The sequence below is a fragment of the Dreissena polymorpha genome, chromosome 14 (genome assembly GCF_020536995.1).
Source record: "Dreissena polymorpha isolate Duluth1 chromosome 14, UMN_Dpol_1.0, whole genome shotgun sequence".
Taxonomy (NCBI): domain Eukaryota; kingdom Metazoa; phylum Mollusca; class Bivalvia; order Myida; family Dreissenidae; genus Dreissena; species Dreissena polymorpha.
Window position 1 is genome coordinate 49,506,705 of NC_068368.1, and position 126,893 is coordinate 49,633,597.

At 36.9% G+C, this 126,893-nt stretch overlaps 4 protein-coding genes across 4 annotated transcripts; all 4 read left to right on the forward strand.

Moving 5' to 3' along the window:
- Positions 1–3,547: 3,547 nt before the first annotated feature.
- Positions 3,548–37,950, forward strand: LOC127857106 (dynein regulatory complex protein 1-like). The gene is made up of 18 exons (XM_052393462.1): positions 3,548–3,753; positions 8,439–8,639; positions 9,496–9,547; positions 11,814–11,870; positions 12,454–12,528; positions 14,201–14,338; positions 18,706–18,915; positions 20,961–21,100; positions 21,840–21,974; positions 23,324–23,470; positions 24,000–24,100; positions 25,118–25,269; positions 26,110–26,199; positions 26,859–26,954; positions 27,882–28,075; positions 30,702–30,854; positions 32,295–32,397; positions 36,370–37,950. The coding sequence occupies exons 1-18, from the start codon at positions 3,638–3,640 to the stop codon at positions 36,433–36,435; spliced, it is 2,226 nt and encodes a 741-aa protein (XP_052249422.1). The 5' UTR covers positions 3,548–3,637; the 3' UTR covers positions 36,436–37,950.
- A 9,304-nt stretch (positions 37,951–47,254) lies between these two features.
- On the forward strand, positions 47,255–99,166 carry LOC127857108 (uncharacterized). The gene is made up of 11 exons (XM_052393463.1): positions 47,255–47,798; positions 61,532–61,841; positions 62,953–63,092; positions 66,672–66,814; positions 69,048–69,167; positions 70,440–70,526; positions 73,187–73,336; positions 79,284–79,693; positions 84,717–84,947; positions 88,746–88,895; positions 90,251–99,166. Exons 1-11 carry the CDS (start codon positions 47,718–47,720, stop codon positions 94,090–94,092), a joined length of 5,664 nt encoding a protein of 1,887 aa, XP_052249423.1. The 5' UTR covers positions 47,255–47,717; the 3' UTR covers positions 94,093–99,166.
- A 6,484-nt stretch (positions 99,167–105,650) lies between these two features.
- LOC127858231 (uncharacterized) lies at positions 105,651–116,266 on the forward strand. The gene is made up of 2 exons (XM_052395213.1): positions 105,651–106,828; positions 115,305–116,266. Exons 1-2 carry the CDS (start codon positions 106,612–106,614, stop codon positions 116,030–116,032), a joined length of 945 nt encoding a protein of 314 aa, XP_052251173.1. The 5' UTR covers positions 105,651–106,611; the 3' UTR covers positions 116,033–116,266.
- On the forward strand, positions 105,907–106,542 carry LOC127857354 (uncharacterized). The gene has a single exon (XM_052393754.1). It carries the CDS (start codon positions 105,907–105,909, stop codon positions 106,540–106,542), a length of 636 nt encoding a protein of 211 aa, XP_052249714.1.
- Positions 116,267–126,893: the final 10,627 nt, after the last annotated feature.

Genomic DNA, 126,893 nt, shown 5'->3' on the forward strand with positions numbered 1-126,893 from the left:
ACTCCACATACAGTTTTGTATGTGAGAAAAATATTTAATATATACCATTAGCTAACAGGCAGTAAGATAACAATACGCTTTGAAATAACTGTATTTTATCATTCTATCTTTAACAAATCTTTTGGTGAAAATTAATCAACAAACGCAATGAAATATGTTTACGATGGACCATTGTTCAACTTAATTTAACAAATGCCACTCATTTACGTTTTAAGCTCAAGTCTTTTATTTTTATGTCCCCCAGTCTATACTGGGGAACATATTGTTTTTACCCTGTTTGTTTGTTGGTTTGCGTAAAACTTCAACACTGGCAATAACTTTTGCAATATTGAAGATAGCAACTTGATATTTGGCATGCATGTGTATCTCATGAAGCTGCACATTTGGAGTCATCCTTCAAGGCCATTGGTCAAATACATGGGGGGGGGGGGGGGGGGGGCATAGTGTTTCACAATCACATCTTGTTTTACTATGTATTTTTATATACTCACTAAAATATAGAAGTATTTGATCTAGTTTTGCAGGATATTTATTATAGAATCCAAATTCTGCTATACTGCTGAACAACTTTACAAAAAAACAGACAGCAACGTTCGACTGAACTTCGTTGATTTTAATAAATATTGTCAAAGTGTTTTCGAAATTAAATAAATTGGAGTCGTGTTCTGAGTAAACTGAGCATAATGCATGTGCGTAAAGTGTCGTCCCAGATTAGCCTGTGCGGTCCGGACAGACTAATCAGGGACGACACTTTCCGTCTAAATTGGAATTTTTGCTAAGAGACTTCATTTAAAAGAAAAATTCATAAAAGCGGAAAGTGTCGTCCCTGATTAGCCTATGCGGACTGTACAGGCTAATATGGGACGACACTTTACGCACATGCATTATGCCCAGTTTTCTCCGAACGCGACTCAAATAAATATTAAAAACATCGTGAACGCAATAAATCTTCTGGTAAGCTAGCTCCTATTCAAGTGCGCTGGACTATAAATCCGAGGATCGAAAAGTTTAATTCCCGACCGGTTCACATAAAAATTGTGAGGATTTGTTATTTCCAGTAAATTATTTTTAATTCAATGTTGCCCTATCTATGATTCAAAAACGGCAGTTGTCAATTACTTGCGTAACTGGTGAAGTAGCTTAACTATGGAAAATGTGTGTAAGTGAATTGGCCTGCGTGATATGAGTTATATGATTTTGCTAATGGCGAAACATCAAAAAACAATTAGTCAATTCAACAGCCTGAAATCCCACCACCCCTTCGAATAATCCCCGGTCAGCCTTACCACTTGATTGTCGCACTGTCGAGTTCTCGCATTCTCGCCATCGCGTTCTCGCCATCGTATTTTCGCACTTTCGTCATCGTATTGTCGCACTCTTGTCATCGTACTCTCGCGTTCTCGCATTGTCGCCATCGTATTTTCGCATTGTCGTCATCGCACTGTCGCATTGTCGTCATCGTATTATCGCGTTCTTGCATTCTCGCCATCGCGTTCTCGCATTATCGCCATCGTATTGTCGCACTGTCGTCATCGTATTGTCGCATTCTCGTCATCATACTCTCGCGTTCTCGCGTTCTCGCATTCTCGCCCTCTGGATTTTAATGTATAACCACGATGGCCCCAACGTTATACCGTAGTATTCCGTAGAATCCGTACTGTCGCACTGTCGCCATCGTACTGTCGCACTGTCTTCATCGTAGTATCGCACTATCGCATTGTCGCCCTCTGGATTTAAATGTGTAACCACGATGACCGTAACGTTATTCCGTATAATGCGATAGTACGATGGCGACAGTGCGACAATACGATGGCGACAGTGCGATAGTACGATGGCGACAATGCGACAATGCGATAGTGCGATGATACGATGACGACAGTGCGACAATACGATGGCAAAAGTGTGATAGTACGATGGCGACAATTCGACAATGCGATAATACGATGACGACAGTGCGACAATACGATGGCGACAAGTTCGATAGTACGATGGCGAGAATGCGATAATACGATGACGACAGTACGACGACGCGATAGTACGATGGCGACAATACCGTTAGGGCCATCGTTGTTAAATATTAAAATCCAGAGGGCGACCATGCGATAGTGCGATAGTACGATGGCGACAATTCGATAGTACGATGGCGACAATGCGATAGTACGATGGCGACAATCCGACAACGCGATAGTTCGATGGCGACAATTCGACAACGCGATAGTATGATGGCGACAATGCGATAGTCATGTTGTACTGTCGCCATCGTATCATCGCATTGTCGCCGTCGTACTATCGCATTTTCGCCAACGTACTATCGCGTTGTCGTACTGTCGTCATCGTATTATCGCATTGTCGCCATCGTACTGTCACATTGTAGCCATCGCATTGTCGCACTGTCGTCATCGTTTTATTGCACTTTCGCATTTTTGTTGCCATCGTACTATCGCACTGTCGTCATCGTATTGTCGCACTGTCGCCATCGTACTATCGCATTGTCGCCATCGTACTATCGCATTGTCGCTATCGCACTATCGCATTGTCGCCATCGTACTATCGCGTTGTCGCCATCGTACTATCGCATTGTCGCCATCGCACTATCGCATTGTCGCCCTCTGAATGTTAATGTGTAACCACAATGGCACTAACGGTATTCCGTAGTATTTTGTACAGGTGCAGTTTACCTCTTGAACAAACAACAGAGGAACCAGTATTAGTGTGTCAAACGTTCCTCAACGCTAGCGCGTCAAATTTTGCAATACTAAAACGTTATATCGTACATGAGGTGATGGGATACGTTTAACATATAACAGTCATGCTCGGGCAGTAAGATCCAAAATATATCGTACACTTTCGTATCTTGAATATAAGTGCTTAAATTTGTTTCATGCCTGTAAATAATAGTTCAAACTTATGCCTAAATAAGTTTACTATGTTTATAATGTCGCTGTTAACTGTGTTTAAAACTGACGTCGTGTAAGATATTTTACTATGTATACATATTCTGCTTATGCTTTTTGGTAATTATTGTAAATTGTGTCTGATTATTTGTTCAGCTGTTCGTGTATTTGGGGGAAATAAAGTTTAGATATGCTTATGTCTGACAAGTAAACACAAAAACCGTTCTTCAAAATAGAAATAAGTGAAGACATCCCATTTAAGACATGTAAACCCATGTCGTTATTGCTATATCACTTTCTTAAACACTGCACTTTTTTATGAATGCATCGCTTACTATATGATATGATAATATTGATGGATGGTCTAATACAAATATTGAGCAATAAAATATTATTATTATGTTTCAAACATTTTATAATGCAATTCAGTGCCAGATTCAGACAAAAAGATATTTGAAACATTTTATACATTGTTGTTCAATCATAATTGAGATGGAAGAGAGAAATTAAAACCATTCATTAGCAAAATACTAATTTGCTTGGAATCTAGAAAAAAAGAGTAAAATATCTGTGGTTGTCAAATTATTTCCGTTAATTTCTCTTTGGGATTTTCACATTCTTTCTGGTCATTTCACTTCCGGTTTTTTAAAGCATGGAACGACAACTCTGCCGGGAGATTGCATAGCAACAAGTATACAACTCGCTACAATTTAAAATAAATTATATTTATTCCTGCAATAAAAATGAGCTCGAGCGGCGAAGAAGAAGAAGTTGGACCGAATGTTGATGCAGACGACGCAGACACTAGAATTGCAGCAAGAAGAATTCGTATTCAGAAACGAGTAGAAGCTGCCAGAAGGTAACTTGGCGTAACTCACTGTCATAAGTTATCATTTATAATCCTTTTACCTCGTATAGAGCATAGGGGGCTAGAACGGTGTTGAGATAGTATAATTAAGTGTGTTTAGACCGAAAATGCAAAAAAAATTGATATAATAATTTTTAATATGTAGTAACAAGGTTGTTTTTTCTAACAGCCATCAGAGTCCAGTTGCATTGCCAAAAATAATACAAGTCAACAACTTTGGCATGCAGATGTAGCTTAGACATAGCTCGTTCCAATAACAATAACAACTTTTAGCATATGGCATTGAAAATCCTATTTTGAAGAACTCAAACACTAAAAAATTGTCTCTTTTTTTTACTCGGCCCAGAAGTCCCAACACGGCGAACACCTCACGCGGTATACATGTGTCTAGAACGCATCTGCGGTCCTTTCCACACATGCAATTGATAAATAAACCGATATTTTGCCAGATTTCTATGTAATCATATGTGAAGCATGCAACTGATCTATAATTTCAACTAATTTTTTTATTGGATTTTACGTTTTAACCGGAGGCGACCATAACTTGTGACATTACTGAAAGCCTACACAACTTATAATATGTTTGTTCTCATTGGATAATAATTTGATGTACGGGACCGGTAAGTAATAAGGTATGATGGTGAATACCAGGCTTAAGTATGTTTTGTAAACATTGACACGTGCTTTTCTATTCCCAATTCATTACCACGTATAACCAAAATGTGTTTGATTGTTCAACAATCATTTGAAGAATAAATTATTTTAACCATACTTTGACAAGACAAAAACACATTTTTAAATGTTCAAAACTGAAACTGACAATGACCAATAATATATTAAAAAACCTGATTAGCTAGCGTGTGAATTATTGATTGCAGGGTTCGACACTAAGGCACGTACGACAGACATTGTCTAGTAAGATCGGTGGTCGGGCTAGTAAAACTGCGCGCTAGCTTGTCCGACTGGTCGTACATAAACAAATTTATACTGATTCATATAACTATAACTAACTGCTGTGAAAACCTTTTTCCTTAATGTGTAAAATTACTAACTATAACTAACTGCTGTGAAAACCTATTTCCTTAATGTGTAAAATTACTCTTGTATCCGTTATTTTTTTAATACATCAGAACATAACTAGCATATATAAATAAACGCGGAGCATTCACATGATTCATCGCTATTTTTTGAGGTGAAGGAAAGTTTCCCTCTGGAATGGCTTGTTTCCATTGGTCAAGTTGTCATGAATATTAATGATTTTCTGCAGTGTCGTAAAACTTTACAGCATGTTTTTACGACATCTATATAAAAGAATCGGTATTGTCTATGTTAAGATTTTTGCGTAGCAGACAAGATAATGTAATTTAAAGAATGGCTTTGTTCAGGTTCGAATTTTCGTCTGACAAATCAGTTAATAAAGAAGATTTAGACAGTAAAACTGACAAGAAACGTAAATATGAAGAAAAACGAAAACATCAAATTTATCCTATGGAAAATCGAGTCAGTTCCCATGGCTTGAATTTGACGAAGAAAAGCAAAAAAATAGTTTTATTTTATTGGTTTACTCTATGCATCAAAATAATTATTTGGTGTTCACTGATTATTTACTGATCAATCCTGATAAAACAGTTACATGATCCAATTGTGTTTATTTGCTACGTCATTTATGGTCTAGTAGACATCAGATTCGGGCTAGTACATTTTAAGAGGAGCTGGTCCGATGGTCTTGCTGTAAAAAAGTTAATGTCGAACCCTGGATTGTCTTTTGCATGACAGTAAGTATCATCAAATTTTGTGATATCTGGCTTCTCTGCTATGATTATTTCCAGACAGGGAACCAGTTATATCTTTTGCTAGGATTAGAGTAGCGTTGTTGTGTTTAGTATGTCCACTACAATAGCCAATGAACCGATGTTTTACAAATCATCTCTAGATGATCTTAATGGCTGTATTGATAAACAAAATTTGAATTCATCACATTTTATGCAAGAAATTATTTAATCTGACACTGTTGACAGGCAGAAATCAAGTTATTTTAATTTTTATGTACTTTTTTCCTATTGCAAGGTTGTACAGTGTGTGCTTATTCGTTCTAGACACATGTTTAGGGCGTGAATGTAGGGGTTCACTGTGTTGCGACTTCTTTGTCGAGTAAACAAAAATGACAATTTTAGAGTGTTTAAGTTCTCAAAAACTCTTTGGGTTATAAAGCTGAGAGTTGAATTATTGCAACTGCAATACCATCTTTGTATCAAGATGTGAGACCAAAAAGGGAGAATGTTCCATTGCAAAAGGCATTAGGCCAACTAAACTAAACAAGAAACCGTCGGAGACAGGTGATGCTCTCCAAAGGTTGTTTTTTTGTCACAATATTGCACTATATATTCAGATAAAAGGAAACGTCTTGAGGGCACAGTAGTTGGGGGGATTTTTTTTTATAGAAAATTTTAAAGGGCCATAACTCTGTGAAAAAATCATCCGACCATAACCCGCTGATTATATGCACATCTCCTCTTGGTAGTGATGCTTCCCATAAAGTTTCATTGAATTCCGGTCATTAGTTGCTGAGAAATAGCCCGGACAAGAATTGCACTATATGTACAGGTAATGGAAAATTTGAATTGCACTATATGTACAGTTAATGGAAAATTTCAAAGGGCCATAACTCTGTAAAAAATCATCCGACCAGAACCCGCTGATAATATGCACATCTCCTCTTGGTAGTGAAGTTTCCCATAAAGTTTCATTTAATTCTGGTCATTAGTTGCTGAGAAATAGCCTGGACAAAAATTGTGCATGGACGGACGGACACAAGGACGGACAGACGAAGCGGCGACTATACGCTCCTTCCAAAATAAATTTGGGGGGGGGGGCATAAAAATTAAATTAACTGAACTATATGTAATGGGTGATATATTGGACGTCATCTATGGATGACGTTCAATTAAACAAATGTTTCTGGGGGCTAAGTTTCGTTAAGTTGCAGGTTATAGCCAAGATTTGACTCTTTTGGAAATCTGACCATAACTTTTGCTGATCTACAGGTTGGAATATGTGTCATATACTCATAAAACTCAAGTTTTTGAGTATTTTGTGTTTTTACTGGAGACACCACACGCAAACAAAACATTGTGATGAGGCGTTACAAACAGCGCTAGCGGCCATGTTGTTATACCATACAAATGTTTGGCAAAAGATACATCACAAACAAGAGAAACAATAAACAAATAGGTCATTTGTAGCATCGCCAAAGCGATAGCATATGCTTTGTTAATGTTATTCAATATTTTATTAGTGCGGTAGGGACTTATGGTTTGCGCTCTGTGTGTCCGTCAGTCTGTGAGTCTGTCACACTTTTCTGGATCCTGCGATAACTTTTAAAGTTCTTAATATTTTTTCATAAAACTTTAAACATGGATAGATAGCAATATGGAAATTATGCACGTCATTTCATTTTGTTCCTACGTCAAAAATTCTGGTTGCTATGGCAACAAATAGACTAGAAATACTGCTGAAAATGGTGGTTTTCTGGATCCTGCGATAACTTTTAAAGTTCTTCATATTTTTTCATCAAACTTAAAACATGGATAGATGGCAATATGGGCATTATGCTCGTCATTTCATTTTGTTCCTACGTCAAAATTTCTGGTTGCTATGTCAACAAACAAAAATATTCTGACAATGGTGGAGCAGGTAGGGGACTTTTATTGCTTGGCAATAGTCTTGTTTTTTCATATATATGTGTGCATTGAATTTAAAGACATTTTTATATTTATTTATTTTTGTTTTTACAGAAAGGTACTCCTAGGTCTTTGACCAATCTGAGTTCAGAGATAAGCATTTTATACACTGTGACATACACCTTTTGATTGTTAAATGCAAGTAAAATAATGTTATAATTGAAACTTGCAGGTAATTTGTTTAGATTTAAATCATTGTATTTTACTCTTTCAAATATTGTGCAAAATAATTGACAATATACAATTGACATCTGACATTTATCATTGCAATAATATAAAACCAAAACTTTTAATACACTGAGCAGTACTTATATATCATTGTGTATAATTATATCTGGTATACAATAATATGAGTCGCTTTCTGAGAAAACTGGGCTTAATGCATGTGCATAAAGTGTTGTCCTAGATTAGCCTGTGCAGTCTGCACAGGCTAATCAGGGATGACACTTTCCGCTTTTATGCTATTTTTTGTTTAAAGGAAGTCTCTTCTACACGAAAATCCATTTAAGGCGGAAAGTGTCGTCCCTGATCAGCCTGTGCGGACTGCACAGGCTAATCTGGAACGACACTTTAAGCACATGCACAATTTTCTCAGAACGCGACTCATATACATGCCTTTTTACACAAACAGATGAAGCAATTTCAACTGTCCACTGACTTCTAGCATTCTTGAGTCACGTTTTATGACTGTTGTCTGATTCTACAAACACATAATTTTATGTGTCAACAGATTTACTAAGGTAGAATTCTGATCAACTCATCTGTCAGATACTCAAGAGTCATAAATAATAGCAGAAAATATGGGTGAACGGACATACAGTGTTACAAAAAATAATTATTTTGGCTAAAATTGAGGGTATCCACTGTCCAACTTAGATTATTACAATAAGAATTATATTATTTTATTTGCTACATTTTTTTGCAATTTTGTTGCAGAGCGGCTCTTGGTGAAGACCCTAATGAGAAGAAAGAAGTAAAACAGGAGCTTACAAAGAGCCGAAAACAAATAGAAGAAAGCCGACTGCGACTAACAAAACTGAAACAGGATGGTTTTGACCTTGTAACCAACATTCGTGTTGCTGGTGATGCTAGAGAGGCCACCCGTAGAAATGAGGAGGAGGATGCTAAAAGACAGAGGTATATGCATGGTCTTATTGTGAGCCTCATTCTGACAGAGGTAAACGCATGGTCTTATTGTGAGCCTCGTTCTGAAAAAACTAGGCTTAACCCTTTGCATGCTGGGATATTTGTCGTCTGCTAAATTGGTGTCTGCTGAATTTCTAAAATCATCACTTTCCTCATTTTTTTTTCAAAGACCACTATCAGAATAGCAAACAGTTTGGATCCTGATCAGACGCCACGTTTTGTGGCTTCTGGTCTTGATACAAACTGTTTGCAAAGGCCTTTTAAATTTGGTTCCAGCACTGAAAGGGTTAATGGAGGGCCAACACTTTTTGCTTTTACGGATTTTGTTGTTGGAAGGAAGTCTCTAGTAAACAACAAATTAAGTTGAGGCGGCAAATATCGTCCCTGATTAGTCTCTGTGTACTGCGCATGGGTCTACACTATACCCACATGGATTAAGCCTACATTTCCCAGAACTCATTTTTTGAAATCTTGTCAGATGTTTGGTCGATCTGTCACACATTATGATACATGTTTAAATTTCAACTTGTTGGGCGTTTGGTCTGACAGTGTCCTAATCAAATGTTTCTCAGATGTAAGTTTTTATCGGATTTTTCTGACTGCTTAACATGTTTGACACGACTAAGTGTGTAGACCAGTGATGTTTTCCTTGCCTCAGTAAAAGATCCATTCCCACGGCCAATTTGGTTTATTTAAATGCACAATTGTCTGAACTGAATGTCTATAAGTGTGAATCAAATGAAAAGTAATGACCATGAAAAATAACCCCGAAGTGTTAAGGTAAACTCATGTAATGAAGTCATTTAAGCTTTCATCAAATTAATTATAATTGTTAATTATGTTACAGAAAAGAAAAGCTGGAACAAGAAGCTAAATCTGGAGCAGAAAGATTTGAAGAGGTATGTAGATTCTTTGCAGGCTGTCAAAAAAAGTTAAATGGGCATATACAAGATTAATACTTCATAGTGCAGATAAATAGTTAGTTTTGTGAATGTTGATTTCTTGATAGTAATACATGTATATACCAGTGTTATAGAGATGCTTTCCTAGGATGAAGTCCAATATATACCAGTGTTATAGAGATGCTTTCCTAGGATGAAGTCCAATATATACCAGTGTTATAGAGATGCTTTCCTAGGATGAAGTCCAATATATACCAGTGTTATAGAGATGCTTTCCTAGGATGAAGTCCAATATATACCAGGTTTATAGAGATGCTTTCCTAGGATGAAGTCCAATATATACCAGTGTTATAGAGATACTTTCCTAGGATGAAGTCCAATATATACCAGTGTTATAGAGATGCTTTCCTAGGATGAAGTCCAATATATACCAGTGTTATAGAGATGCTTTCCGAGGATGAAGTCCAATATATACCAGTGTTATAGAGATGCTTTCCTAGGATGAAGTCCAATATATACCAGTGTTATAGAGATGCTTTCCTAGGATGAAGTCCAATAAACAGCATTTAAAGTATATGAGCAGCGTTCTGAGAAAACGGGGCTTAATGCATCGTTCTGAGAAAACTGGGCTTAATGCATGTGGGTAAAGTGTTGTTCCAGATAAGCCTTGCAGTCTGCACAGGCTAATTAAGGAAGACACTTTCCGCCTTAACCAGTGTTCTCTGGAAGCACCGGGAGCCGGCAATTTCACCGGTAACTAACAATATTGGGGCCAGCTACTTTCCCCCAAATTATCAATTTAAAACAGCACAAAAATGCCTGTTTTAGGTCTTAGACGCTGGCTTCTTTGAAAATAAAACTGCGTACTCATTTTTTTTTGGACAACACTGCCTCAACTTTTGGTTTTTTTGCTTAGAAAAGACTTCATTAAAAAAAAAACACTATAAAAGTGGAAAGTGTTGTCCTTGATTAGCCTGTAAACACTATAAAAGTGGAAAGCGTTGTCCTTGATTAGCCTGTAGACACTATAAAAGTGGAAAGTGTTGTCCTTGGTTAGCCTGTAGACACTATAAAAGTGGAAAGTGTTGTCCTTGATTAGTCTGTAGACACTATAAAAGTGGAAAGTGTTGTCCTTGATAAGCCTGTAGACACTATAAAAGTGGAAAGTGTTGTCCTTGATTAGCCTGTAGACACTATAAAAGTGGAAAGTGTTGTCCTTGATTAGTCTGTAGACACTTTAAAGTGGAAAGTGTTGTCCTTGATTAGCCTGTAGACACTATAAAAGTGGAAAGTGTTGTCCTTGATTAGCCTGTAGACACTATAAAAGTGGAAAGCGTTGTCCTTGATTAGCCTGTAGACACTATAAAAGTGGAAAGCGTTGTCCTTGATTAGCCTGTAGACACTATAAAAGTGGAAAGTGTTGTCCTTGATTAGTCTGTAGACACTATAAAAGTGGAAAGTGTTGTCCTTGATTAGCCTGTAGACACTATAAAAGTGGAAAGTGTTGTCCTTGATAAGCCTGTAAACACTATAAAAGTGGAAAGCGTTGTCCTTGATTAGCCTGTAGACACTATAAAAGTGGAGTGTTGTCCTTGATTAGCCTGTAGACACTATAAAAGTGGAAAGTGTTGTCCTTGATTAGTCTGTAGACACTATAAAAGTGGAAAGTGTTGTCCTTGATTAGCCTGTAGACACTATAAAAGTGGAAAGTGTTGTCCTTGATTAGTCTGTAGACACTATAAAAGTGGAAAGTGTTGTCCTTGATTAGCCTGTAAACACTATAAAAGTGGAAAGTGTTGTCCTTGATTAGTCTGTAGACACTATAAAAGTGGAAAGTGTTGTCCTTGATTAGCCTGTAAACACTATAAAAGTTGAAAGCGTTGTCCTTGATTAGCCTGTAAACACTATAAAAGTTGAAAGTGTTGTCCTTGATTAGCCTGTAGACACTATAAAAGTGGAAAGTGTTGTCCTTGATTAGCCTGTAGACACTATAAAAGTGGAAAGTGTTGTCCTTGGTTAGCCTGTGCAGCCTGCAAAGGCTAATCTGGGACAATACATTATGCACATGCATTAAACCCCCTTTTCCGCTGAGCGAGGCTCATATGTCAGTTTCTACAGACCTGTCTGTCAAGCAATTAAGTTCTAGCTTTATAAATGGTACAACTGATTGCCCTTTATTTTATTGTAAAATCAATTGACGAAGATTTTTTATGATATTTGTTGACAAACTGTGCTGTGATGTGAAATTATTTTTGTGTTACAGATCACTAAGAAATGGGAACAAGCTTTGCAGAAAGAAATTCCTCAATCTCTTCATGAGGTAAGACACTGTCTGATTTGGTCCGCCTGATTGCTTGAAAAATCAGGGGTTGGATACAATGTTTGTGCTCAGCTTAAATAATGTAACAAATAAATATATTGATATAACTAAAACGTAGACTGTCAGTGTTTCTACTGCTGGTTTTGAGTCAGATTTCAACACTCAAGATAAATGTGAATTTCAGTTGCAAATCATGTACGATTAAAGACACATAAAAATACCAAGATTAACCCATTTATGCCTAGTGGACTCTCCCATCCTATGGATCAATTTATTTCCAAAATTAGGGATGTCTAGTATATTTATTTCTATATTTAGAATATTTCTTACAGAAATTCCTTTAAGCAAACAGCGCAGACCCAGATGAGACGCCGCATCATGCGGTGTCTCATCTGGGTCTTTGCTGTTTGCCAAGGCCTTTTTTCTAGACGCTAGGCATAAATGGGTTAACTTACTAGGATTGTACAAGATCAAGAATTAATGCCCTATTTTAACTTTTAAACCTGTTTTTTTTGTCAGGAGCACTTACAAAGATTTGTACATAGCTATGGAACATTCAACATGTTTGCATGATTTATTTCAGATGCTGATGCAACAGAAGACGTCATGTGATGCAATGATTGATGAGAAGAACAAGTTGATCAATGATTTTCAGCAGGTAAACTTGTCTCCTTCTAAAAACACAATAAAATCACAAGAGGTATAGCTCATCTTTTGCTGAAAGTTGCTTTCTATTGATATTGTAGCTACTGCAAAGTCACGAAATGGTGCACTTTTCGTGCTCCTGCTATGTCAAAAATTAATGACCACAGTGAATATTTACCCACAGATTTAACAATCTTTGTTCGGTATGGGTGTATTCATTTTGTTCATAGTTAGTTGTTTTAATTCCTGAAGAAAAGCCATTTTGTTAAAGACATTTTTACATTGTAAACAATGAAGTTTACATGAAATGTTTGTGAATTTATAAGGTTGATTCTTTATTTATATTCCTATTTGCAAAGCCCCCCGAAGTTGTTTCAACAAGCTCCTCAACCGTTCAATGTATTTCTTTATAATTGTATAATTTGTGCTGTGAATAGCTTCAACATTTCTAAACTGATTACATTGAAACATAATACATGTATTCGACATGCTCTGGTAACAGCAATCTTTATGCATGTGCATGCAGTATTACCCAGATTACCATGTGCAGTCTGCACATGCTATGTAGAGACACATTGTCCACTTAAATTGAATATTTCATTTTATACCCTTTACCAATTACATACGTATTTTTACGCTTTTGTAGTCCCTATGAACGTTAAATTTAATTCAAGACATTTCTTACTACATTTAAGTTTTAAAGGCTTCATTTCCAACCCTTAGATACTGATGAGCAGCAAACAGCATAAAACCTGAACAGACTGCGAGTGATTCGCAGGCTGTTCTGGTTTTTGCTGTTTGCACATAGCCATTTTCTTTTTGCTTCTGAGAGGGTATGGGTTAAGGGAATTCTCTTCTGAATTAAAATCCAGACTACAGTAGATGGAACGTGTTGTCCCAGATTAGCATTCAAAGGCTAATCTGGGACAATATTTTACACACGTGCATTTAGTCTGGCTTATCCAGAGAAGGGCTCATATATTTTATCATTAATTATATAATTTTAAGACACTTCTAGCTCAACCATTCACACATTCCTAACCTATTTTCCCTTAAACAGAGCTTACAAATCACTACATGATTATAAGTCACATTTGTGACTTAGCTGTATTAGATTTGGTAGTTTAGGAATTACAACTGAACAATTTACATGTTGTTTAAACTTTGTTACAAGGAACCAAATACTTACTCTTATATAATTATGGCAACGGTCATTGTCCCCCTAAAAAAGGCAGTTGCTAGTTTTATATGCTAGTTTTTACTACCATAAGTCTGTGTACTGTATATTGCTTAACGATTTGGAATGGGGCCAGGGCCCTTTGATTTGGAAAAAAACAATGTTATTTTGACTAAAAAATTGAAATTATGTGTGTATTTTATCTTTTGCTTTATACTTTAAAATGGAGAATAAATGTTTTCATTATTATGTTTATTAAGGTTCAACCCAAAGAGCTGCATAGGGATACAAACTCAATGTTTAATTTCATTAATTTATTTAGGCAGTCACTTGGGAAATACATTTTGACATTGGAAATGGGTTCTAATAACAGACCCAAATTTGACACACACAAAAACTGTGTGAGCATGTTAAGTGGCTGCCTTGATATAACTGAAATGCTATTGAGAACTGCAAAACATCTGAATAAACAAACAGCTCCAAATAAATAACATATGTTGTTATGCAGGAGCTGAAGGGTAAGGATGACACGTATGTGAAGGACCTGAAAAAGCAGGCGGAGGATGTGGACCTCATGATAGAGCGCATGGAGGAGCAGATCAGGCACCTCACCAAGGCCATGAGGGAGGAGATGAAAGAGATAGAGGTAAGATCAAGCACCTCACCAAGGCCATGAGGGAGGAGATGAAAGAGATAGAGGTAAGATCAACACCTCACCAAGGCCATGAGGGAGGAGATGAAAGAGATAGAGGTAAGATCAAGCACCTCACCAAGGCCATGAGGTAGGAGATGAAAGAGATAGAGGTAAGATCAAGCACCTCGCCAAGGCCATGAGGGAGGAGATGAAAGAGATAGAGGTAAGATGAAGCACCTCACCAAGACCATGAGGGAGGAGATGAAAGAGATAGAGGTAAGATCAAGCACCTCGCCAAGGCCATGAGAGAGGAGATGAAAGAGATAGAGGTAAGATTAAGCACCTCACCAAGGCCATGAGGGAGGAGATGAAAGAGATAGAGGTAAGATCAAGCACCTCACAAAGGCCACGAGGGAGGAGATGAAAGAGATAGAGGTAAGATCAAGGACGTCACCAAGGCCATTAGGGAGGAGATGAAAGAGATAGAGGTAAGATCAAGCACCTCACCAAGGCCATGAGGGAGGAGATGAAAGAGATAGAGGTAAGATCAGGCACCTCACCAAGGCCATGAGGGAGGAGATGAAAGAGATAGAGGTAAGAGCACCTCACCAGGGCCATGAGGGAGGAGATGAAAGAGATAGAGGTAAGATCAGGCACCTTACCAAGGCCGTGAGGGAGGAGATTTAAGAAATAGAGGTAAGATCAGGCACCTCACCAAGGCCATGAGGGAGGAGATGAAAGAGATAGAGGTAAGATCAAGCATCTCACCAAGGCCATTAGAGAGGAGATGAAAGAGATAGAGGTAAGATGAAGCACCTCACCAAGGCCATGAGTCTGGAGATGAAAGAGATAGAGGTAAGATCAAGCACATCATCAAGGCCATGATGGAGGAGATGAAAGAGATAGAGGTAAGATGAAGCACCTCACCAAAGCCATGAGGGAGGAGATGAAAGAGATAGAGGTAAGATCAAGCACCTCGCCAAGGCCATGAGGGAGGAGATGAAAGAGATTGAGGTAAGATCAAGCACCTCACCAAGACCATCAGGGAGGAGATGAAAGAGATAGAGGTAAGATCAAGCATCTCGCCAAGGCCATGAGAGAGGAGATGAAAGAGATAGAGGTAAGATTAAGCACCTCACCAAGGCCATGAGGGAGGAGATGAAAGAGATAGAGGTAAGATCAAGCACCTCACAAAGGCCACGAGGGAGGAGATGAAAGAGATAGAGGTAAGATCAAGGACGTCACCAAGGCCATTAGGGAGGAGATGAAAGAGATAGAGGTAAGATCAAGCACCTCACCAAGGCCATGAGGGAGGAGATGAAAGAGATAGAGGTAAGATCAGGCACCTCACCAAGGCCATGAGGGAGGAGATGAAAGAGATAGAGGTAAGATCAAGCACCTCACCAAGGCCACGAGGGAGGAGATGAAAGAGATAGAGGTAAGATCAGGCACCTTACCAAGGCTGTGAGAGAGGAGATTTAAGAAATAGAGGTAAGATCAGGCACCTCACCAAGGCCATGAGGGAGGAGATGAAAGAGATAGAGGTAAGATCAAGCACCTCACCAAGGCCACGAGGGAGGAGATGAAAGAGATAGAGGTAAGATCAGGCACCTTACCAAGGCTGTGAGAGAGGAGATTTAAGAAATAGAGGTAAGATCAGGCACCTCACCAAGGCCATGAGGGAGGAGATGAAAGAGATAGAGGTAAGATCAAGCATCTCACCAAGGCCATTAGAGAGGAGATGAAAGAGATAGAGGTAAGATGAAGCACCTCACCAAGGCCATGAGTGAGGAGATGAAAGAGATAGAGGAAAGATCAAGCACATCATCAAGGCCATGATGGAGGAGATGAAAGAGATAGAGGTAAGATGAAGCACCTCACCAAAGCCATGAGTGAGGAGATGAAAGAGATAGAGGTAAGATCAAGCACCTCACCAAGGACAGGAGGGAGGACATGAAAGAGATAGAGGTAAGATCAAGCACCTCACGAAAGCCATGAGTGAGGAGATGAAAGAGATAGAGGTAAGATCACCAAAGCCATGAGGGAGATGAAAGAGAAAGAGGTACGATTTACAGGGCCTAGTAGCTCAAAACTTTATAAAGGTACGATGTTCAGGGCCTAGTTGCACAAATCTTTACAAAGATACGAAGTTCAGAGCCTAGTTGCACAAAACTTTACAAAGGTACGATGTTCAGGGCCTAATTGCACACAACTTTAACAAGGTACAATTTACAGGGCCTAGTTGCACAAAACTTTAACAAGAAACAATTTACAGGGCCTAGTTGCACACAACTTTAACAAGGAACAATTAACAGGGCCTAGTTGGACAAAACTTTAACGAGGTGAAATTTTCACAGGGCCTGTTTACTCAAAACTTTTAAGAGCCAGTTAAACTAACAGCAGCTAAAATTTGGATTAAGTTGGGAACAGTGGTCTAATGGTAGGACGCTGGCTTAAAGATCGAGAGGTCCCTGGTTTGAATCCCTCCCTGACCACTGGAATTTTCCTGAGCAAGAAATTTATCCCACATTTTCTCCTCTCCACCCAGGTGTATAAATGGGTACCTGTGAGGGAAATAAGCCAATGTACTATGGCTGCATACTGCGTCAAAATGTTAACAGATGACTTATGACCCAGTGATCGGGGGATAAATGTGAAGCGTCTCTGAACGCACATACTGTATGAAAAGGGCGCTATAATAATGTGGTAAATAAACAAACAAAAAAGTTATTAACCGCAACTTAATTGTTAAGACTTTATTATACATGTTTATTGTGACACATTTTTTATGATTGCATATTTTGCATATGTTTGATAATACAATTGCTTTTGAAATTACTTTAAAAGTTAACAGAGGGTGAATTTAACTGGCCATTTATGTTTTGAGCAACCCAGCCGCAATGCTCTGGGGCCTTTCAAATTAGATCGTCAGTCAATATTGCAGAACTTACATTTTGACAAAGGGGCAGAAAGACCCAAATGCTTAAAGCTCTTAGAGTCGGTAATATTTTATATATTTTATGAGGTTTTCCTTCTTTTCTTTTTTTTGTTGACAACTTAAAATGATGAGTCAAGAATCATATTTTTAGGAATCTAAATTTAAAGGAGTTTAAATGAGTGTCGAAGAAGAGGCATGAATGTGATTCTAATTTTGCCCCCAAAAAACAAAAACATTCCACGGGTTGTATTTTAGAAATATTGTAAGAAAATTCTAGTGTACTTGATATCATTAAATGATTTTTATTTATATATTAGATCACTTATGCATATATATTTTTAAAATCTCACATTAAAGATCCAGGACTTGATAAACAATATTTCTAGATGAATTTGAGAGGTTTGCAGAATAGGACCTCAATACTTTTATGCCATCAACATTTATACTCCTCCCTGTCTATTGTAAAAGGTATTTTACAACTTGGTCCTTTCTTATTTAAATGGAGTCAAAAGCATTCTTTAGATGCAACTAACAGGCCACACATTTACCACAGGTCATCGGCTTTAAATGGAATCCAGCTAAAAACAGTTAACGTGCAAGGAAACACTATATTGATGTGCTGATTACCAGTAATTTACATCTTATAAACATTAACACCTCTATTTCATGACCCGAGATAGTATTCCCGATGGCCTTCACTTTGCATACAAATCTCGTTATGAGAAAACTGGGCTTTATGAATGTGCGTAAAGTGTCGCCCCAGATTTGCCCATTAAGTTCAAACAGGCTAATCAGGGATGAAACTTTGCGCTGTAACTAAAATATGCTTAGAGACTTACATGAAATGAAAATATAAAAAAGTTGAAAGTGGCGCCCCTGATAAGCCTATGTCCAGGTAAATCTGGGAGGACACTTTACACACATACATTAAAGGTTGGACACTTTACACACATACATTAAAGGGAGGACACTTTACACACATACATTAAAGGAAGGACACTCATTAAAGGGAGGACACTTTACACACATACATTAAAGGGAGGACACTTTACACACATACATTAAAGGGAGGACACTTTACACACATACATTAAAGGGAGGACACTTTACACACATACATTAAAGGGAGGACACTTTACACACATACATTAAAGGAAGGACACTCATTAAAGGGAGGACACTTTACACACATACATTAAAGGGAGGACTCTTAACACACATACATTAAAGGGAGGACACTTTACACACATACATTAAAGGGAGGACACTTTACACACATACATTAAAGGGAGGACACTTTACACACATACATTAAAGGGAGGACACTTTACACACATACATTAAAGGGAGGACACTTTACACACATACATTAAAGGGAGGACACTTTACACACATACATTAAAGCCCCTTTTTCACGGAGCGTGGCCCATTTTAATTTCAGATGGCGTTTGTGTCTGAACGTAACGACGTTCTGGAGGCCCAGAAGCGCAAGTGGGAGGACAAGATGCAGCACCGTCGTGACAAGGAGGTGGAGTACATGAAGACCAGGGAGAGACATGTGGAGGAGTACGAGGCCCAGCTGCAACACCTGCGCGTTATGGATACGGAGGACCACAACACCGTCAAGATACGGCTTGAGAAGGACGTTGAGGTACAGATATGAGCCTTGCTCTGTGAAAATGGGCCTTAATGCATGTGCGTAAAGTGTCAAAGTTTACAGGAATACATATCTAAGTATCTCATTGTATTGCAGATTATGTAGCATACATCCCTAGTTTAAAGTGTACTTGCATTCTCATTTCCATACATAGTTTAAGTGTACGGCAATCTTTATCTAAATGACAGACTAGTCTACAATGTGTTATTTTTTTATGTTTGGGGCCAAAGTTTGGTCTTATTTTTTTGTTCAAATTTGAGAGCAAAATTCAGCCTCATACCCAATCTCAAAAAGGATATTTTCCTGAAATGATTGCCTAAAATTAAAGGTTTTCAAAATATAAAAAAACACACTTTTTAAATAAATTCATTTCTCTATACAGCTCTGTAAGTTGAACTTAAAAAATATGTGTTAGCAAACAAAAACAACAAATTGCTAAATTTATATCAAAACAAGGTGACTTTACCCAATCCAAATTGGTAAAAAAACAACCATCCTCTGCCTACATTGTAGATCATGGGGCAGCTGTATTGTATAAATCGTTATGTCCATACATGGTTTAAGTGGTCTTCGGTACTGATGAGCAACAAACAGCATTAAACTCTTCACCAGCTCTGAGTTACTTGCAGGCTGTTCTGGTTTATTGCTGTTTGCATATAAGCCACATTCAGAGAATTTAACTGTGCTTAATGCCTATGCCTGAATTGTTGTCTCAGTTAAGCCGATGCAGTCCTTAAACTCTAATCATGGACAAAATTTCCACCTGATCTGGATTTTTGTTTAGTTTAGAAGCTACTTTCCTTAAACGAACAAGCATAAAGTGTTGTCCCTCAATTGCCTGGGTGGACTCCACAGGCTTGTCTGGGACGACATCTCACAAGCATGAATGAAGACCATTTTCCCCAAAGAAGGCTCCTATAGCTATTTTCACGTTGCCTCTGATCATGAAAGGGGTAAATCATAGAGTCGCGTTCTGAGAAAACTGGGCATAATGCATGTGCGTAAAGTGTCGTCTCAGATTAGCCTGTGAAGACAACACTTTCCGCCTAAACTGGATTTTCGTGTAGAAGAGACTTCCTTTAAACAAAAAATACCATAAAAGTGGAAAGTGTCGTTCCTGATTAGCCTGTGCAGTTCAAACAGGCTAATCTGGGATGACACTTTATGCACATGCATTAAGCCTGATTTCTCAGAACGCGTCTCCATTAATGACCTGACCACTACCTAGATCATGTAGCTGCAGAATAGTATACAGTGTACAGGTTAGAGCCTTGATGTGGGAAAATGGGGCTTAATGAATGTGCATTAAGTGTGTGGTTTACAAGAATCCATACCCACGTAACTCATTGTATTGCAGATTGTGTAGCCTACATCCCTAGTTTAAAGTGTTCTTGTATTCTCATTTCCATACATAGTTTACGTGAACAGCAATCTTCACCTCAATCATGGTTTGATTGATTAGGTCGCCATGGCATAGTGGGTATGGTGCCTGCCTAGCAACCAAGAGGTCATGGGTTTGGTCTCAACGGTTAAAGGGTTCTTTAGATCTTCCACAAAGACACTAAGTACAAGTTCTACATAGAAAACTGACCCAAGAGTTGTTAAATCATCCTTAGGCTATTGGTTACATAGAGCTAAAATAACCAGGTTTAAACCAAATCATGGTTGACCTGACCACTGCCTGCATTGCAGATTATGGAACAGCAGTATAGTATAAAATGTACTGGTAAGCTGAAACCAGCATTAACTCTTTCAGTGCTGGAACCGAATTTTGAAGGCATTTACAAACAGTTTGGATCCAGATGAGACGCCACAGAATGTGGCATCTCATCAGGATCCAAACTGTTTGCTATTCTTATAGTATTCTATGGAAAAAAAATGAAGAAAATGCTATTTTTAGAAATTTCAGCAGACAACATTTTTAGCAGACGACAAATTTCCAAGCATGCACAGGGTTAAACCTGCGTAGACTGTAAGTCACTCACAGACTGTTCTGATTTTATGCTGTGTGCATACACATATAGCCATTTTTAATGCAGATCATGGAGCAGCAGCTGCAGCAGTTGAGGGCGACGTATCAACTGAACCAGGAGAAACTCGAGTACAACTTTCAGGTGCTCAAGAAGAGAGATGATGAGAACACCATCACCAAGTCACAGCAGAAACGCAAGATCACCAGGTATGTGTTGGGTTTGTGTTCTGCTTGTTCGCAGATCAGGGCAGATGTTAACAAAGCTCTTAAGGGCAATCTTAACTTCAGATGTTCAATCAGGGGCAACACTTTCCGCCTAAACTGAATTCTTGTCAAGAACAGTCTTCCTTTCAACAAAGAATACCATAATAGCGGAAAGAGTCGCCCACGATTAGCCTGTACGTGCACATGCATTAAACCCCTATAAGACCTCTGATGGTGTTTTTGTAATGTTTTAAGTCATAGGTTGATTTGTGGTCATTTTCATGTTAAATATGTTACCCTATTGCAATTTCACCATTTAAAACAATAAAGAATTATTCTACAAATGTGTTTAAAAACAAATGTTGTAAAGCAGCTGTACAAAATGTTTGACAACTTAATTGTGCATAAAATGGATTTTATGATAACAATGCTAGAGCAGTTTCACGTTCAACCCTTAATGAGCACTTTGTTTTGGTAAACTACTAAGCCCCGAGCTATGTCTGCGAAGAAAAGTGCGAGTTGATTTTTTAATGCAAAACAGACAATTCAGATGATTGCCTTATGAAGTATAGCTATGTTCTATGTGAGGGACAATTTTGTTTACTTCCTTATGACGAATAAAGCTATGTACTATGTGTGGGACATGTTGTTTATTTCCATATGACAAATAAAGCTATGTACTATGTGTGAGATAGTTCCATTTATTGACTCATAAAGTAAAGCTATGTTCTATGTATGGCAGGTTGCAGGACGTACTGAACGGTCTGCGTATCAAGTGTGCCAAGCAGGAGAAGCAGTACCGTGATGAGAATGCCCAACTCAATGATGACTATGTGAAGATCATGGAACAGTTCAAGGATCTACAGAGGAAAAATAGGTGAGCCACGTTCTGAGAAAACTGGGCTTAATGCATGTGCGTAAAGTGTCATCCCAGATTATCGTGTGCAGTTTGCACAGGCTAATCAGGGAGGACACTGTCCGCCTAAACTGGATTTTCGTGTAGAAGAGACTTCCTTTAAACAAAAAATACCATAAAAGTGGAAAGTGTCGTCCCTGATAAGCCTGTGCAGACTGCACAGGCTAATTTGGGACAACATTTAGCACATGCATTAAGCCCAGTTTTCTCAGAACGAGGCTCAGGTACATTCTTGTCTATGCAGTGTTAGGTTATTTAAACCTATTTATTTAAACTTTAAAAGCATCAAAATATTAAGAGGTCAAGAGTAAAATTAGGCTCTAAAACTGCTTGAAAATTCCCTCTCTGAAAGTTTCTGTGAATATAACACTGAGGAGCACATTTTAAACTGATAAATGAAAGGAGGGACTAAAATAAAAAATAGGAGGAAAAATAGGTAGATTTAAGAGGCGGGCAGATGGGGGGGGGGATAGATAGGGATGGGAAGAGGTAATAATGCTCGATTAGGAGGATTAAAAATATGGGATTGAAAACTGTTGGAATAGGGGGTAGCAGTCAATTCAAAATACAAACTGTAGATTGAGGGTGGACCAAATATGATAAAATTAGGGGAAATAAAAATGGTAGAAAACAATTTTGATAGCGTAATACAAAATGTAGATTTAGGGGAATAAAAATGAAAGATTGATGAATCAAGAAGATAGATTGAGGAGGAATAAACGTGATAGATTGAGGAGTAATACAAATGATAGATTTAGGGAGAGTAACAATTATAGAATAATAGATGGAAGGGGAATACCAATTGTAGATTGAGGGGGGATGAAAACGAGAAGAAAAATAGTGGATTTATAGTGAATTAAAATAAGAATTTAAATAGTAGATTAATAGAGAATACAAATAATAAGAGAAATGGAAGATTGATATACTGTAGTATAAAAATAATATAGAATGGGTAGATTGAGGGGGAATTAAAATGAGACAAAATAGACATTGATAGAGAATGAAAATGATCACAGAAATGACAGAGTGAGGTGGAAATAAAATGGAGGACCCTAGAACACTTGGCTACTTGAAGGCACTTCATTCTGGCATATGCAGATTGAGAAGAAATACAAGTTATAGATTTAGGGGGAATAACAATCATAGAATACTAGATTTAGCGGAATACAATATTGTAGATTAAGGGGAAATGAAAATGATAATAAAATGGTAGATTTATAGAGAATAATGATAATAAAAAGAAGACATACTAGATTTAGCGGGAATAAAACTTTTAGAATGAGGACTCTAAACCACTTTTCCACTTGCAGACACTTCATGCAGGCGGATGCCAACAAGTTCCACGATGTGTGGTGCATGAACGAGGCCGAGCTCAAGGACCTGGTACTCAGCGTGCTGGAGGCCGACACCATCATACACTCACAGCAGATGGGCCTAGAGTGGAACCAGCCAGAAATGTATGTGTATATGTGTATGTGTTGAACATGTTAAACCTTTCCGACTCAGAAGCAAAGAGAAAATGGTGATAAATTAAAAAATGCGTTAAAATGCATATATGAGAAGGAAAAGGTAAATTGAAATGTTTGTGATAGACTTAGAAATGTTAAGCACATAAAACAGTTTCAATCTTAATCCTTGAAATGTCAGTCAAAGGTGTGCAAATCTAGTGGTGTTTTCAAGTATTTTTGCTATAGCTTGCAAAGTATTTGTTATGATATATAAATGGGCATAAATACAGATGGCAGACACTGTATAAAGCATAATTTTAATAATTCTATAATATTATTTGTTTATTTAAATAATTTCATTAATTTACAATCAAATTTAATAGAATACGTGCTATGTAAAAGTGAGAATCTAAATACATCTCTTTTTAAATTCTTTATTTTGTACTTACGGTTGATATACTGGGTATTTTATTTTTGTGTGCAATTCATTGATGTGTACTTACGGTTGTGACATTGTGTCTTGTTCTTGTGTGTATAGATCATTCATGGAGAACACTGGTCCCTTGATGGGAGAGTCTGCCAAGAAGTCCGGTGTGTCAGCCAAGCAGGTGGTAGAGGAAGTGCTCTCCGCTACTGGAGGTAGACGCCTGTGGTTTGGTTTATCTACAATCAGTTGTTTAACCCTTCCTACTTTGAAGCAAATTGAAAATTGCTATATGCAAACAGCATAAATTCAGAACAGCCTGGGAATAAATCACATGCTTTTCAGGCTTAATGCTGTTTGCTGCTCATCAGTATATTAGGGTTAAAAATGAAGCCTTTAAAATCTTGTAAGAAAGGTCTCAAATCTTATTTGATTTTCTAAGGGACTACAAACATGTAATAGTGCGTATCTGAGTGGTAAAGACTATACTGGTCCAGTTTGGGTTCTATATGGGCTTCTGTAGAAATATTAAGATGTACTGAAGTGAAAATTTCAGTTCAATTATTCTACCCTTAATGCATGTGCAATCAGTTGATTTAAGGGACTTGTTGACAGAGTTTTGTATTTTTTATAACAAATTCATTAAATAAATTTTCTCACAAATTTATAAGGTTTTAAAAAGTCTTAAATAGTTAGAATAGCAAGAAAAATAGTTGTGATAAAAAATATTGCTTTCCCTTGACTCCAAACAGGTAGGTGTTATATGTTTTTGTCTTATTATTTCTATTTGATGCTGTAACTTAACTGTTTGTATATATAAGTTGTGTAAAATTAAAATGCCATGTCGTCTAATGCCATGTTTTGGGTGGTGTATCTCTGGAACAGTGAGCCCATTAGCTAACCTGTATTAGAAGCTACCCTGTTTACTAATGAGACCACAAAACCTTGTGTGGCTTTATATAGGAATAAGCAGACTGATCTGGAGCAACGCTGGCCGCATACGGCATAAGACCCTAACTTGCATGGCACAGCTCATATTTACACAGCATTAAATAAAAATCATAATGCAAACACATGTGGGACCTTACTTACATATGTTAGGTGAATAAACAGCATTAGACACCTATCTTATCTTACCGGGTCTGTACTGGAATGTAATATAAAGTAACAGCATAACCATATGACATTTCAGACCCATGTCATGTATATATTGCTCTGATTTGTTTTCCCAGGTGACAGTATTGTGGAGGAGGAGGAGGAGGACGCTGGGTCAGAGGTCAGCGATGGCATTCCCGCAGACAGGAAGCCCAAGAAGTTAAGCATCTTGGACAAGATCTCCGCACAGACCATCAAACAGATACTGGAGCTCCTCTGTGATGAGTCGGTAAGGGAGCGGAGTTTGTTCACTCGTTATGGACGTCTTTACAATAAAATCCTACTTTTTTGTTTGGTAAAACCCGACCAATTAGCCCATATTGCGCCTACCCAAAAATGTCTTTGGGTTCTGGATTAAAAAAAAAATCACAAGAAAGACATATACTCAGGTTTGTTTTCACTATACATCTTTACAGCAACACGCTATTTTATATACAGCTCCTCTTTACCAAGCTCTTAATTTAATCCATGTGGGGGGGAGGGGGGGGAGTCAGATTATGTACAACATGTTATCACTATTTCTAATATAAGTGCAATTTATGTGAGTTTCATGTTAAGCATATGTTTAGTAAGAAAAGCACCCAGACTTTTACATACCTACCCACTCCTCTGCTGTGTAATGGGTCAGGTTATTACAACCAATCTTTTAAGAAAGGCCGTATTTGTTTAACCAGGGTTAGTTTTGTTATATCATCCAAAACAAACTAAGCAATGGTTCAACCCTTGAAAAGTACTGAAGTGTTGTAAAAAAAATGGTTGTTTAGGCTTTTAGAATTTTGAAATCATAAGATTATAATGTTGAATGTTATCAATCCATTATGTGTACCTTGTGTTATCATGTTATTAAACAAGACCTTCAATAGCCTTATATGAACAATGAAAGCAATAAGATGACGTTCAGCTTGAGTTGGGAATGTCTGTGGCATGCATGTACCATTTCCTTTGTTAGTCGTGAACTCTTGTTCAAATGATGGATGCATTACCTTACATAGTATGGGTAATATAATGGGTCAGTCTGTTGTAATAATTGTCATTTCAACTTGTAATGTATGTTTGTGATTGTTTACAGGGCTTTCTGGTGGAATCCAAGCTAAACAAGCTTCTGTCCCCCCTGGAGAAAGACGAGCGCTCTCTCATGAAGCTGGACGCCATCTTCAATGTATGTAGACACTGTATGTCAGCCTAGACCCGTTTTGATTGCAAGTTTAAACAGCTAGTTACAGATGTGTTTAAACAGCTAGTTACAGATGTGTTTAAACAACTAGTTACAGATGTGTTTAAGCCTCCCTCTGCGAAAATAGAGCTTTATGCATGTGGGTTAAGTATCGCCCAAGATTAGCTTGTGCAGTTTTCACAGACTAATCTTGGATGACACTTTCTTCTTTCATGGAATTTATGTTTAAATCAAGTCTCTTCTAAATGAATGCACTGAAACTACTTCATTTCAATGTACTGAATCTGCCTCATTTTCATGTACTGAAACTGCCTCATTTCCATTTACTTAAACTGCCTTATTTCCATATACTGAAACTGCTTCATTTCCATTTACTTAAACTGCCTTATTTCCATATACTGAAACTGCTTCATTTCCATGTACTGCATCTGCCTCATTTCCATGTACTGACACTGCCTCATTTCCATGTACTGAATGACCTGCCTCATTTCCATGTACTGTAACTGCCTGATTTCCATGTACTGTCACTGCCTCGTTTTCATGTACTGAAACTGCTTCATTTCCATGTACTGACACTGCCTCATTTCCATGTACTGTCACTGCCTTGTTTTCATGTACTGACACTGCCTCATTTCCATATACAGGCTCTGAACATTGATACAGAGGAGGACATTCACCTGCTGGCCAGTTACTTCATGCAGCTCAAGGGCAAGCAAGCACAGCAGCAGCCCGAGGAGAAGGTGGGAACAGTGTCAAACCTTTCTTGCTCAAAAGCAAAGTGAAAATGGCTTTATGCAATTTAGTAATTTATACTTAACAGGAAGGTATATTACAAGCAAGTGCTATTTATTTATTTTTTAAATTATTGATGCTATACACATTTCATACACGTATACAATTGTCACTGCAATATTTTAGTGTCTTTTAATTTTCCGAAACCTATTTTTGCATCTAAATTTACAGACATCTGCATTTAAAAAAATATTAATTTTCAGGAAAAATAGTGTCCAAAAACTTAGAGTAATTACAGAAGTAGTGGTTCCAAAAAAAAATTAACAATAAGTCCAAACTGTTTTTTTTTGTATTTTATTACGAGTTTTAATGGAAATATTTTTGATGATCTCTTTAATTAAATTTGTATCACACTTTGTAATTCTTCCAACTGAAAATAGGTCTTCTCTTTAAATCCGGGATTGATGGTTCAAAATAATATGGGTAACAAGAGATGTGTTTGTCAGAAACACAATGCCCCCTAATGCGCCGCTTTGAATTTTGTTTTTGACCTTTGACCTTGAAGGATGACCTTGACCTTTCACCACTCAAAATGTGCAGCTCCATGAGATACACATGCATGCCAAATATCAAGTTGCTACGTTCAATATTGCAAAAGTTATGACGAAGGTTAAAGTTTTGGTTAAATTTTTTCATTTTTTTTTACCTTTGACCTTGAAGGATGACCTTGACCTTTCACCACTCAAAATGTGCAGCCCATAAGATACACATGCATGCCAAATATCAAGTTGCTATGTTCAATATTGCAAAAGTTATGAAGAAGGTTAAAGTTTTGGGACACACACACACATACAATGACAGACAGGCCAAAAACAATATAACCCCAATCTTTTGATCCGGGGTCATTAAAATATTTGTGCGTAAATCATATACAGAAAGATGACGAGGAATCGAAGACGTTTTACTCTGAGAGCGAGATGGCTGATGACATAGACGCGGAGATCTACAAGCTGACTGGGAAGGAGGGGGACGCGGCGTCCTCCAAGAGCGAGACCGTGGAACTCATTAACCCCAACGAGGTGCTCAAGGCTTTACGACTGTTTGTGGACCAGAACAGGAAGCCGCAGAAGTGAGTCGGCCATTTGTTTTTGCTCAATTTGGAAAAGTACCCGCACTGCACCAAATGAGAACACTTAGCACACAACAAAACTGAATTGGGAAATTGTTCATTTTGAAAACTTCAGATTGGAAATAATTGATCTTTTAAACTGTTTGATACTTAATTGCACCAAACTTTCTGAACATTCTTTTATAAGCCTCTTTGCTAAAAAGTCCAGTTTCAGTGCTCATTTATTTGTTCACTTACACAAATTGCTCTTTTGGAACGAAATTGATGCAACTTTCTCTGAAAACTGGGCTTAATAAATGTGCGTAAATTGTTTCCCAGTCTGCCCAAGGTAATCAGGGATGCCACTTTCCGCTTTTTTATGCCCCTGGATCGAAAGATTGGGGGCATAATTTTTTGGCCTGTATGTCTGTCTGTCATTCATTCATTCATTGTGTGTGTCCCAAAACTTTAACCTTGGTTAAAGTTTTGCAATAACTTTTGCATTATTAAAGATAGCAACTTGATAATTGGCATGCACGTGTATCTTATGGAGCTGCACATTTTGAGTGGTGAAAGGTCAAGGTCATCCTTCAACATAAGCAAGGTCAAAGGTCAAATATATGGCTTCAAAGCGGCGCAGTGGGGAGCATTTTGTTTCTGACAAATACATCTCTTGTTTGATTTTGTTTTGCTTTTTGTTGTTGAAAGAAAGTCTCTTCTAAAAAAGAATTTCATTATAGGCAGAAAGTTTATGCACATTCATTAAGCCCAGATTTCCCAGTAAGGTAAAGGTATTGGGGCAGCGTGTTAGTATTTGTGTTTCCAATAGGTGCAGATAACAGGTGTTTACATGATTTAAAAATCATAAGCACTTAACATCTATAGACTGTTTATTCAAAATTGAAATGTGCACATGAAATATATCGTGGCTGTTCTTTCAAAATGGTGTGGCTAGCTGTTCTTTCAGAGTGGTGTGGCTAGCTGTTCTTTCAGAATGGTGTGGCTAGCTGTTCTTTCAAAATGGTGTGGCTAGCTGTTCTTTCAAAATGGTGTGGCTAGCTGTTCTTTTAGAATGGTGTGGCTAGCTGTTCTTTCAGAATGGTGTGGCTAGCTGTTCTTTCAGAATGGTGTGGCTAGCTGTTCTTTCAGAATGGTGTGGCTAGCTGTTCTTTCAGAATGGTGTGGCTAGCTGTTCTTTCAAAATGGTGTGGCTAGCTGTTCTTTGAAAATAGCATCAGTCATCTTGTGTAATTTTTCAGAAGGAGAAAACAAGTTTTAATGTTTTGCCAGATGTTTCACTGTCATAATATAGGCAGTTTATGAATTGATTACAAATGTCACAAAATACTTTTCCATTTGCAAGTTATAAATTGCTTTTGATGCTTTTCTAATAAGTTTAGTGTAAAATACACGTTTAAACAAGGTTGCAGTCTTAAACACCAGGTACTGGAGTTTGATCAAAATATACGCATTTTTCAAAGTAACAATTTTTTCCACAAATGTTTGTCTAGGGTTCTCTCACAATAACTATTCCTTCTGACATCATTATCAGTAGTTTACAGAACATGTCTAATGTAGCTGCTGTTCCCATAAATCAAAATTAAAAAATCGCACCAGAATTGACTTATGCAATTTTAGAAGAACACCAACACTATTCTTTACTTGGTACCAATTTATAGAACATTATCAAATTTTACGCCAGAATAAATGGAAACCAAACAATGACTTATTTTGAAATTTGGTTGGTTATAGATATCTTTATGTTTGAAAATTAGTCTCATTGGTAACTTGTTTTGTAAAAATGGGGCCAGATATCCAATGTTTATGACATTCAATATTGACAAGATTACAGATGCATCAGGCCATAATATGACTGCAGTATTGTTGAAATAGCAAAAAATACACACAAAAAAGGAACAATGATTTTGTGATCTCTGATTAACTTGACTCACTAAAGTAGAAAGTCTTGACATATGTGTTTGAAATTATCACCTGCCTTTTTCCTATGTAATAAAAAACTATTTTGTTTATTTCATAATATGGGGTCGTTTATGTAGCTAGACGCCAAACCTAGCTATTTGACTAAATATAAGCCTTGTTCTGGGAGGCTTTGGCTTAATTCATGTGGATAAAGTGTAGTCCACACTGAACTTTTGTTTAGAAAAGACCTCCTTTAAACGTAAAAATCCATTAAAGCGGAAAGTGATGTCCCTGATTATCCTTTGCGGACTGCACAAGCAAACCTAGCTATTTGACTAAATGTAAGCCATGTTCTGTAGGCTTTGGCTTAATTAATGTGCATAAAGAAATGTCCACACTGGACTTTTGTTTAGAAGAGACCCTCTTTAAACGTAAAAATCCATAAAAGCGGAAAGTGATGTCCCTGATTATCCTTTGCGGACTGCACAAGCAAACCTAGCTATTTGACTAAATGTAAGCCATGTTCTGTAGGCTTTGGCTTAATTAATGTGCATAAAGAAATGTCCACACTGGACTTTTGTTTAGAAAAGATCCTCTTTGAACGTAAAAATCCATAAAAGCGGAAAGTGATGTCCCTAATTATCCGATGTGTAGACTGCAAAGGCTAATCTAGGATGACACTTTCAGCACATGCATTCAGCCCAGTTTTTTGCTTTCCTTTTGACAGGATGGGAGGGAAGTCGTCCCAGTTCAAGATCAAGTCGCTGGGTGACCGTGACGACACAGGTGACTCCGAGTACTGGGCTCGGTTTGCCCAGGTGATCTCACAGAAGAAAGAACGTCTCTGGAACGCACTGCTAGAGGGACTGGAGAAATACAGGTAATCTCTTAGGGATACATTTATCCTTTTATTTGAGCTTAGTTGAAAGCAGGGCCGAGTATCAGTACCATGCTTGAGTCAGTATTCTGTTATAGCATTTAGATTTTTTTCAATATTTGAGATAAGCTTGAACATTATGCTTAATTTGGTGTTCACAGAAGTATTTTTGAGTTTTGTGTCTCACACAACCCTGAGTTTGAGGCAGAATATGTGCATTATCTTATAGCTGATATTTAAGATTGTTTTTGAGCTGACAGACATTCTCAATACTCAGCTGAGTGGAAATTCAAACCTCATTTCCTGGGTTGAGCTTAAAAAATGATACTGACCTCAGGCCTTGCACTCACCTCTTATTGAGCCTTGCATGATGAACTTAATTGACTTTTCATCCAACACTTACCTAGCATTATTAAGAGTTTTCTTCCTATAAACCATTCAGCCAAATTGAAAGTTAATGAAGATTTCTTATAATATTTATTCACATTTAAGTTGTTACTTAGTACTAAGTAGAGCTACTGGAATTTTTACAAATATCATTGAATGCAACTACAAGATTTATTTACAGCCAATTTATATTTATAAATGACATGCTGTTATGTTCTTTTAGAGAGAGGTCAATGTAAAAAAAATCAAAATTGCCAACTATGTCCCAGATTATGTTCCCAGGAGTAAAATATCACACAACTTGCATAGTAATTACTGTCAAGCAACCATAAAACATCATAAAGTTTAGGCAAACAAATGTAAGAAAATGTGAGATAATAAATCTATGCCGTTTTCTCTGTTATTGAATGCTCTTGTTTATTAGACTCTTGGTGAGAGTCATCAGCATGAACCCTTTGCATGCTGGGAAATTTGTCGTCTGCTAAAATGATGTCTGATGAATTTGTAAAATTAGCCTTTTTATTCTATTTTTTTCAAAGAATACTATCAGAAGAGCAAACAGTTTGGATCCTGATGAGACGCCACATTCTGTGGCATCTCATCTGGATCCAAACTGCTTGCAAAGGCCTTCAAAATTCGGTTCCAGCAATGAAAGAGTTAAGTGATGCTTTTTGTCTTGGTACAGACAACATGTACAGTAGCTAAGTGGATCTTCATCTTCAATTAGGTCAATTACCAGCTTATACCAAATTGTGTACTCTGTTCAACCTTTTACCACTCGAATACACACTTTGACGCATGTGCAGTACTGCAGTCTCTTAAAAAAATCAAATTGATTTAAGACCTTTCTAACTATATTAAAGTTTAAAGGCTTCTTTTCCAAACCTTAGGTACTGATTATCAGCAAATAGCATAAAACCTGCATGAAAACAACCGGAACATACTACAAGTAACTCGCAGACTGTTCTGGCTTCATGCTGTTTGCATGAAGCCATTTTCATTTTGCTTCTTATGGGGGAAAGGGTTAATGTGATATTATTTGATTTTTTCCATAAGTGAGGTGCTTGGATCTCGTGCGGGCCTGATCACGGAGACAGATGCACTCAGACAGCAGAATGCAGAGCTTAGGATGCTGCTGCATCAATATGTCAACTCTAAGGTATGGTCACTTGTGATGTATGAAATAGCATGTAAGCCTTGTTGTTGTATGCACGGAGCTGTATGCATGTGGGTAAAGTGCCTTGCAAGATTAGCCAGTGCATACCCACAGGCAAATCAGGAACAACACTTTACAGACCCACAGGCAAATCAGGAACAACACTTTACAGACCCACAGGCAAATCAGGGACAACACTTTACAGACCCACAGGCAAATCAGGAACAACACTTTACAGACCCACAGGCAAATCAGGAACAACACTTTACAGACCCACAGGCAAATCAGGAACAACACTTTACAGACCCACAGGCAAATCAGGAACAACACTTTACAGACACACAGGCAAATCAGGAACAACACTTTACAGACCCACAGGCAAATCAGGAACAACACTTTACAGACCCACAGGCAAATCAGGAACAACACTTTACAGACCCACAGGCAAATCCGGAACAACACTTTACAGACCCACAGGCAAATCAGGAACAACACTTTACAGACCCACAGGCAAATCAGGAACAACACTTTACAGACCCACAGGCAAATCAGGAACAACACTTTACAGACCCACAGGCAAATCAGGAACAATACTTTACAGACCCACAGGCAAATCAGGAACAACACTTTACAGACCCACAGCCAATCAGGAACAACACTTTACAGACCCACAGGCAAATCAGGAGCAACACTTTACAGACCCCTAGGCAAATCAGGAACAACACTTTACAGACCCACATGCAAATCAGGAACAACACTTTACAGACCCACAGGCAAATCAGGAACAACACTTTACAGACCCACAGGCAAATCAGGAACAACACTACAGACCCCTAGGCAAATCAGGAACAACACTTTACAGACCCACATGCAAATCAGGAACAACACTTTACAGACCCACAGGCAAATCAGGAACAACACTTTACAGACCCACAGGCAAATCAGGAACAACACTTTACAGACCCACAGGCAAATCAGGAACAACACTTTACAGACCCACAGGCAAATCAGGAACAACACTTTACAGACCCACAGGCAAATCAGGAACAACACTTTACGCTTAAAGGGTATTTTCCTTAGGACGAGACTTCCTTTAAATAAAAAATACCATAAAGCGTAAAGTGTCTTCCCTGCTAGGGCTGTTGAACCGATATACCGATATTTGAGACGAAACTTTACACACATGCATTAAATCCTGTTTTGTTTCAGCAAGTCTCGTATTGTATATGTATGAATGACAACTAGTGTTGATTTTATGTAATACTGAAATTGTTTATTACACTTTAATAATATGAATTTTTCATTTTCTAAAATTTAGAATCATAGAAAATTATTATTCAAATTCTGAATTAACATACTGCAGAGATGAAATATTATATTTTCATAAAATAAAAAAAAAGGGTTATTTGTAAATATTCTTACCTCCAATGGAAAATACCAAAAACATTTGTTTCACAAGCTAGATGTGGCCCAGGCCCCAGCTTGTTTCACAAGCTAGATGTGGCCCAGGCCCTGGTTTGTTTTACAAGCTAGATGTGGCCCAGGCCCCGGCTTGTTTCACAAGCTAGATGTGGCCCAGGCCCTGGCTTGTTTCACAAGCTGGATGTGTCCCAGGCCCTGGCTTGTTTTACAAGCTAGATGTGGCCCAGGCCCTGGCTTGTTTCACAAGCTAGATGTGGCCCAGGCCCTGGCTTGTTTTACAAGCTGGATGTGACCCAGGCCCTTGCTTGTTTCACAAGCTAGATGTGTCCCAGGCCCTGGCTTGTTATCCCCCGCCATAGGCGGAGGGATATTGTTTTGGCGTTGTCCGTCCGTCCGTCCGGAGCCATATCTTGGAAGTGCTTTGGCTGATTTCATTCAAACTTGGTATGAGTATATACATGGATACTAGGATGATGCACGCCAAATGGCATTGTACACTATCTGATAAAAACAGGTTATGGCCCTTGGTATCTTGAAAAAATGCTTTTTTTAGTGTCAAATATAACACTTTTGTGTCCAGAAGCATATTGACGGGAGGGGGGGGGGGAGATATCAATTCAACGAATTTGCTTGTTTTACAAGCAAGATGTGGCCCAGGCCCTGGCTTGTTTTACAAGCTAGAAGTGTCCTAGGCCCTGGCTTGTTTTACAAGCTAGAAGTGTCCTAGGCCCTGGCTTGTTTCACAAGCTAGATGTGGTCCAGGCCCTAGCTTGCTTTACAAGCTGGATGTGGCCCAGGCCCTGGCTTGTTTTACAAGCTAGAAGTGTCCTAGGCCCTGGCTTGTTTCACAAGCTAGATGTGGTCCAGGCCCTAGCTTGCTTTACAAGCTGGATGTGGCCCAGGCCCTGACTTGTTTTACAAGCTAGATGTGGGCCAGGCCCTGACTTGTTTTACAAGCTAAATGTAGCCCAGGCCCTAGCTTGTTTTACAAGCTGGATGTGGCCAAGGCCCTGACTTGTTTTACAAGCTAGATGTGGCCCAGGCCCTGGCTGGTTTTACAAGCTAGATGTGGCCCAGGCCCTGACTTGTTATTCATGCTAGATGTGGCCCAGGCCCTGGCTTGTTTTACAAGCTAGATGTGGCCAGGGCCCTGACTTGTTTCATAAGCTAGATGTGGCCCAGGTCCTGGCTTGTTTCATAAGCTTGATGGGGCCCAGGCCCCGGCTTGTTTCATAAGCTAGATCTGGCCCAGGCCTTAGCTTGTTTTACAAGCTAGATGGGGCCCAGGCCCTGGCTTGTTTTACAAGCTAGATGTGGCCCAGGCCCTGACTTGTTTCATAAGCTAGATGTGGCCCAGGTCCTGGCTTGTTTTACAAGCTAGATGTTGCCAGGGCCCTGACTTGTTTCATAAGCTAGATGTGGCCCAGGTCCTGGCTTGTTTTACAAGCTAGATGTGGCCAGGGCCCTGACTTGTTTCATAAGCTAGATGTGGCCCAGGCCCTGGCTTGTTTTACAAGCTAGATGTGGCCAGGGCCCTGACTTGTTTCATAAGCTAGATGTGGCCCAGGTCCTGGCTTGTTTCATAAGCTAGATGTGGCCCAGGCCCTGGCTTGTTTTACGAGCTAGATTGGGCCCATGCCCTGGCTTGTTTTACAAGCTAGATGTGGCCCAGGCCCTGGCTTGTTTCACAAGCTGGATGTGTCCCAGGCCCTGGCTTGTTTTACAAGCTAGATGTGGCCCAGGCCCAAGCTTGTTTCACAAGCTAGATGTGGCCCAGGCCCTGGCTTGTTTCATAAGCTAGATGTGGCCCAGGCCCTGGCTTGTGTCACAAGTTTGATGTGGCCCAGGCCTCGCTTGTTTCATAAGCAAGATGTAGGCTAGGCCCTGGCTTGTTTCACAAGCTAGAAATGGCCCAGGCCCTGGTTTGTTTCATAAGCTGGATGTGGCCCAGGCCCTGGCTTGTTTCATAAGCTAGATGTGTCCCAGGCCCTGGCTTGTTTCATAAGCTAGATGTGGCCCAGGCCCTTAATTTATTGTTTAAATGTTTGCCATGAAAAGACCTCAAGGTGAAAGGAAAATCCTGCTTGTATGTCATTTATATTATTGAACTTAAAAAAAGACAGATTACTCCTAGGTTTCTGCCAATTTTGCCTTTTGATGGCAATGACAGTCCATAATTTGGTCCTTTGTAATATAAGGTAAAACAACATGATATCCCCTGCTTTTAAGCTTATACTGGCATCAGATACAACAATTTTACACAAAACTCGAGAGATACGAAGCGCAGTCTAGGAAAAAAGTTCTTCATGTATGTGTGTAAAGTGTCATCCAAGATTTACCTGTGTAGACTGGACAAGTGAATGAGGGACAACACGTTCAGTCGAGACTTGATTCCTGCTAAAAAGAGACTTTCGTTAAACTATAAATACCATAAAAGCGGAAAGTGTCATCAGACTGCACAGGTTAATCTGGGACAACACTTTATGTGCATGCATTAAGCCCTGTTTTCCCAGAGCGCAGCTCATGTTTATCCTTCACTTATTTTTCTCACAGGTGAATGCAGAGCTGGAGGTGCCCCCCACGCGGGTGTTACAGCTCGAGATGAACCCCCCACGCTGATGGCCCCCCTCACACACCCCAGACAACACATCAGTAGACCGCGCCCTTCTCTAGGAGCTCCTGGCATCAGTCATGTGATCTTTAACAATGCATCTTCATGTTAGAATATTTGATAGGTTTTTTTATTGGAATTATCTTTTTTTTTTTTAAATCTGGGTATATTTTTTTTGTTTATGTTTTAAACAATTTTTAAGTGTGATTTAATCAGAAATGACATATGATTTTTCTCCACTAAAACTGGTTTTTAATTATTCATTAAAGATATTACCATATTAATAGTTTTACAATTATTCCTTTCTTTTTACATCAATTATATTTGAATTTTCCTTAATTACTTGTTATTTATTGAACTATATTTAATATATAGATCTAAGGCTGAAAAAAAGTTGCAACTTATTACTTTTAGTCAACGTTTTTACTCCTACATTGACTTTGTTATATGGATTTAGAAACACATGAACTAGGTTTATTTGTGGGGCTTTAAATGTATGTCAAGTTAATACTAGAGAAGCTGCATTTCTTGATAGTAGCCAACATCTGTTGTTGATCCAGCTGAAGAGCTCATGTTTGTGTTATCCAGCTGCTGACATTCGTCCCACTCACAAGTTGAAGTTCAAAACAGTTGTATTCTTTTCTAAAAGCATTGAACTAAATTTATCTCAGAAATGTTATGACATTAGAATTGTATCCCAGTTTGTAAGAATATGGTTAAGTAAATCCACATATTTGTCAACAAAAACTGTTTGTTGTGATTTTTTTAATGTACATTATTTTAAGAATAATAGTTACTGTGTTAGTATTATGGAGCTTTAACATTTGAAGAAACTTTAAATGTTATTCAATGTATCTGATTTTGACATTTTTCTATGTGTTCTTTCCCCCTGATATTTACAGTTATGCTTATGTAATCAACTTAGTCTTGCTGTATTTTTTCACAAAGATCCTTATAGTAGGCTTCAAATCATACAATTATAGATTATATACATAGGTGGCAAATGGCTGTCTAATTTTTTCTATTACACAGGATCCTTCATTAAAAGGTCATATTTGAAATAAATGTAGGAAAAATCATGTAGACAATTTCATTTGAAATTTAATTTTCAGCCGTTTTTAATGTCTCAAGTTACGATTTACTTTAGAAACTTTATACATTTGACCCCAGGCAGCAGAGTGCCTGTATTGAGATATGTCACATGATTAATGCCAGGGGCGAGATTTATATATGTGTTGACTTAGGGGTGCGTGAGGAAGGAAAAATAAGCCATTTATTTTATTTATACTTATTGGGCATACATTTGAAAACTTTTTTCTGAACAGAAATTTTATTTTTACAACCTGTGATAACGTTTACTTTTGTGAATAAAACAGTTTCTAAATAAAATAAATGCTATTTTGTTAACTTTAATAGAAAGCATTTATGGACAATGGTCAGTCTTGTATATTTTATTCAATAATACACCTGTACGATATTGGTTTTGTATAATGCATTGACAAATAAATAAAGAGGAAAGATAACGCATATTTCCGTTGTATTTGACGTTGTAAATGAAATTTTAGTAATAGTACTATCGTCCTGGAAAAATCGGGAAGCGCCGATTGTCTGCCTTCTGTACATTCACCTTACGCCTTCAACGCATGCACAATAGGTATATCCAAATACTAGTATAACTTGCAGGATATTCATTTTATCTGAAAAGATCAGGCGAGAGAAGAAACATACTTTTAATAGTAACACGGACGCTTCTTATTTTCAGCTAAAGTAACCATGATTGGAAGGTACTTTCGGTTAAATAGAGCCTGCGTCTGCCACCTTCGCAGTGAATTTCCATTCCTCGCACTGCTATAGATGTATATTGACACTTGATATGCGAGACCATTATCATCGTGTGAGTTTGAAAATGCGAAAGTTTTTTTACGAGGACACGCAATAGCTATGCAGTGACGTTAAATATGCATACGGCCATTTTTATTTAGCGGTTATCTAGTACGTGTGCGCACGATAACGATAAAGTGCGATAGTCTTACATACGAACGCGTCTTCAAGCTGATCAATAAAGATGTGATAAGGTTGATGTTCTCGTTTCATTCGAGCTAGTTACGGGACAGAGAATATAAGGCTATTAGAAGCTTGCAAAGTTTGAAAATATATACAAAAAGCTGCGATTCTACCGGGTATTGCAAATCTTATATAGATGATAGACTGTTAACAGCCCTGCATTATCATTTTATAGAGATAACTCTCTCCTACTTCTTGTACTGTACTTGTACTATACAGAGTTACGTTTTCTTATCTGCTTAATAATTCAGCCAGAAGAGAAAAGGACTCAGGTATTGTATTGCAATACATCTCAATAAGTAATTGTGAAATTAGAAAAAAAATTATCAGTCTGTAGACAGACTAATATAGAGGGGGGCAAATCATCAGAAGTTTGCGGGGTTACCTGAAAAACAACAGGCGCAAGAAAAGCGTGATTCAGATATCCCGTGCGCACGTGTCATATATATGGGTCGCACTAAAACGCGGACCAATCTGCGGACGATATAGATTATATAGTAATCTGCGGACCATATAGACAAAGAAGGATTATCGAATCTGCGGACGATATAGACAAAGCAGGATTATATCGAATCTGCGGACGATATAGACAAAGAAGGATTATATCGAATCTGCGGACGATATATACAAAGAAGGATTATATCGAATCTGCGGACGATATAGACAAAGAAGGAGTATATCGATTCTGCGGACGATATGAACAAAGAAGGAAACGGCAGACGATATGGATTGTTAGTGAACAATGGTTTTGCAATTGTTCACGCGTTATGTTTTGTACTTGAATATTTGAAAGTAAATATTTTAAGTTATTTTGCTTTTATTGTAGGAAATTCACATTTTTTTCATAAACACCACGCAAGTAGGTTTAATGGTTTAGTAACAATACAGTAAAGAATTACAATCATAAAAGAATCATAATAAACACAATGACAATTAGGAATATATTATTATAGAATATTAATGTTTGTTGCAATTTGTGCAAAACAGTACATTACAAAATTAAAATCATGCATACATCATTAAAGAATTATTGTGTACACAATGAAAAGCAGGCATATATTACTATAGAATATTAATGCATACATACTAGAATGATAAATAATGTTTAATAGATACGAAATGGTACTTTAACACATTAGCAAGTTATTGCATGTTACAAATGGTGCAAACTGTCCCGACACTGGCGACTTCCGCTGTCCCGACACCGGCGACTTCCGCTGTCCCGACATCGGCGACTTCCGCTGTCCCGACACCGGCGTATTCCGCTGCTGTCCCGACACCGGCGTCTTCCGCTGTCCCGACACCGGCGACTTCCGCTGTCCCGACACAGGCAACTTCCGCTGTCCCGACACCGGCGCCTTCCGCTGTCCCGACATCGGCGTCATCCGCTGTCACGACACAGGCGACTTAGGCGACTTACGATGTCCCGGCGACCTCCGGTGAAACTTTCCGCCGAGGTGAGGTGCAGATGGCAAATAAAGTCGGAAGCAGAGCTCCCTAATTTCTTCTGCGATAAGAGCTGCCGGGCTTCGTCCAATGTTGTTAGCATTAACGACGAGAGCAATGGTCCTTATCTGCGGACCATATGAATAAAGAATTAATATGCGTACGATATATACAAAGAAGGAATCTGCGGACGATATATACAAAGATGGAATCTGGGGACGGTATATACAAAGAAGGAATCTGCGGACCATATGAATAAATAATCATAGTGCGGACGATATATACAAAGAAGGAATCTGCGGACGATATATACAAAGATGGAATCTGGGGACGGTATATACAAAGAAGGAATCTGCGGACCATATGAATAAATATTCATAGTGCGGACGATATATACAAAGAAGGAATCTGCGGACGATATATACAAAGAAGGAATCTGCGGACCATATGAATAAATAATATAACTGCGGACCATATATATTCAAAGAAGGAATCTGCGGACCATATATACAAAGAGTGCATAGTAATCTGCGGACGATATAGAAAGAAGGAATCTGCGGACCATATATACATAGAAGGAATCTGCGGACCATATACTTAGTATACAAAGAAGGAATCTGCGGACCATATGAATAAATAATAAAACTGCGGACCATATATATTCAAAGAAGGAATCTGCGGACGAATTCATTGTATCGCCAATAGGTCTAGTTCCAAAAAAGGACCCCGGGAAGTACCGCATGATACATCACCTTTCTTACCCAGAAGGGGAATCCGTCAATGACTATATAGACCCATCTATGACATCGGTCCAGTACACACGTTTCGATAAAGCTGTTGAGTTAATACAACGTCTGGGTAAAAATTGTTTCTTATTTAAAATGGACATAAAAAATAATTTCAAGATCATACCAATCAAGCCTGAAGATTTTCAGTTATAAGGATTCTTATTTAACGGATCGTACTATTTTGATAAAACATTACCTTTCGGTGCACAATGAATTGTGCAACTTTCGAACGTTTTAGTACTTTTTAGAACACTGTGTCGTTTCCCAAGTGAACTCGGGACTGCTAATTCACTATCTTGATGATTTCTTTGGCGGCGATAAGTCTCGCCCACTGTGCGGTGATTTGATGTCCGTCTTTTCCAAGGTTATGGTCGAACTAGGTGTCCCAGTGGCAGTTGAAAAACGGAAGGTCCAACGATGGTTCTAACATTCTTAGGCTTAGAGTTAGATAGCGCAAAAAATGCAAGTTCGCATACCAATGACATACATGAATTGACCGAAAATATCAGCCAAATTCTGTCAAAAACAAAAGCAAGGTTGCGCGATTTACAGTCTCTCATAGGTTCCCTTAACTTTTGTTGTCGGGCTATACCAGCAGGTAGACCGTTCTGTCGTCGGCTCATTAATGCGACATGCGGTTTAACCAAACCTTTTCATCGAATTAGAATCAGGCGAGATATTAAGCTGGACTTGCGCATGTGGTTGCAGTTTTTTGCAAATTAAAACGGGATATCAATGTTTCACGACCAGTTTTGGCTGTCTAATGAGGATGTCAATATTTTCACCGATAGCGCGGCGGGGTTGGGGCTCGGTTTTGGTATTTATTTTGAGTCGCACTGGTGCGCAGCTAGGTGGCCAGTAGACTGGCATACAGACGGACATTCCAGCGACATAACGATCTAAGAGCTTTTCCCGATATTGGTTTCAATTGCAATATGGGGGTATATGTTACAAAACAAAAAGATTCAGTTCAACTGCGACAATGCCGCTGTTGTAGGTGTAATTAACTCATGGTCTTCGAAATCGGACAAAGTTATGACGCTGTTGCGTCCACTTACACTCAAATGTTTGGAATTCAATATTTTAATCCGAGCATCCCACGTTCCAGGTACAAAAACACAATATGTGACGCACTATTTCGATTTCAGATGGCAAAATTCAGAAACTTTGCACCGGAAGCAGACGAGGAACCACAGAGGGTACCCGAGTACCTCTGGAATATCTTCAAGACAGAGCAATCTCTTTTATGAGAAAGTCGATATCACAAAACACTAGCGCCGCATACGAAACCGGTGTTCATGCCTTTACCGCATTTTGCGATCTTTACCATATATCCCATATACAACCAGTACCTGAAAAGGTTATATTATGGTTCATAGCATACTGTTTTGAGAAAGGCTTAGCGACCCGCACGGTCAAAACTTACTTGGCAGGAATTATCTATTGGCAAAAGTACAAGGCCACAAATCGTTTTCCGAAAAATTTAGGCTAAGTAAGGTTATAGAAGGTTATTTGCGATCAATGGGTATAAACAATGACAGAAGACGCCCGATCACATCCGAAATCCTCTTCAAAGTAATACAGCAATTGCCAAACGTGTGCTATAACTCGTATGAGGCAACTCTATTTGCTGCGATATTTTCCCTCGTCTATTTCGGGCTATTTCGTATAAGCGAGTTGGTATCCCCTAAACGACCAGAAATGTATAACCAAATCAGAACGTCCGACGTTGAATTGTCGTTTGACCAGTCATACATCTCAATCCGCATCGCCAAGTCAAAAACTCTTCAACACAACGCTTCCAAAATCGGAGGAATCAATATGTCCTGTCCAGAGAATGCGCGACTATCTGGCTATGTCACCGGAAGGTCCTGCAGCATTTTGTCATAAGGGGGGTATGCCAGTTACCAGACGGTATCCGGAGAAGTGCCCCCTCGGAGAACTGCCCCCCGGAGAACTGCCCCCTTATTTTAAAGGTGGCGGAGAGGTGCCCCCCCCCCATCAAATCGGTAGGGGCGGAGAACTGCCCCCCTGTCAGAATTTAGTAGGCGGATATCTGCCCCCCCCATCAAATCTGTAGGGGCGGAGAACTGCCCCCGGTGTCATATTAGTTATTAGTTACGTAGTGAAAACAATACTTACGGGTAGTTTTACGTTATCGCCGTACACATTTTATCCGGTAACAATTTAATTTCAGTACAAGTATATTACCATTTATCGAACTGAATAACACAAATTGTCTAGAGGCATGTGATAATACTGTTTAAGGCCCTTGGTACGCATCTGCACCACTCACTATACATGAATGCCTTGTAAAAGTCGTGTTTTAATAAGAGCGCGAAACATAGTCGAGATCCACACAGGAAACGCGTGCGTGTTAATACTGGCAATGTGTTGCAACTAAATATAGACGTGCAACTCGGTACTTATGGAGGAAAAGTTACATCGGAATTAATTTACATTATAAAGATAGTATTGACCCATGGAAAAAAGTTAATTGACATATAAAAAAGTAAATTAATAGGCAAGGCAAAGGCAATAATTTAGCTGACTTGAAGAAAAAAGTGAAGTGAAGTTGAATTTATAAGCAATTTATTTATGTTGTTTAGTTAATTCATGTCTTCTAGCACCTTATCCGTCGGTAGCATCGCCAAACCGTCGAGTCGTCCGCAGTTTGCATTTTGAGCAGATCATGTCGACATGCCAAACAAACAAAATCGGTAACAGTTGCTTTAATTAGCAGCTAATAAGGCAGGCAGAGAACTTGTTACCGTTAACGATAAGTACCGCGATCTTTTAATCTTTTAATTGGTAGACCGGACCGACCTTAATTGTTAAGAACTTGTTAGCTTTGAATAAAGCCGCATACGGGTTTATTATATTGAACCGTCCAAATCCGTAATTGGCGAAAACAAACAAATAAATTATTGTTTTCAGCTGGCATAAGGATGGATTAAATTGCATGCTAATTGTTTGTTTTTATTACGGGGAAAATATCAAATAATTCAGCCGCGAAAACTTTTTATTAGCAAAAAGTTATTTGTTTTTCTTTGTTCACATTGACGAAAATCACGTGATTATAAAGTTGGCGACGTGACGACGTCCATGCCGAGGTAGGTATTTTATGCCGTTTTAAAACTTTTATTACTTGTACAACTTTATATTACTTTTGAAATTTCACTAAATTTCCATACATAATAGCAAGAAAGTTACTGGCGTTATTGTCATTATAATACTCGCTTTATATATCACCGCTATTTCTTTAATTAGGGGGCACTTCTCCGGGTCATCAATTCTGACAGGGGGGCAGTTCTCCGCCCCTTATTAATCAGCAGGGGGGCAGTTCTCCGCCCTATACAAAAACAGTGAGGGGGCAGTTCTCCGCCCAGTGAAAAATCTTTGGGGGGGGGGGCAGTTCTCCGGGGGGGCACTTCTCCTAGAGCCTTACCAGACAGCAGGTTAACGCGGTACTAGCACAATGCCTCGGCCGCACTGAATTCGGCAACGCGTTCTTTAACACTCATAGCTTTAGAATTGGGCGCGCAACGGATCTGTCAAGGAAAGGAGTTCCTCCCGAAGTCATCGCGAAACTTGGGAGATGGACATCAGACACATTCAAAAAGTACATAAGACCGTAACCCTTAAGATTTATTAAGGGCACAGCAGCTAACAGCTGTGACGTCACTAGTGATCCTTGCAGACGGTCGCGTACTTGAAGCAATCGATAATCGATAATGCGCTAAATAGCTTCAGATAGGACACTATATAAGGGTGCATATTTAGATTGGAACTTAAGTTACACTATTACATTGCACAATTCTAGACAAATGATTTTTGTTCCTTCACAAATGACCCTTATCACACAATGGTTTCAACTGTGCTTCTGAAAACATAAAATTAAATCAATACATATATATATGATGCTATTGTGGATAAAAATGTCATTTATTTTTATATAAACAATTAACTGAGTGGTTTCAACTTGTCTGAACTAGTGTAATTCAAAATTTATAAAACCTTTGAAAAATTCAATCATATTATGAACAGTATAATTCAATAAAAGACGCTCTATCTTGAGTTAAATATTATGAAAACATTTAGATTCATTTAGATTGTTAAATCTTAAATAACTGATGTATTAATAACCCTAAAGTACGTTATGTCTGTTATTAAAATTGGATGTGGAATAAAACTTGGTTTTACAAAAAGTACGTAATCAAATTATCCTTTCTTCATTGAATCAACGTTAAACATATTTTAAATATCATTTCTTGTTAGCCAGTCACACCTTTCAGTGTACTATATGGTATTTTTCCTTCTTTGTTAATCATGTCCGCAGTTTCCTTCTGTGTTCATATCGTCCGCAGATTCGATAATACTTATTTGTCTATATCATCCGCAGATTCCGTCTTTGTTCATATCGTCCGCAGATTCGATATAAACCTTCTTTGTCTTTTTCGTCCGCAGATTCGATAATCGTTCTTTGTCTATATTGTTGTTGTTGTTTTTTTTTTTTTTATCGAGTGCACCGGGAATGTCTCCCATACGGCCATCGCCCCCAGAAAGACGTGTTAGTTGGTTACGGGGGATAGTGCAAGATACAGGAGACAACCCGTTCCAGAGGTGACCCTGGGTCTTTTAGTGCCCGGTGTATAGCACCTAGTACACTGCACGTCGGTTTAACGTCTCATGCGAAAGACGAGTTAGTAGGTTAGGTGCAGCGGGGGATCGAACCAGCGATCTCTGGATTGTAAAGCCAGTGTGTTACCACTAGACCACGGATCCGCTACCTTTGTCTATATGGTCCGCAGATCACTATATAATCTATATCGCCCGCAGACTGGTCCGCGTTTTTAGTTTCTTCCTCAAATATACTACAACATAAGACATTTCTTAAGTGACCTTTATGTCACCGTTTGAAACGGGTCACAGGGGCGGTTCCAGGATTTCAACATGAGGTGGGGCGGGATTTTGAAAGATTGGCTGTGGGTCCAAGGGGCCGCTACGGCTCCTGGTGGGTGCAGGGCAAAGCCCTGCTAAGGGTTTCCAGGTGGCGAAGCTTCCCGGAAGCTCCATGATTTTAGTGATTTTGAAAGCTTTGACAACCACTTCCCGAGCATGCCAAAGTCTTCTGCATTTTTGCTCGTTTCGGCGTTGGTGCATCCATCTTAGTTGACATAAAATGCAGCAAAAAGAGAATCAATGTGCAAAAAGAGGGATACATCAGAATCGCAAAATTCGACTTATAAAACCGGGCGACAGAGGTCGAGTCAAGTTAAAACATTTAGCGAATGTCTGTGATTAGTGGGAAATGTTGTGTACGAAAAAGAACAACAATGAGTTTAAATAGGTGATTTAGATCTAGTTAAGTGTGAAACAACAAATGAATTGACTTTACTTTGGCGATTGTTTTTCTTTTGTTTTTTTGGAGGGGGGGGGGCGTATGCCGCGATAAATGTTCAAGTTCATTGGCAAAGTATGAACCGGTAAACGAATTGTGATTTAAAAAATATTTGTAATCCATTCTGAAGTGGATTTAGTTTCATCAAAGATTTATAAATAAAAAAAGATAAGCGATATCAGCTTTTCGCGGAAATTCGCCCGGAAAAAGACGACTTTAGCGTCACGTGACTACAGGCTAGGTACAACACATTTTGCGGTGTCGATTGATGGTACAGAATGCTTCATCACGAGTTAAATCGTCTTAGTTATTAAAGGGATCTTTTCACGGTTTGGTAAATTGACAAAATTGAAAAAAGTTGTTTCAGATTCGCAAATTTTCGTTTTAGTTATGATATTTGTGAGGAAACAGTATTACTGAATATTTACCATAGTCCAATATAGCCATTATATGCATCTTTTGACGATATGAAAACCTAAAAATTATAAAGCGTTGCAACGCGAAACGATTGAATAATTTGGAGAGTTCTGTTGTTGTCGTATAAATTTACGAAACTACGAAACTACGAAGATTGCTTATATAAGGTATAAAATACGTCATACATTAACACTCGGCAGAATAGCCGAGAGGGCTAATGCGTTTATACTCCAGGACTCCGGGGGTCACTGGTCGAGCCCCGGTGCGAGCTACATTTTCTTCCTTTTTTAAATTTTATTCTTGATTTTTCAATGAAGCTTTTAATATCCAAAGTTTACATTTATCAAAATAAAGCATTTAATGACTAACTTCAAAATATGCAAAAATCTGTGAAAAGGCCCCTTTAAATACGAAGACTCACTGGGTTCCTGGAAAAAAAATGCCGTTTTTGTGTCCAATAAAGTTGGGTGCAACTTAGAGTACAATTGTTTTACTCGTCCAAAAAGATTGGGTGCGAACGCACCCAACGCACCCCCCCCCCCCCCCCCTGGCTACGGGTATGAAATGAAAGGTACTGATCTTTGTTTAAGTATTCATACTTAAGCCCCCTTACCGTTTGCAGACGATACACTTTAGATTAAAGGTAGATTGTAACCTGTTATTTTCACTAATAGCGCATGCGTTAAATTGTTTACATGTATACACGTCACGTGACAAATATATTGATACATCAAGATGGCCACCTCACGATTAATTAGGGCTAAGAATGTGTGAGGTTGCATTTATAAAGCATTTAAATATTCCGATCGTGATTAGTTTACTGCATCTTATGTTTAATAAATGATCTTGCTCTGGAAAGTCTCGATTATCGGGCATTACGCTGAAGGTCAACGGTTCCATGTTGTTTACCAAATTCTTTAAATAGATTATGTTATGATACGTTGTAAACAACCCCCAGGACTTCAATCTTGTTTGCAAAAACAACATATTTTGTTTTGAATTGAGGAGTGTTTATCTAGAAAATTTAAGTGAAATGTACAGATGGATAACTAAACCTATATGAATAATCAAAGTATGGAAACCTAATTTACACAAACAGGTAGCAGTCGGAATGAATGAACATTTTTTTGACACTTCAGTGATTCACTTATTATGTGATTTAAAATAAGTGAGGATGGATTCCCGCAGAATAGGGCAGTATCGTGAGGCACCAGGGTCCGACATTGTCAAACAGGGCACCCTTAAAAAATTAAAGGTATGTCTATGATTATGACTGTTACAGATCAAACGTATGATGTTAATTATCATTATTATGTTTAAATATTATGTTACATGCACAGTGCCACTGAAGTTAATTTGTGTTTACTGAGTGACATCTCATTTGCACAGCGATGTTTGTTCAAATGCTACAATAAATTGCTACGTTTTTGCCACATCATAAGAATAGCATAAATCCATACATGCCATACGTCCTGGATTGTCCGGCATTGTCCTGGAAATGAAGAACGTGTCCCAAGGTCCTGGAATCTGTGAAATGTCCCAGATTTTACAAAATCCATTTTTACATGTACCTTATCTTTGGCTTAACTGCGCCTCGAATCTGTGTTCCCACTAATAGTAATCTGCAGCATCTCCATGGCAATCCCTACCCGAATAGGTTACTACGCTACTTGTCAACATCGATCAATTAACAGGGGTCCTGTTATCATATCAATTGTCTCATGTTTGCAGTCAAACCAAAAAGGATGCATTGTTTAATGTGGTTAATTGGCTTTTATATACTACGTTATAATTTCCCGCTTCGTAATGGGAAAGGAGTTGTTGAGTTTTCATATTTTCAGTATATTGGGTAATAAATTTGACTGGGTACAGGTACCAGGTCTGGTCACCCTCAGTTAACTATAAATAACGCAAGTAGATAACTTTTTATGCCCCCGGATCGAAAGATCAGGGGTGTATTGTTTTTGGCCTGTCTGTCATTGTATGTGTGTGTGTGTCCCAAAACTTTAACCTTGGTCATAACTTTTGCAATATTCAAGATAGCAACTTGATATTTGGCATGCATGTGTATCTCATGGAGCCGCACATTTTGAGTGGTGAAAGGTCAAGGTCATCCTTCAAGGTTAAAGGTCAAAAAAACAAATTCAAAAACTTAAACCAAAACTTTAACCTTCTTCATAACTTTTGCAATATTGAAGATAGCAACTTGATATTTGGCATGCATGTGTATCGCATGGAGCTGCAAATTTTGAGCGGTGAAAGGTCAAGGTAAAGGTCATCCTTCAAGGTCAAAGGTCAAATTTATGGCTTCAAAGCGGCGTATTAGGGGGCATTGTGTTTCTGACAAACACATTTCTTGTTTAATATTGAACACAGCAACTTCATATTTGGCATGCATGTGTATCTCGTGGAGCTGCACATTTTGAGTGGTGAAAGGTCAAGGTCATCCTTCACGGTCAAAGGTCAAAAATAGAAAAAATAAAAATTTCATTTCCCCATTCAATCTCTTACTTACTTCTTGTGGAGCTGCACATTTTGAGTGGTGCAAGGTCATAATCAGGGTCATCCTTCAAGGTCAAAGGTAAAAAAAAATCAAAGCGGCGCATTAGGGGGCATTGTGTTTCTGACAAACACATCTCTTGTGTGCCTAATCATTGTGAAACATAGTCAATACATTTTTTTGATTTCTCGGACAAGTTGGAAAATGGCTCAGATCGGTGAAACACACTTTTTAGCTCACCTGATTGCTCAGGTGAGGTTTTAGGATTGGTCTTTGTCCGCCGTCCGCCCGTCCTCATTTGGTTTGTAAACACTAGCATTCACATTTCTCAAGCATTCTTTATCAAAGTTGCTGAAAGATCTCAGTCAAGTTTGATAATGAGCAAAATCACAAAATTAATGCCATAATTATTGCCCTTAGATTGTCAAAATTTTCATTATATTATACAAAATCCTTGTAAACACTCTAGAGGTCACAAATTTGTTTAAGATTTTATGAATCTTGGTCATAATATTCTTTTTTGTAAGCAAAGTTTGATGTTTGGTAAGGGGGGGGTCAACTCAAAATATAGGTCACCAGGTCAAATCTTAAAAAACAAAAACACTTCATACGCCAGAGTTTTGGTTTAATAATAAGGATGAAACTTGACCAGGATGTTTGTCTGGACAATATCTAGGTCAAGTTTGTAGTTTGGTTAAGATTGAATGAACCGACTCCTCTCAGGTGAGCGAACTAGGGCCATCTTGTAAAACTTTTCTTTTTCATCAATCGCAGTTGATTTTTTAATCCTAGGCTTAATCCTCAGGGATTTCAATAGATTTAAAAAAACAGGAGTCAATGACCCCTGGACTGAAATTTTGAGGTGTCAAATTGAAAAATGCTGGGATCAATTTTGAAGCGCATTAATTGCGTTTTTGTCTGTTCTATTCAATTTTAATTTTTATAGACAAAAATTATATGCTCTAAGCGTAACACAATATCTTAAAAAGTAATACTGCTTTATTAAATCACAATACCATGATACATAACACAACATATTTTAATGAATTGGTACATTAAAATCTACTTCCTTATAACACATTTGAGTCTTTTAACACATTGAAGTAATTTAAGATATGTACTGGTAGCACCTTTTCATCACATACATTGTATTTATCGTCGTTATATTATCATCATCCTTATGATAGCTTTTTTAACAAAACACAATCTAAATGCATGGAACATCTAGTATAATATCTATTACTGTTTATCCGAATACTTTACATGTCCGAAACATGTACACTTAAGAATGCCTTGCCTGTAGTAGTTTTACTTTAATAATCCAAATTTTTATGTCCCCCACTATGGTAGTGGGGGACATATTGTTTTTGCCCTGTCTGTTGGTCTGTCTGTTGGTTTGTTGGTCTGTTTGCGCCAACTTTAACATTTTGCAATAACTTTTGTTATATTGAAGATAGCAACTTGATATTTGGCATGCATGTGTATCTCATGGAGCTGCACATTTTGAGTGTTGAAAGGTCAAGGTCATCCTTCAAGGTCAGAGGTCTAATATATGTGGCCCAAATCGCTTATTTTATAAATACTTTTGCAATATTGAAGATAGCAACTTGATATTTGGCACGCATGTGCATTTTATGGAGCTGCACATTTTGAGTGGTGAAAGGTCAAGGTCATCCTTCAAGGTCAGAGGTCAAATATATGGGGCCCAAATCACTTATTTTATGAATACTTTTGCAATAATGAAGATAGCAACTTGATATTTGGCATGCATGTGTATCTCATGGACCTGCACATTTTGAGTGGTGAAAGGTCAAGGTCAAGGTCATCCTTCACAAGGTCAAGGTCATCCTTCAAGGTCAAACATCATATAGGGGGACTTTCTGTTTCACAAACACATCTTGTTCTTGTTGTAATCTGGTTTAACAAACCTTATCAAATGTTTGTTAAATCCAGATAATGCTTTCTCCATTACTGAATCACCATTACTTGCAATTTGAATCGCCAGCTTTTAATTGAACGCGGGTTGAATGTTTCGTCCGCCATTTACAATGTTGAAGATCATGACGTAGCACTTTAATTCTACTCAGATAATTTATATCTAATTGAAGAAATGTGTTTTCTCAATGTTATGTGTAGTATTATGACCTTTTAGTATAAAAAATGAACTGTGATTCCTGTTTATATAAGATGGGTTTTACTCATAATTATCGATGGATTAACAAACTGACAAAACTTGCTGGACTTTATTGTGGATCTATGTAATTAATAGACCTTGATCAATTTTGTTTTTTCTTTAATTACTTTTGCCGACTTTCTTTAACCGTGCCGTCTGCAAAATCTGCAAAAAACCCTGCAATTATCGGATGGTCAATCAATTATCACGTAGTCACTGCTGCTAATTACCCAGTTAGTGCGCATGCAGTGCCCACGCTGCTGCCATACATTATCGCCAATGGCGATTTTTTTATCCAACTGGCTATTATTTCTTAAAATTGTCTAGAAAAATGGTGATTATTTTATCCGCCTACATCAAAAAACAAATTGCCTCTAAATGTTGTCCGAAGAATGCGAAACGCCTGCAAATCAGGCCATTAAGCAGGACAAATCGATAACGAGATTACCTGTGTACACACTCGACCCTGTGTATTGTCATACACGCCTCAATAACTTTTGCGACATTGTGGCCTAGAGAGTTTTTCTCAATCAGTGTCCGACAGCAGTGATATATTTCGGAAAAAACATTTTTAATCTCCCTGTGCTTTACCAATTATCGGTAACTGTTAGATTTTTGTTAATTTTGCGCCAATTATTAATTAATCGTCATGAAATTGCTGCTTTATTTTGTCGGCTGGTTTTATTTTTCACGCCGTTTTTTCTGCAATTAGATAACGTTGAACATTGCTTGATGAAATAATTATTTAATCGCCATCAACTAATTATCCCTGTAATTACCTCTGTTTGTCGTCTGCTTTAGCATAATGATTTCAATTCTTAACCAGGTTATCTGGTTTTCCCAATTCAAAGGGACCTGACACATGCCATGGCCAGCTAATTTTAACGAAACACGTGTTTGGAATTACACTGAGGTGGTGTATTTTACTCACGCGCTGTGACGTTAAGGCCAGAGTTTTTTACTAAAATGATTTTCGGATTTTCTTTTTTAAGTGTCGGGTAGGAGGATGGAATAAAAAAGAAAAAAAAGATGGGTGACCAAATATGCACTCATTTTAAAAATGTTATGGTATGAAGTTCTTTTTACTAAGCAACCACAGTGATTTTTTTTCAAACATGTTGATGTGCAAAATGATCATAATCAGACTGTAGGTCTTGATGTGCAGTTTTTAAATAAGTTTAAATTTTAAAAATATCTTAACTATATATATATAAGTTCAAAAGTTATGCAAACTTTTCACTTGTCTATAATAAACTTTTTGGTGATTTTTTTATGTGTTTTTTTTCACAAGTAATCCATATGTTGCATTAAAAATACTTTATTTCCTCAAACAACCAATACGCTATTGAGGTTTAAAAGAAACATTTATAGTTTATTGTCCAGAAAAAAAATCAATACCGCAGACAAATACAAATAGCATAATAAAACGCTTTTCAGGGGTTTCACTGGCCCCAAAAAGTTGTCGCCACATTATCGCGGTGTGAAAACCGCTTGTAATTCAAACTTAATCAATAAGGACAATCATTTAAGGAACCTTACTACATTAATGAATAATGACATTTACTATATTTTTATTACTCTGAGAAGTATGTTAATACATAAATAACAATAAGTACCTTCATAAGTCTTAATATTAAAAGCTTTATTTTTATATAACAAACATTTTTTCCACTTGATAAACCAGATAACCAACATAATATAATAACGTTAACAATATAAATGTAACAGTATGCTGCATAAATGTTTCAGAATTATTTATTAAAACCTAGACTCACACAAATATATATCATCTGAAAGTAAAAATAAATCAAACATCAGAAAATAAAGCATCTCAATTCAAATTGTTAAACAGTTTATACATTTAGTCATTTGGAGATGATATTGAAATGCCCCAGCATTTCTGAATGACTTTGAAGATGCTTGTTTTAATAGTTCTTACCTTTTCAATGTTGTTGTTTTGTCATCTTAAACAGGCACCCACCGCAAGTAGTCATGTCCAGCGTCGTTTTAGTATAAACTATGCTCATCAAATTTGAATATTTTATAATCACAATTTTATACTTCATATGTATTTTACCCTGGGCTTGTTTTCGTTTCGATCTTTCCATTGCAAGTGACATTACGACTCGCGAAATTTCATTACACTGATCCTTAAAGCATTTATTCAACTTTTACTCACTTTGGTGATTGGTAATATCAATTGCATGTAAAAAATTCCAACTTAGTCTGTTAATATGTTTAATCCTTTCCTCATTAGATGCCACTATCCCTGTGCAATCGTAAAACTCCTTTGCTTGCAATCACATTTTTGCCAGCTGTCAGCCATTTTACTTCCTGTGTTCGAAACGGTTGAATTGTTACCACAGGTGGAAGTAACGTACCCAGGATAGTATTTTTCATATATATATTTTTTAGGAGCCCAATATATTCAAATAAATATATAAAATCATGTTTAATGAGAAAAAAAATGACAAAGAGCCATGAAAAAAAATCCCCACCCTCTGATATTGGAATCATAGTTATGTTTCCAATATCAGAGGGTGGGGATTTTTTTCACGGCTCTTTGTCAATTTTTTTCTCATTAAACATGATTTTATGTATTTATTTGAATATATTGGGCTCTTAAAAAAATAAATAACAAAAAATACTATCCAGGGTACGTTTCTTCCACCTGTGATTGTTACGAGTCAAGGTTGTCGGCAATGAATAGAAAACGCCCACATAATTTCACGGTATTATGCACCGCTCTTGTAAATTGTCATAATTTAATTGCGCTCATGTTTAATTCTTATTTTAAATCCAAGATGGCTGTCATTTGTCAGTTATACTCAGTCAGTTGTTAAGTTGACGTTCGAATGTAGTTAAGTAGTAATGACGTCATTGACCAGTTGTTTCGTCACTGACCACTTTTTGCCCATGTATTCTTGGTCATTGGCCAATATTTGGTCAATGACCACATTTCGACCATTTTTCGACCACTTTTCGACCCAGATTTTTGGTCAATCCCATCCCAGAGTATATAAGGAGCCGATTTTTTACTCCGAGTCAGTCTCGCTCAGTCTTTTCATAGGAACCTACTCCACGTTATTTTTAACAAAAAATCTAACTTAAACGTCTTTAGAGTACGTGGTTTGATTGCTATAACTTTTAAATGGTTTAATTTTTTATACTCAATACTTGACTAACAGTCTAACATAAAAAGTAACTATTTAAGCGTAAACTGCATGTATTGTATTAATGCACTTGTGTGAATTGATCTGTCTTTGATCAGCTGTTTACATTGAATATTTTTTAATATCGCCATATTGGGAATAATCTGTATCTGTTCAAGAGGATCAGTGTAAACAATACGCAGAATTTGTCAGTCAGTGGGTGCCTGTATACGTGTATTATCGACTTTAATTGTATAATGTTTAAAGTTGAAGGTGAACGGAAATAGTGAATAAAAAAACAGTTTGAAACGTTTATTGTCTTAAAGTCATTTTATTAACCATCCAGAATCTATCTGTAAAGTAACAATAACTAGATGATGTTGATCTACGCAATCGGCAGAACGCTACAATATACACCAACTTCTGTTTATTATCAAATTTCACAAATTCTAAAACAACACTTATGTTTAAAGGTTTTCTGTTAGTTGTGGTGGTTGATTTCCAGGTTCAATTATTAAAAATGAATATTTTTTCATATCTTTTTCTTGACAGAAAGGCCCAGGATAATTGCCACCATCCATTCTTGTTGTCTGAAATAACACAAAACATATTTGTACAAACTATATCGTTCCCAGAACATTTTAATAATGGAACTGTTAAACACAAATGCCTGTTGAAACAAGTTAACATGTGTTTTTGTGATGGTATTGATTAAAGAAATAGCGTCCCTAATAATCGTTATAATTATTGATCTTTGTGACAGTTTGTCCCAGGATAACATAATTGATAGTTCAATGTCATAAAGGAGCTGTTAATCAGATAATAACCCCCATAAACTTGACTATTTTATTTGGACAATCATGTTTTGAAATCGTTTTAGAAACTGTTGATTTTGCGATTTTTGATCTTTTGGTACGAACCATTTCGGAACAAAACCAAAGTTTCGTACCCATTGAAAATATCGAAAAAACACATATTATATGCACACATTCGTCACTACAACTACATTAAACAACACATAAAATTTTATTCTCTAAAATATGACCGTATTTGTGCGTAAAATATGGAATGTTTAAAGTTGATATGCGTAAATGGGTTTCGCATTTCGAGCACCTGTTAAATTAAAATCGTTCTTTTCTTATTGCTTTCATAATATTTTTTAGTCATTTTACTACTATCAATTTTATAAAATTGTAAAGAAATAATAAAATATTAACTTACAAATCGATTCCATTCAGGATTTTATTTGACGGTTGCAAAATTATTGGGAAATTAGCAGTCTTTGCTGATGAAAGCGTTGTAGCGTTCATCAACTTATTGCACAAACAATGATGGCGTAGCTGTTGGTAAATTCCAGCACATGTACACGATGAAGGAGGTTCGCGTATTAATGTGGGTAATTAAAACTGGGTTTATTATGATGTTTTATAACTTTTTGAACTTTTTCTAAAACCCGGCAAGCGTTTAGTGTTTAAAAGCCACCTTTTGGCATCCGAAAAAAAAAGATTTTAGTTTTTTTTTGTTTCGTCAAAAATTGGAGTCGGCGGGTCCAAAAATCATTTTATTAAAAAACTCTGGCCTAATTGATGTAAACATGATCGGCATTGCGAAAGTGTTATTTTTGGAATAAATCATTTACAATTGATATTGGCCTCTGCCTACAATATTGCGGCCGATGGCAAACGTCCTATTAAGAGATAAAGTAGTTGAACGATATGCACATTTTAGATTGTGCATATTAATATTTTATATTATGCATATTTCATGTGCAAAACGCGTACAATTTTTCGGATTACCGTTTTCGGATACTGTATTTTTTCGTCGACTATGATTTATTTTCGAAGTTTATTATAAAAAAAAATAGAATGACGAATACACATGCGGTGATACGGAAGGTGTGGTTTATAATATTTCGAGTTGTATTCACCAAAAATTGCAATTTGAAAAACTCAAAAAAAAAAAAAAATAGTAAGGGCTCTGGGTGGGTTGGGGGCTGGGGCCTCTACCCTTAATTCTTATGTGTATGTAACTGTAGCTGAGATCTGTTTGTTAAGTCACACCCACAACATTGATTGTATTCTTTATTGTAAAGCCATGATAATATTTTATAAGAAAATGACACACTGATATTATGCTTGTTTATAAGTATATATATATATATATATATATATATATTATAACTTAAATCCAATAAATGTACATGTACATTTAATAAAACATAGATAAAATGAGATTCATTTTTTTTTCTTTCTTTTTGCCTTCAGAACTGTTTTGCGGAAAAGTCCACATATGTTTTGGCTATTATTATTTTAAGGAAAAAAATTATGGCTAATATTTTCTGAAGGACAGAGTGAGCACTGCGCATGTACTATTTAGACGGTGACATGTGTATTGGAAGAGATGAGATAAGATAAAGGACGCCCGGGGTATTCCCTCGATTATAGACCGAGTTTCAAATACTGAAACATTAATTTCAATTAGAAGCACAGCGGGATTTATTACCATGGAACTCGAGATGTTAACTGACTGACGCACTGGTCAAATTTTCGATGCGTCAAAATGACACACGGCTGAAAAAAGGGTTGCATCAAAAACGATTCATTTTAATTTGCTTGCGTCAAAACGCAGGATTCTGCGTCTATTGAAATCCCTGATCCTCCTTAAGGCTTTAATCCTTTATAAATTTGAACTGTTAATCTGTACAGTGTTTTTTTACGGTCATATTTGGGTTCTGTAGAGGGACCTATTCCCTGGAAAAAAGTATATATTTTTCCCAAATGAGGCCAACCTACAAATTCCCAATTAAAGGTAAAAAAAAAGCAAGAAAAAAATAAAAATAAAATAAGACTGAACATTTAGTTGATCTCCCATCAAGCTATATAAATTGTACCTTAGTTAATTAAATAAATTGAAATCAGTTTTATTCTCAATTTAAAGGCATTTGCCAAAAAACTTATTTCCCAAATGAAGTCTAAATGACGCAATTTTTCCCAATCCATATCAGGGTGCAGAATCAACCGGGTTTTCAGGGTTTACACACAGGCTGCACAGAATGTAATCATGCCGTTAAGAACTTAATCTTTGCAAACATCTCAAGTTATTGGAATACGTTTGAAAAATTCTTTAGTGCATAATATGATAATTGACAGGTTTTCTTGCAGTTTGTGCAGAAATTTTAAGTTATAAGAATAAATCCTTGAATACGTCTGAAATTGGTGACAAAATTTCATGTTGCGTGTCACATAGCAATTTCAGCAATTAACAATGAATGCAGTAAAACTGGAATTTTTTAACAAGAACACATGCCTATTAAACAAAGTAATTCAGATGTATTTCGCATTGTCATAAGCAGCATAAAAATCTGTCTAGTTTGCACTAGTTGAAATTCTTAAAAAAACTTGTTTTAACAAGCAAATTCATAGAATTGATATCCCACGCCAAAATACTTCTGGACACAAATATTTCTGGACAGATGGACAATGCCAACATCATCCTCTTATCCATTTATATACGCATACATGTACCAAGTTTCAATGAAATCTGTCAAAGCACTTCCAAGATATGGCTCCGGCCACACAAATAAACATTTTTTCAAGATACAAAGGGCCATAACTCCGCTATTATCCAATGGCGCACAATGCCATTTGGTGTGCATCATCCTCTTATCAATATATATACTCATACCAAGTTTCAATGAAATCCACCAAAGCACTTCCAAGATATGGCTCCAGACACAAAAAGCATTTTTTCAAGATACAAAGGGCCATAACTCTGTTATTAACAGCTGGTGTACAATGCCATTTGGCGTGCATTATCCTCTTATCCATATATATACTCATACCAAGTTTCAATGAAATCCGCCAAAGCACTTCCAAGATATGGCTTCGGACACAAAAGTGCCGGATGGACGGAAGGATGGACGAGGCCAAATCAATATCTCTCCGCCTATGGCAGGCGATAAAAAGTTATTTGTTATGCACCACTTACATGTACCATTGTTTAAATCCGTAAAAGTTAAAAGGTGGAACCCCAAAAAGTCACGTGAGCCTGCACCCTTAAATGGACCTGGCCCCTAGTTTTTTTTCTCCACTTTTTGGGAAGATAGGCCATGGCTTTGGAATTAGGAATTTTATTGGCATTTTCATGAAATTGGGATTGATTTGCCACATTTTGGAAAACAGTATACTTATTGGATTGGGTACATAGCCGTATTTTGGCTTTAAAATCGGGCAAAAAAAAAACCCTGGGCCCCATGTCAAATGGGGAAAAAAAACACTCTGTTGTAAGTTGTTCTTCTAGACCTCTAATGGCTATACTGTTATGTCCATACTGCAGGGCTCAACATGTACCGAAAAACAAACTTGCCCTGCCTTACAAGTACTTAGAAAGTCTACTTGCCCTGAACGTAAAGCCACTTGCCCAAACATGAAATATCACATTAACTGTAAACCTCATATTTTTTATTAAAGATCAAAATGATACACCACAAAACCTTTTTTAGCTCACCTGATTGCTCAGGTGAGCTTTTTTGACCGGTCTTTGTCTGTCGTTCGTCCGTTCGTCTGCTAACATTTGCTCGTAAACACTCTAGAGTCCACATTTTTTGTCCCATCTTCATGAAATTGGTCAGAAGCTTTGTCCCAATGAAATCTCGGCCTAGTTTGAAATTGGGTCGTGCCGGGTCAAAAACTAGGTCACTAGCTCAAAAAAAGATAAAAAACCTTGTAAACACTGTAGAAGTCACATTGCGTGCCCAATCTTCATGTGACTTTGTCAAAATGTTTGTCTTAATGATATCTTGGTCGAGTTCAAAAGTGGTTCCGGTCCGTTGAAAAACATGGCCGCCAGGGGGCGCGGCAGTTTTCCTTATTTTGCTTTAGAGAAACTTTGTAAACTCTAGAAGTCACAATTTTTGACCAATCATTATGAAAGTTAGTCAACACATTGGTTTAATTGATTTCTCAGACAAGTTCGAAAATGTTCCAGATCGGTGAAAAAACATGGCCGCCAGTGGGCGTGGCATTTTTCTCTATATGTATATAGTGGAAGTTTTCCCTATTTGGCTATAGAGAAATCTTGTAAACACTCTTAAGTCACAATTTATGCCCAATCATCATAAAAGTTGGTCAAAACATTGGTTTTATTGATATCTCGGACGAAAATCGAAAATGGTCCGGATCGGTGAAAAAACATGGCCGCTAGTGTGCGGGGAATTTTTCTCTCTCTCTCTCTCTATATATATATATACATAGTGAAAACATGTGAACACTCTAGAAGTCCATCCACCAGATGGTTTCCGGATGATAACTCAAGAACGGCTAGGCCTAGGATCATGAAACTTCATAGGTACATTGATCATGACTTGCAGATGACCCCTATTGATTTTCAAGTCACTAGGTCAAGGTCAAGGTCACGGTGACCCAAAACAGTAAAATGGTTTGCGGATAATAACTCAAGAATGCTTACGCCTAGGATCACAAAACTTCATAGGTACATGTACATTGATCATGACTCGCAGATGACCCCTATTGATTTTCAGGCCACTACATGTTGGTCGAAGGTCAAGGTCACGGTGACCCGAAATAGTAAAATGGTTTCCAGATGATAACTCAAGAACGCTTACGCCTAGGATCATGAAACTTCATAGGTACATTGATCATGACTCGCAGATGACCCCTATTGATTTTCAAGTCACTAGGTCAAAGGTCAAGGTCACGGTGACCCAAAAGAGTAAAATGGTTTGTGGATAATAACTCAAGAACGCTTACGCCTAGGATCACAAAACTTGATAGGTATATTGATCATGACTGGCAGATGACCCCTATTGATTTTCAGGTCACTAGGTCCAGGGCCCTCATTCCATTTTAGGGGAAGCGGGTCGCTACCCATAGCAGGGGGAATTTTCGCGGTGTTTCCCTTTTTGGGGGATTTTTTACTTACTATCTAATTATTACATTTGTACATGTTTGCACTATATTCATTGCTTATTTCATAATTTAGTATGTTTGACAAGATTAAATTCAAATATATTTGAGATATAATAATCATGAGACATCTATCTATAGAAAAAAAAGGGGGAAAAAAGTATACTTTTCAGGGGGGGAATGCGGCAGAATTTCGGCCGTGGATTTGACAGATTGAGGGCCCTGCTAGGTCAAAGATCAAGGTCACGGTGAATCAACTTAGAAAAATGGCTTCCGGATGATAACTCAAAAACGCTTACACCTAGGATCATGAAACTTCATAGGTACATTGATCATGTCTCGCAGATGACCCCTATTGACTTTCAGGTCACTAGGTCAAAGGTTAAGGTCACGGTGACTCGGACACAGTTAAATGGTTTCCAGATAATAACTCAAAAAAGCTTTCGCCTAGGATCATGAAACTTCATAGGTACATTGATCATGACTCGCAGATGACCCCTATTGATTTTCAAAACACTAGGTCAAAGGTCAAGGTCACGGTGACTCAACACAGTAAAATTGTTTCCGGATGATGTCTCAAGAATACTCATAGGCCTAGGATCATCAAACTATATAGTTGCATTGATCATGACTGGCAGATGACCCCTATTGATTTTCAGGTCATTAGGTCAAAGGTCAAGGTCACAGTGACAATAAACGTATTCACACAGCCCTTGTTATTTTTGTAAGCAATTAAGTTTGATGTTTGGAAAGGGGGTCAACTTAAAATATAGGTAACATTAGGTCAAATCTTGAAAAAACAATAACACTCCATATGCCAGAGTTTTGGTTCAATAATGATGAAACTTGACCAGGATGTTTGTCTGGACAATATCTTTGTCAAGTTATACATGTGGTAAAGATTGAATGAACCCACTCCTCTCAGGTGAGCGAACTAGGGCCATCTTGGCCCTCTTGTTTATTTTTGCACATTTGACTAAATGATTATAGCAATTTAAGTCTATTTAAAGTCTAAATTTAATGCTCTTTGTTCTTTTTGCACATGCCTGGGTTGACAACTAGATTATAAAATAACTTGCCCGGACCCAACTTTGACTTGCCAGGGGCAATAGTACAACTGTTAATGTTGAGCCCTGATACTGGAAGTTATACCACCGGCTTGCCATCAATTGAAATGTCTGTGTAAAAGTGTGAACTACGATTTGTATTAATGTTAATCTTTTGCATTATGAATTTTAGACCATGAAGAAAAAGTACTTTGCATTACGAGCTACAAGCAGTAGTGGACCGTCACGGCTTGATTACCACGACAATGAGAAGAAGTTCCGAGCAAATCAGGCTCCAAAACGCTCCATTCACTTGCGCACATGCTTTAACATCAACAAGAAGATAGACTGCAAGCATAAGCATGCCTTGTCCATATACCTCGGTAGTGAGTGCTTCACAGTCATTGCTGACTCTGAATTAGAACAAGAATCGTGGGTTGACAGGTTGCTGGAGTACCAGAATGAGTACCTTGAGGACGGCGAGGCTCCTAGGCCACATTACGGTAACAGATTTAACCCATTTATGCCTAGTGGACTCTCCCACCTTCTTAATTTGATCAATTTATTTCCAAAATTAGGGATGTCATGTATATTTACAAAAATGTATTTCTATATTTAGAATATTTCTTACAGAAATTCCTTTAAGCAAACAGAGTAGACCCTGATGAGACGCCACATCATGCGGCGTCTCATTTGGGTCGACGCTGTTTGTCCTTTTTTCTAGACGCTAGGCATAAATGGATTAATGCTTATCATCATTCTTTTTGTACACAGTTATGAACATCTATTTGTTTGTCCATTATAAGATTAATATTAAGATTTAAGAATATATTTATTGTCCCCCACCAGTTTCACCAGAGGGGACTTCTGGTTTGCGCTCTGTCTGGCTGTCTGTCAGTCACACTTTTCTGGATCCTGCGATAACTTTAAAAGTTCTAAATATTTTTTCATGAAACTTGAAATATGGATAGATGGCAATATGGACATTATGCACGTCATTTCATTTTGTTCCTACATCTAAAATTCTGGTTGCTATGGCAACAAATAGACTATAAATACTGCTGAAAATGGTGGTTTTCTGGATCCTGCGATAACTTTAAAAGTTCTTAATATGTTCTCATGAAACTTGCAACATAGATACAAATGTAAAACGCAATATGGACATTATGCACGTCATTTCTTTATTTCCTACGTCAAAAATTGTGGTTGCTATGGCAACCAAAAAAACCCACTCTGAAAATGGTGAAATTTCTGACAATGGTGGAGCCGGTAGGGGACTATATTGCTTGACATAGCCTTATTGTAAAAATTATGAAATTTTAAAGGATAAATCAAGGTCTTTTTTGGCAGATTTTTTAACTTTGTATTTATAAATATGAATAATGCACCTGATTTTATCATTTATTTTTTTTCCCAAAATAGATGTACAGTGTATTTACACTAAAATTCTAAATGTATTGGGTTCTATTATAGGTCATATTTCCAAATTCCAACATAGTGAAAAATACTTTTACATACATGTATCATAATGTCTCATTGACTTTCAATGTAATAAAAACTACCTGAATACCTCTGGTTGCATGTTATTTCTCTTTCATTATGTTGTTTTTGTAGATTATGTTTGGCAAGGAGTTATAAAGAAGAAGTCAAAGACATCTTGTACACAGATAGAGGGCCCCTATCGGTTGTGCCTTGCAAACAAGGAAGTGAGTCTGGTGGAATATGAAAAATTTCACCCATCTTATGTATTTCAGGTATGTTGCAAAGCCCTTTAACCCTTCCCACTTAGATATGTATTTTGACGCATTTGTAGTCCCATAGAAAGTTTAATTTAATTAAAGACCTTTGTTACTAAATTCAGGTTTTAAAGGCTTCATTTCCATCCCTTGGATTTTGATGAGCAGCAAACAGCATAAAACCTGAACAGACAGTGAGTTACTCGCAGGCTGTTCTGGTTTTATGCTTGTTACAAAAGCCATTCTCACTTTGCTTCTTATGTTGGAAAGTCCTTCAAACATTGAAAAATTACTATGCTATACACTTGGAGGTAAGCTTTACACTTGGAGGTCAGACCAATCAAACTGTAGAGAAAAGCAGTGCACTTGAACTTTTACAGTGTTTTATAATTCCAAACTTATTGACTCAATAGGAGAAGCTTAGGAAAACTCTTTGTTACAGCATCTCAAGCATTTTCTGACTGTTTTTTTTTCTTCATTTCTGAAGTTTACAGTATGATAGGCCTAGTAAGAGGGTTATATGCCTTTTTAAAGTGAAGGATCTACGTTCATGATAACAAAAGGTACAAAGTGCTTCTAAATATTGGCAGGGTGGAAAGAAGCACCAGTCAGATGACATTTCTAGCGTTAAACCCATTGAATTGTCTTGATTGAAACTTATAGTTCACCTTTTTTACCATACTCCTATCGTTGTCCATTTGATTATTTTGATACTAACACAAATTTGTCACATATTTTTTTCACATTTTTGTTTTGACCCACCTAGAGGGGCAAGAGGGGGAAGCAAAAGTTAGCAACATTCTGCTGTTACATTCTAGATCTTCCCTAATGCACAGTCTCAAATTACAACCCTTTTATTATTTTTTTTAATGCTGTCTACATGGAAAATTCCTTTGTCAATGGAAACCCTTTTACAGTTTGGCAACATTTAAAAAAAAAAATGTAATTTTTGATTAGTGAAAAACGGTTCCTCCGTTAGGAAATTAAACCCCTTTATCTATTATAATGTGTAAAGTTATGGCCCTTTGATCATATTTAATTTGTAAATCAAGATTACTTGATGACTTGAGTTTACTTTTGCATATGCCATATTGGAAAATGGCCACAAATTTACCCATTTTGGCTGAAGAAAATTTCATTTGGCTATAAAAAACTTTTTCTTTATAAAACCCACATTGATCCATAAGCACAAGGACACTTTTGTTTGGCTGATAATTTTTTGTCGTAAAATTCTGTAAAATAGCCAAAATGAAAAATGGTGAAGCAGGGCAAATGAGGTTAAAAATAATGTTTAGTGTAGACAATCTTTGTAAATAACAGCTTTCTAAAAAGTAATTTAGTGTGTTTACTAAAGAGTTATCTTATAGATAATTGAGCGTGTGTGGTTTTAAGTCACTGTTTTTCTTTGAATGATTATAAAACCTGCTTTTCTTAAACATGACTTATCATGTTTTTTATGCTATTTAACACAACTAAGCTGAATCCAAAATGTAGGACACCTGAGATATTTAACAATGATTAAATCATTTAAAAAATTTAGTACACATCAATGACTGGCTAAAGTGAATCAGGAATGTTTGCTAAAGTTATTTAAACAAAAGGCAGAAAATACTGATATTCCAGTTTGTACATGTATCATGTGATTTGACAGTGTAAAAATAGGTTTTCCTTAACAATAAAAAACAAATATCAGAAACATTTGTTAAAGATATTTCCATCTTGTATCAAATTGCCCCCCCCCCTTTGGTATAAACACATAGTTTTTAGAAACAAGAAAACTCTATTTTTCACCTTTGTCAAAATTAAGTGATTTTTCTCAATCAAGGCCCCTGTCCCATTCCCCCAAAAATACTGATTCATGAGTAGAGAACTGTTATTTGCACTTTTGTCACATTAATAAAAGCATACTGACAAAATATTTGCAGTTGCTGTTATTTTGGATTGATTGACAATACATAACCTCAAGGATTTTGTTAATTTATATCTGAACCTGAGGTAAATTTCAGGAAACAACAGTCCTCACTGAGTTCAAAATAACAAATATAAAGCATTTTAGGCATGCTGTGGGAAAATGGGGCTAAAAGCATGTGCATAAAGTGTTGTCCCATATTTAGCCTGTGCAGTCTGCACAGGCTTATCAGGGATGACACTTTCTGCCTTAACTGAATTTTTGCTAACAAGAGACTACTGTAAGTGTAAAACCATTAAATTTCGTGTGGTACGAATTTTCGTGGATTTCCTTGGTCCGCTGAACCACAAATTCAAGTACCAACGATTATTTATACATTTTTAATCCGAAATCGGTCATTTCCGAATGCCATTTCTGACATTTTCTTTTGTTGTCGGTTATCCGAGATATTTGTTTTTTGTAATAGTTAGTAGGAGAACGTGTCTGAACTGTTCCCGTTTAAAACCATTTTGAAAGAGACATTGTTTGATTGAGATATGCTAGTTTATACAATATGTTGTTTTCTTGATTGAAAGTGTTTGGGTAATAATACTTTTTAAGTCAAGCACGGTATTTAAACTGTACATCAACGATTGTTCACTTTTACGTGACGTCGTCAAATTAACAGTTTGCAGATTTATCACATACGTCAATTAGTGCCAATTAAAGTTAAAAGAGACATAACAGTTTTCACACGTGTATTTTGGGGACCTTTTTATTCAATTGTTACTAGTAGGGGAACGATTGCGCTTAGAATATATGTATCCCAGAAAAAGCAACTTTCTGGAAAAACCCAATAATCTGCTGGTACAAATAAACATGACCCATTAATAATCCTTTGAAAATCACACACAGTATAAACCGTTATTATTTAAAGGAAGCTATCATTGGTTGATATAATGGACCAGCTTTGTTTGTACCGGGGTGATTAGTGGGTTTTTCTAAACTCGTGCTTTTCCGGGATCAGTCTATTGCAAATATTGTCAAAACAACATTGATGGCAATTAGAGAGCGGGGGACCCACAAGTGCGCCGCTTGATCGCTCTTATCGACAATTATTGGAAACACGTTCATGCTTCAGTGCACATTAACCTCAAGTTTTTCAGTCAACACAGATTAGCAGAATATGCTTTGTTATTTCTCTGGTTGGTTTCATAAAAGTTTAATTATTATGACGGTTAGTCTTCGCCGAAAGTTTGAAATCCACGAAATTATGCGTCAACAAATTAATTGTTTTTTATTAAACCACGAAATTTCATACCGACGAATTTCTAAACGTTTACAGTATCTTAAAACGAAAAATATCATAAAAGTGGAATGTGTTGTCCCTGATTAGCCTGTGCGGACTGGGACAACATTATGCACACAAATTAACTCTTTCAGTGCTGGAACCGAATTTCGAAGGCCTTTGCAAACAGTTTGGATCCAGATGAGACGCCACAGAACGTGGCATCTCATCAGGATCCAAACTGTTTGCTATTCTGATAGTATTCTTTGAAAAAAAATCGAAGAATTTTAGCAGATGACAAATTTCCCAGCATGCAAAGGGTTAAGACCTGTTATCCCAGAGCATGGCTCAGATGTTTGTTATCCACAGTTTGTCAGTATCTGAGGTTGCGGTCACTCAGATAACTTCTTGTTATCCACAGTTTGTCAGTATCCGAGGTTGCGGTCACTCAGATAACTTCTTCTTCATGGAGGTTGGCCGGAGTGCAGTGACCGGCAGCGGGGCAGTGTGGATGCAGGTGGACGACACACTGACCGCTAAAACCATGCACGACAAAATACTCAGGTAGTACTGTCAGTCAGTCAGTGCCTGTAAAAGTATGAGTTTACACGGCTCCATCTAGGATTTAAAAGAGCACTGAAGCAGTGAAGCACTGGCAGTCATATTATCCCTCTTGCACATTTTCAATATAGCATGTGTTATATGATAAATTATGGTTATGATTCAGATAACATATATTTATGCCCCCCTTCGAAGAAGAGGGGGTATATTGCTTTGCTCATGTCGGTCTGTCGGTCTGTCGGTCGGTCTGTCCGTCCACCAGGTGGTTGTCAGACGATAACTCAAGAACGCTTGTGCCTAGGATCATGAAACTTCATAGGTACATTGATCATGACTAGCAGATGACCCCTATTGATTTTGAGGTCACTAGGTCAAAGGTCAAGGTCACGGTGACTCGAAATAGTAAAATGGTTTTTTGAATGATAATTTTAGAATGCATACGCGGCCAACAGGGCACACTCTGAACAATATTACTGAAGCAACTGGTCTGTAAACCTAAATCTTTAATTATCAGTCCAATGAAAAATCATCCTTTTAGTAAAATACACTGGATCAGTAAAAATATTATCAGAATATGAGATTTTTTGTATATTTTGTATATTAAATATTGTGTTAATGTTTAATTTTGTTGATTAATATAAATATAAGCAGGACAGGGGAGGTAATACACTACAGGGGAAACAAATGCAATAAGTTTATATTTATTGTTACAGATTTACCTCCCTTGTAATATATTTAAATTTTACCAAATGTGAGGCTAACTGCATTTTTGTAATGCATACTACTACTACTACTACTACTACTACTTCTACTACTACTACTACTACTACTACTACTACTACTACTACTACTACTGCTGCTACTGCTGCTGCTGCTGCTGCTGCTGCTACTACTACTACTACTACTACTACTACTACTACTACTACTACTACTACTACTACTACTACTACTACTACTACTACTACTTCTACTACTACTACTACTACTACTACTACTACTACTACTACTACTACTACTTCTACTACTACTACTACTACTACTACTACTTCTACTACTGCTCTACTACTACTACAACTACTACTACTACTACTACTACTACTACTACTACTACTACTACTACTACTACTACTACTACTACTACTACTACTACTACTACTACTACTACTACTTCTACTACAACTACAACAACTACTACTACTACTACTACTACTACTACTACTACTGCTACTATTTCTTTTGCTACCACCACCACCACCACCTACTACTACTACTACTCTATTACTACTACTACTACTACTACTACTACTACTACTACTACTACTACTACTACTACTACTACTACTACTACTACTACTTCTTCTACTACTACTACTACTACTACTACTACTTCTACTACTACTACTTCAACTACTACTAATTCTACTTCTACTCTACTACTACTACTACTACTACTACTACTACTACTACTACTACTACTACTACTACTACTACTACTACTACTACTACTACTACTACTACTACTACTACTACTAGGTCTACTACTACTACTACTTCTACTACTACTACTACTACTACTACTACTACTACTACTACTACTACTACTACTACTACTACTACTACTACTACTACTACTACTACTGCTACTACTACTACTATTTCTTCTACCACCACCACCACCACCACCACCACCACCACCACCACCACCACCACCACCACCACCACCACCACCACCACCACCACCACCACCACCACCACCACCACCACCACCACCACCACCACCATTCACAGTGACAAAAAACGTATTCAGTGACATAAAACGTATTCACACAATGGCTGCTACTACAACTTATAGCCCATATAGGGGGGCATGCATGTTTTACAAACAGCCCTTGTTTTATTAAAAATTTTGTTTCTTAAATTAATAAAACAAGTTTAAATGTGAAAATTTTAATGTGTAGAAAGTTTAAGAACAATTATCTGTATAGAAATTTGATAAGATTAAACTATGGGAAAAGATGAAAAGCGATTCCAAACCTTTATATTTTTTTTTCCAATTTTGGCTTTTGAATATCTATTTTACAAATCAATATTTTAAACATTTTCTTATTACTATTGTTTTGCTTGTTGAAATATAATGATAATCATTTTATAATCATTTTTTAAATGCTTATTTTCCAAATTGTTAACAAATCCCTTAAAAGAGGATTGTACTGTGCATTTCATTGTGTTTGACCAGTGAGATGGCATCGGCAAGAAACCAGTCAGAATTTCGTCGCCGTAGTAACACAGCTGGTCCCCAGCCGTCAGATCAAAATAAAATACGAAGCCGAGCCACAAGTGAAAGTTATAATTCAGGGTATGATGTTGTCTCTCATTCATATTGTATGTCATATTCAGGGTATGATGTTGTCTCTCATTCATATTGTATGTCATATTCAGGGTATGATGTTGTCTCTCATTCATATTGTATGTCATATTCAGGGTATGATGTTGTCTCTCATTCATATTGTATGTCATATTCAGGGTATGATGTTGTCTCTCATTCATATTGTATGTCATATTCAGGGTATGATGTTGTCTCTCATTCATAATGTATGTCATATTCAGGGTATGATGTTGTCTCTCATTCATATTGTATGTCATATTCAGGGTATGATGTTGTCTCTCATTCATATTGTATGTCATATTCAGGGTATGATGTTGTCTCTCATTCATATTGTATGTCATATTCAGGGTATGATGTTGTCTCTCATTCATATTGTATGTCATATTCAGGATATGATGTTGTCTCTCATTCATATTGTATGTCATATTCAGGGTATGATGTTGTCTTTCATTCATATTGTATGTCATATTCAGGGTATGATGTTGTCTCTCATTCATATTGTATGTCATATTCAGGGTATGATGTTGTCTTTCATTCATATTGTATGTCATATTCAGGGTATGATGTTGTCTCTCATTCATATTGTATGTCATATTCAGGGTATGATGTTGTCTCTCATTCATATTGTATGTCATATTCAGGGTATGATGTTGTCTCTCATTCATATTGTATGTCATATTCAGGATATGATGTTGTCTCTCATTCATATTGTATGTCATATTCAGGGTATGATGTTGTCTTTCATTCATATTGTATGTCATATTTAGGGTATGATGTTGTCTCTCATTCATATTGTATGTCATTATGTGAGCTTTGCTCTGGGAAAATGGGGTCTTAATCCTTTGCATGCTGGGAAATTTGTCATCTGCTAAAATGTCTTCTGCTGAATTTCTAAAATTAGCATTTTCTTCGATTTTTTTTCAAAAAATACTATCAGAATAGCAAACAGTTTGGATCCAGATGAGACGCCACGTTCAGTGGCGTCTCATCTGGATCCAAACTGTTTGCAAAGGCCTTCAAAATTCAGTTCCAGCACTGAAAGGGTTAAGTGTGATCCCTGATAAGCCTGTGCAGTCCGAACACATTAATCAGACAGGCTAATCTGGGAAAATACTTTACCCACCTGTGGTTAACCCCTTTTTCACAGAGCATGACTCATATTGCATATTTTTACATGCTGTTTGGTTCTTAAGTATTCATTAAAAATGTAGTTGATTTTCTGTAAAGAAAATGTTAAAACAGGAGCCCCAGGAGATCCCGGCTTCAGCTCAACCGCCCCCCCTCAACTGTTGTCTTCTCTAGCAATGCTGCACACAACAAGCTCTTAGGGTGAGTTTTAACCTATTGATTTAAGCTTGGTTGCATTATAGCCTTAGGCTTATTCAGACATTCTCCAGTCTGTTTCTTGGGTAGAACAAGAACTTGGTGTCTTGAGAAAAAATATTTTGAGAATGCTCTTTTTGTGACAATAAAACCCCAAAAACACTAGGTGGACACCAAAACCTCGAAAACAGGTTAACTGATACCACCACTGTAAAATGGTAAAGAACTACCCTGATATTGATAATGCACCAGTCTGATATTGATAATGCACCAGTCTGATATTGATAATGCACCAGTCTGATATTGATAATGCACCTCTCTGATATTGATAATGCCCCATTCTGATATTGGTAATGCATCACTCTGATCTTGATAATGTACCAGTCTTGTATTGATAATGTACCACTCTGATATTGATTATGCACCACTCTGCTATTGATAATGCACCACTCTGATATTATTAATGTACCACTCTGATATTGATAATGCACCACTCTGATATTGATAATGATATTGATAATTCCCCACTCTGATATTGATAATGCACCACTCTGATATTATTAATGTACCACTCTGATATTGATAATGCACCACTCTGATATTGATAATGTACCACTCTGATATTGATAATTCCCCACTCTGATATTGATAATGCACCACTCTGATATTATTAATGTACCACTCTGATATTGATAATGCACCACTCTGATATTGATAATGTACCACTCTGATATTGATTATGCACCACTCTGATATTATTAATGCACAACTCTGATATTGATAATGCCCCACTCTGATATTGATAATGTACCACTCTGATATTGATAATGCTTCACTCTGGTATTGATAATGCACTACTCTGATATTGATAATGTACCACTCTGATATTATTAATGCACAACTCTGATATTGATAATGCCCCACTCTGATATTGACAATGTACCACTCTGATATTATTAATGCACTACTCTGATATTGATAATGTACCACTCTGATATTATTAATGCACAACTCTGATATTGATAATGCCCCACTCTGATATTGATAATGTACCACTCTGATATTATTAATGCACTACTCTGATATTGATAATGTACCACTCTGATATTATTAATGCACAACTCTGATATTGATAATGCCCCACTCTGATATTGATAATGTACCACTCTGATATTGATAATGCTTCACTCTGGTATTGATAATGCACTACTCTGATATTGATAATGCACCACTCTGGCATTGATAATGTACCACTCTGATATTAGTAATGCACCAATCTGGTATTGATAATGCACCGCTCTGATATTGAAAATGCATCGCTAAGGGTATTGATTATGCACCACTCTGGTATTTGAGTCCATAATAAGGGAACATTCACTTGGAAATGATGTCATGACATCATTTTATGAAAATGACCTGCTTTGGTGTGTAATCTAATATGATTTTCTTGTGAGTATATAAAACATATGAATATGAACAAATTTATGGTGACACGCAAAACTGTTGAGTCTTATATCACAATCAGAACTAGATACAATAGTTTCACCTTTGATATAGGTTGTTACCTTTTTAGTCATTGTAATTGTGTTCTATAAATCAGATTAAATGCATAAAATTGCTTTTTCTTTGTTGAACCTTCAAAAAATGAAGGTAAACAATTCCATGTTAGCAAATGATTATCTGATAATTTGTGATCAACATATTATTTTATACAATAATGTTAATACATCTTTATCTTATTTGAAAAAAATATAAGAATCTTTTAAATAAAATATTTGCAATAAAGAGGTTAAAATAGGGTGTTTTGTTCCATCTGTTCATAATTCACACCTTAGTAACAAGGAACAAATCATATGTGCCATTACAGGAAGCTGTCACACTGGTGCTATGTATTTACTGCTAATTAATTTCATAAAAAGATACTGTAACATTCTGGTAATGATAATTGACTCCAATAATTATAATCCCTTTAAAAAAACATGTTATTTAATGCATTACAAAGGAAATATAACCATACATGTTGTGCCAAATGGAGCTTTCCACTTCTGATTTGTAAACGGTTTCATTACAATCAGAATTTTTTTTTTGGCAAAATCAGACATAAATTGTCAGAATGACTTGAATTTATTAAAAATATATATATTCATTGAATACTGCATTTATTGTGCAATTAAAATAATAAACAATTTGTTGGTGATTTTATTTGTGCGCGGTTTAATGCATGATTTAATGCATCTGCAAAAACGTTGACCCAGACTCTGTATAATCAGGGACTACATTTTCGTCTTGCATGTAATTTTTTGTTTCAACCAAGTCTCTTCTTTAAAGAAATGCAGTCTAGGCGGAAAGGGTAGGCCTGATTGGCCTGTGGAGACTGCTGAAGCTAATCTGAGATGACTCTTAAAGCACTTGCATTAACCCTTTGCATGCTGGGAAATTTATCGTCTGCTAAATTGTTGTCTGCTGATTTTCTTAAATTAGCATTTTCTTCGATTTTTTTCAAAGAATACTATCAGAATAGCAGACAGTTTGGATCCTGATGAAATGCCATGTTTTGTGGCGTCTCATCTGGATCCAAACTGTTTGCAAATGCTTTCAAAATTCGGTTCCAGCACTGAAAGGGTTAAGCCCCATTTTCTCAGAGTGAGTCTTATTTAATTTTGCAGCCAGCTAGATGATGAGGAGATGAGGTTGCGTTCTGGAAGCACAGGTTCCCGCACATCTACGGCGAGTCATAAGTCTGATTTGGATGAGGCTGCTTCCTATACAAATGTAGACCCAAACTCACCTACCATGGTGGTGGACGGGCCATTCTTGTAAGTCAAAGCAGCAATTCAAGCTACATAAATACTAAAAATCAACTTATAATTCTTGAAATACTTTGTAAAATGAAGTTAACTCATACAAAATTAGTGTTCCTTATAGCTATTGCCGAAATGTCAACGCTAGATGTGGTATGGTAACATAGAATTAATGAGACAAAAATGCTTGCTTTAATTTTTTTTGGTCATAATATTATGTGAATTTCTTTTTGAAAAAATATCCGAACATTTACAAGCAAATGCGAGATTGGCTTCGGGCAGCTTAGGAAGCACAACTTAGTTCTCATAAGGAGGCCGAAGCCAATCTCGTGTTTGCTTGATTTATATTTGTCTGTCACTAATATTCGGGAATTTTCATGGGTCCTCTCAATAGGGAAATGAATGTCCAACAAACATTCCAGTCTAAAGTCTTATATCAGACATAATAAAAATAAATCCCTGAAAATGCAAGATCAATAGAAAATGTGATATTTTATGAAACCACGAAATGTCATTTTAAAGGGACTGTCAACCGCGACGACGAAGAAAAGGAAAGTTGTAAAATACTGTATTTCTTTACAATTATTAGTTTATATTGGTTAAAATATCACAACTGGTATATTACATTACTTGACAGTGTTTTTTATGGCAATTTCTGGGCCGATATTCGGCCCCATTCCCCTAAAAAAAGTGTATATATTTTTCCTCCATTTTGTAAAAAAATCCCCTCCAGAATTAAAAAAAAAAAAAAAAAAAAAAATATTTTTTTTTATTTTTTTTTAGAAAGAACTGTTTCATAATAATGACAAATATATCTCAATTTTATTTCATAAATAACTAACAAAGTATATAACTATAATTTATATGATTTTTAATTATTATAAAGTGTTATATTAAATTAGATTAGTTTTTTCCAAATCAGTGGACTTTTCACATGAATTGCATTTTTCTTCCAAAATGGCTAGGAAAAGGCCTGATGTATCTATATTGTGTCAATATTTGTTGATAAAAACATTCCAATTTGGTCCATTTTATTGATAAAAAATGCTCAAATTTGCCATTTAATTAAAAAAAAACTCAATTCGACTCAAAATGGCTAAGAAAACTGAGACTGTGCATGAAGGCTGAACTGTCTGAAACTAATGTTGAAAAAATCATTGATATATATTTCAGAAAAAGGACAGAGACATTCTGCTGTGAATATAATATTTATACAAACGTGTATTCATATAATAAATATCATTACATAGAAAAGAGTGAATTTTTAATTTTCCCCTTTTCCTAACAAAGAACAAAAAAACGAAGCATTTTTTCCCCTTTGGACGGGCCCGCCGCCATTCCCCTATAAGTGAAACAAGAAATATCTTTAAAAAAGATATACGGCGTTGATAGTTCAATGAATGAGATCAAGGATAGCGAATGTCTTTTTTCTGTGCAGTTCTTAGCTGCATCACACGCACTACGGGATGTTACGCGGAGTTTTCGGGGCTTATTTTACATTTTAACATATTGCTGGTCATAAACCTATAGATACAAAAAAGAAAACCAAAAGAAGAATGGAAGTGAAATTAAAACATACGAGTCAACCGGCCACACGAGTAGTATCCGTATTTATAGGCGCGTTCTTCGAACAAACCTGTTTTAGTGGTTTGATTCGATTATTAACAGTATCGATAATCATCGCGCTCATGCTTAATACATTGGTCAATATGGTGGAATAATTATTGTTAAATTAATCAAAAATAATATTTATCATTGTTTTGTTGAAAACACATTAAGAATCTACATATTTCTGGTCTAAAGAAAATTCCAGGTCACCTAGTTCACGGATAGCGTATTTATTATATAACTATTATTTTACTGGCCGCGAACTCCGGAGATGACCTGTATATAAACTCTGACATTCATACACTGGCCGCGAATTGACCCGGGTTGAAATGCAATGCATTAAAGTGAGGCCTCGCTTCCACTGCTCTTTATACTTTTACATGTTAACATGTTGACAAGAATATGGAAGTAAGTACTAAATATGAGAACATAGCCTTTAAATATAAACGCGTTGCGCTGGTAATTCTCTGAAAATAAAAGGTGTACGCACAAACTGTATTTATGTCGAGAATTGAGTGTAAAACTGTTCTATCTATTAAGCCTTTTCATTAGAAATAAAATTGTTTCATGCAGTAAAACAGTGTTACAAAGACGCGGATATGTTTCCAATGTTCTGGTGGAATACTCAAATCAGCCAATGGAATAAATGAAGTGTATTCATTCGTACCTAGCCGCGGGAAATTTTATTTGAATTTTATTGGACACTTACAAAGGTCAGGAGAGGTGAAAAGCTGGCTTAATTCAGCTTACGCCGAAAAAAACACTGCTTGAAAAAAGTTATTAAGTTTTCATATTTTCAGTATATTTGGTAATACATTTTACTTGGTATGTCTACCAGGTAACTTCCAGTCAACTGTAAATAACGCCAGTAGATTTATCATCATCGTCACGTGGTAAACACAGGAATTCGAATTATGCATGCGTAGTGAATTGTATATATTTATTTTATATATAAAATGATTGATCTCTTTGCGTTATTTATAGTGTGTATATCGTTATATCACCTATTTTCGCGATGTTCTTTCGATTTCACATCACAAAATTTTATTAACGAATATACTGAAAATAAGAACTTTTGTCAAGTAATGTAATACCGTACACCAGTCGTGATATTTTAATCAATATAAAGTAATAATTGTAAAAAAATACGGTATTTTAGAACCTTTCTTTTTTCGTCATTCGTGGTTGACAGTCCCTTTAAGGAAATACATGAATCTACAGTATTCGTAACAATAAAATATTTCAAACCTGTCAATAAACTAACAGGTTGACCCTTAGACTATTGGATTTTGAAAATATGGATTTTTTATTCTTCAGTTTTACAATGTGATTTGAAATACTTAGGAACAAAGGCGAAAAAAATCTGTCTGACTTTCAGAAATGCGAGCAAACCATTTGGTTTCCTGACTTTTTAATCTAATTAAAGTCCTTTACAACTGATGTTCATGTATCTTTAACATTTGCTAGGTTTAAGGGATGTTTCCTTTTCAGATACGTGGAACTTGTTCAATTCAACTCATATAAACATGTCTGTCATGTTGAATGAGACATTTTAATAGTCCCCACTAAATATAAACCAAATCATGCAAAACTGGATCTTATGCCATTCTGCGACCAGCGTAGCTCTTGCTCAGCCTGCGTAATGGCTCAAAATGATTAAGTCCCATATAGTTTCATTAGCAGATAGGGCAGGTCCATAAACAAAGTGCGGGGATGCACAGGCTGGTCTTCAGTTAAGCTGGCCTCATTGCTTAAGACCCATTTTTGCATGACCCTGGTCATATCATATGGAAGACTAAACTTTGATAAAAACATCCTGCTGGGCGTCACTTGTGCATTATGAGCTAAACAAATTGAATCACATTTTTTTCCAACTGATTCTATTATTCATTTTCATTATGATTGTGCAATGTGCAAACATTTTTAACAATTGCTTTGGACAATCATTTTTTAATATGTTTTGTTTATTCTGATATTTCCTTATAACTACTGACATGATAATCAGATAATTTTATCCTTTTTTAGCTCACCTGAGCACAACGTGCTTATGGTGAGCTTTTGTGATCGCCTTTTGTCAGTCGTGCGTCGTGCATCATCAATATTTTGCCTTGTGAACACTCTAGAGGCCACTTTTATTGTCTTGATTTTCATGAAACTTGTTCAGAACATTTGTCCCATTGATACCTCTACTTAGTTCGAAACTGGGTCATGCTGGGTCAAGAACACTCTAGAAGTCACAATTTTTGCCCAATCATCATGAAACTTGGTCATAACACTGGTTTTATTGATATCTTAAACGAGTTCGAAAATGGTCCAGATCGGTGAAAAAACATGGCCGCTAGGGGGCGGGGCAGTTTTCTCTCTCTCTCTCTCTCTCTATATATATATAGTGAAAACATGTGAACCCTCTAGAAGTCACATTTTTGGTCCAATGTTCATGAAATTTGGTCAGAACATGTGTTTTCTAGATATGATGGTTGAGTATGAAAATGGTTTTGATCGGTAAAAAAGCATGGCTGCTGGGGGGGGGGCATTTTCCTTATATTTATATAGTAAAGCAGCTTGTGAACACTCTAGTTTAGCATGTCAAGGGAAGTAACTGCAAAATGGCTTTTGAAAAATTATGTTGAATTGACAGAGTTGTCTCCCTTTTTAAAATATTTTTTTTAAGCACAAGAAAATTAAGTGTAATTAATTATAAATGATAGTTTTACATTCTGGAAGATAGCTAACTTTTGAATATATTTTTTATTGTTTGATGATTCTGTACGATATGGCATTCTTTTGTCAAACGATTAAAGCAAGACTATACAATTTTTATATGTGTTAAATTGATATATATTGATAAATACATGTTACAATAACACAAAATAGGCAAGACATTGAAGACGAATTTCATAAAATGCAGCAAAGACAAATTAGCGCCCCGAGTCGATGGTGACGAAGATATTTCGTACATATTTTCCTACAATAACTGAAGAATTCGTCTTTTTATTACGATTGGAGTTAGTGTTTGTGTGTCGTATGAATAGACATCGCTGCAGAAATGTAAAAATAACCATTAAACTAAATTAAGATTGACATCGTACATGCATGATATACATTCTTGCAAATTCGACTTTACAGACATTTTCGGTTTCAGAATTAAATATCTGGCTTATTTCGCATTTTTCGACACATGTTTTTCAACTTTTATTTTAAATTATATTGAAATGTATGACCTTGTTAGCACTCTAGAGGTCACATTTATTTTCCGATCATCATGAAACTTGGTCTGAAGATTTGTCCTAATGATATCTTGGATGAGTTCGAAAATGGTTTTTGTTGCTTTAAAAACATGGCCACCAGGGGCGGGGCATTTTTCCTTATATGGCTATATATGGCTTTAGTAAAACCTTGTTAACACTCTAGAGGCCACATTTATTGTCCAATCTTCATGAAATTTGGTCAGAAGATTGTTCTCAATGATATCTTGGATGAGTTAGAAAATAATTATGTTTGCTTGAAAAAAATGGCTTCCAAGGGGCGGGGCATTTTTCCTAATATGGCTATAGTAAAATCTTGTTAACACTCTAGAGGCCACATTTAATGTCCGATCTTCATGAAACTTGGTCAGAAGATTCATCCCGATAATATCTTGGATGAGTTCAAAAATGATGCCAGTTGGTTGAAAAACATGGCTGCCAGGGGCGGGGCATTTTTCCTTATATGGCTTTAGTAAAACCTTGTTAACACTCTAGAGGCCACATTTATTTTCCGATCTTCGTGAAACTTGGTCCGAAGATTTCTCCCAATAATATCTTGTTATCTAAGGTGAGCGACTTTGGGCCTTTCAGGCCCTCTTGTTTCTTTTTTGCACATGTCTGTTAAATGTTTCATGAACTTTTAATGAATACTTTAACATGAAATCATTATACCAGTATTTTGAAATACTACAAACCAAGTTGTTTACATGATACAGTGCATGTGACCTTAAGATACCAAAGGAGCATTGCACAGCTGTTACTGTATTGTTAAAATGCTAAGTGGTATTTCAGATAGATATGTGGGTGTGATCATGAATAAATAATGTAGTTGCTGTTTACATTTTTGTTTAAAGATGTTATATTAGAGGATAAGTAGTCACTTTAGACTGGAACAAAATAATTAATTAGATAAAGTTTATTTAACAGACTTTATACTCATTGGATGTTTTCCATTTATTAAGATATACAGACAAAATTACAGCTTTAACTATCAATTAGAAATTTGTATGAATGTTTACAAAGTAACACGATTTCATGATTCCGAATTCTCCTTTGAAAACCACTGGTTTATGGGTGTTTAAATTTAACTATTGGTTGCACACTTTCAGAGACCATTACATGACCCATAGTGATGACCATTCTACCTACCTGCCTATGAGTCCAGGCCAGGCCTCTATGGATCATAGTTCAAGGTCATCCACTCCGCCTTCCAAAGGTCAAGGTCAACTGTCTGTGGATTACATGACTATGTCACCTGGTCAAGGTCAAAGGTCAGCAACACCACCCGCAAAAGTGGCTCAAGGTCATGGTCAAGGTGACTTGAATGCCATAGGGGGTGACTTTCATACCACGACTTTTGGGTCAGCACTTCATGGGTCCCTAACCCCTCCTGGCAGTAGAGGTCAACGTTATGGGTCAAGGTCTGACTGTGGAAGTGACTACATGCCGATGACCCCTGGGACCCCAGAACAGAGGTCACTGACACCTTCTCCAACACGGCTATTGCCTGAGCGACCTGGTGAGTTCTTATGGATCCGAAGAACTTTTTTTCAGAAAACTTAAATGTTTTGTGGTATATGTTAAAGGAAATGATGTTTCTAAGTTGATGTGGGTGTGTGTACAGGGTTCAATGTTTACTTAATCGACCTTTTACACTATTTCTCTAACTTTTTACACAAAGTTTCATCCAAATATAAAATAAAGATATCCAGATAATTTTAAGAGATTTAAATTTTATGAAATAATAAAGAAAACAAATCAGGTAAACTTAGAAACATATAACTATCATTCGGAATGTAATTCTTAACTACTTACTAAGTAAGCAAGAACAAACAGTAACATGTGTGCTCTTTTCCATAAGATGTGTGCTCTTTTCCATAAGATGTGTGCTCTTTTCCATAAGATGTGTGCTCTTTTCCATAAGATGTGTGCTCTTTTCCATAAGATGTGTGCTCTTTTCCATAAGATGTGTGCTCTTTTCCATAACATGTGTGCTCTTTTCCATAAGATGTGTGCTCTTTTCCATAAGATGTGTGCTCTTTTCCATAAGATGTGTGCTCTTTTCCATAAGATGTGTGCTCTTTTCCATAAGATGTGTGCTCTTTTCCATAAGATGTGTGCTCTTTTCCATAAGATGTGTGCTCTTTTCCAATGACAGAAAAATGCAATTAATAAATATTGAAGCTTATTAAAAAGGTAAAATACTTGATATCTTTTAAACATTATGTCCATAATGTCTGTCTGATCTCACTTAATATCCTTCAATTTTCTCCTAAACAGCCATTTCCATGTCACTTTTTGTTACTATCTGATGTCTTGTTGTATGAATTAAACAAACTAAACTTTCTAAAGAGTGACATTGGGCATATTCATTAGCTGTGATGTGACATTAAAGTTCTACACCTGAAAATGACATATATCAGTCTTAATTGATGTAAAATTGTGGAAACCTAAAGGGCTGGTTTGGTTGTTTTCTACCGAGGAGAGAATACCGTCTGGTGGAAGAGATAGTAAAGCTTATTAAGTTAACGATGAATTACTTAATGTTTGCTTATGCGCTTTTTCTCTGTAATTTCTGTTAAATTTCAAGCAAAAATTGACAAAACATTTCCCTATTTAAGAAACTCTCCATAGACCACAATGAAACAGCGCTGCCAACAATTGTAGCTTTAATAGTTTACAACAAATCAAATCAGCCCAAACAGTCTTTTATAGTCATTGTTGTTCAGACGTGCCTTAAAATTGAACCCTGATGTAAACTGTAGAAATGATTTTCAGGACTTCAATTTTGCTTTGGTACACAAACTGCACTGAACTATCAGGAACATACACTTGTATATTTGCACTTTTGCAGGATCCCATGAGCCTCTTGTTGCAGGCACTTTGAGCTCAAGCGAATTATACAAAAGTTTATAATAATGCAGAGGAAAATCAGACATACTGTTGTAACTCTCCTATACAAATACTTTTTAGCTCACCTGATTGCTCAGGTGAGCTTTTGTGACCGGTCTTTGTCCGTCGTCCGTCCGTCGTCCGTCCACATTTGTTTGTAAACACTCAAGAGGCCACATTAATTGTCCGATCTTCATGAAACTTGGTCAGAAGCTTTGTCCCAATGAAATCTCGGTCGAGTTCGAAACTGGGTCGTGCCGGGTCAAAAACTAGGTCACTAGGTCAAAAAAAAGAAAAAACTTGTAAACACTGTAGAAGTCACATTTCATGCCCAATCTTCATGTTACGCATTTTACACTGGTAGATTCTGACTAAGCATTTTTAAAACAATCGATATAATTGGCTATCGTTTCCCAATCTTCCAATTAAAATCGTTTTCTTAAAATGTGTTTGGTATTTGTTAGCTGATTCGTTTGCAAATGGCGCTGTTGTGAAGCGAAAATTAAGATTATTGAAATGACAAAAAGCAATCGAATAAACGACTGACATCACCTAATCTATTAGGAATAATGAAATGTGTTTGTCTACGAAAAAGACTACGTTTTAGACACAAGCAACAGATATTTTGTTAAGAAATGTGTTCCGTGAATTTGTGTCACGGAAACCAGTGTTTGCAAATTGGAGTTTAGTCTACTCGCAAAGTAAAACAATTCATAAGAATATCGTTTGAACATGGAAATAGACAAACAGGCATTCCGACAGAGGGTCTGTGTATAATCAGATTCATATGCATATTCTGTTTAATTATGTTTGTCACGCTGTTCAGTTAACTGAAATAGCATTGAACTGAGTTAACTGAAGATGTGAAATGCATGATATTGAAAGGTAAACAAATTAAATATATTAATTTAACTCAGTTTAATACATCATTCACACAAGAAGAACACTCAAGTGTGTTTGTTTATATTTAGTCCATTAACTGTAATTCAATACATTGAAAAACTGCTGCTTTTGATCACAATAAATACTGACTACTGTTTACTTTGCATCCTCAGTAGTGCTGCAACAATATACCGGTTTATCGGTATATATCGCAATACGCAATTCGCATGTTGTATTGCGATACGATTTTCATCATACCGGTACGAACATTTTACAAAAATTCATTCACATTTCGTCCAGAAAAGCCATTCGAAATAATGATAACACGGTAAACAAAACAAAGCAGTGTAAAAAAAAAAATCCGTAAAATAGCATTCTGAAAGTGTATTATACGGAGTGGCGTTGTTACATCGGAGCATTCGTTCGATGCTTTTGAACAGATTATCCTTGAATTAATTGCGCACAGCTGTAAATGTTTTGTTCGATTCTGAATTGAGCATTATTAAATTTGTATTCTGAACTTCGGAATTACGCTTCCAAATTTTAATGCTAATGCGACAATAAAAAATTCTAGCGTCAAATAAAAAGTGCTTTATCCTTTGTCTCAATAAAAAGCGCGAAAATTATACAGACATGTAGAACGTCGCATGGAAAGTATGGGTGTATTTTGTGTTGTATAAAAACGGGAACATCACGTCAGGTGAATTACGCGTGTTCAGTGGAAAAAACGCCCCGCTTGGACGTTATTTCATCACATCTTTAAATAGTAACAAATGCCAAAATGTATTTGATACTTAAGAAAATTTGCGAATGTTTGTGTTTCTTGTTATTCTTGAGCACATTTATAGTAAATATATACCAGAATTTGCTTTAAAACTGGAATATACGGGATTATCAGGTAATTGGCAAGTTATAATTTTGGTACAAGTAAGCAATATATTGCGATATATTGCAATACGGGTTTTTGAACTGACAATATATTGCAATACGGTTTTTGGCGTATTGTTGCAGCACTAATCCTCAGTGTGTTAAATGTGAAGTTTAACAGGTTTTTATAAAAAAATATTGTTATGAAGTTCAAGAAGATGTTTATTTGAATGTCTGTTTTAAGGTTTGTCATTGCGTTATGCACGCCATTTGCGTAGTCAAAATGAGTCGACAGAATTTTCCTACCCTCTTACTTTGCCTCAATCACACCCCTGGGTCCAGATCGGTGATAAACATGGCCACCAGTAGGCGGAGCATTTTTCTCTATATGTATATAGTGAAAACATGTGAACACTCTAGAAGTCACATTTTTGGCCCAATGTTCATGAAGTTTGGTCAGAACATTTGTTTTCTTGATATGTGAGTTGAGTTCGAAAATGGTTTCGGTCAGTTGAATAACATGGCTGCCAGGGGGGGGGGGCAGTTTTCTCATATTTATATAGCAAAAAAAGCTTGTGAACACTCTAGAAGTCACATTTTTTGCCTAATCATCATGAAACTTGGTGAAAAGATTGGTTTTATATATATCACATACTGTAAAACCATTAAATTTTGTGTGGTACGAATTTTCGTGGATTTTGTTGTTCCGCTGAACCCCGAATTCAAGTACCAACGATTATTTTTACATTTTTAATCCGAAATCGGTCCTTTCCGAATGTCATTGCCGACATTCTCTATTGTTTTCGGTTATCAAAGATATTTGATTGAGATATGCTAGGTAATACAATATGTTGTTTTCTTGATAAGTGTTTGGGTAATAATACTTTTTAAATCAAGCACGGAATTTAGACTGAACATCAAGGATTGTTCTCTTTTTCGTGACGTCGTCAAATTAACAGTTTGCAGATTTAGCACATATGTCAATTAGTGCCAATTAAAGTTAAAAGAGACATAATAGGTTTTCACACCTGTATTTTGGGGACCTTATTAATCAATTGTTTCTACTAGGGGACCGATTGAGCAGAGAATTGCAAATATTGTCAAAACAACATTGATGGCAATTAGCGAGCGGGGACCCACAAGATCGCCGCTTATTCGCTCTTATCGACAATTATCGGCAACACTTTCATGCTTCAGTGCACATTAATCACAAGCCTTGCTGTCAGCACACATTATCAGATTATTCTTTGTTATTACTCTGGTTGTTTTAAGAAAAGTTTAATTATTATGACTGTCAATCTTCCCCGAAAATTTGAAATCCACGAAATTACGTGTCAACAAATAAGTTGTTTTTAATAAACCACGAAATTTCATACTGACAAATTTCTATACGATAACAGTAATTAATGCCATAATTATTGCCTTTAGATTGTCCAAATTTTCTTTATATTATACAAAATTCTTGTAAACACTCTAGAGGTCACAATTTTGTTTCAGATTTTATGAATCTTGGTCAAAATATTTATTTTTGTAAGCAAAGTTTGATGTTTGATAACGGGGGTCAACTCAAAATATAGGTCACCAGGTCAGATCTTACAAAAACAAAATCACTCCATATGCCAGAGTTTTGGTTCAATAATGATGAAACTTGACCAGGATGTTTGTCTGGACAATATCTTGGTCAAGTTTGTCGTTTGGTAAAGATTGTATGAACCGACTCCTCTCAGGTGAGCTAACTAGGGCCATCTTGGCCCTCTTGTTTTGTTATTTCCATGGCAGGTATGTAAACTTAAAGAGTAGCAAACCCTAGTGGCCTAGTTGAGAACCACTGTGCTAATAGCACTGCACTGTGCCATACACACTTAATTCCTTCTCCTGTACACATATTGTTTCCATGGCAGGTTCCTCAAACTCCGAGAGTCAGGATAGTGGTGGTGGTGGCCGTGTTGACACATACATGATCATGGGGCCGGGGTCTACAGGCGGCAGCCCAGGCCCCGTCCAGATGGAATACATGAACAGCCGCACCCCCCTCTCGGTCAATGTTGGCAACAGCAGCGGATATGTCACCATGACACCACCCTCCATGAGCACTGGCCCTGGATACATTGACATGACTGCCGGCGCCAGAGGTAGGATTGCTGCGGGATAATTGACAAGGATGTAATTTCTGCTCCATTCAGCTGAATTTCTCTCCTTTTACCTCCCTTAAGAAGATTTCCCTTCCCCCTTTTTAGCTCACCTGATTGCTCAGGTGAGCTTTTTGTGACCGGTCTTTGTCCCTCGTCCGTCCGTCCACATTTGTTTGTAAACACTCTAGAGGCCACATTTATTTCCGATCTTCATGAAACTTGGTCAGAAGCTTTGTCCCAATGAAATCTTGGTCAAGTTCGAAACTGGGTCGTGCCAGGTCAAAAACTACGTCACTAGGTAAATAAATAAGAAAAAAATTGTAAACACTGTAGAAGTCACATTTTAAGCCCAATTTTCATGTAACATTGTCAAAATGTTTGTCTTACTGATATGTTGGTTGAGTTCAAAAGTGGTTCCTGTCCGTTGAAAAACATGGCCGCCAGTGGGCAGGGCAATTTTCCTTATTTGGCTGTAGAGAAACCTTGTAAACACTAGAAGTCACAATTTGCGCCCAATCATCATGAAAGTTGGTCAAAACATTGGTTTTATTGATATCTCAGACGAGTTCCAAAATGGTCCAGATGGGCGAAAAAACATGGCTGCCAGTGGTCGGGGCATTTTTCTCTATTATGTATATAGTGAAAAGATGTGAACACTCTAGAAGTCACATTTTTGGCCAAATTTTCATGAAATATGGTCAGATCATTTGTTTCCTTGATATGAGAGTTCAAAAATGGTTCCGTTCTGTTAGTAAAAAAGGCTTGTGAACACTCTATAAGTCACATTTTTTGCCTCATCATCATGAAACAGATGAGTTCGCAAATGGTCCCGATCGGTAAAAAAACATGGCTGCCAGGGGGGTGGGGAAGTTTTCCTTATGTGACTAGAGACAAATCTTGTGACTGAACACTATAGAAGTCACATTTTTTGCCTAATCATCGTAAAACTTAGTCAATACATTGGTTTTATTGATTTCATGGATAAGTTGGAAAATGGCTCAGATCGGTGAAACACACTTTTTAGCTCACCTGATTGCTCAGGTGAGGTTTTAGGATTGGTCTTTGTCCGCCGTCCGTCCACATTTGGTTGGTTAACACTCTAGCATTCACATTTCTCAAGCATTCTTTATCAAAGTTGCTGAAAGATCTCAGTCAAGTTTGAAAGTGAGCAAATCACAAAATTAATGCCATAATTATTGCCCTTAGATTGTCCAAATTTTCATTATATTATACAAAATCCTTGTAAACACCCTAGAGGTCACAATTTTGTTTCAGATTTTATGAATCTTGGTCATAATATCTATTGTTGTAAGCAAAGTTTGATGTTTGGTAAGGGGGTTCAACTCAAAATATAGATCACCAGGTCAAATCTTACAAAAACAAAAACACTCCATGCGCCAGAGTTTTGGTTCAATAATGATGAAACTTGAGCAGGATGTTTGTCTGGACAATATCTAGGTCAAGTTTGACGTTTTGTAAAGATTGAATGAACCGACTCCTTTAGGTGAGCGAACTAGGGCCATCTTGGCCTTCTTGTTTAAGCTTTTCTCCTACTTTCCCCTCATTTAAGCTGATATCTTCTTGTTTCTCCTCATTATACCCCCACAAATGAAGTTTAGGGGGGTATATAGGAGTGAGCTTGTCTGTCTGGCTGTCGGTCGGTATCAAGTGCTCTCTAATTTAAGTTGCTTTCATCCGATCTTCACAAAACTTCAGATGTTGTATCTAGATGATGTCTAGGTCAAGTTTCGAATATGGGTCATGCCGGGTCAAAAACTAGGTCACGGGGTTACTAAGTGCGTTTTAAACATTGAGCATGGTGTCTGCTGTCTTATTTAAGTAGCTTTCATCCGAGCTTCACCAAACTTGGTCAGAAGTTGTATCTAGATAATGTCTAGGCCAAGTTTGAACATGGGTCTTGGCTGGTCAAAAACTAGGTCACGGGGTTACTTAGTGCGTTTTAAACATTGAGCATGGTGTCTGCTCTCTAATTAAGGTAGTTTTCATCTGATCTTCACCAAACTTGGTCAGAAGTTGTATCTAGTTTGAACTGGTTTCAACTTCTTTGTCCCCATTTTAGCTGATATTTGGTTCCCCTCTTTTCATGTGATTTTCTCCTTTCTATTAGTTTAAGCTGATTTGGTTTTCTTTCTTATTCATCTGATTTCATCTCCTTTCCCTCTACACTTTTTCAGCTGCTTTTCCTCTTATCTGCAGATCTCTTCCCTTTCTCCTCGTTTCAGTTGATTTGGTTTACTCTTTTCTATCAATTTCCTCTCAATACCCTTGCTTTCAGCTGATTTAGCTCTTCTTTTATAAACTGATTTTCTCTCCTTTCTCCTCGTTTCAGCTGATTTTGTTCCCCTCCTTTCAGCTGATATCCTCTCTCTTCTCTATGATTCAACTGATGCGGTTTCCTTTGTTTCAGCTGATTGCATCCTGTTGAATGCCAGGATTACTTTACAAACAGTTATTAACTTAAATGGATTTTTTAGTGAACCATGTAAGGACTGAAAGTATTGTTTATGCCACCGGATCGAAAGATTGGGGGTATATTGTTTTTGGCCTGTCTGTCTGACTGTCTGTCATTTATTCATTCATTGTGTGTGTCCCAAAACTTTAACCTTGGTTAAAGTTTTGCAATAACTTTTGCATTATTGAAGATAGCAACTTGATAGTTGGCATGCATGTGTATCTCATGGAGCTGCACATCTTGAGTGGTGAAAGGTCAAGGTCATCCTTCAAGGTCAAAGGTCAAATATATGGCTTCAAAGCAGCACAATAGGGGGCATTGTGTTTCTGGCAAACACATCTCTTGTTTCTGTTTTTAAAATCACAAATTTGATATAAAGATAAGGATAAATAGATAATATATACACAAGGTGTGGAGCTTAATGATGATAATGATGCGGACAACAAATATGATGACAACTCTGATGATTGATTATTGTACACATGAAATATTTTAGCTCATTGGTACACAACATGCTTATTTAGATTTGTTGTGGTCACCTTTAGCCATAGTGCATCATCTGTTTTCAACATTAACGCTGTGAACACTAGAGGCCACATAATATATTTTCCAATCTTCATGAAACTTGGTCATAACATTTAGCCAAAACTTGGTCATTCAAAACTTGGTCATAACTTGGTCATAAGTTTCCCTTATCTGGCTATTGAATAAACATCAAAACTATAGAAAGAGCATTTTTAACTCACTCATCACGATACTTATTAAGAACATTAACAAAATATGATGTTGTGATATCTTTGGAAATGATTGTGGTTTGATCAGAAACATGGCTGACAGGTGTATGTTGTTTTATCGTGTAATCTTGTGGATACTACCTTCTCGTATCATTTAAGCTCCTTGGGATCTCTTTTGATTGCCTTAAGGTCTGTGGCCCTCTTTCTTATAACAGCTTTCCAGTGTATGAGTTTTTATATTTTATTTATATTTTGCATTACTGAAATGAAGTCCAACAATATAAAAGATAGCTTTATTTCACCATTGTGAGGATCAATCTGCCACACTCAGATTGTCAGTATCAATCTGTCAACCTCAGTATAAGAAACAACGTAAAAATGGCTACAGGCATCCAGAATAAAACTAGAACAGCCTGTGAGTAACTTACAGTCTGTTCAGGTTTCAGTATTGAAGGGTTTAAAATGAAGCCTTTAAAACTTGAATCTATTAAGAAATTAAATTTAATCTGATTTTCTAAAGGACTTCAAGTGTGTTTAAGTGCATCTCTGAGTGGTACAGGGATATTGTCATCATTTTGTTCTCTATTCCAGCTATTGGTGACCTAGGCCCCGGCTACATGGTGATGGAGGGCAAGTCGTCCAGGATGACAGCCCAAATACCTATACGTATGGGGAAGGAACCAGGCTACCTTGACATGGTCTCCACATCACAGCCCCTGCCTACAGTGAAAGAGAGTGGAAGTAGGCTGCTTTGTTATAGATCATCCCCTTGATGCAAAAAGGTACCATGTGACATTGAAATTAGAAGGCACATGGTTCCTTTTTGCTCCTATGGGGCAATATATGAACCTTGTTGTGGGAAAACTACGCTTGGTGCATGTGGGTTTAAGTTTTCTCAGATTAGCCTGTGCAATCGGCACAGGCTTACCAGGGACAACGCTTTCTGCTCAGACTTACTTTAGGGTTGGAAGAGACTACCTTTAAAGATAAGATAATAGTGTAAAGTGTGGTCCATGATAAGTGTGTGCATACTGCACAGGCTAATCTGGGAAGACACTTTCGGACAATGCATTAAGTCGAGTTTTTTTCCAGAGAAAGGCTAATATCTTTGTGTGTTTTTGTTTTGCTATTTCAGCCCTACTGAGAATTCGGTGCTTCGAGTTATTATACCCCCACTAACGAAGTTTAGGGGGTATATAGGAGTGAGCTTGTCTGTCTGTCTGTCGGTCCGTATGAAGTGTCGGCTCTCTAATTCAAGTAGTTTTCATCCGAGCTTCCAAAACTTGGTCAGAAGTTGAAACTAGATGATGTCTAGGCCAAGTTCGAACATAGGCAATGCCAGGTCAAAAACTCGGTCAAGGGGTCACTTAGTGGGTTTTAAACATTGAGCATGGTGTCCGCTCTTTTTTTGACAACATGCAAAATATTCTGTGTCAATGCGGCATGTGTGGGTATTCGTCACGTCTGTCACAAAGCTCTAGTAATGCATATGTTGCTGCCCTTTTTTATGGTTCTAAAACACATTTGAGGCAAGTCAAATGTATTAAGGTTAAGTATTGAGTATATATATAAACATTGATGATAAATAAAAAGCTTTTAAGGACAGGGGTGTACTGTCATAGTATTGCTTGCTCAGAGTGAAACTTAATCCTTTGCATGCTGGGAAATTTGTCGTCTGCTAAAATGTCGTCTGCTGAATTTCTAAAATTAGCATTTTCTTCGATATTTTTTAAAGATTACTATCGGAATAGCAAACAGTTTGGATCCAGATGAGACACCACGTTCTGTGGCGTCTCATCTGGATCCAAACTGTTTGCAAAGGCCTTCAAAATTGGGTTCCCGCACTGAAAGAGTTAACAATCAAATGCAATTTATCAGAATCAAATGTGTTTATGTTTGTGGCCAACACAGTACTTTATCTATTCCAATTGTTATCAGTACCAGTACTTTAATTAAACAGAATTTACCTCATCACATAATCTTATAACACAATAGGTTCTCTGATTCAGATCCTTAGCCTTTTTATTTTTAGAGAAAAGTAATAAATTCTTGAGCTTAAAATTCAAATCACGACCTTTGACCTTGTATAATTTCAGGTGGTGAGGCCTACCTGCCCATGTCTCCTACGGTTCAGAGCCAAATTCCCATGGATGCCCTGAAACCTGCCAAGGTGTACAGTTACCTCAGTGACGACTCAGTTGCCGAGCTCCCAAAACGGGCGTACTCGGTCGGGAGTCGCCCGTTTTCAAAACAGGTCTACAAGCATCATCAGAATCCGGAGACGCTACGACGCCAGCCCCTTGATAGTAGCAAGAGCAGCAGCGCTCCCCATCTGATAGCTCAGAAGCAGCGGGGAGGGGCTGGAGCGATGCATGAGGGGGGCTATCCTCACAATCCTGATGGCTACCAGGCCTACCCTCCAAGCCCACTTAGCATGTCCATCCGTTCAGAGGACTCTGACAGCTTTGTTGAGATGGAGTTTATTCGTCCACGCACTGCAAGCGACAGCTACGGTATTCGCCCGCGCGCGTCTAGTTTTGGGAAGCAGCAGGTGTTCACGCCCCATCGACCTCGCTCCTCCAGTTATGGTCAAAGTTCAAAGGGCGTGCTACGTCACATTGTAGCCAATGTAATGAGCCAAAGGAATGATTCTTTTGAATCTATTGGGAACTCTTCCATGGATTACTCTGGTAAGAGGAGTTCCCAGGAATCTCTTAGCAAAGCGTCGAGTTGCTCCAGAAATTCTTCAAACGACTCTTTAAAAAAACTTCAAAATGATGAATCCGGGCTAAAAAAAAACTTGAAAGGATCTGATTATATTGACATGGATTTTGACAAGCATTCTTCGTGTTCCCCTAGCGTTTATAGTGCAATATCTCCTCAACCAGACATAGCTGGTTACGTTGATATGACCGTAGGATCAACCCCAAAGTCCCAGCGAGGTCTTTCACCCTGCTCCTCCAATCACAGCCTCGGTTCTTCTCCAGCCTCTTCTATTACCCAATTCAACAATCAAGATAAAACTAACAGTGGTGCCAAAGTGATTAAGGCATCTGGAAAACCGGTTCAGAAGTCTGTTAGTAAAAGTCCTGGCCCAGCTGGGGTAGGTTTCACCGAGAACCAGCTCACAGTGGCTAGGTTGAAACTGGCAGACAAACGATCCCCATCAAGTTCTGGAAAAGAATCTGAAGACGAGAGTTATGTCCCTTTCAAGCCCAGTAAAGCTGTGACTATTGGCACCTCGCCCGTGGATATGCATCATAGAGGGTCACACGATTGGGCGATGATGTCATCAAACAAGCATTCTAAAAATCACCATGGATACAGCAAGTCATATGACTCAGCTATGATGAGCCCAGAAGCAAACCTCATTGTAGGAGACCCAAAAGTGTTTAATCATAGAAGCAGTGGTAAGAGAGACAATAGAGATAGAGATGATGACAGTTTTAGACGAAGAACAAATAGTAACAAAGAAAAACGGGTCAGCTCGCGACAAGTTTATTTGGCAGATAAGTACCATTTTAAGCCTGAGGTTAAACCACCCAAAGAGAGAAGTTCAACTTCAAGTCTCCAGGACAGAGTGTCAAAAGGTCAGAGTCCTGTTTTAGATAGAAGAATTGAATATATTCCAGACAATGATATTTTTTCTGACAAGTATTTTGAGAAAGATGAAGAAGCAAACGATAAAGAAACAAGTGCCATTGGAACTGATATTGAAGAAGGTTATCTGGAGTACTTGCCTGGAGAAATTTTGCCTGTAAATGAAGTGCCTCTCTCAAAACGACGTGGGTCAAGCTTGAAAGAAAAATTGAAGATAAATTCAGTGATCAAAGACACAAAAGACGCTGTTAATAAGACAACAAAGGATGACATTAAACCAGAGCCAACCAGAAGACAATTTCCTGACAGAGAATACTGTGAAATTGAGTTCCCTGACCAAACAACAGTGAGCAATTCAAAGAGTGCAAGCAATGACATTGTGAAATGTTCAGATAAGAAAGGTGCAGTAGCTGATGCAGGCCTAGAAACTTCCAACACAAAGGATTGTAACTGGGAGACCAAATCAAGAGAGTCTGTAATTTCCGAAAAGAAACCAGACTCTGATTACATGGAATCCGATCCAGCACCCCTAACTGTGTTCGGTTTAACACCAGAACCCTCTACCTCTGTAAAGTCTAACAAGAAGATAGAGTCTGATGACTTTTCTTACATCGATTTTGACCCTGAGACAGATAGGAAAAGATTAGCTGCAAGCATTGATAGCAAGGAGTGTAAGAAAGATGTGACAATCAAAACCCCAGGGCGGTTGCAGTCATTTATTTCTCATGACCTTGACACTGATGAGAATAAAGATGATGAGATATTTGAGATCACAGACTCAAAAGGTATTGAAATTCTAAGCCAATCTGGACCTAGGAAATCGTCCACTCATTCTTCTGATGGTGTTTCAGTTCTGGAACGCAGGAATAGCAGCAAGGACTCGCCTGCGTCTCCTAGTAGAGTCGGAGCTAAGCCTGAGTTGAGCAAATCAATGTCTCAACAAAGTATGGAAAGCGTAGGACCAAGTTGGGACACATCCAGTGATTTAAATTTTGCTAGGAAAACGTCACATAGTAGTGTAGGGTCTATAGGGTCTAATCGTAAAGGCTCACAGGACAGCGTGTCTAGTCTGAGGCTAAGCTCTCAAAGTTCTCAAGAAGGCAGTGTGAGTTCAAGGAAACTTTCAGAGGACAGCAGAGGAGGACTTTTACGAAAAAGTTCTCAAGGGTCGCAGGAGAGTATAGGCTCAGTAAGGTTGTGTATGCTCGACAAAGCTCAGGGAAAGCTTGTTATGAAATCTTCTTTTCCAATAGCCCCAGAGGGTAAAGAGGTACTTGACGAGGGATACTGTGACATTACCTTTGAGAAAGTGAAAGAAGAGAAAGAAAATGCAGTCAATAAAGAGATTGAATGTAGAAGGACACATCACAGGTCTGGTAGTGACTCAAGTAATAACAGTGACAGAAGTAGGAAAATCTTTGAAGGAATATCAACCGAGTCCTCAATACCTACCCCAGAATCTATAAGATGCTATATTGATGATAACAGTTGGGATGGTATGCCGGTACCTGAGAAGCCTGTGAGTTTTATTTCAGAAGAGAGTTGGCAGCCCGAAGGGGCAGTTGGAGGTAAGGATATTGGTTCACCCTTGAAGCAAGCCCTCACAGGTCGAAGGTCGTCACCTGGTGTTGTCAAGGATTCTGCATCAGTGGAGTTGCTCAGAAACACGGTACTGACCCGGGGAGTCAGTAGCAGTCAAGCCAGTCTGCAAGGTTTTGGTGTAACGAGGCAGACAAGTGCCCCTGTCGGCCCTCCCAAGTGTAACAGGCTGAGTAACGAGTTACCCGTGCACAGTAGAAACCGTAACACTAGTGCACCAGCAGGGGTGGGGCTACAGTCTGGCGGTGGAACAGGAGCAGAGAAAACCGCAGCCGTCCAGGCGAATTTGGAACCTTGCCAAGACCCGCAGAAGCAAGCAAAGAGCATGCCCTGCGTGACCCTGCCGGTTGTTGATAAGCAATTGGTTGCTTCAGATCTCTCAAAGGATTCTGCATCACACGCTAGCAGGCATAGTTTCACGGATTTATCCCAATATGAAGAGATGACTTTTCCCGCCAGCAATTTGTCCCAACACGCTTTCCTGACGCGATGCAGTTCACAGCAACAGCTCCACGATGGCGGGGCGAACTCGATGTCTGATTCTAGCGAGTTACAGTACGCAGACCTTGACCTGATGAGTTCGAAGGAGAACCTTGAGGACAAGTGTCGAGTGAAGAGCCGACACACTTCCTCCAACAACGACATCGTCCAGGGCTCTGTGCCCTACGCACAGATCGATTACCAGAGGACTGAGACTCTGAAACAGGACAAAGACAAGGATGTGAAATTTACAATTTGAAGTTAGAGTGTAGATATGAAAGTAACCTTTTACTTTGCACACTCGGATGTAAAATTCACACTTTTGTGTTCAATGCAAACACAAAGGGGATAGAACCCATGACACCCTGGTAGCAAGGCGGACACAATATCGACTAAACCACAGCGACTTTTGTGTTTGGCATTCGTATATAAAATTCACCTTTTACTGGGCACATAAGCATGTGAAATTCACACTTATATTTGACAAGGGAATGTGAAATCAAGCCGTAAATGTTATAGTAAAATCAAGAACTTTTTCTGTTTTTATGTCACAATGGACATTAATTCAACATTTTAATGAGATTCACTAGGATTCACATGCATTCACTAGGATTTGAAGTTTCTCTTTATTGGGGCACAATCGGAAATAATATTCATATATTAATTTTTAAGTTAAGACAAAGTAAACCATGTTGGTAATTATTTGTTTTTTTGCTAATTGTTAGGGGAGACTAATTTTGTCAAAAAGCTTACATTTAACCTCCTTGCTAAAAATATTTGAAATTGGTTTATTAAAATATGTGTTGTTAGCTTATGAACATATTGTTTTATGTGTTGTTCTTAGAAATGTTTGTGTTACAAGAGTTTTTAGCTACTTAAAAATAATTAGATAGACTTGTGGATGTGTTTATAACAGTCATGTTATATGTAAATACAATTAATGCACCGGGTATTATTTATTCAAATTGTTGTTATCCTGAAATAAAACAGTTAATGAAAATTCATGATAAAATTTGTATTAAAATATAACTTGCATTCTAACATACATATCATGGTATATAAAGCTTCCTGGAATCTTATTTATTACCATTTCAAGAATGGTCAACAGAGTAAAATACACCACCAAATTAACCCATTTATGCCTAGCGTCTAGAAAAAAGGTCTTGGCAAACATCGTAGACCCAGATGAGACGCTGCATGATGCGGCGTCTCATCAGGGTCTGTGATCTTTCCTTAAAGGAATTTCTGTAAGAAATATTCTTAATATTGAAATAAATATACTAGACATCCCTAATTTTGGAATAAATTGATCCAATTTAGAAGGATGGGAGAGTCCACTAGGCATAAATGGGTTAATTGAGAAACATAGATTTGTGTCTCTCATTAATCACTGGTATCTGCAGGTGATTGTATTTGTTGTTGTGACCAGCCCTACCTCTGACTTGTGGGTTGTGAGTTTGATTAAAACATGAAATGCACTGAGACATAAAAACATAAGAACCATGCTCTGCGAAAAGAGGGTTTAATGCTTAAGTGTCCAAACAGACTTTTCAGAGACTAGACTTTCCACGGTTCTACAGAAAGTCTCTTCAAATAAAAAATCCAGTTAAGGCTAATAGTGTCGTCCCTGATTAGCCTGTGTGGACTGCACAGGCTATCTGGGACATCACTTTACGCACATGCATTAAACCCCCTTTTCACAGAGCAGGGCTCATATTTATTAGTACGGCTAACTACTGTTATTTATAAACATTTACTCAATCTAATAAGGATTTTATTTTTATTACCAAGAGACACTTTGTTAAGGTTTAGCGTTATTAAGTACTATTTTCATTCATGATACATGCATTTCCTATTTAAATAAGGCATTCATATTGAGGCAAGCCATGGCAATTCCTGTTTCAAGTCCCTTCTTTACTGTTCAAATTCCTGAGTATTTTGACATGATGTTTTCAGTTGTTCCATAGCATTGTGGCTGGTTTTTGGCCTTTCTTGTAATTGTTTGCATAGACTTTCTGCTCAAATTCTTCTTTTCAACTGGCGTGTATTTACCCTTTCCCACTCAGAAGCAAATTGAAAATGGCTATGTGCAAACAGCATAAAACCAGAACAGCCTGCGAGTAACTCGCAGTCTGTTCAGGTTTTATGCTTATTTGCTTCTCATAAATATCTAAGGGTTGAAATGAAGCCTTCAAAACTTGAATACAGTTAGAAAGGTCTTTAATTAAATGAAGCCTTTAAAACTTGAATCTAGTTATACAGGTATTTAATTAAACTCAAATTTCTAAGGGACTACAAACACATAAAAATACATATCTAAGTAGGAAAGGGTTAAGAAGGAGTTATTTCGTTTTAGCTCAACTGGGCAAGCTCATGGTGAGTTTATGTGATCATTATCAATATTTATAATGTTTACACTCTTAAGACCACAATTATTGCCAAATCATCGCAACATTTTGTCAGAGCATTTTTCCCAGTGATGCAATGTATCTCAGAATACTTCAAAACTTGGTAATATGTGGTCAAAAATTACTGTACTACATGTAGGTCACTAAGTCAATTTAAAGAAAACACTTGTGAACTATTCCTTATGTAGTTTATATAGTAAACAAATTGTGACTCTTTTAAGTCACATTTGTTGCTCAGTTCAAAACTGGGTCGCATGGGGCAAAATCTAGGTAACTAAGTTTGATGAAATATTAGGCTTGGAAATGCTAGAGGAGGCCACATTATTGCCTAATTTACATGAATCTTGGTCAGAACAATTCCCTGGATGATATCTCTGCCACTTTGAAACTGGGTCATGTAGTATTGAAAACTATGTTTCTAATGAAATTAAAAAAATGGATTGTGAACATTCTAGTCCATATTTATTTTTAATCTTTATTATATTTGGTTCGAACATTTGTCCGCATTACATCTCCTCCTTGTTTAAAACTGGGTCATTCTGATCAAAATAAAAGAAAAAGCTTATGCACATTACGAAGGCAATATCTTTAATCTTAATTAAACTTGCTGAAAATATTTGTCCCATTGATATCTCGGCTGAGTTTGGAACTTTGTCACATGGTATCAAAAACTAGGTCACCAGTTTAAATTATTTTGAAAGCTTGCAAACTAAAAATAATAATAAAAGTAATTAAATGCCAAATTTCTTGCGAAATCAATTGCATACAATATGTTTTCTAATGATTTCTGCGTTCAAAAATGGTTCTTGAAACATCAAACCCTCTTGTTTGCATAATAAAGTTCTCGCTATTTGTGCATTCTACATTTGTATATTCAGCATCTTGAATTATGCTGTTGTTGATTTAACCCTTTGCATGCTGGGAAATTTTTCGTCTGCTAAAATGTCGTCTGCTGAAATTCTAAAATTAGCATTTTCTTCGATTTTTTTTCAAAGAATACTATCAGAATAGCAAACAGTTTGGACCCTGATGAGACGCCACGTTCTGTGGTGTCTCATCTGGGTCCAAACTGTTTGCAAAGGCCTTCAAAATTCAGTTCCAGCACTGAAAGAGTTAACATTACATGTATTAGTGGTTTCAGAAGATATTATTGTGTTTACAGTACATTATCAATCAACATCAGTTGATGTTTTCTAAAGCAAAAACATTAATATAACTTGTAAATGTCATGATTTAGATAGATGTAGAAGTATTATACAGATATATGTTAATACCTGTGCATAATTGTCCCCTACCGGTTTCACCGGAGGGGACTTCTGGTTTGCGCTCTGTGTGTCTGTCAGTCCATCTGTCTGTCACACTTTTCTGGATCCTGCGATAATTTTAAAAGTTCTTCATATTTATTCATGAAACTTGAAACATGGATACATAGCACAATGGACATTATGCACGTCATTTCATTTTGTTCCTACGTCAAAAATTCTGGTTGCTACAAATAGTTAAAAAAAATTTGACAATGGTTGAGCCGGTAGGGGACATATATTGCTTGGCAATAGTCTTGTTTGTTACACTTCTAATTGTATTTTCTTGTAATCTTTATGGCTGTAGAATGCTTGCTCATAGCTTTGACAAAGAGCCTGTTATTGCATGCTTGCGTTGTTCATATCATTACAGTTAGATCAATTTGTATGCTTAGGTCTGGGAATGCTTTTTACAGAACATTATGTTGTTTTATTTTAAAGAGTTCTGTGTTTTTAAAATCAGATATTGTTGTATAAGCACGCATTATATTATGTTGGTGTTTTTAAGAATTAAAGAAATAAGTCTTTATAAAGACTTTTATGATTGTTGTTTATGTGGTATTTTACATGTTTTCTTGCTTGCAAAGAAAAGGAATGATGCATGCAAACTGGTTATCCATAAATTAAAGTACCATATCTACATTTAATTGTTTTTGATTTATTGATGTTCATACAAAAGTCAAACCTTGATGTCCATTCTGAATAAAGCCAACAAACATTTTTAACCCTTTGCATGCTGGGAAATTTGTCGTCTGCTACAATGATGTCTGCTGAATTTCTAAAATTAGCATTTTATTCGATTTTTTTCAGAGAATACTATCAGAATAGCAAACAGTTTGGATCCTGATGAGATGCCATGTTCTGTGGTGTCTCATCTGGGTCCAAACTGTTTGCAAAGGCCTTCAAAATTCGGTTCCAGCACTGAAAGAGTTAATGTTTTATTCAGTAATGATGTTTGTATAAAGGCATGGTTGACAATCCTTAATTATCTTGATACTATACACCGCCTGTGTGCTGCAAATGTGTGTTTCTCTTTCCTGCAATCAACTACCTCTTCAACAGGGTACTGATTTCTATCTTTATTTTGTTTATGGGCTTTTCTGGCACTTCTACCATATTGTAGTGAAAGACTAATGTTGAGATTACACTGACTTTAATTATTATGGGAAAAAAAGACCAGAAAAGTCATACTTTCTGTATGTTGTCAGTGAAATACTTGTATGACAGTTTTAATAAATTGTTAAGGTTTAACCATATTATTCTATTTAGCATAGTATAGACACGTGTGCCACATAAGATAATGGTAAAGTAATGGTTTGTAATTATAACATATATATATTTGATGTATTGGTTATATTCGTGTAAATGTTGCATTATTCAAAGGGTAATTATATTAATAATTATTTGTGAATCCAAACATAATAATGCATGTAATAGTGTGATTTTAATTACTGATTTAAGAGATAAATGTATATACACATTTGCATAGCGTACCCTTGATGTTGTTGAGATGTTAGTGAATGAGTATTTTATTACTATTGTTAAAGGTACATTGAATGTACATCTCTCTGTTACAGCTTATATTGTTTGTATCATGATGAATAAAGGTCATCAATGTTTTGCACACCTGCGTTGTCATTAGTCATATTAACCCTTTACCACTTAGATACGTATTTTTACGCATTTGTAGTCCCATTGAAAGTTAAATTTAATTAAAGACCTTTCTTACTAGATGAAAGTTGTTAAGGCTTCATCTCCAAACCTTAGATACTAATGAGCAGCAAACAGCATAAAACCATAACAGACTGCGAGTTACTTGCTGTTTGCACATTGCCATTTTCATTTTGCTTCTGAGAGGGAATGGGTTAAAAGTACATGAACCTTGCACTGTGAAAACGGGGCTTAATGCATGCGCGTAAACTGTTCAATCACATTAATCCGGACTTAGCAGCGACCATATTTTCTGAGGTTATGAAGTTTTTTGTTTGAAGGAAGTCTCTTCTTACAAAAATCCAGTTAAGGCGGAAAGTGTTGTCCCTGATAAGCCTGTGCAGACTTCACACGCTATTGTGAAAAGTGTACATTTGATCATATAACGGATCTGGAAATGCATTTCCACATAAATATGCACATAAACTTTAATGTATAAGTGTATTTCCTATAAGTGGTCGTGCCTGTGCATGTTGACCCCTGCTTAGTTTAGTTTTAAAGAGGTATCAAATATTTTTAGGGACAAACATTTACATAAAAATTGGACACTCCACTTATTGTACTGAACTGATAAATGTTCAATATTTATGTGGTATTGTACGTTTTGAGTTGGAAATCGCCAAACTAGAAATAATTAAGCTTGTGCGGTATGGTGACTCAAAGCCGAATCTTTATTTGGCCGGGAATAAAAACACGGAACTCGTATGAACGAGTGAGCCAACCGCTGCCCGAAGAAGAGAGCTATCTTAAAATTAAACATATTCTATCATACCCGTAGCCAGGGTGGGGGGGGGGGTGTGCGTTGGGTGCATTCGCACCCAATGTTTTTTGACGATTAAACAATAAGTGTACTTTAAGTTGCACCCAACTTATTTGACGCAAAAAAGGTTATCAATCCTTTCCAGGAACCCAGTGAGTCTTCATATTTAAGCGTTACAGTAATGTTGTTTTCAATATGCAACAGACAGGTCACCACATAATTCATTTCTCGATGAAGCCATTTCCAAGATACTATATAAATAAATAGATATTTTTTTTCTGTACAATGCAAAATTATAAACCTGGCACTCTAACCTGTATAAAATCGATACTTATTTATAGATAGTTGATACTAAATGATTGTTGTGTAACTTTTGTCAATAATGTCTGTTAAAGCTATAACTGTAATATATATCATTACATAATGATGAAGCCTACGTATTGGCGTTTAATAACCTTTTTTGACAATGATCTTTATGGCTGAAAAAAAACAACAATTTGATTAACTTGAATAAATAATCTTATAAAAAAGAAAATACATTTTAGATGATTATTTACGGAATGTTATGCTAGCTTCCGAAAATGACTGAAATCAAAGGAAACCCTGACGACTATTGCCAAAGACTAATGAATCACTGGTTAATAACTTTGCATTATACCACGATTTATAACAATTAATTTACATATTGTACACAGCATTTTCGACAGACTGCGTTATATTTTTGCTATATCCCCGTACAACCATTTTCGCACACCTAAAGGGTTTTCCAGCAAAAAATATCGGATATTCCCAAAGTCAGGAATGACAAGAAAACAAATCATTTCAATGTAGCTTTTTGAAGTTTACCAACACTTAATGACATCTGTTCTGCTCCAAACACATAACTTTTCACAATGTTACAATTATGTCAAACTTGACACTGGGAAATACAATGTATGTCCTACTCTTAAACAGTTGTTATAATGAATTTTTAACGTTATAAAATATGATCAGGTGGACGTTAACGTTTAATGTTCATTAACTGTGACGGATCTTGAGCATTATTGGCAAATAATAACATCTTTTTGCTTCAACGTCCTGGTATAGATTGTTAAGGACTTTGAGACAACAGGGCCAGTAGTTTGTGGTTAAAGGGTCTTTATAAAGCCTGAATTGTTATATGTTTCTGAAATTCGTTTATAAAAAAGATAACTAATTTGTTAAAACTAGTTTAACAAAATAAAAGTAACCAGTTATAATATTTTGATTTCTGTTTAGTATTGATGGGGAGGCGGAAAACTACAACGGGCGAGGCATGGTCAGGGGTGATAACCCCCAAAAAGGGTTAGTGTAAGGGTTACGATTAGGGGTCGGGTTAGGGTTAGGGTTGGGTTTAGGCTAACCCAAACCCGAACCCGACCCCTAACACTAACCCAAACCCTAACCCTAACCCTCTAACCCCCCCTTGCGCAATACCATACCATGCCTCGCCCGTTGTAGTTTTCCGCCTCCCTATTGATGCAGCTTAGAGAAGACCCAGTTTTGTTAATCAGCGTCTGTTGTACAATACAATATGAGCACGTTTGAGGCAATGCTACACCTCTGGTACTATCCATGGTAGCAGACAAACAATTGTTTTGAAAAAGTCAAATATTTTCATTTAATTTGCTTGATTTATGAATGGTTGAAGTTTGGAAAGGTAAAACACACCAATTTAATCAATATTCCAATAAATAATGATATTTTATACCGTTCTTATTGCTGATTTTACTTTCTATAAATGTGTTGTTGCATATGTAAACAAAGTTTGTGCGCGCATACTAGTGCCGGGTTAAACACCGTATAAAATGATGTATTTCCGTGACTGATCGAAAAAGTTGTTATTGAAAAACGGTAGTGGGGAATACATGTATGTTAAATCATATTCATGTCGATCAGTCACTGAGTATGGTCAATGAAAGTGAAATTTCATATAAAGATGCTCTATAACTTCAGTTTCTAAATACAGATAAAAAGTCACCAGAATACAGGAGTTAAGGTTTCATTTTCAAATTTGTTTAGGGGGAGAACCCCCAAACCCTCAAATGGCAGGAGGGAGACATCCCCTCTTTAACATACCCCCTTCGCCACTTCGTTGCTCAATATAATCGTTGATGGGAAAGTTCGCACCCCCCCCTTTTCAAAACCCTGGCTACGGGCCTGTCTATTCATGCTGCACATTAATAGATTATATCTTACATTGTAAAAAAGGACTCAAAACACTTCGTCCAGCACATGGATTTCTGAATGAGGCCTTATAATATGTTCGTTTTAACTAACACAAACTAACCGACCATATTTTGTCTGCCAGTAGCCCTAAACTTTGTTTGGTATTCCAGAACGAAACAAGACAAGTATTGATGCAAAGCATCAAAGGGCGTCGGGAATTTCAGTGTAAAAGGCACTCAATGAAGTTACATGGAACGATTTTTTTCTACTGTAAATATTAATATATTGGCCGATTATTTTAATCAAAATAGAAAAAGATATTAGTATAACCATTATCTATAATTTTGTGTTATAACCCCCAAATAACCATTATCTATGATGTTGTGTTATAACCCCCAAATAACCATTAACTATGATTTTGTGTTGTAACCCCCAAATATTCCATAGTTCATTTTATTAACATTGGTTTCCTTTTTTTACTGGCATCCGTGTGCAATTTTTATTAATGGAACAGAACTGCGTAGGTTTAAAAAAATCTGCTTCGTCTCACAAAATGCGCATTGATAGTGTCACCTAAAAAAGTCCATACCAAAGGGTCCATACCACCTGGATAGTAATACGTGTCGCGCTTCGCGCTCTATATGTGGTTCTTAAAAAAAAATCCAAGAGTGCTTTACTCTAGGGAAACGGGTTGCTGGGACACAGCTCCTCCTTGACAAGCGGCTGCTTCCTTTATCACAACTCATTTGTTACAATCAATAATACGTGTCGCGCTTCGCGCTCTATATGTGGTAGGGATAGTACTTAGGGCCTATGATAGACAACCATAAACAACAACAAAAATACATGCAAAATAGAAGTGTTGTTTGCATTTATTTGTTAATATAAAAACACGTGTATTTTTTATAAGATATTTAAGAGATGTAAGAAATTTTAATTAACGTTGTCACCACGCGGCATCCATTAATTTTAATAAAAATGTGCAACGTTGTATTTAGGTCGCATTAAAACGCAGTATTTTTAAATTCTTAAAAAAAATATATACATATTTATATTAAAAATATAATATATATAAATATATAAATAATATATAAATAAATTCTCCCCCCCTAGGAATCGAACCCACCAACTCCCGATCGCTAGGCGGACACCTCATCCACTACACCGTGGCGAATGTAATAAGTTTCAGACAAAAATGTTGACTATTTATTTAAAGTTTCACCGTTTCGCGTATTTGCCCAGTCCCTGTGATCTTTTATTAGTGCCCAGTCCCTGTGTTTATCTATTAATTAAAAGAATTAACTTTGCATTATTGGCAATAAATGTTGTAATAAATATAATAGGCACAAATGCAGTACTTATTTACACTAATTTAAACAAAAAATCACCACTATGCAAGATATTCTTAAAACAAAAATATATACATTGATCCGTACAATAACTGCTCCTCCCATAAGCGAAAAAAAATGCATGACATACTAGTCGCCGCTCTCCAGAGCGACGCCAATCACCCGACATCGGTATTAAATATCTTTTAAATGTCACATTAAGAAAACTGAAGATAATCGACGGAAACAGACGAGATAACATCGTACGACATCGGCGATTTAAATCTATAGACGAGTTAACGCGTGACGTCACACGCACCTGCAAAGTTTAGACTCCGCCCACTGGTTGGCAAAAAGAGGTGGAATTCATATAAGCGCATATAGAGAAGGTTGACATAATCTTCGTTTTTATTGATACTCATGAACTGCATCAAATATAATTTTACTATTTATGTCTGAATAAAACATAAGCATGCGTGGAAATTCATTTTTGGAACGATTATATTGTTATTATTTGTTTTTACTAAAAACTAGCTATGGAGTGGAACGTACACTATCTACGAGCTCGGTATGTCACTATGTGGTTACCACAAAAATCTCTACTAAACGCATTTTCACGTCCATTTTAGATACAAAATTTCAGAAATGGAAATTCTTTTAGAATAAATTAAATTTAATGAAAGAACACAAATAAGGATGAAAACAAACAACAAATAGATCGCTTTTTGTTCGCAACATATAGTAACTGATTTTAACCTTAATATATCTGTACAAACTTACCTTGTTACACAACAAATAAATTCATAAATCTAATTGTTTTATTTAATTGTGCACACCAATTTTGACACTTTTGTTTCAGCATTTCGAACCTGGTGTTTAATGGCACCGTTGTTAGTCACAAGCATATTATCTCGTTATGATAGGAGACTGCCCAGACAATTACAGAAAACATGCCGGTGTCATAAACATAGGGACCAATACTTTAATTGGGTCCCTGCATAGACCACATGTGGCAGACTTTATGATACCTCCATGTCATCTCTTGGCATATTGAGCAGTCATATTGAGCAAGCCAAATATTAAAGCCAAAATACGTAACATTTGCTTTAATAAATAATTTAACATATTAAAAAAAGAAGATATTAAATTTGTCTGAAACGGATTAACAAGAACATGCGTATTTATATGTAAGCCAGTTTAATCATAATAATACAGTGCTTTATAACTTTAAATTTAAAATATTGTTCAATATTACTGCTACACAATTGATGTATTTACCGCGGGTACCGGCAAATGTAAACTCGTCAATTTAGTGTAAAGATTGTACGTTCTTGCATTGCACGTAACACCATAATGACACCAAGCAATCACAATGGAAAAACAATATTTGCGTAAAATAAATTAAATTAATATATATATTTATCATAAAATGCTAGATTGTTAAATGTATCACTCCGTATTACTTGTTAAGAGATTTCAATATACATGCAAAGACAGTTCAATTTGCACAAGATGCAGGTTTTATTTTCATTTGTATATTAAAATTTATTAATATTGTAATTCAATGGAAACGAAACGAAAATTCATTCTATGGAAAAGAAAATTACCACAACATTTAACGATTGTAATGTATTCCGTTTTTTATGGCTTTGTTTTATAATTGATTAAATGCGCCTCTTATAATACACTTTTGATCGCTGATAAGCAATAACAATATCCACACCGTTTATAGTTATAATCAAATTAATATACGTTTTATAAGCTTTTAAATATCATTTTTTAAAGTCTTACTATAAAAAAGAATACGGCTAATTTATTGTTTTGTTGTGTGGTATTGTCAGTATTTAGTCTTCCGACCACGTTTACTCTGATGCTAATAACTAATTTGTATTTTTATAAAGAGGAAATTATACATATGATGATACATTTATTTATTGGTACTAAATATGATATATTTGCACTATTGTATAAGAGTTGTAATGTTTATTTCGGATTTTTTTTATCGTTTAATTGACTAAACAAAAGCCCTGTATACATGTTTTACGTTACTGTATCCAGTGTTTTTGCCAACCAGTCAGTGCGCATGCGCGGAAAATCCCGAATGTAAACAATAACAATTAACTCGTCTATACTGCACGAAGTATTACGTACAATTCCGATATGTTACTTCCGGGGAAAAACCAATGTCATTTTAATTTCAACATAAGTAAAGACGGTTGAGGTAACATTTAGGTTTACGGTGTATTGTTATACTAAATTGCATCTTGTATCGTTTCAAAATAAGAAAATAACGGAATACTTATTTATCACGTGAACTTGATTTTAAATTAATTTATTTCAAAATCGAAAGTGGACATTGATTTTGATGTCAAATACAGAATGGCAAGTTTTAGTAGGAATGTTGTTAACCAGGACAATTCAAGTGACTCAGCTTCAGACAATATTGTCGATCGATCATGCGAGCCTTGTATGAAAAACAGCTTGACAAACAAGGCCACTCTGTTCTGCTTGACAAACAAGGCCACTCTGATCTGCAAGGTTTGTAACGTTCTGCTGTGTGACCAGTGCAGACATCCACACACCATTCATATAGTTGGGAAGCATGAAATAGTCCGTATTAAGGGCATGGATTCAGTCCCGGTGGTAGTGGACATGATAGGCATGAACACCTGTCAGTCGCATGGCAAGAAGATCAAGTATTACTGCAATGACCATTCCAAGCTCTGCTGCACTACTTGTGCGATCTCACATGGCAAATGTGATCAATTAGATGAAATAGCCAGTGTGTCTGAACGAAAAGTGCCAGACCCGAGTTTCTTAAAACAGATCTTACTACAATCAGAAGCGGATGCAGACTCTTTAATAGTGGACTGTGAGCAGTCAAAGGCGGATTTTAATCAGTCCATTGTAGACATTTCTACAGAATTGCATGAAATGAGAGACCGTGTCATGAAACTGTTTGGCATGGCTGAGAAGAGCATTATGAGTGAAGCGAATGCAATAAAGTGTGTGTAGTTCAAGCGACTTGACGATATACAAGCAGCATCTTGCAAGATTAAGAACAACATCAATCAAGTGGTGTCAATGTGTTCCGCTCTCTTGGAAAATGGGGCGCCATATCAAAAGTACATATTCTGGAGAAATGTTCAGCAGAAAAATGAATCGTTCATATCTGATATAACTGAACAACGAAAGACGCAAGTCACAACAAAAATGACATTGTCTTTTCCGAAGGAGCTATCAACAATTCTTGAAAAAGGAAACAACGACATTAAGCTTAATTGTGAGCGCAAGCATACAGGTATTCTACTTTTTATTCAACTTAATTTTAATAGATTTTGTCTCGGTATTTGATATTTCTTTAATATAGGAGTCATAACATATTTACAATATAATAACCAATCTGAACCTTAAATTATTAATTACAGCTATGACTTTTTGTTTTTATAATTTGTTGCCAAAAGTTGTAAGATTTTTTTTTAAATACACAATTAAAAAAATAAGTGGTCGTTTATCGAGATCATTTTGGCGCGATTTCGTTCTCAGCGGACGCATACACGATCACGTTAAAGACTGAATAACGTCTTGGTGTTGTGTTTATTAAAGCATCATGAAATTAATAATGTGTCATTATAAAAGTTGGCCTTTTCTGTCAGTGAGACAATTTAAAATATGCATAATCAATACAATTAATACAGGCTTTCTACTGGTCCCTACTGGTCCCTACTTTTCCTACTTTTTCCTACTTTTCCCTACTTTTTTTCCTAACCCTACTTTTCCCTACTTGTTTAAAAAATAGCTCTATTATCCCTACTTTTTCATTTTGCAGTAAAATAAATAAAATGTAAAATGAAGGCTTACATGTTTCTTCTTTAGATAGTTTGCAGAATTTCCATCCATTATGAATCTTTTGTAAATGAGTACAGTTCAGATGTGTTTGGGGGATCACCTTGTGATGTCCATCCTTGAAAGCACCATGGTTCCTTTGCTAGTCAGTACAGACATACTGGTCTTTAGGTAAGATAATATCTTTTTACATTGTGAAAATACATGTATGTTCTATTTAATCATAACATATGTGCTTCTTGAAATAGAGGTTACAGATATGCCCGCTTCATCTAGACTTAACACTGCTAAGTTTCTTTTTTTCCCAATGATTCTACTAACTGAGGGAACCCACAAATGCCATGCTGTGTTGTAAATCTTATGGGTTAAATTCGTAATTGCAGATGCTGCTTTCCTTTTCTAACAAAATACATTTAAGTTTATATATTAAGCTTGCTTTTCCTAACTGTCATATGACCCCACAAAAAAGGGAGGGGGTGATTGACCATTGTTTGTCTGTCCGTCCATCTAATTGTCCATAGCCCAAAGTTTGTGTCGCGCCGTACACAAAAGTATAACTGATAGAGCCATCTTTCTACGAGTAGTCAGCATGTATACCTGAGTATTTTGATGCAAATGTATCAGATATCTATGGAGTTATGGCCCCTAATTTAGCAAACGATAGGAATCTTTGTGACAGAGCCAAATTGTGGGGGCATCTGTGTCCTATGGACACGCATCTACTTTAAAATTAATAAATTGATTAGAATTTGATTAACACCGTGGCATTTGTAGTTTGATATAAGACACTGCATTGACCTTCTGCTTTGACCAGCCTTGATTTGCTTTGTGTCAATACTATGTTGCAGCAGTGACATACTAACAACTTAGATCCATACAATGTCCATTTTAATACTATAACTAGTCAGTTTCACTAACATAAAAATGACTCGTAACCACTCTCAATCATTCAATTTGTATTATGCATTTGCGTTAAATGTTAGACGTTTGTGTTTACTTAATTCTTTAACACATTCATCGTCAATATTGGCCATATTTTGGTTTTGAACAAAAAGAAATCGTTATAATACTGGATTATCGGGTAATGGATAGAATTGGAACATGGAAAGATCTATCAATATAATATGTTTTTACATTGTACAATATACTAAAAATGTGAAAATCTTTAAATTTTCTCTTCTTTTTAGACCTCATTTTTAACCTTTTGTGCTCTGAGAATAGCAGTATTTTGTCCCTCAAAATGTCTAGAATTCGTTTTCTGTCGGGGGCTTTGCCCCCTGGCCCCCCTACCAGGGCCTTGCCCTGGACCCACAAGGTGGCTTAGGCGGCCCCCTTGATCCCTGGCCAAATCGGTTATAACTATTCCAAATAATCCTTTGTTTGCAATCATAATGACAACCCTGTATACTTTGAAACTAATTTTACCTAACCATTTACTCCATGATTGTATACTCATTGTAACACCTTTGCAAATGGAATAGACCTAAGTCTCTGTTTGCTTATACAATTATAATAAAAATATAATTCTTCACTATTGCCTGTGGTGAGAAAATTCTTTGTTTTAGTACTAGTGCAAGAATACTTATATATTCATAGTGGGTGAAGTTTGATACATATTCATGGAGAAAAGGGTTAATACTAAGGGCTTTTGTACTTTGCTTTATAAGATTAACAGTTTAAGGTTTGAATGTCATGTTCATTTTTGTATTTTATTGTGTAAATTGATGTTAAATGAGAAATACAAATTTCAGGTGCCTGTATTTCAAGGATGGGCAGAACATGGCATTCTCATAGCATCAGATGGACTAGGATATGTATCAATTTAACAGTAATGCCAGCTTAAAAATGGTAATAATTTTCTTATTTAGCCCTACTTTTTAACAGTAAAAATCCCTACTTTGCCCTACTTTTTGCTAAAATCTTGCCCTACTTTTGCCCTAGTTTTTTGTGGAGAGGCAGTAGAAAGCCTGTTAATACGCAAAAAGGGCATTACGCATGATTGAAACAAATCGGTGTTTTTGTTGGATAAAATCGATATTAAAGATGCCTTTTCACTTATTTTTTTTCATAGAGTTTTGCACTTGTTAAGGGAACGTAAGCAAATATATTTTCATCCTTCCTAACTACATAGGCAATGTTGTCATCCGTTGGGACTATTTATTTCGACATTCTGACAACTTCGGTAACTTCAATTTTTAAAATATTAATATAGGTAAAATATTGGAAAACCTGATGCTATTTCTGAAAGACGTGCACGACGGGTAGGAGTGTAAAATGACAATGTGTTCACTACGTTCTCTCTTAGTGTTGCTAGCCTCGAAAGTTTTCGCATATAGTAATGCCCAAGATAGTAGCCATAAAGCGCGTCAAAACTGTTATGCATATTTTAAAGCTTTTGTGTCAAAACAATGGCGAAATGACACAAATGGAAAAAAGGAAATCCATTAAAACACACTGTTATTTAAGAACTGCATTAATTAAATGTCATTGTTTATGCATTATCGAATTTCATAACTCCATGGTAGAATATTATTTAGGCGTTTATGTCTATTTCAAAAGCGTCCTGTGGCGGTTTTCAACTATTTCTAGCGCATCTGATGTTGTTGTGAAAGCTATGACGTGGCGAAACGATTTATTTTCACATTTTGTTTACATATAACCCGTTCGAAATCATCAGCGAACCAAAATGTTAAAACTGTTAGCATCGTGTTTAGAGCATCTTCTTCGTTCTAAAATTTGTTAATTTTAATATTAAAGAGAAAGCAGCCAATAAACGTAAATAATTATTGTCACCAAATAGTACTATTATATAATCTATAAGAATCAAATTTTGAAATCACTGACTAAAATACTTCTTATCCAATCACATACCAAAACCGTGGCAAAACGTCAGATTATATTTTTCTATTAAAACCCTCAAGACCTTCTTACCCTCTGGGTCATTCACAATTCTTACTTCACGTACCTAGAAAATGTTCATTTCGTCCGTTTTGAATAAATAAGCAATTATTCTATCATCCTTTCTGTCTACCCAAATTATGAGAGAAAATTCTTGTCCAGTCGTTATGACTATAAAAACAATTAATTGTCACTCGTTCTGACTCGAATGTATATTCCATGCATTCTGACAACATGGGCGAATCCATGATCACTAGCAAAGACTGCCGAAGCAAATCTAAACACATGCATATTGACGAAGAAGCTTATTCCCTTCCTTATCCTGGTCTGCAACGAAAAACGGGCCTTCGGTTGTCAATAAAGATGGTCTCCAATCAATTTCTAAAGTTTGCGTTACTTAATCATGAGGAAACTTTGATATAGTAACTTTGCATAATTACATGGCAAGGGAGTCACGTCAATTTCAGGGTCACCGTTTACCACCGTTTACCACTGAATTTAACAGCGCATCTACTTCGTTGCCTCCACTTTTCTCTGTTTGTGGAAGCCGATCATTATCTTGCAGAACGCAATTTACATATAGATCGTGTGCATTTTTTTCATATCACGGACAGTCAAAATATGTTCATCTACCTTCCCTACATAACATTCAGTTTCTGTGCACAGTGGTGTCTGCATCCCAGTCATCAGTACAGAACTGTTCAACTTGTTTCAAATCTTCATCATCGTTCGAAGCCAAATCAAAACTGTTACTGTCACGCCCCAATCAATTTCTAAAGTTTGCGTTAATTAATCATGAGGAAACTTTGATATAGTAACTTTGCATAATTACATGGCAAGGGAGACACGTCAATTTCAGGGTCACCGTTTACCACCGTTTACCACTGAATTTAACAGCGCATCTACTTCGTTGCCTCCACTTTTCTCTGTTTGTGGAAGCCGAACATTATCTTGCAGAACGCCATTTACATATATATCGTGTGCATTTTTTTCATATCACGGACAGTCAAAATATGTTCATCTACCTTCCCTACATAACATTCAGTTTCTGTGCACAGTGGTGTCTGCATCCACAGTCATCAGTACAGAACTGTTCAACTTGTTTCAAATCTTCATCATCGTTCGAAGCCAAATCAAAACTGTTACTGTCACGCCCATTATGCTCTTCATTATCATCTTCTTCTGACGGGTCATGTACTCTCAAAACGGTACTTCGATTTTTTCACCGATGGACCATATCTTTTATTTAATAAAGAATTATTGCAGAATAAAGCATTGACGAAATCTATATGATGCATGGCGTATTAACAATCTATGACGTATTTATTGAGGAAGTTAATGGCTGGAAGCAACATCCTATTGTACAAGTCGCATTGGATATTTGTATCCGATCTGGTTAAAGTTGGCCGTACAGAAGCAACCTACAATTCACTTTTCACCTGCTTCCGGTAAAGAAGGTTTCACTGAAAGTGTCATATCAGACGACAATTGCGTTTGTATATGAGAAAATGGCTATGAGAAACGCTATCAAGTCGAAAGAAAAGATATGCAAACCTTCTTTTATGAGGAGATGTCGATCATTTGTGTAGGGGTTTTACATGTCATTATCCACCCGAAAAGTATCCCCTATTAATTGCACATATTTCCGGAAGCTAACCATTTCTGTGTTTTACATATCAATATTTGCTACCTTGGTGTTTAAATACCTTTAGTAAGCTAAATCTTATCCAAAACTTAACCAAAACTTGCACCTGTTCGCGTATCTATTTTTGTATACAATTGCTAACAAAAATATATCCTAAAATTAAATATAACCAAATGTTATCCGCTAGATAAGAGTTAGTTTCGAATCTTTTATTACGACTCGATTAAAAGTTAGTGGTCAGTACCCGGTAACAATTATATATGTGGGAGACGCAACAAACCTACTCTTATTATGTTGTTACGAATGGCATTGATTCGTGGTTAACGCATTGGTGTTTATATGCAATATGACACATTGTTACCAGATTGCATCCGGGAACAAAAACATCTCATCACGACGTATTGACTACGAGTGAACTATCGTGCGTTCATTATCGTACGAGAAGGAACCAGATATAAACGTTAAGCTGGGTTCCCACTGCCGATCAGATCAACTCGATCAAGCCCGACCAAGCGGTCGGGTACTGGTCTGGTTCGGTCGGCATGAGTGGTCGGGAGCGGTCGGGTAGGTCGGCATTGGTCGAGCTTCCTACCCGATATGTTTTGACATGTCAAAAAATATCGAGTTGCGGTCGAGTAGGAAATGGATCGAGAAGCGCTCAGGAAGTGGTCGTGTATAAGTCGTGTAGAAGATCGAGTTGATCGTGAAGCAATCGTGTGGCGATCGGATTCACATCTTTTACACGATCTGTACCCGATCCGCTCGACCTCTACCAGAGTTATTTTAGATCGCAACACGATCCACTCGACCTCTACCCGAGTTATTTTAGATCGCAACACGATCCACTCGACCTCTACCCGAGTTATTTTAGATCGCAACACGATCCACTCGACCTCTACCCGAGTTATTTTAGATCGCAACACGATCCACTCGACCTCTATTCGATGTGATGAACAGATTTAGACTGCTACCCGACGGTTACTCGACCGTACACGATCATTTCCCGATTGCTATTCGACCATACACGAGCTCTTTACCCGATCCGCTCGACCTCTACCCGAGTTATTTTAGATCACTTTGTACGACTGTAGTACGACCATCACGATCTGGTCGTGTGAAGATCTGGTGGCGATCGAGCTGAGGTCCACTTGGTCGAGCTGAGATCGTATAGGGCTCACGTATAGGTCGAGATGATCGAGCGGAAATCGGAAAGATGGTTGAGCGGACGTCGTGAATGAGTAGTGTGGGGGTCGTGTGTTATCGACAAGAGGTCGAGAAGAAGTCGTGTATACCCTTTTTAGTCGAGCTTGGTCGGGTTTGGTCGGGAATTTTCGGTGATCGGGATGATCGAGTTGATCGGATCGGCTGTGGGAACCCACCTTTAGGGCCACGATCGAGTCAATAATTATTCACAACAACGCGATCTCCAGTTACTGTTTTATTCATAGACATTCACATAAGTAACTAAACAGATATTAAGCTTCCACATTCAATCCAAAGGTTACTGTACACGGTTCTTGAAAATGCCATGTTTTAAAAAGTACTCCTTAAATAGATAATATTAACTTAGACCACTTTAAATTAAACTTGCTTGTTGATGCGTTTCATAAGTGTACATAAATCGTTACTACGAAACAAAGTGTGGTAAATCTATTCTAAACAAGTACTTATTCTGAACACACATGTATATTGCTCACCTTAAATCTTTTAGGCTCTTTTAGAGCCCGTAGTCCAGCGTCTTAGCGACCAAATATCCTTTCGGACCTATTGTTAGACTCAGAGTTTTTATCCCCCGCCATAGGCGGAGGGATATTGTTTTGGCGTTGTCCGTCTGTCTGTCCGTCCGTCCGGAGCCATATCTTGGAAGTGCTTTGGCGGATTTCATTGAAACTTGGTATGAGTATATATGTGGATAAGAGGATGATGCACGCCAAATGGCATTGTACACCATCTGTTAATAACGGAGTTATGGCTCTTTGTATCTTGAAAAAATGCTTTTGTGTGTGTCCGGAGCCATATCTTGGAAGTGCTTTGGCGGATTTCATTGAAACTTAGTATGAGTATACATATGGATAAGAGGATGATGCACGACAAGTGGCATTGTACACCATGTGTTAATAACAGAGTTATGGCCCTTTGTATCTTGAAAAAAAAAATGCTTTTTAAAGTGTCAAATATAACACTTTTGTGTCCAGAAGCATGTTGGCGGGGGATATCAATTCAACGAATTTGCTTGTTTTTAATCTTTTTAACAGTTTTTTTTAAGCTGAAAATATTTTGATAAGAATCCGTGTGTGTAGCAATGAAATTTAGTGCTGTGAACATCGTTGATATGATGATTTCTTAATTCGCAATACAACGGTAGAGGCATTGCAGCGATTAAATTAAAACTGTGATTTGATGCAACCGTTCACAGATTGCATTTAAACGCTTTGCAAAAGTTCCAAATATAAAGAATACATTATCACCCCTGGAAACCCGAAACCTTGTGAGCAGTGTAAAACCATTGGAGCAGTGTTCGGTATTTTACCATGAACTAACATAGGGAAAGTAAATTGGAAAAAAAATAATGTCCAAGTCCAATTTAAAACAACTGTGTATTAACATTGATAACAAAGGTATTGGCCTACATGTTGAACAAATCCTGACCAATTTACACAATTTTCGCAAATACCAATATTCCCTCCAATATTCCCTATTAGTTTACATGTACGCGTGATATATTCATACTTAATATTGCTTATATGACATTTTCAGTTTCTGAAATAAATTAAAAAATACTATAAAGGGGATTTTAGTAATTCTACACATTGAAGCTTCCACTCGCACTTGTCACGACCACATTTCCGCGTTGGCAATGGTATAAATTAAATTCCTCTAACTTATCTAGCTGAATGCCGACTGTCCGACTGTCCGAGTTACATAAACCTTATTGACACCTCATTTCACTAAAGCTCATTTCATATAATGTCGAACAAATTAAACGAAACTCGTTGAATAAATGAGAACTAGGCATTCGGCTTGTCTCGAAAATGGCGGACAGGTCGTTAGTAACCGCCGCGCCCGATTTATCGATCGCTGATTGGTCGATCGATATTTACATAAGAATCTGATCGACAGTTTGCGAGATGTCAATTGCCCAGCATAACTTTCCTACCAAATATCACTCTTTCGAATCCCGAATAAATGTAATTGCAGATTTTTTGCTTTAAAAAGTATTACACTTCATTTAAATATTAGAGTTTCATTAGTAAATTTGTTTCATGTTATTATTATTATTATTATTTATTATTATTATTATTATTATTATTACCATTATTATAACCATTATTATTATTGTTATTATTATTACCATTATTAGTATTATTATATATTATTATTATTTCAGTGGAAACCCATCTTTTCAGCTTATATAATGATAATCTTATATCCTCCGACCCAAGGCCAATCACCCTGGATCTAACAAAGACTGGAGATGATAAGGAGGATCCTCTCCTCACTGGACTAGACTTCCTGCCGGACGTGAGACTGGTAGCTGTGGATAGCTGGAACAAGAAATGTATGATACTGAATGAGCGACTACAGAGACTTGGAACACCGTACACGTTCAAGTATCACCCATATGGCGTAGTATGTATGTCTCATGATGCACTTTGTGTAACGTTTGGTATAGGTAAAGTAGTAGGTCTTCTGTCTGTGAGTACAAACAATACCATCAGACTGACGAGGGAGATCAGTACATCATCCGCGTTCTATTCTATTTGCTGCATGTCTCCATCTCACATGGTCGTGAGTACGTACGATGATGATACTCGACCTTCGAGAATAATATCACTGGACGGTGTGGAGAATGACTTGGATCACGTGGTGTTTGCCACAAAGACGTACACACTCGATGAGAGTACGTGCACGTATGTCCAGTCTAAGAACACGCTAGTACTGACTGACAGGCTCGCTCACACAGTGTACTTGTACAACACCGTGAAGGGCACGTCGAGAGCAGTTACTTATGAGAAAATACAAGAACCTCGTGGTGCCTGTCGAGGGCCAGGTGACACGGTGCTGGTGTGCAGTAAGAATAAGAACTCCATCGTGCACCTGACCATAAAACGGTGAAATACTCGGTACATTCCCAGTGAATATGGAGTGTCCGTACAGCATATGTGTGTCTAAGGATGGCACAAGGTTGGCCGTGTCAAACAACCCTAAAGGCGCCAGGAAACTAAAGTTGTATAAGATATCACCAAAAGTGAGTTAGGTGACTAGTAAGATAATGATCACGCGATCATTTTTGTACACACATTTTAAATCAATACTGAATACTTTTTCGTTTAATAAAAATTGAAAATTGTTGTTATTAGATTTAATCACTTTAGAATTTTAAACTGTCTCTGTGTTGTGAAAATATGATTATATAAAATGTGTTTTAATACATTACAGAAACTTCAAGCAATTTTAACTATGTTAAAATGTAGTGTGTATTTAATAATATTTTAATTCCTATAACAAACATTTTAACTGTTTTGTATTCGCATGCAAGATAAATATTGTACGGTATACCAACTATCACGTTCAAATGTTAAATATTTCTGTTGCGTCACTATGCTCTCCATTGAAGCACGTTGAATATTGGTCAATGTTTATTAATTTTTTGCCTGGGTTACTAAGTTCACTTTTATTGCGTACAATAATTATGCAGCGTAAAAAGGCAATATTATTGTAGTATGAAATAAAATAAAGGTTGCAGTTTTGGTATTGAACTGCACGTCATTTTTGTATTCACGAATAAAACAAATTACAGAAAACATGTTGAAAAACACTCTAGACCTGAACATAACTCTGCAAATGTTTTCTACATGTCACGATCTGAATGTTGAAAATACTTGAGATGTTAAGAAGAGGCCTCTTCTCACATTCGGTACCCCTCGCAGATTATCATAATCGGACTCGGGAGAAATACGGGTTGAAAGTAGTCCGCCCACGTGATACCATTCTAAGAATGTTACAACAACAAAAACAATAACAACGACGGCGTCCATAATTCCTGTAGAGTTTGTACTTGCTCTGGCTTCAGAGCATAGAAAATCCCCATTTTCATCTTTGCAAAATGTAAACAACTCGCAAAACCGGCCATGTTTGTTTTTACTATATAATTTTGATTCGCGTAGGCCCGCGTAGGTAGACCGCAATACCGCTTCCGAAATGTGTATTCATACTATCTCCTTCGAGGTACTTATCCGATGTTTGACGGAAAGGGCCGAGAATGTGCGATTGCTCTTCTCAGTGGACTGGACCTCTCGCCGTACGGGCGACGGGTAGCAATTGATAGCGTCATTAAGAAATGTGTTCTTCTTAATGAACAACTACACAGACTTAGAACACCATACACCAGTGTGCAGTAACCAAGTTGCGCTGTGTGTACATGTATATTACGTGTTAACTAGCTTTGACTGATGATATCATGACAGCCTGGCTAATGTCCATGGCAATGCCATTCGTATTACAAGGGAGATCAACGAATTATCCAAAACATCATCTCAGTTCTCTCTCCATACTACATGTCTCCATCTAACAGGATTTCGAGTAAATGGCATGATCCCCTCTTTATTAGAATGATATCTATTCGGTGGGGAGTCAGACTTTGATCATGTGGAGTTTCATATGAAGACACCCAATGTAAATTCAAGTTATTGCACGTATGTCCAGTTGAAGAAGACGTTGATACTTATTGATAAGAACGCTCACAAAGTGTACATGTACGACACCTTGACCTGACCATCTAGAGCAGTCTCTGAAAAGAATATTACGGAAGCACGAGATGCCTGTGTTGGGCCCGGTGGCACGGTACTTGTGTGCAGTGAGGATAGGAATTGCATCGTTCATCTGACTATTGATGATGTCACACCTATCCAGTGGATATTAATTGGCCGTACAACTCATGTTTGAGTAAGAATGGCAGTGACTCGCGTTAAATAATTATTCTGAAGGTAACAGGAAACTTCAGTTGTTTAAAGGGGCCTTTTCACGTTTTTGGTAAATTGACAAAATTAACAACAGTTTTTTCAGATTCGCAAATTTCGTTTAAGTTATGATTTTTGTGGGGAAAAAGTAATACTGAACATTTACCATGCTCTCTAATATCCATCGTATGCATCTTTTGACGATTTGAAAACCTGACAATTACAAAGCGTTGCAACGCGAAACGAATGCATAATTTGGAAAGTTTGATTGTTGTCATTATATTTTGTGAAACTACGAGGATTGCTTATATAAAGTAAAAAATACATCTCCTCATAGCATGAGCACGGATGACCGAGTGGGCTAAGCGGAATATTTTTTACTCCAGGACTCCATGGGTCAGCGGTTCGAGCCCCTTTGAGGGTTACTTTTTTTTCTTTTTTAATTGTATGCTTGTTTTTTTGTACTGGAGATTTGTATGCTCCCGGTAGGGTGGCATATAGCAGTTGAACTGTCCGTCAGTCAGCATGTCAGTCAGTCCGTACGTCCGTCCGAAAAAAACTTTAACATTGGCCATAACTTTTTAAATATTGAAGATAGCAGCTTGATATTTGGCATGCATGTGTATCTCATGGAGCTGCACATTTTGAGTGGTAAAATTTCAAGGTGAACATCAGCCTTCCAGGTCTAGGGATCGAAAAAACAAATCCAAGGGAAGTAATAAGCTTTAAATTGACATAATTATCTGACCTGCCAAATTACATATTTTTTTTAAATCAAAGTTGCGCAGTAGGCGGCAATGTGTTTCTGACAAACAAATCGTGGTAAAATGTCAAGGTCAATGTCATCCTTCAAGGTCTAAGGTCAAAAATACAAATCCAAGGGAAGTAATAAGCTTTAAAGGGAGATAATTATTCAATTTTGAACATAGCAACTTGATATTTGGCATGCATGTGTATCTCATGGAGCTGCACATTGAGTGGTGAATCTACAGTCACGGTAGTGGCTTTTAATTATTTGCTACTAAAAATAGAGATAGGCTTTTAATTATTTGCAACTAAAAGTAGAGATTTGTTAGAGACAATTATTTTCAAGGGAAGTAATTTATATAATATAAATCTCATATTATATATTTCCTTACCAAGAATTTAACTTCTTTTCACAGTTACTGTACAGATTTTTTATTTTGATTATTTATAACTGAAATGAATGATTTGTCAAAGGTTTTTTATGCTCCCCCAAATTTTTTAGGGGGAGCATATAGTCGTGTGTCCGTCCGTCCGTGCACAATTTTTGTCCGGGCTATTTCTCAGCAATTAATGACCGGAATTCAATTAAACTTTATGGGAAGCTTCACTACCAAGAGGAGATGTGCATAATATCAGCCGGTTCTGGTCGGATGATTTTTCACAGAGTTATGACCCTTTGAAATTTTCCATTAACTGTACAATTAGTGCAATGCTTGTCCGGGATATTTCTCAGCAACTATGACCGGAATTCAATGAAACTTTATGGGAAGCTTCACTACCAAAAGGAGATGTGCATATTATCAGCCAGTTATGGTCCGATGATTTTTCACAGAATTATGGCCCTTTGAAATTTTCCATTAACTGTACATATAGTGCAATTCTTGTCCGGGCGATTTCTCAGCATCAATGAAACTTTATGCGAAGCTTCACTACCAAGAGGAGATGTGCATAGTATCAGCCGGTTCTAGGCGGATGATTTTTCACAGAGTTATGGCCCTTTGAAATTTTCCATTGTACATAAAGTGCAATTCTTGTCCGAGCTATTTCTCAGCAACTTATAACGGGAAGTCAATGAAACTTTATGGGAAGCTTCACTACCAACAGGAGATGTGCATGTTATCAGCCGGTTATGGTCGGATGATTTTTCACAGAGTTATGGCCCTTTGAAATTTTTTATAAACTGTACATATAGTGCTATTCTTGTCAGGGCTATTTCTCCCCAACCACTGACTGGAATTCAATGAAGCTTTATGGGAAGCTTAACTACCTTGAGGAAATGCGCATGTTATTTGTGGGTTCTGGTTAGATGATTTATTTAGAGAGTTATGGCCCTATTTTAAATTTTTAAGTTGCTAAACCATCCATCGTATTATTTTGTCCAAAGTTATTCCCCTCAAGACGTTTCCTTTTATCAGAATATATAGTGCAATATTGTGACAAGAAAACAAACTTTTGGGAGCATCACCCGTCTCCGACGGTTTCTTGTTTTAATTATATAATTATCATTTCTTTACTGTACTAATTTGTGAATGGTAGGGTTCATTACATACCTCTGGACTTATGTCTATAGGTACATGATGAACTCTGGCTATGATCTCTTTGATAAACCACAGGTCTTGGTTGTCAGTGATGTCTGACTTGTTTATTTTGACTGTCTACAGACCCTCCCTGGTTGGATTGGACAAAATCCAAGGGAAGTAATAAGCTTTAAAGGGAGATGATTCTTATACCTGCCAAATGATAAATAGAAATTTTATTTCAAAGCGGCGCAGAAGGGGGCATTGTGTTTCTGACGAACACATCTCTTGTTAGGTCCAATGTTTTAATTTATCAATATAAAGCATTTAATGAAAATCACATGCCAAAAATCCGTGAAAAGGCCCATTTAAAGTGTAAACTGATTTCCAGTTTATGTATCATAGTGTGAACTACAAGTCATCTGATTATTTTCCTTTATAAACTCAATTATTGCGTTTCTGGGTCCGGTTGCTCAAACACTTTTTTTAAGCAATTTTATTATCAAACATATGCAAATTAATCGAGCATACATTGTGCTTACAATTAACAGATGTATTAAAGGGTAAATAAGTCACATTAAATTCATTAAGCAATAATTGCTTAATCAAAAAAATAACGGCTGTTCGCTTGTTTTATTTTTTATTTTTAGCAACAATGTCATGATGTATTTTGCGTGTGTTACTTAAGCGGATAGTAATTTATTATAAATTTAGGTACAAGAACAGGGTAGCCACCCAAGGCGATATGATTAAAAAAAGGTATTTACAATTATAATGTGATTTTTTTCACATCAATGTTTTTTTTCGAAAAAAAAATTGTTTTGTTCGTTATTAGAAAACAAAATTAAAAAAAAACTTATTTTAAAGTAGGCTGAGAAAAAATGTATTGTTTGAGGGTGATCAAAGCCCGAATGGTAGGAGCCAATCAGCGTTTATAGAAATAAAAGCTTGGTTTGATTAGTTGTGAGTATATTTGCCGGAATAACACAAGTTCCACGTGATACCTACAGTCTGCGTTAAAATGGACGCCTTTTTGGATTCACTCCGTATAAATAAAAATATCTCGTTTGCGTAGTGACCTGTCAAAACGGTAATGCTACGGACACAAATGTATAAAAATAAATATAGTCGATTCTGTATTGTGATATTTGGTGAATCAAAGGCAACAAATTATTAGCAATATATTTTCTTATTTTGTCATGAATAAAACACAATAATGGTGAAATACATGCTCATATAATTCTTAAAATGATGATTTGCTCAACATCGTACATTTGTTCTAAGCAAATTTCTAGCCCATTTTCCATCCAACGTACATGTGCAGGATAAAAAAAAAACTTTTAAAAAGCTTCATGCAATGATCAATCTGCCAAATTTCATCAAGATTTGCCCAGCGATTAAGAAGATGTTGTTTAAGTAACAATGTAGATATACGACGAATGACGAGGGAGAAAGACTGGTCACAATAGCAAACACCGAGCACTTTGTGCTCAGGTGAGCTCAAATGACATAAAACTACAAATAATAAAAAAGTGGATTGATCAAGATGTATCCTTCAGGTATGTACTTGTCGGAATGTCTTCAGCATGATGACAATTTAAACCCAAAGCTTTTTACACAACCTTTTACGAGACAATATCAAAAGCATGTACTGATTCCTCCAAATACAGGTAACAGCCCTATTCCATTTGTACCGTTATCATATTCTATTTATAATCTTTTTAATAATGAATGCACAATATATAGATACCTTTGTTGCATGTTCCTCCGCATGTTGCATGTTAGGGTCATCATCTTCATCCCCAACGTCAAACAATGTCTCTGTATTCCCAGTCAGCCATGCGCTTATATGCCTGTCTCATCAACATTTGCACCACTGATATTTTCAATACTTGGTAAGTGCATTTTCCAAACGTCTTTGTGAGTTTTCATGATTTCTAAATGGCGACAAAGATTAACTGCCTTGTGGAGAAAAAAACATTGCATCACAATAACCTGAAAGACAGTGTAACCTGTTGTCACGAAGTTTCACTATGGAACAGCTTGAGTCATGGCTGGAAAACACAGAATATTGTACACAATTGTTTGACATTGTCGGTAGCGGGATAACTAACTCATTTATTTTGTCTCTGTTGGCCTTCAGCTTTTGAACAAACTTATTTTCTGGACTTTCAGAGTCAGTAACATTTTGTATAATCATATGCATAAACGGCTGTATCATTTCCTCAAATAATCGCATATGACAACCTTTGACACTTAAAACATCAACAGTTAGCCATTCTTGAGATGGAATGTTTATTGTGGCTAATCGGAATACAGTAGAGAACATGTATTTCGCATGAACAAGACAGATCTGGTTGCCCATTACAGTTAGAATATGTCCTGTGAGTATATGAATCCTCTTGGAATAATCCTGTGGATATGCTCACAATCATTCATGGCAAATATGTTGATGCCATTTGCAGAGTGCCGCGAATCACATAACCATTTGAAATCAAAGCAAATTTAAATACTTCGTATAGTGATTCATTTTGGACATTGGATTCATGGGAGAAGACAGGGTATGCACACATTATTTTGGGTTGTAAATCTACCATGGTTAACCTTTTCTTTTCTGTGGGGGAAGGCTGACCATCATCGATAGAATCAAGATGATCGAGTGACACCGCTGATGACCCACTTGCACTTGAAGTAGAAGGGCGGGCTTCCATGCTTTTAAGTTTGAGGCAGGCATTTAATACTTCTGATAGTTAACCCGCATGAAAGTTATACAATACTAGTATTTGATTTCGTGATGAGGCTGGTTTGTATTTGTTGTCGCATAAAGGTAGCCTCTGAGAAAATGATATTTTCTGATATTGTCATGTGTGGTAATTTGGAATGGATGGAATTAACTGCAATTGTGTATGCCAAGAGACAGTCTGTTAGAAGGTTTAGCTCGTGAGAACAGAGACATTAATGATTTAGGAACGTGTGCTTCCTCTCTGAATGTGCTTGATGGAAACTGAAATAAATTAATACTAGTATTACCAATGCAATTGTACAGAGAAATACAGCAGCATGTGCCAGCATGACTGTCTCATATACATGGTTGCTGTTGCTTCTTAATTAAGGACCCTGGGTTTCTTGAATTGCTCACTTATTTTATACAGGGATATAAACTAGCACAAGCCCAGTAGCCATGGCCCCTAAACTTTGTGTTGGGCTCATAGATTTCTAGAGAAAACTCCTTTATCCTCTATAAGAAAAGATTGCAAAAACAAATTTTGGCTCACGTGTTCAAAATGTTAAATTATAATATAACCCTGTTATATATTATTTAAATCTTATCAGAATAAACTCTCCGAAAGTCCAAATTTTGTTAACATAAAATTGCGATGAACAATACTTGATTGGTGATATCGTTAAGAAAAAATAGTTAAACATTAAAAACATAGTGTTCCCTACTACAATCATTTACAAATTGAAAGATTATATGAATATCGTGTTTAATGAAACAGTTTTGGAAAGATAATTTACATAAAAAGTAAAAAAAACACACAATTTTTAGCTATAGGTGTCGCGGAAGAGTAAGTTAATGAATCATTTAATTTGTGCTACGTCAGGCAAGTGATATTTTTCCGCGGCACAGTTCATTCCAAATCTGATGCTAGACTTTTGCGTAACCTCTTCGATAGCGCTTGCCTGATTTCTGGTGGTACAACGGGAGGTTGGGGGGATCTGATATAGCTGGGAAATGTTCGGAGGTTCGCAATAGACTTATCCCGGAATTCGCCCGAGTTCTAATATTGGTGACGTGGGTGGGGTAGAGGAGTTACACGTTAATGTCAGTATATGAAACTTGATAAAGATGAAATGGAAATAAATTAAATAAAGCATTTCATTTCTTGCGAAAAATATTATAAAGAAAATAAATATGGTTTGCTTGAACACGCATTTTTCTTTCCAACATTGAAACCACACTTTCATAGCCGCGTTATGCTAAAATGGGTCTTATGGTATTTCGGCCTGCGTAGCTCAAGTTTTAATGTGGTTTGCTTGAGAATTTAATACTATGCTCGTTAATACCAATACATATATTAATATAATTATGTTGTGGTTCATTCTTTGTTAGATTCAAACCAAGCGACGTTTAAACTCACGTAGTGAGATACGATAGTAAACATCACACTTTACACTCAACCTGCATTCGCACAAAAGAGGGTCAACTAGGTGCTACGTTTCATTTGTTTACTTCAGTTAGAGCTCAAATCTTTACATATATTTTGTAATTCCATTCATAAGGCGCCGGCTTCTTGATATGTAAAGTTTCCTTGGTTGGTTATTAATAGAAGTTAACAAAGGCTTCATAGAAGTTATTGCGAATAATACGTCTCGCGTAAGTGTATATTTTTGCATAATAAAAATACGACGTCATAGTCGCATGGAGTTCGCCAATAACTACAGGTATAATATAGACAACGACAAAAAAGCTTTATTATCGCTTAAAACGAATATAAAAAACAACTAAATATAATAACAAAACTTAAACAATTGTGTGTTTTTTTCACTTGTTAGCCGCACATTCACCGCATGACATGTGTGTTATTAGAGTCAAACCACACATTAGTGTCAGTAGATTACAAATTATGCTACGGGAGTTCACATCATATGTGTCCTCACATGGATTATTATGAGTTTATTTGATTCATCATCGAAATATATCGTGTGTTTATATGTAACTCGCAGTTTTCTTTCGAAACATTCAAACCACACTTTCATAACCGTGTCATGCGAAAACGGGTCTTATTGCGTTTCGGCCGGCGTAGCTCAAGCCCAGCCTGTGCATTTGCGTAGTCTGGTCAGATGCGATGCTTTCCACTATGAAATCACTCAAGGTTTTATGGTCTCATATTGTATCTTATTACCAGACTGAGACATGCGCAGATTGGGTGGGCTATAGCTATTATGAGCGCATATGGCATAAGACCCATTTTCGCACTACGCGGGTCTTTTTAAATCTCATTGCGAGATGTAAATGGAATATTTTAGCACAATGCATTTCAATATAAAATTGAATTTAAAAAAGCAAATACAGCAAACTGACAAATAAGTGAAGCCTATTCAGGCCTTCAGGAACGATTTTCAGACGTGCTTACCGAGTACAACAAGCATTTGTGGTTAGATAATTGAACGATTTTTCTCTTAACGTGACACTATACTATTTCGGTAGTGTTTTTTTCTCACCTTGAAAGCAAAACTGTTTTTATCGATAGTCAATTATGTCTTCCCCTGACGCTTTAGTGACCGAACACAGAACCTGAAATTCTGCGAGATGGATTTTAACGCGTAATTTTAACTGGGACACAATTTGTGTCTATGTGTCGTTTGAACATGCAGAGAGTAGTCCGGAACTCCGTACGTTGAACAGCGTTACATCCTTTTCTCTGTGCACAGACACAGTGATGCAGCCAAATTAAAGGGGATTTCTCTCGAATCAGCCTATAACATATTCGAATGTATTAATTCGTGCCTGCTGGCATTATGTATAGGTCATTAAAGGTCATCTAAGGTGAAAAGCAGGGTAAAACAGCTTTGCCGAAAAAGCGCATGAGTGTTTTATACCGATGTTAAGGTCAGAGACTGGTTGACACCGTGTGAACTACTTGGGTAGCAAGCAACAGAGCTGTCTTTATGACTACCTAATTCGTGAATAAAAGTACTGCTCGTAGATTTTTTATTTTGATCAATTATCTTATTGTTTATTTTGAATTGTATATTGTGTCAAAAGTTTTGTACAGGGAATTTCCATCATGAAATTATATTCTTAGTGTGATAGGTTTTCTATATTCCCACAATATTTATTTAATATAATGGTGATCGCAACTTTTATTTTATATTAACTGGTTCTCATTATACCATTTTCATAGTATTTTAAATGCTTGCAGAACGTCTAAAAAGAGACATGTTGTTATTTTGTTTTAGTTATCTCTATAACATATATATGATCATAAACAGTGCACACACATCTCGACATGTGCGTTAGGAAACACTCTTTATAAATCTGAATGGATTGTGTTTATTTCAAACTTGCGATTTAAAAAGCTATAAGATAATTTTGAAAAATCAGTTGCGTCTAAGATTATGCAAGAGCGAACAACTTCAGTGCCTTCAGCGCTTTGATTCATTTAAGGAATTGGAAAATTTTCCAATATAAACATGCAGGATCAACATAAAAAATATTAATGAAGATGTGGTCACGATATTGGAACGGTTTATACAAGGCCTCGGGGTTTTAAACCGGTTCGAAGGTGCGTTAAACCTCACACAAAGCCTAGCCTTTATGACCTCACTAGAAAGGAACAAAACAATCTACAAAATAGAACATACACAACATACACAAATGCACTAAGAAAATTGATAATGTTGTTACCGCCTTGGGATGGTAAATGAAATCAAATTGGGGACTTAAATGTGCATTTAATTAAAATCAATTTAACACAATTAAAAAAAATTCTCCAAAAAAAATCAGTGGCATAACATATCCGTTTCGGTTGCAGTTTCTGTTTTATAAGCACTGGTTCAGGTGGCATGCGTATACGGGAGCTTACCGGGTTTAAGTGAGGTTAGTTGGAACTAAACTTCAAAGATGGTGTCGTTTTTTGGGTTTTCTTGAATGAATAAGGAATATTTTCACACGATAAGCCCGTTTGTATTTATAATTATTTTAAATGAATACGCCCTTTCGGATCTCTTGTGTTTGTGCTTCCCTCT

Coding starts and splice junctions, on each gene's coding strand:
- LOC127857106 (XM_052393462.1), top strand. CDS start 3,638: ATGAGCTCGAGCGGCGAAGAAGAAGAAGTTGGACCGAATGTTGATGCA. Junction 12,529..14,200: donor TGATCAATGATTTTCAGCAG/GTAAACTTGTCT, acceptor GTTGTTATGCAG/GAGCTGAAGGGTAAGGATGA. Junction 18,916..20,960: donor GGCTTGAGAAGGACGTTGAG/GTACAGATATGA, acceptor TTTTTAATGCAG/ATCATGGAGCAGCAGCTGCA.
- LOC127857108 (XM_052393463.1), top strand. CDS start 47,718: ATGGATTCCCGCAGAATAGGGCAGTATCGTGAGGCACCAGGGTCCGAC. Junction 61,842..62,952: donor GGCTCCTAGGCCACATTACG/GTAACAGATTTA, acceptor TTGTTTTTGTAG/ATTATGTTTGGCAAGGAGTT. Junction 66,815..69,047: donor ATGCACGACAAAATACTCAG/GTAGTACTGTCA, acceptor GTGTTTGACCAG/TGAGATGGCATCGGCAAGAA.
- LOC127857354 (XM_052393754.1), top strand. CDS start 105,907: ATGGCAAGTTTTAGTAGGAATGTTGTTAACCAGGACAATTCAAGTGAC.
- LOC127858231 (XM_052395213.1), top strand. CDS start 106,612: ATGTGTTCCGCTCTCTTGGAAAATGGGGCGCCATATCAAAAGTACATA. Junction 106,829..115,304: donor TTGTGAGCGCAAGCATACAG/GTATTCTACTTT, acceptor TTATTATTTCAG/TGGAAACCCATCTTTTCAGC.